At 48.4% G+C, this 117,141-nt stretch overlaps 4 protein-coding genes across 8 annotated transcripts; 2 read left to right on the forward strand and 2 right to left on the reverse strand.

Annotated features, from left to right (window-relative positions):
* Window positions 1-14,298: 14,298 nt before the first annotated feature.
* On the forward strand, window positions 14,299-32,615 carry LOC140128327 (acetylcholine receptor subunit epsilon-like). Of its 3 annotated transcripts, none has more exons than XM_072149948.1 (12): window positions 14,299-14,415; window positions 22,376-22,509; window positions 22,591-22,635; window positions 23,495-23,604; window positions 23,679-23,834; window positions 24,013-24,116; window positions 24,484-24,684; window positions 25,006-25,120; window positions 25,204-25,318; window positions 25,674-25,872; window positions 28,634-28,767; window positions 32,259-32,577. In XM_072149948.1, exons 4-12 carry the CDS (start codon window positions 23,570-23,572, stop codon window positions 32,421-32,423), a joined length of 1,224 nt encoding a protein of 407 aa, XP_072006049.1. In that variant the 5' UTR covers window positions 14,299-14,415; window positions 22,376-22,509; window positions 22,591-22,635; window positions 23,495-23,569; the 3' UTR covers window positions 32,424-32,577. The 3 variants fall into 3 exon arrangements, with proteins under 3 accessions (XP_072006049.1, XP_072006048.1, XP_072006046.1); XM_072149947.1 differs by lacking the exon at window positions 14,299-14,415 and adding an exon at window positions 21,342-21,646 and having other exon boundaries at window positions 28,652-28,767; window positions 32,259-32,615; XM_072149945.1 differs by lacking the exon at window positions 14,299-14,415 and adding an exon at window positions 21,347-21,646 and having other exon boundaries at window positions 32,259-32,615.
* A 1,134-nt stretch (window positions 32,616-33,749) lies between these two features.
* Window positions 33,750-65,276, forward strand: LOC140128328 (acetylcholine receptor subunit epsilon-like). Of its 3 annotated transcripts, XM_072149951.1 has the most exons (13): window positions 33,750-33,900; window positions 37,188-37,324; window positions 39,800-39,844; window positions 44,972-45,081; window positions 45,336-45,491; window positions 48,588-48,688; window positions 48,800-49,000; window positions 50,580-50,694; window positions 50,806-50,920; window positions 51,019-51,268; window positions 54,093-54,226; window positions 60,051-60,148; window positions 64,947-65,097. In XM_072149951.1, the coding sequence occupies exons 1-13, from the start codon at window positions 33,846-33,848 to the stop codon at window positions 64,963-64,965; spliced, it is 1,536 nt and encodes a 511-aa protein (XP_072006052.1). In that variant the 5' UTR covers window positions 33,750-33,845; the 3' UTR covers window positions 64,966-65,097. The 3 variants fall into 3 exon arrangements, with proteins under 3 accessions (XP_072006052.1, XP_072006050.1, XP_072006051.1); XM_072149949.1 differs by lacking the exon at window positions 60,051-60,148 and having other exon boundaries at window positions 64,947-65,276; XM_072149950.1 differs by lacking the exon at window positions 60,051-60,148 and having other exon boundaries at window positions 51,019-51,223; window positions 64,947-65,276.
* LOC140128329 (eukaryotic translation initiation factor 4E type 2-like) lies at window positions 65,211-73,689 on the reverse strand. Its single transcript, XM_072149952.1, has 6 exons — window positions 73,491-73,689; window positions 66,349-66,483; window positions 66,165-66,269; window positions 65,910-66,062; window positions 65,673-65,809; window positions 65,211-65,420 (listed from the first exon to the last, which is right to left on the reverse strand). Exons 1-6 carry the CDS (start codon window positions 73,557-73,559, stop codon window positions 65,381-65,383), a joined length of 639 nt encoding a protein of 212 aa, XP_072006053.1. The 5' UTR covers window positions 73,560-73,689; the 3' UTR covers window positions 65,211-65,380.
* A 33,786-nt stretch (window positions 73,690-107,475) lies between these two features.
* LOC140128333 (very-long-chain 3-oxoacyl-CoA reductase-B-like) lies at window positions 107,476-116,053 on the reverse strand. Its single transcript, XM_072149961.1, has 11 exons — window positions 115,776-116,053; window positions 113,801-113,847; window positions 113,651-113,726; window positions 113,452-113,562; window positions 112,982-113,049; window positions 112,631-112,675; window positions 112,075-112,109; window positions 111,471-111,552; window positions 111,290-111,355; window positions 107,688-107,837; window positions 107,476-107,611 (listed from the first exon to the last, which is right to left on the reverse strand). Exons 1-11 carry the CDS (start codon window positions 115,933-115,935, stop codon window positions 107,489-107,491), a joined length of 963 nt encoding a protein of 320 aa, XP_072006062.1. The 5' UTR covers window positions 115,936-116,053; the 3' UTR covers window positions 107,476-107,488.
* Between the last annotated feature and the right edge of the window lie 1,088 nt (window positions 116,054-117,141).

Raw genomic sequence — 117,141 nt, forward strand, 5'->3', positions numbered from 1 at the left:
TGCAAAGGATTCCTAAGCGGTTTAAAGGGTCCCTTAGTCTGGTTCAGTAGGTGACACAATCATGGGGAAGACTCTGCTGACTTGACCAATGTTCAGAAGGCAGTAACTGACCCTCGACAAGGAGGAGGAGCCACAAAAGTCATTAGACCTCTCCTTCTGCCCTCAGGATCGGAGAGGTGTGAAGTCTCCCTCCCACCCTGGGTGTTCTCCTACAGGTTCTGGCTGTTTCCTTCTGTTTTCCCACAGATGTCACAGCACAGGTGGAGTTGGACACAGGCCCAAAGTCGTTTTGAGGTTTCCCACATGCCGGGCCGCAGCCGCCATTCGGGTGAAGTCCCATCCCAAGGTTTGAAGAAGTCTATGGGCCGACCATGTTGTTAATTTTTCAAGTTTATTATGTTATTTAATAATTTTATGTTTTGTTAAACAGGTCCCTGGCGACCCAGCGTCCCGCCCCAACAGGTCCCTGGCGACCCAGCGTCCCGCCACAACAGGTCCCTGGCGACCCAGCGTCCCGCCCCAACAGGTATCTGACGACCCAGCGTCCCGCCACAACCGGTCCCTGGCGACCCAGCGTCCCGCCACAACAGGTCCCCGGCGACCCAGCGTCCCGCCACAACCGGTCCCTGGCGACCCAGCGTCCCGCCACAACAGGTCCCCGGCGACCCAGCGTCCCGCCACAACAGGTCCCCGGCGACCCAGCGTCCCGCCACAACAGGTCCCCGGCGACCCAGCGTCCCGCCACAACAGGTCCCCGGCGACCCAGCGTCCCGCCACAACAGGTCCCCGGCGACCCAGCGTCCCGCCACAACAGGTCCCCGGCGACCCAGCGTCCCGCCACAACAGGTCCCTGGCGACCCAGCGTCCCGCCACAACAGGTCCCTGGCGACCCAGCGTCCCGCCACAACAGGTCCCTGGCGACCCAGCGTCCCGCCACAACCGGTCCCTGGCGACCCAGCGTCCCGCCACAACCGGTCCCTGGCGACCCAGCGTCCCGCCACAACCGGTCCCTGGCGACCCAACGTCCCGCCACACCAGGTCCCTGGCGACCCAGCGTCCCGCCACAACCGGTCCCTGGCGACCCAGCGTCCCGCCACAACCGGTCCCTGGCGACCCAGCGTCCCGCCACAACCGGTCCCTGGCGACCCAGCGTCCCGGCACAACCGGTCCCTGGCGACCCAGCGTCCCGCCACAACCGGTCCCTGGCGACCCAGCGTCCCGCCACAACAGGTCCCTGGCGACCCAGCGTCCCGCCACAACAGGTCCCTGGCGACCCAGCGTCCCGCCACAACAGGTCCCTGGCGACCCAGCGTCCCGCCACAACAGGTCCCTGGCGACCCAGCGTCCCGCCACAACCGGTCCCTGGCGACCCAGCGTCCCGCCACAACCGGTCCCTGGCGACCCAGCGTCCCGCCACAACCGGTCCCTGGCGACCCAGCGTCCCGCCACAACCGGTCCCTGGCGACCCAGCGTCCCGCCACAACCGGTCCCTGGCGACCCAGCGTCCCGCCACAACCGGTCCCTGGCGACCCAGCGTCCCGCCACAACCGGTCCCTGGCGATCTAGTGAGGTCCCCTGTGAATGGAGTTGTGAAAGAATCATTGGCCGATATCACAGACGCCGGGTCCACGCAGGTATTAGGTTTTAGGGGCAACTACTTTCACACGGGGCCCCCGCAGGTTTTCCCGTAATAACAAAGACCTTCATTTATGAACTGAATTTTGTGTTACTTGTCTTATGTTTGTCTAATATTAAAATTATAGATGGGCGAATCGATTCTAGCGAAGTGGAATTTGTTTAGAATTTCAGGAAAACTTCGGTTCTGCACGAATCCGAAGTTTATGGTGATTCGTGGGAACAAATTTTTTTTTCCTCTTTATTAGTAAAATGACCGCAAGCACAATGGGGGACATTTACTTACAGTGTCGGTGTCTGCATTGGCTTTGTTACCGACCTGCTCTCGGTAAGAAGATACACATTTAATATTGTAGAGCTGTGCAGAGACATTTCTGGCGCCGAGACTATTTTCTGTCCCTGGGACAAAATCTGTCCCGAGCACCAGAAATGTGTCCAACAGTCCCTGCTAGACCAGTTTTCTTTTGGTCTACTTTCCGTCAGTTTACAGCGCCCAAAAAGGGCTGCGACACATATTAATTGTGTCTGAGTTTCCACTCCGCCAAAGCCACGCCCCTTTTCGGAGAAGAGTCGGAGCAGACGGAAAAAGGCATTTTTTCTGTCCCCGACAGCTAATAAATAGGTCTGAGAGCAGAACATGTGGTGAGAGCGCCACAAAACTGGCGGAAACGCCATAGTAAATGTCCCCCAATATGTTACATGGGGCAGAGAACTCTGGGAAGAAGAAGGGAACACCCTGGATGACATCTGCAGACCTGTAAGCCAATCAGCGACCGGCAGGTTTATGTGATGTCACAGCCTTATAAAAACTGTCAGCCATTTGCAATCCCGTCATTTCACACTGCATGTGCTGTCTCTAGCGTCTAGCTGCTTGTACTCAGTAGCTGATGGAGTGATTTTTGCTCAAAGTCCAGGGTGTCCATTTTGGGGGATCTGTATACCCAAAATTTTATAGTTTTTTGTTGCTAAAGTAGATATCAAGAAATCCGTGTCAAATCCACATAGTTAATTAACCGCTATGTCAGACAGAAAGGAGGCAGGTGGGGCAGGTACAGGGCGCACCACAGTAAGGGGATGTCACAGCAGGGGTGACTCTGAGGCCAGTACTGCCGGTGTCATCCAGCCACTATTCTGATGCTGCCACCCGCCTGATGCCACACATCTGCTGCCAGTTGCTCCATCTGCCTCCCACCATCTTTACCAGGGACGGGTATTGTCACCCACCGCCACACTATATCATTGTGCCACACAGTAGCCTACCATGTTGCTGCCACCACCAGAATTTGTCATTGTACTCATGCTGCTGCCACACACAACATATACACCATATATATGCATTACATATTGTGGGGAATTGCTCTGGTAGATGCCTTGTAGCAGTGCAGGAAGCAGGGACACACGCAGAGTTAAAGTCCAAAAAAATCAAGCGTTTATTCACACTTCTTTGTCAAAACACAAATTCAGCCTTAGCTTAGGCACATAACAAAGTACAAAATACAAAATAAACCCTGCCCGACTGGGCACTGCCTAATACAACAATAACACCTGACTATACATGCACCCGGCTGCCTGGCACACGCTATTGGGCAGCAGAATATCAGGAGGCACTCAGTTACCTTTGCTGTGTGAACACGGTCCAGCCTTCAGCTCTCCAGGTAGGGCCTCACCTACTGCTTCTGGCCTGCAGACTAAATCAGGCTCTAACGAGGCCTGTGAACCGCACCAGTGGGCTATACAAAAGCCCAGGAGCGAAGCCCGGGTGGAGTAGGAGTCCCACTACCAGCCTACCCCTCCTCCATAATAAGCAGGCCCAGTACGGACATTACCAATGTGTCTGTGTTAGCTAGGCCAACATGGACCAAACAGACTATGGCCGCGGTCATACGTACCGCTAGGCGTCCATTATAACGTGACGCTAGCGCACAGGGGGAGGTCCTCGGCCCGAACGCACATGCGTTTCCAGGGAAACGCATGCGATTGATAAGCCGATTGCATGCGTTTCTCTGGAAACACATGTGCGTTCAGGCCGAGGACCTTCCCCCTGTGCACTAGCGTCGCGTTAGGAACGGACGCCTAGCGATACGTGTGACCCCGGCCTATTCCTGCTTACTATATGTCTGCATTAACCCTTGGGTTTTACCACCTGCATTTTATCTGCCTGTAAGACAGATAGCGGTTTTCCCACACAACACCTCTCACTTTCTCACAATACAGTATATATTCATACACCACACATATACACATATACACCATATATCTGCATTACACACACACATACACTATATATATCTGCATTACACACACATACACCATATATATACATTACACATACACCATATATATACATTACACATACACCATATATACACACATATGCACCATATATCTGTATTACACATATACCCACATACACATTATATAAATACATTACATACATATAAACACATACACCATATATCTGCATTACACACACATACACCATATATATACATTACACATACACCATATATTCACACATATGCACCATATATCTGCATTACACATATACCCACATACACATTATATATATACACATTACACACATATACACACATACACCATATATCTGCATTACACACACATACACCATATATATACATTACACATACACCATATATTCACACATATGCACCATATATCTGCATTACACATATACCCACATACACATTATATATATACACATTACACACATATACACACATACACCATATATCTGCATTACACACACATACACCATATATACACACACACATGCACCATATACACACACACATGCACCATATATCTGCATTACACATATACCCACATACACATTATATATATATACATTACATACATATAAACACATACACCATATATCTGCATTACACACACATACACCATATATATACATTACACATACACCATATATTAACACATATGCACCATATATCTGCATTACACATATACCCACATACACATTATATATATACATTACACACATATACACACATACACCATATATCTGCATTACACACACACACATACACCATATATACACACACATATACACACACATATGCACCTTATATCTGCATTACACATATACCCACATACACATATATATATATATATATATATATATACATTACACACATACACCATATATCTGCATTACACACATATACACCATATATATACATTACACATACACCATATATACACACATATGCACCATATATCTGCATTACACATATACCCACATACACATTATATATATACATTACACACATACACCATATATATACATTACACATACACCATATATTCACACATATGCACCATATATCTGCATTACACATATACCCACATACACATTATATATACACATTACACACATATACACACATACACCATATATCTGCATTACACACACACACATACACCATATATACACACACACATGCACCTTATATCTGCATTACACATATACCCACATACACACATATATATATATATATATACACATTACACACATATACACACATACACCATATATCTGCATTACACACACATACACCATATATATACATTACACATACACCATATACACACACATATGCACCTTATATCTGCATTACACATATACCCACATACACACATATATATATATATATATATATATATATATATATATATATATACACATTACACACATATACACACATACACCATATATCTGCATTACACACACATACACCATATATATACATTACACATACACCATATATTCACACATATGCACCATATATCTGCATTACACACATATACACCATATATCTGCATTACACACATATACATCATATATCTGCATTACACACACACACATACACCATATATACACACACATATGCACCTTATATCTGCATTACACATATACCCACATACACATATATATATATATATATATATATATATATATATATATTACACACATACACCATATATCTGCATTACACATATACCCACATACACATATATATATATATATATATATATATATATATATATATATATATATATATATATATATTACACACATACACCATATATCTGCATTACACACATATACACCATATAAATCAGTTGCGGCTCCTTCCTTCTCGCCCTGTGCTGGACCCTGTACTGGTATTTATGGTGGACTCCTCACAGGTGACAAATCTCCATAAGGGATAGAACAAAGACTTACCCTGGATCGGTCTTACTGCTGCAGAATTTGCCCCCCCTGGTGTCTTCAGCTCCTTGCAGAAAATCGCCACACTGCGCCCCTAAAGATATGACTATGATAAAAACTTTCCTAATAATATCCTACTTTATGTATGCACCAACTAATTTTTATAAAGCAAAAACATGATCTCAGTCATGTATGTACAACCCACGTCATTAAGTCATACACAGCCCAAGCACCCCGTCATTAGTATGAAGCAAAGCAGCACCCAAGCCTCATTAATATATAGGAGTGCCCCCCCAACCGTTTCCATGTAGAAGCCACCTCTTTAAAGTAGCAGAGCAGAACCCCCCCCCCCCTCATTTATTTATATGTAGGACTGCAGCCCCCCTTATTAATAAAAATAAGGTTTAACAGCCCCTCTTATTAATTTGTATACAGTTCAGCGCCCCCCCCCCCCACCTTATGTATTTACCTGTCGCACTATATAAAGCAGGAAAAACAAACAAATATTACTTACCTCCCGGGATGGCAATCATGTAAATCTGGTGACACCCAGATGGCGTCTTAGATTGTAGGAGCCTCTTTCATTTTCTTATTATAACTTGTCTCTGGAGATTTAGCAACACACAAATTAATAGTAACTCTAATACTGTTCTACCGCTCCCAAAGCGATCATCATTATGCCTCCACAATAGCCAAAACGGTCACATGCCCCCTTATTAGTCAATGTAGTCACAGTGCCACCACAATAGCCAGTGCTGTGAAGATGCCCAATCAGTAGCCAATAGACATGGAGAAGGAAAAGATACCAGGACACAGGCCGTTACACCAGGAGACATGGAGGAGCAGATACCAGGAGACAGTCCAGCACACCAGGAGACATGGAGGAGAAGCCGATACCAGGAGGCAGGCCAGTACACCAGGAGACATGGAGGAGCAGATACCAGGAGACAGTCCAGCACACCAGGAGACATGGAGGAGAAGCCGATACCAGGAGGCAGGCCAGTACACCAGGAGACATGGAGGAGGAGCAGATACCAGGGGACAGGCCGTTACACCAGGAGACATGGAGGAGGAGATACCAGGAGACAGGCCAGTACACCAGGAGATATGGAGGAGAAGCAGATACCAGGAGACAGGCCAGCACACCAGGAGACATGGAGGAGAAGCAGATACCAGGAGACAGGCCAGTACACCAGGAGACATGGAGGAGAAGCAGATACCAGGAGACAGTCCAGTACACCAGGAGACATGGAGGAGAAGCCGATACCAGGAGGCAGGCCAGTACACCAGGAGACATGGAGGAGGAGCAGATACCAGGGGACAGGCCGTTACACCAGGAGACATGGAGGAGGAGATACCAGGAGACAGGCCAGCACACCAGGAGACATGGAGGAGAAGCAGATACCAGGAGACAGGCCAGTACACCAGGAGACATGGAGGAGAAGCAGATACCAGGAGACAGGCCAGTACACCAGGAGACATGGAGGAGCAGATACCAGGAGACAGGCCAGTACACCAGGAGACATGGAGGAGAAGCAGATACCAGGAGACAGGCCAGTACACCAGGAAACATGGAGGAGAAGCCGATACCAGGAGGCAGGCCATTACACCAGGAGACATGGAGGAGAAGCAGATACCAGGAGACAGGCCAGTACACCAGGAGACATGGAGGAGAAGCAGATACCAGGAGACAGGCCAGTACACCAGGAGACATGGAGGAGGAGATACCAGGAGACAGGCCAGTACACCAGGAGACATGGAGGAGCAGATACCAGGAGACAGGCCAGTACACCAGGAGACATGGAGGAGCAGATACCAGGAGACAGGCCAGTACACCAGGAGACATGGAGGAGAAGCAGATACCAGGACACAGGCCGTTACACCAGGAGACATGAAGGAGGAGATACCAGGAGGCAGGCCATTACACCAGGAGACATGGAGGAGAAGCAGATACAAGGAGACAGGCCAGTACACCAGGAGACATGGAGGAGAAGCAGATACCAGGAGACAGGCCAGTACACCAGGAGACATGGAGGAGAAGCAGATACCAGGAGACAGGCCAGTACACCAGGAGACATGGAGGAGGAGCAGATACCAGGAGACAGGCCAGTACACCAGGAGACATGGAGGAGGAGCAGATACCAGGAGACAGGCCAGTACACCAGGAAACATGGAGGAGAAGCAGATACCAGGAGACAGGCCAGTACACCAGGAGACACGGAGGAGGAGCATATACCAGGGGACAGGCGAGGACACCAAGAGACATGGAGGAGCAGATACCAGGAGGCAGGCCAGTACACCAGGAAGCAGGCCAGTACACCAGGAGACATGGAGGAGGAGATACCAGGAGACAGGCCAGTACACCAGGAGACATGGAGGAGCAGATACCAGGAGACAGGCCAGTACACCAGGAGACACGGAGGAATAGATACCAGGAGACATGGAGGAGCAGATACCAGGAGACAGGCCAGTACACCAGGAGACATGGAGGAGCAGATACCAGGAGACAGGCCAGTACACCAGGAGACACGGAGGAATAGATACCAGGAGACATGGAGGAGCAGATACCAGGAGACAGGCCAGTACACCAGGAGACATGGAGGAGCAGATACCAGGAGACTGGCTAGTACACCAGGAGACACAGAGGAGGAGCATATACCAGGGGACAGGCCAGTACACCAAGAGACATGGAGGAGGAGATACCAGGAGACAGGCCAGTACACCAGGAGACACGGAGGAGTAGATACCAGGAGACATGGAGGAGCAGATACCAGGAGACAGGCCAGTACACCAGGAGACATGGAGGAGCAGATACCAGGAGACAGGCCAGTACACCAGGAGACACGGAGGAGGAGCATATACCAGGGGACAGGCCAGTACACCAAGAGACATGGAGGAGCAGATACCAGGAGGCAGGCCAGTACACCAGGAGGCAGGCCAGTACACCAGGAGACATGGAGGAGGAGATACCAGGAGACAGGCCAGTACACCAGGAGACACGGAGGAGTAGATACCAGGAGACAGGCCAGTACACCAGGAGACACGGAGGAGTAGATACCAGGAGACATGGAGGAGAAGCAGATACCAGGAGACCTGGAGGAGGAGCAGATACCAGGAGACAGGCCAGTACACCAGGAGACATGGAGGAGGAGTTACCAGGAGACAGTCCAGTACACCAGGAGACATGGAGGAGGAGATACCAGGTGATATGGAGGGGGAGCAGATATCAGGAGATTTGGAGGAGGAGATACCAGGAGACAGGCCAGTACACCAGGAGACATGGAGGAGAGGCAGATACCAGGAGACAGGCCAGTACAAGAGGAGACATGGAGGAGAGGCAGATACCAGGAGACAGGCCAGTACACCAGGAGACATGTGCAACATCCCCCACCGGGGCCCAGCCTTTTCTTGGGGCCTGGAGGCAGCCGGGGCCCAGAATACCGGAGTGGCTGGCGGTTGCGGCCTAGGCACGCTGTGGTCACGGTGCTTGGTATGGGGAGCGGAGGGATGTCCTACAGCCTGGCAGGTCTCCAGCAGGTGGTGTGTACAAGAAATATGGAGGGAGAGGCAGATGTACTGGTTCTCCCTGGAGTATCCAGGAGGCAACATTGTGCAAATCAACTTACAGTTCTTTATTGAACAGCAGGCAACGGCCAAATGATTAACAGCAACTTCGGCAGATTGGGCAAGCTGGAAGAGTCATGGAGAGCTGGTCCACAGGAAGGTTACACGCAGCCTGGTGGTAGATTCAGGCTGGGCTCATACCAGTAGTGCTGACCCCAGGTTTTGGATCTCGGCTCTGGGTTAAAGTCTCCTGACTTGCCCTGGGTGCTAGGCAGAGGCCTGAGACACCTGTGGTTCCTGGTGTAAGGACACTGGCTATGGCAGACAGACCCTGAGGTCTCTTTCTCTCAGAGGAACATGACTTAAGACCACGTGCTCCACTAGGGGTTTATATACGCCCTTGGTCAGGAGGTAGCACTCCAGCTTGCTTTACAAGAACATCATTGGACAGTATTGTTGCCTCTTAGCTTACCAGGCAGTGGTTACAGCTGCAATCACTAAGTTCTCCAATACCTAGAGACTTCCTAGAGAGGTGATCAGTCTCCCTAACAGCTCCTGACATGGAGAGGGCACTTTTCTCTACTACCACCTTGCCTATGCATTGGCAGGGGTGTTGCATACCCCCTTGGTAATTGAACAAGTCGCCCACAGCTCGGCTATGGACCGGTTGGGAATTTAGGCTGGAGCTGGCTAGCACTACACAGCATCCAGGAGGTCCACACACTCTACAACCTGTAGAAGCGAAGACTCTGCCGCCTCACCGACCCTATGACTGCCCAATAGACTTGATGCTGGGCACATCTCCTCCATGGGGTCGAGTGTATCCCCTATCTGTTCCCAAAACCATTGCCACGTCGGCCTACGTGAAGGAGAACCTGCAAGTCTTCTTCTCCTCTACAGTCTTGGATTCTTCTTCGTGGCCAGAAGAATGGTTCCCTCCGTCCATGCATCGTTTATCATGGCCTCAATAAAGTTACGGTAAAAAAAACGTTGCCCACTGCCTCTGATCACTGAACTTTTTGATCGCCTACGTGGTGCAAAGTTTTCACCAAGTTGGACCTGCGGGGGTCATATAATCTCATCCGCATCCGTGAAGGTGATGAATGGAAGACCACCTTCTATACCGGAGACGGGCACTTCGAGTACCTTGTCATGCTGTTTGGACTCTGTAATGCACCAGCTGTGTGAAAAGACAAAAAAAAGGGGACAATAGGGCCCCAGCAGTGTTCCAGGAGTTTGTTAATGACATTTTTAGAGACTTACTATATACCTGCGTCGTGGTCTTTTTAGACGATATCCTGGTATTCTCCACAGACCTTGAGTCCCATCGGGCCCATGTACGGCAAGTTCTCAGGGCCAATCGTCTATATGCCAATTCTTCCTCTACTTGGGTACATCATCTCTAACAAGGAACTTCAGATGGACCTTGCCAAGTTGCCTGTGGTACTTCAGTGGCCCCGCCTAGTAGCTCGTCATCCAGTCTGTATGTACACAGACCACAAGAATCTCCTATACCTCCAGACTGCTCAGCTTCTCAATCCTCGACAGGCTCGTTAGCCCCTTTTCTTCTCCCGTTTCAACTTCCTGATACATTTTCTGGTACTGGTTCTTGCTGCTCCAGTTGACCTTCGGCAACTTCCTCCTGGCAAGACCTACGTCTGACCTGCCCTGAGGGAGAGGATACTGACTTAGGGTCATTGCTTTTGTGTGACTGAGCTCCCTGGGGTGCAACACTCTGTCACCCTCATTTCCCGTTTCTGCCCGAAACAAGACATCTTGTCTTAAACCCAAAGACACACTCTTCTGAGTGCCAAAGTGTCCCGACTGGGCGTGGTACATATCCAGCACTATCTTGGCATCCCTCCTGTGGATCACGATCTGATACAGTCAGTCATAGTTAATGGGGTCCAGAGTTCTCCTTTTCAGTAGGCCCTAATACATGCCTTAAGTCTTTCTCTAGCTCCTCAGTTGGGACAATTCTCCGTCAGCCCAGCGTCGACGGATCCTTTCAGGAACTCCCCCCCTAGAGGGGTAGTCCATTAGTTCTCCTATGGCGCTGCTATCAGCCTGGAGACTCAACCAGAGGTCCTTTCCTGTGGGTGTCACAGATTCTTCTTGTTGCGGGACAGGTGCCGCTTCAGAGGGCATGGAGTAGACTCACTGGGCATCTTGTTGCACAAAGTGGGCACAGAACGCTGGCATCTCACTGTCTTCCCACTGAGCATCCATGGAGGGTCCGGTCCACTGCTCAAGTGGTGTTGCCAGTTGCGCCGGAGAAGAGGCTAAAGTGACATCTTCCAGATCCACTGGCTCAGCCTCCTCTTGGGGCTCAACAGGCAAGCGTTCTCCAATGACGATCTCCTTGAACTCAAGAAAAGAAGCCTGGGAGTGTTATAGAGACAGCATTTTTAATTGCTTTCCACATGTCCTGTAGGGAAAGGGCAAAATCTCTAAGAGATTCTTGGGGTTTCTGTCTTTTCCCAAATAATTTCTGCTTCAGCTCCGAGGCAGGGCACTTCTCAATGGTGGTGCGCAGCCTACTGAGGATTCTGACCACATTATGGCGTTCCACTCTGGGCCTAAACTTGACTTCCCGGAGAGCGGGTCCCTTTAATTGCCCGGTTAGAATGCCCACTTTCTGCTCTTCTGTGAGCGGATACAGGTAGCTAGCAGCTTGGCTCTAAATTCAGAGAAAGTGGGGCAGATTTACTTACCCGGTCCATTCGCGATCCAGCGGTGCGTTCTCTGCGGTAGTTTCGGGTCTTCCGGCGATTCACTAAGGCAGTTCCTCCGACATCCACCAGGTGTCGCTGCTGTGCTGAAGTCCGCCGAGGTCCGCCAGAGCTCACGATCCGTTGCTGAGTGCAGGTAAGCGCGTGTCCAGTGACACTTTTTTTTAAAAAAATGTGTCGGTTTTTCCGAATCCATCGGGTTTTCATTTGGCCACGCCCCACGATTTCCATCGCGTGCACGCCGGCGCCGATGCGCCACAATCCGATCGCGTGCGCCAAAAACCCGGGGCAATTCAGGGAAAATCGGTGCAAAACGGAAAAATTTGGGTAACCCGCCGTAAAAACGTGATTCGGGCCCTTAGTAAATGACCCCCAGTGTGTAACTTTCCTTCATAGTGGAGCAACCAGGGGGCCCCAAGATAGTAGGGCATAGTCAGGGGCATAAATGTGGTGGCACTGGTTGTAGTAGAACTAGGCAAGCTATCCGGAGTGTTTGGCATGCTCCTCTGCCCTGACGAGGGTTCTGGCGACAGGAGTCATTACAGCACAGTGTCCTTTTCCTGGTCTGACATGGTTGGGCTAGTCTCCCCGAGTCTAAGGGGTTAGGAGGTGTATCAATGTCTGTTGCTATGGGCGATTCCCCAGCGGTACTCACTCCGGTGCATGATGTCGGCAATCCGGCCGGTGCGCACGTGGTCGACAGGCTCCTCGGTAGCATGCGGCATATACTAAGGAGGCCGATTAACCCTCTTCCTTGCTGGGCTGTGACCACTCCGGCTACTCCTCCAAGGTACTTTGTGCCACAAGCGCAGGGGGCGATAAATATCCTGTTTGTGACGCCACTTGCAACATCCCCCACCAGGACCTAGACATTTCTTGGGGCCTGGAGGCAGCTGGGACCCAGAATACCGGAGTGTCTGGCTGTTGCGGCCTAGGGCACGCTAGTGTCACGGTCACGGGACTGGAGGGCTGTCCTACAGCCTGAAAGGTCTCCAGCAGGTGGTGTGTGCAAGAAATTAGATGAGGGAGAGGCTGATGTACTGTTCTCCTTGGGACACTCTCCTGAGTGTCTTTAAGATAAGTCCCTGGGTAATGGATGGGGAAGCCCGTGGTGGTAACAGTCGTATCCAGGAATCAGACGGGAGGCAACGTTGTGCAAATCAACTTACAGTTCTTTATTGAACAGCAGGCAACGGCCAGACGATTAAAGGCAACTTTAGCAGCAGATTGGGCAAGCTGGAAGAGTCGTGGAGAGCTGGTCCACAGGAAGGTTACACGCAGCCTGGTGGTAGTTTCAGGCTTGGCTGGTGCAGATGGAACTGAATTTGGGTGGTGGATCTCAGCTCTCGGCTAAAGTTTCCGAACTTGCCCTGTATGCTAGGAGGGGCCTGAGGCACCTGTGGTTCCAGGTATTAGGACACTTGCTATCGCAGGCGGACCATGAGGTCTGGTTCTCTCCTTACTGCTCTCTGCAGGCTAAGACAGACAGACCACGTGCTCCCGTCAACCAGGGGTTTATATACTGCCTTGGTCAGCTGCTAGCACTCCTACACTCAGCTTCTCCTTGCTTGCTCCTGACATGGAGAGGGCGCTATTAGCAACTACCACCTTGCCTATGCTTTGGCAGGGGTGTTGCACATGGAGGAGCAGATACCAGGGGATAGGCCAGTAGACCAGGAGACATGGAGCAGGGGTCTCAGGGGCCTCACAGAAGCCAATGTAGTAACAGGGCCCCATAGTAGCCAGAAAAGGCTTCACAGTAGCCAATATAGTAATCGTGCCCCCACGATAGTCAATAGACAAAGTGTCCCAATATTAATCAATATTCAGAAGCAGATGCACATCTAAACCTCCTGATTTCCCAGTATTATATTGGTGAATTCCATAACATCGGTAGTACCCTTTGGTTAAAGAGTTCATTAATTCCAGAATTTAGGAGATCACCAAGTGCCAGAGGGTCTAACTATGTGTGATAGAATTAGCTGCCCAGCGGAGGAGATCTTATATCTGGGGCTATTTTAAGACTACATTAACCTTGAAGAAGTCAAGACTGAGACACGATAAGACTCCGGATTCCTCTTCCTTCATTCTTCTGCCTGACGGAATTCCACAGCTCATCTGCCGGACATCCATCCGTGTAGCATCCTGCACCCTGCGCTGTCACTCATCACCTGGGGGGAAGTGCTCTGCCGTATTACCATAAGGATGGGGGGAGGAGAAATGGAAATACAGGTGAGTACAGACCAGAAAGAACACACTAAATACTGCCCCCTATGTACAAAAATATAACTACTATAATACTATCTCCTATGTACAGGAATATAACTACTATAATACCGCCCCCTATGTACAGGAATATAACTACTATAATACTGCCCCCTATGTACAGGAATATAACTACTATAATACTGCCCCCTATGTACAGGAATATAACTACTATAATACTGCCCCCTATGTACAAGAATATAACTACTATAATACTGCCCCCTATGTACAGGAATATAACTACTATAATACTGCCCCCTATGTACAAGAATATAACTACTATAATACTGCCCCCTATGTACAAGAATATAACTACTATAATACTGCCCCCTATGTACAGGAATATAACTACTATAATACTGCCCCCTATGTACAGGAATATAACTACTATAATACTGCCCCCTATGTACAAGAATGTAACTACTATAATACTGCCCCCTATATACAAGAATATAACTACTATAATACTGCTCCCTATGTACAAGAATATAACTACTATAATACTGCCCCCTATATACAAGAATATAACTACTATAATACTGCCCCCTATGTACAAGAATATAACTACTATAATACTGCCCCCTATGTACAAGAATATAACTACTATAATACTGCCCCTATGTACAGGAATATAACTACTATAATACTGCCCCCTATGTACAGGAATATAACTACTATAATACTGCCCCCTATGTACAAAAATATAACTACTATAATACTATCTCCTATGTACAGGAATATAACTACTATAATACTGACCACTATGTACAGGGATATAACTACTATAATACTGCCCCCTATGTACAGGAATATAACTACTATAATACTGCCCCTATGTACAAGAATATAACTACTATAATCCTGCCCCCTATGTACAAGAATATAACTACTATAATACTGCCCCCTATGTACAGGAATATAACTACTATAATACTGCCCCCTATGTACAAGAATTTAACTACTATAATACTGCCCCCTATGTACAAGAATATAACTACTATAATACTGCCTCCTATGTACAAGAATATAACTACTATAATACTGCCCCCTATGTACAAGACTATAACTACTATAATACTGCCCCCTATGTACAAGAATATAACTACTATAATACTGCCCCCTATGTACAGGAATATAACTACTATAATACTTCCCCCTATATACAAGAATATAACTACTATAATACTGCCCCCTATGTATAAGAATATAACTACTATAATACTGCCCCCTATGTACAAGAATATAACTACTATAATACTGCCCCCTATGTACAAGAATATAACTACTATAATACTGCCCCCTATGTACAGGAATATAACTAATATAATACTGCCCCCTATGTACAAGAATATAACTACTATAATACTGCCTCCTATGTACAAGAATATAACTACTATAATACTGCCCCCTATGTACAGGAATATAACTACTATAATACTGCCCCCTATGTACAGGAATATAACTACTATAATACTGCCCTCTATGTACAAGAATATAACTACTATAATACTGCCCCTATGTACAAGAATATAACTACTATAATACTGCCCCCTATGTACAGGAATATAACTACTATAATACTGCCCCCTATGTACAGGAATATAACTACTATAATACTGCCCTCTATGTACAAGAATATAACTACTATAATACTATCTCCTATGTACAGGAATATAACTACTATAATACTGCCCCCTATGTACAAGAATATAACTACTATATTACTGCCCCCTATGTACAAGAATATAACTACTATAATACTGCCCCCTATGTACAAGAATATAACTACTATAATACTGCCCCCTATGTACAAGAATATAACTACTATAATACTGCCCCCTATGTACAAGAATATAACTACTATAATACTGCCCCCTATGTACAAGAATATAACTACTATAATACTGCCGCTATGTACAGGAATATAACTACTATAATACTGCCCCCTATGTACAAGAATATAACTGCTATAATACTGCCCCCTATGTACAGGAATATAACTACTATAATACTGCCCCCTATGTACAGGAATATAACTACTATAATACTGCCCCCTATGTACAAGAATATAACTACTATAATACTGCCCCCTATGTACAGGAATATAACTGCTATAATACTGCCCCCTATGTACAGGAATATAACTACTATAATACTGCCCCCTATGTACAGGAATATAACTACTGTAATACTGCCCCCTATGTACAGGAATATAACTACTATAATACTGCCCTCTATGTACAAGAATATAACTACTATAATACTGCCCCTATGTACAAGAATATAACTACTATAATACTGCCCCCTATGTACAGGAATATAACTACTATAATACTGCCCCCTATGTACAGGAATATAACTACTATAATACTGCCCCCTATGTACAAGAATATAACTACTATAATACTATCTCCTATGTACAGGAATATAACTACTATAATACTGCCCCCTATGTACAAGAATATAACTACTATAATACTGCCCCCTATGTACAAGAATATAACTACTATAATACTGCCCCTATGTACAAGAATATAACTACTATAATACTGCCCCCTATGTACAAGAATATAACTACTGTAATACTGTCCCCTATGTACAAGAATATAACTACTATAATACTGTCCCCTATGTACAGGAATATAACTACTGTAATACTGCCCCCTATGTACAGGAATATAACTACTATAATACTGCCCCCTATGTACAAGAATATAACAACTATAATACTGCCCCCTATGTACAAGAATATAACTACTATAATACTGCCCCTATGTACAAGAATATAACTACTATAATACTGCCCCCTATGTACAAGAATATAACTACTGTAATACTGTCCCCTATGTACAAGAATATAACTACTATAATACTGTCCCCTATGTACAGGAATATAACTACTATAATACTGCCCCCTATGTACAAGAATATAACTACTATAATACTGCCCCCTATGTACAAGAATATAACTACTATAATACTGCCCCCTATGTACAAGAATATAACTACTATAATACTGCCCCCTATGTACAAGAATATAACTACTATAATACTGCCCCCTATGTACAAGAATATAACTACTATAATACTGCCCCTATGTACAAGAATATAACTACTATAATACTGCCCCCTATGTACAAGAATATAACTACTATAATACTGCCCCTATGTACAAGAATATAACTACTATAATACTGTCCCCTATGTACAAGAATATAACTACTATAATACTGCCCCTATGTACAAGAATATAACTACTATAATACTGCCCCTATGTACAAGAATATAACTACTATAATACTGCCCCCTATGTACAAGAATATAACTACTATAATACTGCCCCTATGTACAAGAATATAACTACTATAATACTGCCCCTATGTACAAGAATATAACTACTATAATACTGCCCCTATGTACAAGAATATAACTACTATAATACTGTCCCCTATGTACAGGAATATAACTACTATAATACTGCCCCCTATGTACAAGAATATAACTACTATAATACTGCCCCCTATGTACAAGAATATAACTACTATAATACTGCCCCCTATGTACAAGAATATAACTACTATAATACTGCCCCCTATGTACAAGAATATAACTACTATAATACTGCCCCCTATGTACAAGAATATAACTACTATAATACTACCCCCTATATACAGGAATATAACTACTATAATACTGCCCCCTATGTACAGGAATATAACTACTATAATACTGCCCCCTATGTACAAGAATATAACTACTATAATACTGCCCCCTATGTACAAGAATATAACTACTATAATACTGCCCCTATGTACAAGAATATAACTACTATAATACTGCCCCCTATGTACAAGAATATAACTACTATAATACTGCCCCTATGTACAAGAATATAACTACTATAATACTGTCCCCTATGTACAAGAATATAACTACTATAATACTGCCCCTATGTACAAGAATATAACTACTATAATACTGCCCCTATGTACAAGAATATAACTACTATAATACTGCCCCTATGTACAAGAATATAACTACTATAATACTGCCCCCTATGTACAGGAATATAACTACTATAATACTGCCCCCTATGTACAAGAATATAACTACTATAATACTGCCCCCTATGTACAAGAAAATAACTACTATAATAGTGCCCCTATGTACAAGAATATAACTACTATAATACTGCCCCCTATGTACAAGAATATAACTACTATAATACTGCCCCTATGTACAAGAATATAACTACTATAATACTGTCCCCTATGTACAAGAATATAACTACTATAATACTGCCCCTATGTACAAGAATATAACTACTATAATACTGTCCCCTATGTACAAGAATATAACTACTATAATACTGCCCCCCTATGTACAAGAATATAACTACTATAATACTGCCCCCTATGTACAAGAATATAACTACTATAATACTGCCCCCTATGTACAGGAATATAACTACTATAATACTGCCCCCTATGTACAAGAATATAACTACTATAATACTGCCCCCTATGTACAAGACTATTACTACTATAATACTGCCCCCTATGTACAGGAATATAACTACTATAATACTGCCCCCTATGTACAAGAATATAACTACTATAATACTGCCCCCTATGTACAGGAATATAACTACTATAATACTGCCCCCTATGTACAAGAATATAACTACTATAATACTGCCCCCTATGTACAGGAATATAACTACTATAATACTGCCCCCATGTACAAGAATATAACTACTATAATACTGCCCCCTATGTACAAGAATATAACTACTATAATACTGCCCCCTATGTACAAGAATATAACTACTATAATACTGCCCCCTATGTACAAGAATATAACTACTATAATACTGCCCCCTATGTACAAGAATATAACTACTATAATACTGCCCCCTATGTACAAGAATATAACTACTATAATACTGCCCCCTATGTACAGGAATATAACTACTATAATACTGCCCCCTATGTACAGGAATATAACTACTATAATACTGCCCCCTATGTACAAGAATATAACTACTGTACTATAATACTGCCCCCTATGTACAGGAATATAACTACTATAATACTGCCCCCTATGTACAGGAATATAACTACTATAATACTGCCCCCTATGTACAGGAATATAACTACTATAATACTGCCCCCTATGTACAGGAATATAACTACTATAATACAGCCTCCTATGTACAGGAATATAACTACTATAATACTGCCCCCTATGTACAAGAATATAGCTACTATAATACTGCCCCCTATGTACAAGAATATAACTACTATAATACTGCCCCCTATGTACAGGAATATAACTACTATAATACTGTCCCCTATGTACAGGAATATAACTACTATAATACTGCCCCCTATGTACAAGAATATAACTACTATAATACTGCCCCCTATGTACAGGAATATAACTACTATAATACAGCCTCCTATGTACAGGAATATAACTACTATAATACTGCCCCCTATGTACAAGAATATAGCTACTATAATACTGCCCCCTATGTACAAGAATATAACTACTATAATACTGCCCCCTATGTACAGGAATATAACTACTATAATACTGTCCCCTATGTACAGGAATATAACTACTATAATACTGCCCCCTATGTACAAGAATATAACTACTATAATACTGCCCCCTATGTACAGGAATATAACTACTATAATACTGCCTCCTATGTACAGGAATATAACTACTATAATACTGCCCCCTATGTACAAGAATATAGCTACTATAATACTGCCCCCTATGTACAAGAATATAACTACTATAATTCTGCCCCCTATGTACAAGAATATAACTACTATAATACTGCCCCCTGTGTACAAGAATATAACTACTATAATACTGCCCCCTATGTACAGGAATATAACTACTATAATACTGCCCCCTATGTACAGGAATATAACTACTATAATACTGCCCCCCTATGTACAAAAATATAACTACTATAATACTGCCCCCTATGTACAGGAATATAACTACTATAATACTGCCCCCTAAGTACAAGAATATAACTACTATAATACTGCCCCCTGTGTACAAGAATATAACTACTATAATACTGCCCCCTGTGTACAGGAATATAACTACTATAATACTGCCCCCTGTGTACAAGAATATAACTACTATAATACTGCCCCCTATGTACAAGAATATAACTACTATAATACTGCCCCCTATGTACAGGAATATAACTACTATAATACTGCCCCCTATGTACAAGAATATAACTACTATAATACTGCCCCCTATGTACAGGAATATAACTACTATAATACTGCCCCCTATGTACAGGAATATAACTACTATAATACTGCCCCCTATGTACAAGAATATAACTACTATAATACTGCCCCCTATGTACAGGAATATAACTACTATAATACTGCCCCCTATGTACAGGAATATAACTACTATAATACTGCCCCCTATGTACAGGAATATAACTACTATAACACTGCCCCCTATGTACAAGAATATAACTACGATAATACTGCCTCCTATGTACAGGAATATACCTACTATAATACTGCCCCCTATGTACAAGAATATAACTACTATAATACTGCCCCCTATGTACAAGAATATAACTACTATAATACTGCCCCATATGTACAAGAATATAACTACTATAATACTGCCCCCTATGTACAAGAATATAACTTCTATTATACTGCCCCCTATGTACAAGAATATAACTACTATAATACTGCCCCCTATGTACAAGAATATAACTACTATAATACTGCCCCCTATGTACAAGAATATAACTACTATAATACTGCCCCCTATGTACAAGAATATAACTACTATAATACTGCCCCCTATGTACAAGAATATCATCTCTATACTACTCCCTGGACATATATACATCCCTCTATACATTCCTAGTAGTGGGTGTGGCCTGTCAGGACTGGTGACACTGGTGACAGCTGGGCTTTGCACTGGGCAGGGGGCGTCACAGTGTGTAATGTCTTGGTGGAGAGAAGATGATTTAGTCTCTGTGGTAGAAGACCCCGTATACTGTCATTACATAGCACGTGCCCCTCTCCTGCTCTCTGTGCTGTATTAGGGTCCCCTGGCGCTGGGCGTGGATCTGACACTCTAGTCATGGGTTGGGGTTTGAGAACTTTCCTCCTGCTTCCACTTCTGAGCTGTGAGTCACCTCTCTATCTGTCTGTCTATGTATAGAGCTGGCGCGTTGTGTGTCTCCTGTGTTTTCCGGCTCGCTGTCTGTGTCCAGGGGAGATTCCTCATCCTGGTTTAGGCCACGACACATGAGAAGACAAGTAAACACCGTCACCACCAAGAACCTCCATGAGGTCCTAACCCTGATCATGTGAGAGGGGCCCCAATAATACATAAACTAGCCAAAAAAACACCTTCCTAGCTACCCAATAATACATCTAGTCACACATTTATGTGCATTGAACTCATTGGACATGAGGTCATGACGTTAGGATCCTTTATATATAGCGGTGGTGGCTGTCACCATTGGGTTGGATCTTGTCAAGAACGAGCTATGATGAAGCTTCCAAATAAAACCAATCCTCCAAATTCTCAACCCCCTGGTCCATTTTTGAGAATGTTCAAACTTCTCAGCTGCTGAGATCCTCAATGAGTAACTATCATGAGTGGAGGAACATCGACATCCATGGATCCAGCAGAGCGAGGAACCATGATGGATGCTTCCAAATATGAAAGAGTTGTTCCTATGGTGGAATACTCTCCATGATGGACAACCTCTATATCTCCCCATTCAGGCATATAGCACTGTGAACCTTCAGTTGACCAATGAAGAATCTCCACCGAAAATGTCCACCTAAAATTTCTAGAATACGAGCTTCTTTCACATTCTTCTCCTGTTCTTCTCCACTTGCCCCAGGGTCGTTGGCGCAGGAGGCTCGTCTGATTGAAGATCTCTTCTCCAACTACGATAAACTATCTCGTCCGGTGAAGTCCATCAACGACATCATCGAAGTAAAGCTGAAACTTACCTTGACCAATCTCATCTCGTTGGTAGGTGTTCTCCATGAGTTCAGCCATGGCTGGTGGAATACTTTGTGGTAACACGTGGTCCTCATTTATTTATTTTGGCAGAAAGAACGGGAAGAGACCCTGACGACCAATGTGTGGATATTAATCGTGAGTATAACATGTACAGAACGGACGACCAGAGGCAGAAGACTATTTTGGTTGTGCATTTACTACTTACCTCTTGTTCAATTTTAACCTCAAAATCTAAAATTTCCTTAAACCATCAAATATTTTACAATATCTGATAATCCAGCATCTGTCAAGTCCCATTGAGACAAGTTTCAAAGACTGTAATATTGATGGTCTATTGATGGTTGCCCATGTGTAGGTATGGAGTTACCCAAAGTGCCAAACATCTAGAGGTGGTAGTGCTTGGTATTGCACCAAAAACCCATTACCGTGAGATGCAACACCAACCACAAGCAAATCTATAGCCTGGTCACCACCGATGAAGAGGTGGTGGCCCCTTCATCCAGCTACCAGGTGTGGTGCTGGTAGATGAACCCCCATTTTTTTAGTTCTTCTTGATTTTAACTTCAGCATGTAAGATTAAGGTGATTTGCATGAACCTTAAGAAGGAGACAACACATTCTCTAGGTTGGTGGACAAGTGGCCCCATTCTTGTTGAGGATGGATAATGGGTGGCATAGGGGATAGATATCTGTGGTATAGAGGGTGATCTGCTCTATACAACCCAATAGTGGATTGTAATATAGGCGGTTATAGTCCAAACCTTCTAGGGGGCCCAGGGCCACCTAAACTACCCAGCTAATTTTATACTCTGAAGGACCTTCACCCATGAAATCCTGGCACGTTTGTTCCTGCTCTCAACACACATGTACACAAGAGCCATTTCTTGACCTTTGAAAGTGCATCTCCAGTTGAGGTCCAAGAAGCTGAGATCTGGGTCCCGTAGGCAGGATCCTCTCTCTTGTGAACCCAAAAAATTTTTTATTACTCTCTTAAGACATGGGATGATTACCGACTGACCTGGAATGAATCTGACTATGGTGGCATTGATGTTGTACGGGTTCCACATCATATGGTATGGCTTCCGGATATAGTCCTGGAGAACAAGTAAGTGAAGAGATATCATCTTATCATTCTCCACTATGGGGCAAACCATTCCCAATCCTATGTTTTTTTTCCAGTATTGATGGTCAGTTTGATGTGGCATACTATGCCAATGTGCTGGTGTACAGCTCTGGGTATATGTATTGGCTTCCACCCGCCATCTTCAGGAGCACTTGTAGTGTTGACGTGAAATACTTCCCGTTTGATTGGCAGAACTGCTCCTTGGTGTTCAGGTAAGGCAATCCATCCACCACCATGACCATGGCCATATCCATACATTATTTGTAAAATTTGGTGTCATTTTGAAGCTAAATCCATATTCATCTAAAAGTCACCTGACCTATTCATTGGTGGACACGTTGATGGATGATATTTAGTTTCAAAATTTTGGGTTGTTTTATCTTTGTAAAGGTCAAAAACTTACAACGCCAAGGAGGTTGACCTGCAATTGGCTCTTGATGATGACAATCTGTATAAGGTAGAATGGGTGGACATTGACCCGGAAGCATTCACAGGTAAGTCCTTAAACGTAACTTCAACAGCATATAGAGGAGATTTCTCCTGTAGGTTTTTTCCTTATAGAGATCTTCCACACAAAGGATGTTGGGCCATAAGATGCGTCTCTTCAGGAGATATATTGTACCTGAGCTGACTGCATGGTGGACTTCCAGAGATCACCAAATGAAGCACCTTATTGTCTGCAGATGATTTCTGTCAGTGGGACCCATCCCAAAGGGTTGACCATTAATAGAACTAGGAGTATCACTTTGAGACATTTTTCCAAGTTGGGCCTTGGGTTCCTTACATCCTATTGATCCTTGTATCCAATGTTCTCCCGAATTGTCATCCTGATGAGTAAATTCTTTCATTGACCATTTCTAGAGAACGGAGAGTGGGCAATAAAGCATCGACCTGCCAAGAAGGTTATAAACAAGGCTTACACAGCAGAAGATCTGGAGTACCAGGAGATCCGCTTCTACTTGATTATCCAACGGAAGCCACTGTTCTACATCATCAATGTCATTGTGCCTTGTGTTCTGATATCTTCACTGGTCGTACTGGTCTACTTCCTTCCAGCTAAAGGTGAGGTGGCTCTGCTCCACATGGTGTTTACCAAGTCCAGTCCATAAGCCACCGGTTGGGTTACATTCTATGTCCATCCGTTGGTAGTCTATAAGCCAAAGGCTGGGTACAATATCAAGTCCATCCATTGGCTATCCAAGTCACTAGTATCATTCAGTGGTAGCCCATAAAGCCAAAAGCTTGGTACCATGTCAAGTCCATCTATTGGTAGTCCAGAAGCCTCCAGATTCCAAGTCCAAAACATCACGTAAATCACGTCTTTAAGTCATGTAGATCTGAATTGACTTTGTCTCCATATTATTTACTTTCCATATTCTACAGCCGGTGGCCAGAAGTGTACGGTGTCCATCTCAGTCCTCCTGGCCCAGACTGTGTTCCTGTTCCTCATAGCTCAGAGTGTCCCAGAGACCTCGCTCAGTGTCCCGCTCATCGGCAAGTAGGTGACACCATCTGTTACCAGAGTTGCTGGTTGGAAGCTCTCTGATCACAGTTGGCCTAAATGAGATATTACTCTTCCAGATACCTGATCTTTGTGATGCTCGTCTCCACACTCATCGTTCTCAGCTGTGTCATTGTCCTCAACGTATCACTGCGGACGCCGAGTACCCACAACCTGACCGCAAGCGTGAAACACGTGAGCACCTCAATAATATGCATCAATACACACCTCACACTAAAGCTTCCCAATGATATAATGTAAGGGTCTCTGAGGAACACCAAGTTCCTCAACTTTGATTGAGAGATAGAACCACCAATTTCCACCATGTGACCAGGACTCATAGGACGACTTCACTTGGTATAAATATCAGTAGAGCGTTGTCCACAGCTCTCCATGTGTCACCAGATTATGTGTGGTATCAGCTCTCTCTTCACTGACCCCAGGCTGAGATGATGTTCTTGAGGGACAAGATCCTGTATGTGAGAATTGTTCAAGTGTGTTTCATATTTACAATTTATGTTGGATGATTGTGGGATATTTTATCCGGCAGATGCTTCTGGAGGTGCTACCACGTTACTTACATATGGAGATAGCTCCATGTGATGAGGTGGAGGACACGCCACGAGAGAGGAGGAGAAGCTCCCTGGGGATCATGCTGAAGGCGGAGGAGTACATTCTGAAGAAGCCACGGAGCGAGCTCATGTTCGAAAAACAGAGAGACAGACATGGGATAAGCCGGGCCCACAGAGGTAAGAGGGACATAGAAAAGAGGAGGCCCGGGGTGAACCAAGATAGTCATGTAACATGGTAATGAGGAGGCGAAGGAGGAGCAAGGGCAACAGTTATGAGGAGGTTGAGGCATTTCATGATGAAGGACCACAGTGATGAGGAGGTTTGGGATGTAGGACCACAGTGATGAGGAGGTTTGGGATGTAGGACCACAGTGATGAGGAGGTTTAGGATGTAGGACCACAGTGATGAGGAGGTTTGGGATGTAGGACCACAGTGATGAGGAGGTTTGGAATGTAGGACCACAGTGATGAGGAGGTTTGGGATGTAGGACCACAGTGATGAGGAGGTTTGGGATGTAGGACCACAGTGATGAGGAGGTTTGGGATGTAGGACCACAGTGATGAGGAGGTTTAGGATGTAGGACCACAGTGATGAGGAGGTTTAGGATGTAGGACCACAGTGATGAGGAGGTTTGGGATGTAGGACCACAGTGATGAGGAGGTTTGGGATGTAGGACCACAATGATGAGGAGGTTTAGGATGTAGGACCACAGTGATGAGGAGGTTTGGGATGTAGGACCACAGTGATGAGGAGGTTTAGGATGTAGGACCACAGTGATGAGGAGGTTTGGGATGTAGGACCACAGTGATGAGGAGGATTAGGATGTAGGACCACAGTGATGAGGAGGATTAGGATGTAGGACCACAGTGATGAGGAGGTTTGGGATGTAGGACCACAGTGATGAGGAGGATTAGGATGCAGGACCACAGTGATGAGGAGGACTAGGATGTAGGACCACAGTGATGAGGAGGTTTAGGATGTAGGACCGCAGTGATGAGGAGGATTAGGATGTAGGACCACAGTGATGAGGAGGTTTGGGATGTAGGACCACAGTGATGAGGAGGTTTGGGATGTAGGACCACAGTGATGAGGAGGATTAGGATGCAGGACCACAGTGATGAGGAGGACTAGGATGTAGGACCACAGTGATGAGGAGGTTTAGGATGTAGGGCCGCAGTGATGAGGAGGTTTGGGATATAGGACCCCAGTGATGAGGAGGTTTAGGATGTAGGACCACAGTGATGAGGAGGTTTAGGATGTAGGACCACAGTGATGAGGAGGTTTAGGATGTAGGACCACAGTGAGGAGGAGGTTTGGGATGTAGGACCACAGTGATGAGGAGGTTTAGGATGTAGGACCACAGTGATGAGGAGGTTTGGGATGTAGGACCACAGTGATGAGGAGGTTTGGGATGTAGGACCACAGTGATGAGGAGGTTTAGGATGTAGGACCACAGTGATGAGGAGGTTTGGGATGTAGGACCACAGTGATGAGGAGGTTTGGGATGTAGGACCACAGTGATGAGGAGGTTTGGGATGTAGGACCACAGTGATGAGGAGGTTTGGGATGTAGGACCACAGTGATGAGGAGGTTTAGGATGTAGGACCACTGTGATCAGGAGGTTCGGGATGTAGGACCACAGTGATGAGGAGGTTTAGGATGTAGGACCACAGTGATGAGGAGGTTTGGGATGTAGGACCACAGTGATGAGGAGGTTTGGGATGTAGGACCACAATGATGAGGAGGTTTAGGATGTAGGACCACAGTGATGAGGAGGTTTGGGATGTAGGACCACAGTGATGAGGAGGTTTAGGATGTAGGACCACAGTGATGAGGAGGATTAGGATGCAGGACCACAGTGATGAGGAGGATTAGGATGTAGGACCACAGTGATGAGGAGGTTTGGGATGTAGGACCACAGTGAGGAGGAGGTTTGGGATGTAGGACCACAGTGATGAGGAGGTTTAGGATGTAGGACCACAGTGATGAGGAGGTTTAGGATGTAGGACCACAGTGATGAGGAGGTTTGGGATGTAGGACCACAGTGATGAGGAGGATTAGGATGCAGGACCACAGTGATGAGGAGGATTAGGATGTAGGACCACAGTGATGAGGAGGTTTAGGATGTAGGACCACAGTGATGAGGAGGTTTAGGATGTAGGACCACAGTGAGGAGGAGGTTTGGGATGTAGGACCACAGTGATGAGGAGGTTTAGGATGTAGGACCACAGTGATGAGGAGGTTTAGGATGTAGGACCACAGTGAGGAGGAGGTTTGGGATGTAGGACCACAGTGATGAGGAGGTTTGGGATGTAGGACCACAGTGATGAGGAGGTTTGGGATATAGGACCCCAGTGATGAGGAGGTTTAGGATGTAGGACCACAGTGATGAGGAGGTTTAGGATGTAGGACCACAGTGATGAGGAGGTTTAGGATGTAGGACCACAGTGAGGAGGAGGTTTGGGATGTAGGACCACAGTGATGAGGAGGTTTAGGATGTAGGACCACAGTGATGCGGAGGTTTGGGATGTAGGACCACAGTGATGAGGAGGTTCAGGATGTAGGACCACAGTGATGAGGAGGTTTGGGATGTAGGACCACAGTGATGAGGAGGTTTGGGATGTAGGACCACAGTGATGAGGAGGTTTGGGATGTAGGACCACAGTGATGAGGAGGATTAGGATGTAGGACCACAGTGATGAGGAGGTTTAGGATGTAGGACCACAGTGATGAGGAGGTTTAGGATGTAGGACCACAGTGATGAGTAGGTTTGGGATGTAGGACCACAGTGATGAGGAGGTTTAGGATGTAGGACCACAGTGATGAGGAGGTTCAGGATGAAGGTAGATGAATCTGCTCATGAATGGTGTGTAGCATGGTGAACATCTAAGCTCCTGATGATACCAGAATAACCTTTGAGCTCCGTCCCCTCCTCAGTTAACCCCTTTGATGCAGATGTTACCACCACTTTGTACCGGAGTTTGGCCCAATGTGGCCCAGAAATCAAGGACTGCGTGGACGCCTGTAATTTCATCACAGCCAGTACTAGGGGGCAGAATGCTACTGGAGCCGTAAGTGTCCTTACTAATGACCTACCCACCAGCCCCCCACTTCACTGTCCACCACTCTATTTATCTATTTGGTACAGTCCTATAATGTCCCTGGTGGTCTAGTGATCATCTATAGCTTATATACATATATGTGTGTATATACCGATTTTAGTGGTTTGTCATGTACAGTTTTTAACTGTTGTATCCCTGGTGGTCTAGTGGTTTATTTAATAGAATCTATAGTGATATCTAGGTCTTCGCAGTATTATCCCTGGTGGTCTGGTGGTTCATGTTACATCCCTGTTTCATTTGCTTTTGAAACGCCTTTGTGTTAACTGATATAAAAGTTTATACACAATATCCCTGGTGAGTTAGTGGTGAACAATGCGGCCACTGGACGCCTAGTGTATTACCAGGAGATTTTGATGACATGAAATGTACTATAATATAAGACCTTTTGTACGATCAGTCTGACCTCCGAGATACAAGGGTCTATGTCACTAATAAAGAGCTGTTTACCAGCTCGGCATGGCTCCTGGTGGTCTGGTGGTAATTAATTAGGACATCCCTGGTGTATTAGTGGGAAGTAAGAATGATGTCATTGTAGAGCTTGTGGGCAGCTTAAAAAATATTCTTAGTGGTCTAGTGGGAAGTAATAATGATATCCCTGATGGGCTAGATGGAAGTAATAATGATATCCCTGATGGGCTAGATGGAAGTAATAATGATATCCCTGATGGGCTAGATGGAAGTAATAATGATGCCCCAGGTGGTTTGGTGGGAAGTAATAATGATATCCCTGATGGGCTAGATGGAAGTAATAATGATATCCCTGATGGGCTAGATGGAAGTAATAATGATGCCCCAGGTGGTTTGGTGGGAAGTAATAATGATATCCTTGATGGAAGTAATAATGACGCCCCTAGTGTTCTAGTGGGGAGTTATAATTAAATCCCTGGTGGTCTAGTGGGAAGTAATAATGATAAACCTGGTGGTCTAGTGGGAAGTAATAATGATAAACCTGGTGGTTTAGTGGGAAGTAATAATGATAAACCTGGTGGTTTAGTGGGAAGTAATAATGATAAACCTGGTGGTCTAGTGGGAAGTAATAATGATAAACCTGGTGGTCTAGTGGGAAGTAATAATGATAAACCTGGTGGTCTAGTGGGAAGTAATAATGATATACCTGGTGGTTTAGTGGGAAGTAATAATGATAAACCTGGTGGTCTAGTGGGAAGTAATAATGATAAACCTGGTGGTCTAGTGGGAAGTAATAATGATAAACCTGGTGGTCTAGTGGGAAGTAATAATGATAAACCTGGTGGTCTAGTGGGAAGTAATAATGATATACCTGGTGGTTTAGTGGGAAGTAATAATGATAAACCTGGTGGTCTAGTGGGAAGTAATAATGATATCCCTGGTGGTCTAGTGGGAAGTAATAATGATAAACCTGGTGGTCTAGTGGGAAGTAATAATGACATCCCTGGTGGTTTAGTGGGAAGTAATAATGATGCCCCTGGTGATCTAGTGGGAAGTAATAATGACATCCCTGGTGGTTTAGTGGGAAGTAATAATGACCTCCCTGGTGGTCTAGTGGGAAGTAATAATGACATCCCTGGTGGTCTAGTGGGAAGTAATAATGATGCCCCTGGTGATCTAGTGGGAAGTAATAATGACATCCCTGGTGGTTTAGTGGGAAGTAATAATGACCTCCCTGGTGGTCTAGTGGGAAGTAATAATGACATCCCTGGTGGTCTAGTGGGAAGTAATAATGACATCCCTGGTGGTCTAGTGGGACGTAATAATGATGCCCCTGGTGGTCTAGTGGGAAGTAATAATGATATCCCTGGTGGTCTAGTGGGAAGTAATAATGATAAACCTAGTGGTCTAGTGGGAAGTAATAATGATAAACCTGGTGGTCTAGTGGGAAGTAATAATGATAAACCTGGTGGTCTAGTGGGAAGTAATAATGATATACCTGGTGGTTTAGTGGGAAGTAATAATGATAAACCTGGTGGTCTAGTGGGAAGTAATAATGATATCCCTGGTGGTCTAGTGGGAAGTAATAATGATAAACCTGGTGGTCTAGTGGGAAGTAATAATGACATCCCTGGTGGTTTAGTGGGAAGTAATAATGATGCCCCTGGTGATCTAGTGGGAAGTAATAATGACATCCCTGGTGGTTTAGTGGGAAGTAATAATGACCTCCCTGGTGGTCTAGTGGGAAGTAATAATGACATCCCTGGTGGTCTAGTGGGAAGTAATAATGATGCCCCTGGTGATCTAGTGGGAAGTAATAATGACATCCCTGGTGGTTTAGTGGGAAGTAATAATGACCTCCCTGGTGGTCTAGTGGGAAGTAATAATGACATCCCTGGTGGTCTAGTGGGAAGTAATAATGACATCCCTGGTGGTCTAGTGGGACGTAATAATGATGCCCCTGGTGGTCTAGTGGGAAGTAATAATGATATCCCTGGTGGTCTAGTGGGAAGTAATAATGATAAACCTAGTGGTCTAGTGGGAAGTAATAATGACGTCCCTGGTGGTCTAGTGGGAAGTAATAATGACGTCCCTGGTGGTCTGGTGGGAAGTAATAATGACATCCCTGGTGGTCTAGTGGGAAGTAATAATGACGTCCCTGGTGGTCTGGTGGGAAGTAATAATGACATCCCTGGTGGTCTAGTGGGAAGTAATAATGATATCCCTGGTGGTCTAGTGGGAAGTAATAATGATATACCTGGTGGTCTAGTGGGAAGTAATAATGATATACCTGGTGGTCTAGTGGGAAGTAATAATGACGTCCCTGGTGGTCTGGTGGGAAGTAATAATGACATCCCTGGTGGTCTAGTGGGAAGTAATAATGACGTCCCTGGTGGTCTGGTGGGAAGTAATAATGACATCCCTGGTGGTCTAGTGGGAAGTAATAATGATATCCCTGGTGGTCTAGTGGGAAGTAATAATGATATACCTGGTGCTCTAGTGGGAAGTAATAATGATATCCCTGGTGGTCTAGTGGGAAGTAATAATGATATACCTGGTGGTCTAGTGGGAAGTAATAATGATATACCTGGTGGTCTAGTGGGAAGTAATAATGATATCCCTGGTGGTCTAGTGGGAAGTAATAATGATATCCCTGGTGGTCTAGTGGGAAGTAATAATGATAAACCTAGTGGTCTAGTGGGAAGTAATAATGACGTCCCTGGTGGTCTAGTGGGAAGTAATAATGACGTCCCTGGTGGTCTGGTGGGAAGTAATAATGACATCCCTGGTGGTCTAGTGGGAAGTAATAATGACGTCCCTGGTGGTCTGGTGGGAAGTAATAATGACATCCCTGGTGGTCTAGTGGGAAGTAATAATGATATCCCTGGTGGTCTAGTGGGAAGTAATAATGATATACCTGGTGGTCTAGTGGGAAGTAATAATGATATACCTGGTGGTCTAGTGGGAAGTAATAATGATATCCCTGGTGGTCTAGTGGACAGTTACAATAATGTCCCCCTTTTCTGTTGCAGGAGATGGAGAACTGGGTGATGATCGGGAAGGTGCTGGATGTGCTGTGCTTCTGGCTCGCCCTCCCGCTCTTTGTGGTGGGGACTCTCGCCATATTCCTCATGGGACATTTTAATAGCGTTCCTGATCGCCCCTTCGCTGGCGACAATCGTGTCTATGAGCCCTGATCGGAGCCGCGGGGTCCTGCAGGGGTCACTGGGGTCACACAGCCGCCATAGCGTCTCCTACCTCCCCCAAGTCAGGAGAATGCGGCTTTTCCATTCAAATTTTACAGTTTTTGATTTTAAAGTAAATTTTAGTTTTTTGATTTCAGGTTCTTGAATGTTACCAATAATTGTGTGCCCGTCCCTTTAAATAAAGTCCCTATTCTCGACCAGGAGATTGTTCAGATTTTGCCAGGAAACATCTCACAGCTGAGGATTTGTTACAATTGCATCCAGCCTGGAGATTCCTTTGAAAAGTTTAAAGGCACAAATACATCTCACAGCTGAGGATTTGTTACAATTGCTCCAGTATAGATGATTCCAATATTTTCCTATGTAAGAGGACATCTGCACTGGGCAGCTGAGGATTTGTTACAATTACATCCAGGCAAGATTTTCCAGTAAGATGACATCTACATTGAGCAGCTGAGGATTTGTTACAATTACATCCAGGCAAGATTTTCCAGTAAGATGACATCTACATTGAGCAGCTGAGGATTTGTTACAATTGAATTGTCTCTAGACAAATTTACTCCTCCTGTGTAAGTTTAAGGGTCTGTCTACATGTGGTGGCTGAGGATTTGTTACAATTGCATCAGGTCTACATATTCCTCTGCGACTTTAAGAATGCATCTAAATGGGACAGCTGAGGATTTGTTACTATTGCATCTACTCTATGTGTGACTTTGAAGGTCTATCCGTACCTGACAGCTGTTGTTTTGTTACAATCTCATCCTGTCTGAATGTTTCTCTGAGCGTCTTAGTACATCTTCACTCGGCAGCTGAAGATTTGTTACAATTGCATCCAGTCCAGGATACATTAACTCCAGTTTCATTTAGACTGATACATTGTTACAAAATATCATCCCAGAAGACAAATCGGTGCTGACCGAGGATTCTATAGGTCACATGCAATTGTAACAACCCCTCAGCTGTGATACAGACTAGAAGATATTAGTAATTGTTAGTGCATGTGCTACCTCTGCAGGGAGTCTTGATGGAGTCTTGTCTCTCAGGTCGTGGTGGTCTCTGACTATGGAGAGGGGTCTGACCCTGATATGGGGTAAGAAGGATGATCCTGGCTGGGGTCCATATCTGACGCCTGCAGGAGGGGGCCCTTGGCTGGTCAGGGGGGGTCACTAGATACGTTACTCTGGCCAGGACGGGGTTAAGGCGAGGGTCTCGGGTTGGCAGTAATAGGTGACAGCTGTATGTGATCCTCTTATATCGGGGGGGGTGGGCGCTGGCACCAGACCCCGGGGGCGCAGGGGCTTCTCTAGATCATCTTCTCCTCCTTTCGGAAATAAAACTTACTTAAAATAACTCAGGAGCTTCTCCTCCAGGGACTCCGCCAGACACCGCGTCCCAAGAGCTGACGCTCTAAGCATGGCCTGGAAGCCCTGCGCCCCGCTGCTGCTGCTGCTGCTGCCCCTCCTGAGCTGTGAGTCCCTGTGTGTGCTTATATATAGTCTGGGGGTCTTATATATGGGGTGAGGGGCAACAAAAGATCACTGGGTGCACAGCGCCCTCCACTGGGCATATTTACTGCCCCTAGCACCCTCATCTGGGGTCTAAATCCTGCCGTGGTAATAGATACTGATCATAGGACCCTAATGTGTGGTATATATCCTGCCCATAGGACCCTCATCTGGGGTATATATACTTTACTATAGGACCATCATCTGGGGGTATATATCCTGTTCATAGGACTCTTATCTGGGGTATTTATCCTGCCTTAGGGCCCTGATCTGGGGTATCTATCCTGCACCATAGGACCCTCATCTGGGGTATTTATCCTGCCCCATAGGACCCTCATCTGGGGTATATATACTTTCACATAGGACCATCATCTGGGGGTATCTATCCTGCCCATAGGACCCTCATGTGGGGTATCTATCCTGCACCATAGGACCCTCATCTGGGGGCATGTATCCTCCATTCTCTGGGGTATTTATCCTGTACTATAGGACCCTCATCTGGGGGGTATATAACTTTTATATAGGACCCTGATCTGGGGTATATGTCCTGCACCATAGGACCCTCATCTAGGGGGTATATAACTTTCACATAGGACCCTGATCTGGGGGTATGTATCCTCCATTCTCTGGGGTATTTATCCTGTACTATAGGACCCTCATCTGGGGGATATAAAACTTTCACACAGGACCCTTATCTGGGGGGATGTATCCTCCATTCTCTGGGGTATTCGCACTTGATCTCTCAGCGCCATCTTGTGGCATATTTTTCTTATCTCCCCTGTAAACATGTGACCACTTCCAGGACCATTATCCCAGCAGTTGCCTCCCAGGGGATGGTGCCGGGTGCAGGGTCATTGGTTCGGAGTTCTTAATTTTGGTACAAACCAGTAACCGGACTCCACAACCGCAGCCACAAATAAGTACAGAAACATCGGGTCAGGGTCCTACATCAAGTTCCTTCTCATTCTCCATGATTCTATAGTCAGTTCACAGCAGTATCACAAGCACATGAACAAGCAGGACCACAACATCAGGACATCAAACAATCCAGCAGCACATGAACAAGCAGGACCACAACATCAGGACATCAAACAATCCAGCAGCACATGAACAAGCAGAACCACAACATCAGGATATAAAAAATCCAGCAGCATATGAACAAGCAGGACCACAACATCAGGATATAAAAAATCCAGCAGCATATGAACAAGCAGGACCACAACATCAGGATATAAAAAATCCAGCAGCACATGAACAAGCAGGACCACAACATCAGGATATAAAAATATCCAGCAGCACATGAACAATGAGGACCACAACATCAGGATATAAAAAAGTACACCAACACATGAACAAGCAGGACCACAAAATCAGGATATAAAAAATCCAGCAGCACATGAACAAGCAGGACCACAACATCAGGATATAAAGAATCCAGCAGCACATGAACAAGCAGGACCACAACATCAGGATATAAAAAATCCAGCAGCACATGAACAAGCAGGACCACAACATCAGGATATAAAAATATCCAGCAGCACATGAACAAGCAGGGCCACAACATCAGGATATAAAAAATCTAGCAGCACATGAACAAGCAGAGCCACAACATCGGGATATACAAATTTCCAGCAACACATGAACAAGCAGGACCACAACATCAGGATATAAAAATATCCAGCAGCACATGAACAAGCAGAGCCACAACATCAGGATATAAAAATATCCAGCAGCACATGAACAAGCAGGACCACAACATCAGGATATAAAAATATCCAGCAGCACATGAACAATGAGGACCACAACATCAGGATATAAAAAAGTACACCAACACATGAACAAGCAGGACCACAAAATCAGGATATAAAAAATCCAGCAGCACATGAACAAGCAGGACCACAACATCAGGATATAAAGAATCCAGCAGCATATGAACAAGCAGGACCACAACATCAGGATATAAAAAAATCCAGCAGCACATGAACAAGCAGGACCACAACATCAGGATATAAAAATATCCAGCAGCACATGAACAAGCAGGGCCACAACATCAGGATATAAAAAATCTAGCAGCACATGAACAAGCAGGGCCACAACATCGGGATATACAAATTTCCAGCAACACATGAACAAGCAGGACCACAACATCAGGATATAAAAATATCCAGCAGCACATGAACAAGCAGGGCCACAACATCAGGATATAAAAATATCCAGCAGCACATGAACAAGCAGGACCACAACATCAGGATATAAAAATATCCAGCAGCACATGAACAATGAGGACCACAACATCAGGATATAAAAATATCCAGCAGCACATGAACAAGCAGGGCCACAACATCAGGATATAAAAAATCTAGCAGCACATGAACAAGCAGGGCCACAACATCGGGATATACAAATTTCCAGCAACACATGAACAAGCAGGACCACAACATCAGGATATAAAAATATCCAGCAGCACATGAACAAGCAGGGCCACAACATCAGGATATAAAAATATCCAGCAGCACATGAACAAGCAGGACCACAACATCAGGATATAAAAATATCCAGCAGCACATGAACAAGCAGGGCCACAACATCAGGATATAAAAATATCCAGCAGCACATGAACAAGCAGGACCACAACATCAGGATATAAAAATATCCAGCAGCACATGAACAAGCAGAACCACAACATCAGGATATAACAAAATCTAGCAGCACATGAACAAGCAGGACCACAACATCAGGATATAAAAATATCCAGCAGCACATGAACAAGCAGGGCCACAACATCAGGATATAAAAATATCCAGCAGCACATGAACAAGCAGGACCACAACATCAGGATATAAAAATATCCAGCAGCACATGAACAAGCAGGGCCACAACATCAGGATATAAAAATATCCAGCAGCACATGAACAAGCAGGACCACAACATCAGGATATAAAAATATCCAGCAGCACATGAACAAGCAGGACCACAACATCAGGATATAAAAATATCCAGCAGCACATGAACAAGCAGGACCACCACATCAGGATATAACAAAATCTAGCATCACATGAACAACAGGACCACAACATCAAACAATCCAGCAGCACATGAATAAGCAGGACCACAACATTAGGACCTCACACATTCCACCAGCACATGAACAAGCAGCACCTTCCCACCACATCAAATGTTTTCGAGCACCTGAACAAGCAGGGCACTGAAAATAGGACAATCCAGCAGCACCCTGTCTCTCCTGCCGCAGGTGCACTGGTCAATGAGGAGACTCGACTGATCCAAGATTTATTCTCCAATTACGACAAGTTGTCCCGTCCGGTCAGATCCATCAGAGACGTCATCGAGGTCAAGCTGAAGCTCACACTCACCAACCTCATCTCCCTGGTAAGTTATGCTGAGTGGAGGAGAGCACAGAGTATTTCAGGAGAGGAGTCTGCTGCTCCCATGGGGGGTCATAGAGATGACAGATAATGGGGAGAGCGGGTCCCCAGCAGCACAGAGTATCTCAGGAGAGGAGTCTGCTGCTCCCATGGGGGGTCATAGAGATGACAGATAATGGGGAGAGCGGGTCCCCAGCAGCACAGAGTGTTTCAGGAGAGGAGTCTGCTGCTCCCATGGGAGGTCATAGAGATGACAGATAATGGGGAGAGCGGGTCCCCAGCAGCACAGAGTATCTCAGGAGAGGAGTCTGCTGCTCCCATGGGGGGAGGTCATAGAGATGACAGATAATGGGGAGAGCGGGTCCCCAGCAGCACAGAGTATCTCAGGAGAGGAGTCTGCTGCTCCCATGGGGGGAGGTCATAGAGATGACAGATAATGGGGAGAGCGGGTCCCCAGCAGCACAGAGTATCTCAGGAGAGGAGTCTGCTGGTCCCATGGGGGGTCATAGAGATGACAGATAATGGGGAGAGCGGGTCCCCAGCAGCACAGAGTATTTCAGGAGAGGAGTCTGCTGGTCCCATGGGAGGTCATAGAGATGACAGATAATGGGGAGAGCGGGTCCCCAGCAGCACAGAGTGTTTCAGGAGAGGAGTCTGCTGCTCCCATGGGGGGTCATAGAGATGACAGATAATGGGGAGAGCGGGTCCCCAGCAGCACAGAGTGTTTCAGGAGAGGAGTCTGCTGGTCCCATGGGGGGTCATAGAGATGACAGATAATGGGGAGAGCGGGTCCCCAGCAGCACAGAGTATCTCAGGAGAGGAGTCTGCTGGTCCCATGGGGGGTCATAGAGATGACAGATAATGGGATGAGCGGGTCCCCAGCAGCACAGAGTATTTCAGGAGAGGAGTCTGCTGGTCCCATGGGAGGTCATAGAGATGACAGATAATGGGGAGAGCAGGTCCCCAGCAGCACAGAGTATCTCAGGAGAGGAGTCTGCTGGTCCCATGGGGGGTCATAGAGATGACAGATAATGGGGAGAGCGGGTCCCCAGCAGCACAGAGTATCTCAGGAGAGGAGTCTGCTGCTCCCATGGGGGGAGGTCATAGAGATGACAGATAATGGGGAGAGCGGGTCCCCAGCAGCACAGAGTATCTCAGGAGAGGAGTCTGCTGGTCCCATGGGAGGTCATAGAGATGACAGATAATGGGGAGAGCGGGTCCCCAGCAGCACAGAGTATCTCAGGAGAGGAGTCTGCTGGTCCCATGGGAGGTCATAGAGATGACAGATAATGGGGAGAGCGGGTCCCCAGCAGCACAGAGTATTTCAGGAGAGGAGTCTGCTGCTCCCATGGGGGGTCATAGAGATGACAGATAATGGGGAGAGCGGGTCCCCAGCAGCACAGAGTATCTCAGGAGAGGAGTCTGCTGGTCCCATGGGAGGTCATAGAGATGACAGATAATGGGGAGAGCGGGTCCCCAGCAGCACAGAGTATTTCAGGAGAGGAGTCTGCTGGTCCCATGGGGGGTCATAGAGATGACAGATAATGGGGAGGGCAGGTCCCCAGCAGCACAGAGTATCTCAGGAGAGGAGTCTGCTGGTCCCATGGGGGGAGGTCATAGAGATGACAGATAATGGGGAGAGCGGGTCCCCAGCAGCACAGAGTATCTCAGGAGAGGAGTCTGCTGCTCCCATGGGGGGTCATAGAGATGACAGATAATGGGGAGAGCGGGTCCCCAGCAGCACAGAGTATCTCAGGAGAGGAGTCTGCTGGTCCCATGGGAGGTCATAGAGATGACAGATAATGGGGAGAGCGGGTCCCCAGCAGCACAGAGTGTTTCAGGAGAGGAGTCTGCTGCTCCCATGGGGGGTCATAGAGATGACAGATAATGGGGAGAGCGGGTCCCCAGCAGCACAGAGTATCTCAGGAGAGGAGTCTGCTGGTCCCATGGGGGGTCATAGAGATGACAGATAATGGGGAGAGCGGGTCCCCAGCAGCACAGAGTATCTCAGGAGAGGAGTCTGCTGGTTCCATGGGGGGTCATAGAGATGACAGATAATGGGGAGAGCGGGTCCCCAGCAGCACAGAGTATCTCAGGAGAGGAGTCTGCTGGTCCCATGGGAGGTCATAGAGATGACAGATAATGGGGAGAGCGGGTCCCCAGCAGCACAGAGTATCTCAGGAGAGGAGTCTGCTGGTCCCATGGGAGGTCATAGAGATGACAGATAATGGGGAGAGCGGGTCCCCAGCAGCACAGAGTATTTCAGGAGAGGAGTCTGCTGGTCCCATGGGGGGGGGGGGTCATAGAGATGACAGATAATGGGGAGAGCGGGTCCCCAGCAACACAGAGTATTTCAGGAGAGGAGTCTGCTGGTCCCATGGGAGGTCATAGAGATGTCTGGGGATAATGGGGAGAGCAGGTCCACAGCAGCACAGAGTGTTTAAGTAGAAGTTGCATAACATTTTTTCATTTTCACTAGAAAGAGAAGGAAGAGACGATGACAACCAATGTTTGGGTGCAACAGGTAAGAAGCTGTTCATACTGTATATACAGCCACCACTAGGGGGAGCTCAGGAGATCACTACATACTGTATATACAGCAACCACTAGGAGGAGCTCAGGAAATGACTACATACTGTATATACAGCCACCACTAGGAGGAGCTCAGGAGATTACTACATACTGTATATACAGCCACCACTAGGGGGAGCTCAGGTGATTACTACATACTGTATATACACCACCACTAGGGGGAGCTCAGGAGATTACTGCATACTGTATATACAGCCACCACTAGGGGGAGCTCAGGAGATTACTACATACTGTATATACAGCCACCACTAGGAGGAGCTCAGGAGATTACTACATACTGTATATACAGCCACCACTAGGAGGAGCTCAGGAGATTACTGCATACTGTATATACAGCCACCACTAGGTGGAGCCCAGGAGATTACTACATACTGTATATAGAGCCACCACTAGGGGGAGCTCAGGAGATTACTACATACTGTATATACAGCTACCACTAGGGAGAGCTCAGGACATTACTACATACTGTATATACAGCCACCACTAGGAGGAGCTCAGGAGATTACTACATACTGTATACACAGCCACCACTAGGGGGAGCTCAGGAGATTACCACATACTGTATATACAGCCACCACTAGGAGGAGCTCAGGAGATTACTACATACTGTATATACAGCCACCACTAGGAGAAGCTCAGGAGATTACTACATACTGTATATACAGCCACCACTAGGGGGAGCTCAGGAGATTACTACATACTGTATATACAGCTACCACTAGGGGGAGCTCAGGAGATTACTACATACCGTATATACAGCCACCACTAGGGGGAGCTCAGGAGATCACTACATACTGTATATACAGCAACCACTAGGGGGAGCTCAGGAAATGACTACATACTGTATATACAGCCACCACTAGGGGGAGCTCTGGAGATTACTACATACTGTATATACAGCCACCACTAGGGGGAGCTCAGGAGATTACTACATACTGTATATACAGCCACCACTAGGAGGAGCTCAGGAGATTACTACATACTATATATACAGCCACCACTAGGAGGAGCTAAGGAGATTGCTACATACTGTATATACAGCCACCACTAGGAGGAGCTCAGGAGATTACTACATACTGTATATACAGCCACCACTAGGGGAGCTCAGGAGATTATTACATACTGTACATACAGCCACAACTAGGGGAACTCAGGAGATCACTACATACTGTATATACAGCCACCACTAGGGGGAGCACAGGAGATTACTACATACTGTATATACAGCCACCACTAGGAGGAGTTCAGGAGATCACTAAATACTGTTTATACAGCCACCACCAGGGGGAGCTCAGGAGATCACTACATACTGTACATGTAGCCACCACTAGGGGGAGCTCAGGAGATTACTACATGCTGTACATACAGCCACCACTAGGTGGAGCTCAGGAGATTGCTACATACTATATATACAGCTGCCACTAGGGGAGCTCAGGAGATTACTACATACTGTACATGTAGCCACCACTAGGGGGAGCTCAGGAGATTACTACATACCGTATATACAGCCACAACTAGGGGGAGCTCAGGAGATTACTACATACTATATATACAGCCACCACTAGGAGGAGCTCAGGAGATTACTACATACTGTATATACAGCCACCACTAGGAGGAGCTCAGGAGATCACTACATACTGTATATACAGCCACCACTAGGGGGAGCTCAGGAGACTACTACATACTGTATATACAGCCACCACTAGGAGGAGTTCAGGAGATCACTACATACTGTATATACAGCCACCACCAGGGGGAGCTCAGGAGATCACTACATACTGTACATGTAGCCACCACTAGGGAGAGCTCAGGAGATTACTACATACTGTATATACAGCCACCACTAGGTGGAGCTCAGGAGATTACTACATACTGTATATAAAGCAATCATTAGGGGGAGCTCAGGAGATTACTACATACTATATATACAGCCACCACTAGGAGGAGCTAAGGAGATTGCTACATACTGTATATACAGCTGCCACTAGGGGAGCTCAGGAGATTACTACATACTGTACATGTAGCCACCACTCGGGGGAGCTCAGGAGATTATTACATACTGTACATATAGCCACCACTAGGGGGAGCTCAGGGGATTACTACATACTATATAAAAAGCCACCACTAGGAGGAGCTAAGGAGATTACTACATATTGTATATGCAGCCACCACTAGGGGAGCTCAGGAGATTACTACATACTGTATATACACCACCACTAGGGGAGCTCAGGAGATCACTACATACTGTACATGTAGCCACCACTAGGGGGAGATAAGGAGATTACTACATATTGTATACACAGTCACCACAAGGGGAGCTCAGGAGATTACTACATACTGTACATGTAGCCACCACTAGAGGGAGCTCAGGAGATTACTACATACTGTATACACAGTCACCACTAGGGGGAGCTCAGGAGATCATTACATACTGTATATACAGCCACCACTAGGGGGAGCTCAGGAGATCACTACATACTGTATATACAGCCACCACTAGGGGGAGCTATGGAGATGACTACATACTGTATATACAGCCACCACTAGGAAGAGCTCAGGAGATTACTACATACTGTACATACAGCCACCACTAGGGGAACTCAGGAGATTACTACATACTGTATACACAGTCACCACTAGGGGGAGCTCAGGAGATCACTACATACTGTATATACAGCCACCACTAGGGGGAGCTCAGGAGATTACTACATACTGTATATACAGCCACCACTAGGGGGAGCTCAGGAGATGACTACATACTGTATATACAGCCACCACTAGGAAGAGCTCAGGAGATTACTACATACTGTACATACAGCCACCACTAGGGGAACTCAGGAGATTACTACATACTGTATACACAGTCACAACTAGGGGGAGCTCAGGAGATCACTACATACTGTATATACAGCCACCACTAGGGGGAGCTCAGGAGATCACTACATACTGTATATACAGCCACCACTAGGGGGAGCTATGGAGATTACTACATACTGTATATACAGCCATTACTAGGGGGAGCAGAGAGGATTACTACATACTGTATATACAGCCACCACTAGGGGGAGCTCAGGAGATTACTACATACTGTATATACAGCTACCACTAGGGGGAGCTCAGGAGATTACTACATACTGTATATACAGCCACCACTAGGGGGAGCTCAGGAGACTACCCCATACTGTATATACAGCCACCACTAGGAGGAGCTCAGGAAATGACTACATACTGTATATACAGCCACCACTAGGGGGAGCTTTGGAGATTACTACATACTGTATATAAAGCAATCATTAGGGGGAGCTAAGGAGATTACTACATACTGTATATACAGCCACCACTAGGAGGAGCTCAGGAGATTACTACATACTGTATATACACCACCACTAGGGGGAGCTCAGGAGATTACTACATACTATATATACAGCCACCATTAGGAGGAGCTAAGGAGTTTGCTACATACTGCATATACAGCCACCACTAGGAGGAGTTCAGGAGATCACTACATACTGTACATGTAGCCACCACTAGGGGGAGCTCAGGAGATTATTACATACTGTACATACAGCCACCACTACGGGGAGCTCAGGAGATTACTACATATTGTATACACAGTCACCACTAGGGGGAGCTCAGGAGATTACTACATATTTCCGATTTCCGTTGCGTGCATGCCGGCGCCGATGCTCCACAATTTGATTGCGTGCGCCAAAAACCCGGGGCAATTCAGGGAAAATCGGCGCAAAACGGTAATATTCGGGTAACCCGCTGGAAACATACTGTATATACAGCCACCACTAGGGAGAGTTCAGAAGATTACTACATACTGTATATACAGCCACCCCTAGGAGGAGCTCAGGAGATTACTACATACTGTATATACAGCCACCACTAGGAGGAGCTCAGGAGATTAGTACATAATGTATATACAGCCACCACTAGGGGGAGCTCAGGAGATTACTACATACTGTATATACAGCCACCCCTAGGAGGAGCTCAGGAGATTACTACATACTGTATATACAGCCACCACTAGGGGGAGCCCAGGAGATTACTACATACTGTATATACACCACCACTAGGGGGAGCTCAGGAGATTACTACATACTGTATATACAGCCACCCCTAGGAGGAGCTCAGGAGATTACTACATACTGTATATACAGCCACCACTAGGAGGAGCTCAGGAGATTAGTACATAATGTATATACAGCCACCCCTAGGAGGAGCTCAGGAGATTTCTACATGCTGTATATACAGCCACCACTAGGGGGAGCTCAAGAGATTACTGCATACTGTATATACACCACCACTAGGGGGAGCTCAGGAGATTACTACATACTGTATATACAGCCACCACTAGGGGGAGCTCAGGAGATTACTACATGCTGTATATACAGCCACCACTAGGGGGAGCTCAGGAGATTACTACATACTGTATATACAACCACCACTAGGGGGAGCTCAGGAGATTACTACATGCTGTATATACAGCCACCACTAAGAGGAACTCAGTAGATTACTACATGCTGTATATACAGCCACCACTAGGGGGAGCTCAGGAGATTACTGCATACTGTATATACACCACCACTAGGGGGAGCTCAGGAGACTACCCCATACTGTATATACAGCCACCACTAGGGGGAGCTCAGGAGATTACTACATGCTGTATATACACCACCACTAGGAGGAGCTCAGGAGATTACTACATACTGTATATACAGCCACCACTAGGGGAACTCAGGAGATTACTACATACTGTATATACAGCCACCACTAGGGGGAGCTCAGGAGATTACTACATACTGTATACACAGTCACCACTAGGAGGAGCTCAGGGGATTACTACATACTGTATATACAGCCACCACTAGGAGGAGCTCAGGGGATTACTACATACTGTATACACAGCCACCACTAGGGGGAGCTCAGGAGATCTCTACACACTGTACATACCAGAAAAAATTTAACATTTTGGACCTAAATTTACAACTTGATGATGCAGAGGACATTTTCTTGGCTCAGATCTGTGATATTGCAGTTGTTTCTTTGTTAGGAGTGGGATGACTATCGCATGGTATGGAACAGCTCAGAATATGGTGGGATTGAGGTGGTCCGAGTCCCCCATGACATGGTGTGGCTGCCGGAGATTGTGCTGGAGAACAAGTGAGTGACTCTTCATGACTCTATGCTGGTTCTTGTGGTCCTATCTTCTACTTCACACCACCAGGATCCAAGGAGAAGGTCCTGTAATCTCTGCACCAGGATCCAAGGGGAAGGTCCTGTAATCTCTGCACCAGGATCCAGGGGGAAGGTCCTGTAATCTGTGGCCAGTACCCCAGAGCTCGATGCGTTGCGGGTCACATGGTCTACTCTTCAGTAGTCTCTAGGTTGGTGACACGTCTCCCGTTCTCTTCCAGCATTGATGGACAGTTTGATGTCGCCTACTACGCCAACGTCCTGGTCTATAACACGGGCTACATGTACTGGCTGCCACCGGCCATCTTTAGGAGCACATGCACCATCGAAATCACCTACTTCCCTTTCGACTGGCAGAACTGCACCCTGGTGTTCAGGTGAGGACATGGACCACGAATGGATCATGGCCTAATGACCCACTGAGGAGCATCTTCTTTAGAAGTTCCTGCCTTGTTCTGGGTCTTTGGTCTTCATACTTTTGCTTCTCATCATTTTTCAAGTCTTTTCAGAGGGGTAGTAAGGGGTTAAGCATAGGGGGCAAAACCCACAGAATAGGCCCCCAAACCCGGGTATACCAATATGACCACCCTACAGTGACCATACATGGTAGATATGTGCCCCACTTAGCTCTCACTGTATCTTATACATAATGACATAACAATAACTTGTAACTCTGTGTTCATCCACATTTCCATCTCTATCTCTATCTGACCCGGGACCTGACCTGTCACCATGACCCGGGACACCATGACCTGTCACCATGACCCGGGACACCATGACATGTCACCAGGACCCGGGACACCATGACCTGTCACCATGACCCGGGACACCATGACCTGTCACCATGACCCGGGACACCATGACCTGTCACCATGACCCGGGACACCATGACCTGTCACCATGACCCGGGACACCATGCCCTGTCACCATGACCCGGGACACCATGCCCTGTCACCATGACCTGGGACACCATGACCTGTTACCATGACCCGGGACACCATGACCTGTCACCATGACCTGGGACACCATGACCTGTCACCATGACCCGGGACACCATGACCTGTCACCATAACCTGACACCATGACCTGTCACCATGACTCGGGACACCATGACCTGTCACCATGACCTGTTACCATGACCCGGGACACCATGACCTGTCACCATGACCCGGGACACCATGACCTGTCACCATAACCTGACACCATGACCTGTCACCATGACCCGGGACACTATGCCCTGTCACCATGACCTGGGACACCATGACCTGTCACCATAACCTGACACCATGACCTGTCACCATGACCCAGGACACTATGCCCTGTCACCATGACCCGGGACACCATGACCTGTCACCATGACCCGGGACACCATGACCTGTCACCATGACCCGGGACACCATGACCTGTCACCATGACCTGTCACCATGACCCGGGACACCATGACCTGTCACCATGACCCGGGACACCATGACCTGTCACCATGACCCGGGACACTATGCCCTGTCACCATGACCTGGGACACCATGACCTGTCACCATGACCCGGGACACCATGACCTGTCACCATGACCCGGGACACCATGACCTGTCACCATGACCCGGGACACCATGACCTGTCACCTAGACCTGGGACACCATGACCTGTCACCATGACCCGGGACACCATGACCTGTCACCATGACCCGGGACACCATGACCTGTCACCATGACCCGGGACACCATGACCTGTCACCATGACCCGGGACACCATGCCCTGTCACCATGACCCGGGACACCATGCCCTGTCACCATGACCTGGGACACCATGACCTGTTACCATGACCCGGGACACCATGACCTGTCACCATGACCTGGGACACCATGACCTGTCACCATGACCTGTCACCATAACCTGACACCATGACCTGTCACCATGACCCGGGACACCATGACCTGTCACCATGACCCGGGACACCATGACCTGTCACCATAACCTGACACCATGACCTGTCACCATGACCCGGGACACCATGACCCGGGACACTATGCCCTGTCACCATGACCTGGGACACCATGACCTGTTACCATGACCCGGGACACCATGACCTGTCACCATGACCTGGGACACCATGACCTGTCACCATGACCTGGGACACCATGACCTGTCACCATAACCTGACACCATGACCTGGGAAACCATGCCCTATCACCATGACCCGGGACACCATGACCTGTCACCATGACCTGGGACACCATGACCTGTCACCATAACCTGACACCATGACCTGGGAAACCATGCCCTATCACCATGACCTGTCACCATGACCCGGGACACCATGACCTGTCACCATGACCCGGGACACTATGCCCTGTCACCATGACCTGGGACACCATGACCTGTTACCATGACCCGGGACACCATGACCTGTTACCATGACCCGGGACACCATGACCTGTCACCATGACCTGGGACACCATGACCTGTCACCATGACCTGGGACACCATGACCTGTCACCATAACCTGACACCATGACCTGGGAAACCATGCCCTATCACCATGACCCGGGACACCATGACCTGTCACCATGACCCGGGACACCATGACCTGTCACCATAACCTGACACCATGACCTGGGAAACCATGCCCTATCACCATGACCTAGGACACCATGACCTGTCACCATGACCCGGGACACCATGACCTGTCACCATGACCCGGGACACTATGCCCTGTCACCATGACCCGGGACACCATGACCTGTTACCATGACCTGGGACACCATGACCTGGGAAACCATGCCCTATCACCATGACCCGGGACACCATGACCTGTCACCATGACCCGGGACACTCAGGGCAGCAATAGTCATGACTATATTTCTGTCCTGGGGACACAGGGAGGGTGAAAGCTCATCAATGGGCCCTTCAAAGTTCTGGGTCCCAGAGCCACCACCCCTTTTGCCCCCCTGATAGCTATACCTCTGAGTATTTTCCAAAACTTTCAAAAAGTTGGGTCTTAAGTCCATGCTTAAACTGTATTATGTGTAAAGTAAGTGAACCCCCTCCTTCCATTGATTGAGTTCTAATGTTGCAGCCACATCCATGAGGCAACTATTGGAGGTGGTTTGGGTCAAGGTGATGAGTGAACGTGGCACCACCCTACTAGAAGGAATTTAGCCTGATGTCCCCTGGTCACCTCCTAGGAGCTATGACCACACAAAGCCACAGAGAGGAACCACCAGAAGCTGAGAGCTCCATGAGATGGGCATCTATGGTGGAAACGATGGACAGAAGCCTAAGATGATCCTGCTCAATGCCAGGTGTCTGCCGGAGCGGGGTAAAGCAGGTCATCTCTAGACTCTAGAGGGGGTAGGGAAAATATTGAGTCTACTGTGATCTGTGGTGGACGAGGGCAGTGGTCCGGGTCTACTGATAGGGGTCTGCTGTTCAGGGGTTCACATACTTTTTTGAAGTTTCTGGACATTCTGTTCTAGGTCTCAAACTTACAACGCCAAAGAAGTGGACCTGCAGCTGGCGTTTGCGGACAGCGGGGAGCCCCTGGAGAGCGTGGACATTGATCCCGCAGCTTTCACAGGTATCGGGAGGTAGAGGACACCCCAGTCCAATCTCTGTGGGGTTCATGGGGAGTGGAAGGTCCTCTTGCCCTACTTGACCCCACCCTAAGCCATGTTCTCCTCTTTCTCAGAAAATGGTGAGTGGGCGATCAAGCACTGCCCGGCCTGGAAGTATCTGAGCCCCGGCTACACGGAGGACGACCTCCAGTACCAGCAGATTATTTTTGGCCTGATCATCCAGAGGAAACCTCTGTTCTACATCGTTAACATCATTGTCCCCTGTGTCCTCATATCCTCCCTTGTGGTGCTCGTCTACTTCCTGCCCGCCAAAGGTGAGCAGTGGTCATGTGACTTCCTTAAAGGGATCTGTCAGCAGGGGTGACCAACCAGCCAGTGTTATGTATTGTCCCTGGAGAGATGTGTAATCAGACCTCACACTGCTGTGCTCTGTGCTCTCTGCAGCCAGTGTTATGTATTGTCCCTGGAGAGATGTGTAATCAGACCTCACACTGCTGTGCTCTGTGCTCTCTGCAGCCAGTGTTATGTATTGTCCCTGGAGAGATGTGTAATCAGACCTCACACTGCTGTGCCCTGTGCTCTCTGCAGCCAGTGTTAGATATTGTCCCTGGAGAGATGTGTAATCAGACCTCACACTGCTGTGCCCTGTGCTCTCTGCAGCCAGTGTTATGTATTGTCCCTGGAGAGATATGTAATCAGACCTCACACTGCTGTGCTCTGTGCTCTCTGCACCCAGTGTTATGTATTGTCCCTGGAGAGATGTGTAATCAGACCTCACACTGCTGTGTACTGTGCTCTCTGCAGCCAGTGTTATGTATTGTCCCTGGAGAGATGTGTAATCAGACCTCACACTGCTGTGCTCTGTGCTCTCTGCAGCCAGTGTTATGTACTGTCCCTGGAGAGATGTGTAATAAGACCTCACACTGCTGTGCTCTGTGCTCTCTGCAGCCAGTGTTATGTATTATCCCTGGAGAGATGTGTAATCAGACCTCACACTGCTGTGCTCTGTGCTCTCTGCAGCCAGTGTTATGTATTATCCCTGGAGAGATGTGTAATCAGACCTCACACTGCTGTGCTCTGTGCTCTCTGCAGCCAGTGTTATGTATTATCCCTGGAGAGATGTGTAATCAGACCTCACACTGCTGTGCTCTGTGCTCTCTGCAGCCAGTGTTATGTACTGTCCCTGGAGAGATGTGTAATAAGACCTCACACTGCTGTGCTCTGTGCTCTCTGCAGCCAGTGTTATGTATTATCCCTGGAGAGATGTGTAATCAGACCTCACACTGCTGTGCTCTGTGCTCTCTGCAGCCAGTGTTATGTATTATCCCTGGAGAGATGTGTAATCAGACCTCACACTGCTGTGCTCTGTGCTCTCTGCAGCCAGTATTGTCCATGGAGAGATGTGCAATCAGACCTGTGTGTGTTGTTAGTAGCAGCAGGACTGTGAAATATGGATGTATATTCTAGGATTGTAGTTTCTTCAAGTGCTCTATGGGCGTGTTCTCACCCTGTTGTGCCCTGTAGGTATTGTCCCTGGAGGGAAGTGTAAACATATAGTTTTGTATGTTATTAGTAGCTGCAGGACTGTGAAGTATGGATGTATCTTCCAGGATTGTATCTTCTTTGAGTATTGCACTGGGGATGTGTCCTCACACTGCTGTGCTCTGTGCATAGGTTAGTTTTTGGGAAGATGTTTAATCATACCATTGTGCATCCTCTCACTGCTGTGCTCTGTGCACTGCACTGCACCTCCCCTTCATGACTGCTGGAATATTTCATGAAAAGAACATTTTCAAGGGGTTGGATGCTGTTTTATGCAGAGAGCACAGCAGTGTGAGGACTCCCAGTGATACACAAGTGGACAATCCCTCTAATTCCTCTCTGGTCCTGCAGCCGGTGGTCAGAAGTGCACCTTGTCCATCTCCGTCCTCCTGGCCCAGACTGTCTTCCTGTTCCTCATCGCTCAGAAGGTCCCGGAAACTTCCCTGAGTGTCCCACTCATTGGAAAGTAAGTGCCCCCCCCCCCCACCTATAACAGCCCCGCCCCCTTGTCTATAAGGCGATGCGCCGGCGCCCTCTTCTGGCGATAAGGGCAATGACACGTGGCTTATTCTTGCAGGTACTTGATGTTTGTGATGGTCGTGTCCACGATTATCGTCCTCAGCTGCGTCATCGTCCTCAACGTGTCCCTGCGGACGCCGAGCACCCACAGCCTGAGCGCCGCCATGAAACACGTGAGCACCCCCTAGTGGTAGATCTATTCAGTGCTGCAATACCAGGCACAGCCTGCAGCCAGGGGGGGCGCTGTCACTGTCCTGTGTGTGTGTTACAGAGGCTGCTGGAGGTGTTACCCCGCTACCTGCACATGAAGATCGAGCCCTGCGAGGAGGAGGAGACCCCGCGGGAGAGGAGGAAGAGCTCCCTGGGGATCATGCTGAAGGCCGAGGAGTACGTGCTCAGGAAGCCGCGCAGCGAGCTCATGTTCGAGCGCCAGAGAGAGCGACACGGGATGAGCCGGGACAACCGCGGCCACAGAGGTGAAGAGAAGGCGGCCACAAGGGGGCAGTGGAGGTGGCAGATCGGTAAGGAGGGGCAGCCTCTGCACATCCCGATACCATGGCTTATACTCCAGTCACACCCAGAGCTGCGCCTACACATCTGCACCTGCAACGGAACTGCCAACGCAGCTTCGGATGTAACTAGAGTATACACACCAGTAACACTCAGAGCTGCGCTTACATGTCTTCACCTGCAACGGAATTGCCAACGCAGCTTCGGATGTAACTAGAGTATACTCACCAGTCACACCCAGAGCTGCGCTTACACGTCTTCATCTACAATGGAACTGCCAACGCAGTTTCGGATGTAACTACAGTATACACACCAGTCACACTCAGAGCTGCGCTTACACATCTGCACCTGCAACAGAATTGCCAACGCAGCTTCGGATGTAACTACAGTATACACTCCAGTCACACCCAGAGCTGCGCTTACACATCTTCACCTGCAGCGTAACGGCCAATGCAGCTTCAGATGTAGCTAGAGTATATACTCCAGTCACACCCAGAGCTTCAGATCTAACGACAGTATAAGGGGTAGCGTAATAATAAGTTGGTGAATGCAGCTTTGAGTGCAACTAGAGCATTACATGGGTGAAGTTTAAGACGTAACATGAAAAATCTGATAAATTGAGCTGTGGACGTTACTAGAGCACCTAATGCAGCAGAGGAATGGGGTCTGTGATTGGCTGCAGCTTCAACTGTAACTGGAGTATTACATCATTTAGTAATAGCAGCTCTAATTGTAACTAGAGCATAATACCTAATATAGAAGAGGAATGGTGGATGCAGCTCTGGATGTCACTGGAGTATTAAACAGAATGTAAATGCAGAAGGATGAATGCAGCTTTTAGTGTGACTGATGTGTAAGGTCTAGTGCAGCTCTGGATGTGACTGGAGTACAATACACAATGTAAAGCTGAACATTGCATGCAGCTCTGGATGTGACTGGAGTACAATACATAATGTAAAGCTGAACATTGCATGCAGCTCTGGCTGGGACTGGAGTACAATACATAATGTAAAGCTGAACAATGCATGCAGCTCTGGATGTGACTGGAGTACAATACATAATGTAAAGCTGAACAATGCATGCAGCTCTGGATGTGACTGGAGTAGAATACATAATGTAAAGCTGAACAATGCATGCAGCTCTGGCTGGGACTGGAGTACAATACATAATGTAAAGCTGAACATTGCATGCAGCTCTGGATGTGACTGGAGTACAATACATGATGTATAGCTGAACAATGCATGCAGCTCTGGCTGTGACTGGAGTACAATACATGATGTAAAGCTGAACAATGCATGCAGCTCTGGATGTGACTGGAGTACAATACATGATGTAAAGCTGAACAATGCATGCAGCTCTGGATGTGACTGGAGTACAATACATGATGTAAAGCTGAACAATGCATGCAGCTCTGGCTGGGACTGGAGTACAATACATGATGTAAAGCTGAACATTGCATGCAGCTCTGGCTGGGACTGGAGTACAATACATAATGTAAAGCTGAACATTGCATGCAGCTCTGGCTGTGACTGGAGTACAATACATGATGTAAAGCTGAACAATGCATGCAGCTCTGGCTGTGACTGGAGTACAATACATGATGTAAAGCTGAACAATGCATGCAGCTCTGGATGTGACTGGAGTACAATACATGATGTAAAGCTGAACAATGCATGCAGCTCTGGATGTGACTGGAGTACAATACATGATGTAAAGCTGAACAATGCATGCAGCTCTGGATGTGACTGGAGTACAATACATGATGTAAAGCTGAACATTGCATGCAGCTCTGGCTGGGACTGGAGTACAATACATGATGTAAAGCTGAACAATGCATGCAGCTCTGGATGTGACTGGAGTACAATACATGATGTAAAGCTGAACAATGCATGCAGCTCTGGATGTGACTGGAGTACAATACATGATGTAAAGCTGAACAATGCATGCAGCTCTGGCTGGGACTGGAGTACAATACATGATGTAAAGCTGAACATTGCATGCAGCTCTGGCTGGGACTGGAGTACAATACATAATGTAAAGCTGAACATTGCATGCAGCTCTGGCTGTGACTGGAGTACAATACATGATGTAAAGCTGAACAATGCATGCAGCTCTGGCTGTGACTGGAGTACAATACATGATGTAAAGCTGAACAATGCATGCAGCTCTGGATGTGACTGGAGTACAATACATGATGTAAAGCTGAACAATGCATGCAGCTCTGGATGTGACTGGAGTACAATACATGATGTAAAGCTGAACAATGCATGCAGCTCTGGATGTGACTGGAGTACAATACATGATGTAAAGCTGAACATTGCATGCAGCTCTGGCTGGGACTGGAGTACAATACATGATGTAAAGCTGAACAATGCATGCAGCTCTGGATGTGACTGGAGTACAATACATGATGTAAAGCTGAACATTGCATGCAGCTCTGGCTGTAGCTGAAATATAATGCAATAGCAAAATGGTGAAACTGGAGTATCAACGGCAGAATGTTGAATGCAGCTTTGGATGTAACTAGAATGTGAGAAATGGCTCAAGGGCTCAATGCAGCTCCGGATGTGATATGAGCATAAAACACAATGTAACAGCAGACTGGTAAATGCAGCTGTGGAGGCGACTGGAGTATAAATTGTGAAAGAGGATTGCAGCTTTGGTTGTGTGTGGAGTAAATTTAAGATTTAACTCTAGGACACAGTTTAATATCTACCCCAGTGCCGTGATGTGCAGAGGAGGGGGGTAAAGAGTCAGATAATTGGTGAGGGGTCACCTGACCAGTGGGCGGGGCATAGAACAAGGCGCCGTGTAACCCGTGTACCTACTTTACAGTTGACGGCATTGATGTTGGGGCAACGACACCGCTGTTCAAGAACCTGGCGCACTGCTCCACCGAAATAAAGGAGTGTGTGGAGGCCTGTAACTTCATCACCAGCAGCACCAAGGAGCAGAACAAGAGCGGCGCGGTGAGTGACACCTGCAGAATAGTGAGTGCAGCTCTGGAGTATAGTACAGGATGTAACTCAGGATCAGTACAGGATAAGTAATGTCATGTATGTACACAGTGACTGCACCAGCAGCAGAATAGTGAGTGCAGCTCTGGGGTATAATACAGGATGTAACTCAGGATCAGTACAGGATAAGTAATGTCATGTATGTACACAGTGACTGCACCAGCAGCAGAATAGTGAGTGCAGCTCTGGGGTATAATACAGGATGTAACTCAGGATCAGTACAGGATAAGTAATGTCATGTATGTACACAGTGACTGCACCAGCAGCAGAATAGTGAGTGCAGCTCTGGAGTATAATACAGGATGTAACTCAGGATCAGTACAGGATAAGTAATGTCATGTATGTACACAGTGACTGCACCAGCAGCAGAATAGTGAGTGCAGCTCTGGAGTATAGTACAGGATGTAACTCAGGATCAGTACAGGATAAGTAATGTCATGTATGTACACAGCGACTGCACCAGCAGCAGAATAGTGAGTGCAGCTCTGGGGTATAATACAGGATGTAACTCAGGATCACTACAGGATAAGTAATGTCATGTATGTACACAGCGACTGCACCAGCAGCAGAATAGTGAGTGCAGCTCTGGAGTATAATACAGGATGTAACTCAGGATCAGTACAGGATAAGTAATGTCATGTATGTACACAGTGACTGCACCAGCAGCAGAATAGTGAGTGCAGCTCTGGAGTATAATACAGGATGTAACTCAGGATCAGTACAGGATAAGTAATGTCATGTATGTACACAGTGACTGCACCAGCAGCAGAATAGTGAGTGCAGCTCTGGAGTATAATACAGGATGTAACTCAGGATCAGTACAGGATAAGTAATGTCATGTATGTACACAGTGACTGCACCAGCAGCAGAATAGTGAGTGCAGCTCTGGAGTATAATACAGGATGTAACTCAGGATCAGTACAGGATAAGTAATGTCATGTATGTACACAGTGACTGCACCAGCAGCAGAATAGTGAGTGCAGCTCTGGAGTATAATACAGGATGTAACTCAGGATCAGTACAGGATAAGTAATGTCATGTATGCACACAGTGACTGCACCAGCAGCAGAATAGTGAGCGCAGCACTGGGGTATAATACAGGATGTAACTCAGGATCAGTACAGGATAAGTAATGTCATGTATGTACACAGTGACTGCACCAGCAGCAGAATAGTGAGTGCAGCTCTGGAGTATAATACAGGATGTAACTCAGGATCAGTACAGGATAAGTAATGTCATGTATATACACAGTGACTGCACCAGCAGCAGAATAGTGAGTGCAGCTCTGGAGTATAATACAGGATGTAACTCAGGATCAGTACAGGATAAGTAATATCATGTATGTACACAGTGACTGCACCAGCAGCAGAATAGTGAGTGCAGCTCTGGAGTATAATACAGGATGTAACTCAGGATCAGTACAGGATAAGTAATGTCATGTATGTACACAGTGACTGCACCAGCAGCAGAATAGTGAGTGCATCTCTGGAGATCGTTATCTCATTAGCAGAGGGTGTGGCTGTGTGTGGAGCTGCTGTGTGTTTGTGCTCCTGAGCTCCTGGAGGAAGATCTGCCCGCCCAGGGCCTGCTCTCTCCTCTCCCAGGGAGGGAGTTAGGTTCCTGGGGATGAGTGAGGGAGCCAAGTCCCAGGCTCCTGCTTCCCGGTCTAGGCCGGCGGGGGGCAGGAGAGGACAGCAACCGGCCAGCGCTATGGGGGACTCAGGGGTGAGACGTTCCACCCGGAGTCGTAGTAATACAGCTCCTACTCCCCCTGAGAAGCGGAGAACCCAGAAGCTGAATGCCCAAGTCGGCGCGGGTGGGAGCGGTCCTTCCGGGGCTGGAGCCATGAAGCGGAGTGCTCACAGAGGTAAGGCTGACCATGCGGGGGGAGGCTGGGCGGTGCAGGGACCCCGGGAGTCTTTGTCCACCTATGCCTCCCGGGTCCAGAGCCACCTCTGTGAGTACGAAGAGGCAACTAAGACCATCAGGAGGCTCCGGGAGGAGCTGCGATGTGCCCGCGCCAGGGTGAATACAGCAATGGGAAAGCAGAGGTCAGAGATTACCAGTGAAATTAAAAGACTAAAATCAGACATTGAGAAGCTTCTTATAAGAAAGACTTTTATTAGTGAGAACGGCGGGCCATTCAAGGAAAAATTGTTGAATGATGACAGATTTGCAGACATGGCTGATACCAGAGAGCAAAGGCTGAAGGGGTTGCAGCCTGCGAGCCAGGTGGAGGAGGAGGATGATGATGATGATAACGAGCAGCAGTTCCCACCTGGCGGCCTGCAGGAAGATCAGCAGGCCTCGTGCAGTGGGCCCCCTGTGACACCGGCAGCCAGGGAGGGGCGCTCATGGCAGAGATCTGGCTGCTCGAGTCCCCAGTGCGCATGGAGAACTTTTCTTTTGGTGATGAGCTCCCAGAGGAAGCCGCTGGGGGGAGCAGCCGGAGGAAGAGTAAGAAGACCAGGCCAAAGCAGCAAGAAGAGGTGAGATTCATCTTTACCCCCCTCCCTGTACACCCCCCCGGGCAAAGCGCAGGGTCAGCTCACTGTGCAAGCCCTGCTACCCAAACCCCCCCGAGTTCTGCTGTGGACCCGGTGCAAGGGTGCAGGGAGATTACAAAGCCAGGTGGCGAGGTGCAAGGCTCCATCTCTGCTTGTAGTAGTGGAGATGGAGCAGGGAAAGCATCGGCTGAAAGGCCGGACACTGAGTGTCGCCCCGCGGGGGGCGCAATATCTAGCACTGGCACTGTGGCCTGCTCCCCAGGGGGAGGGGAGGGCAGCCTGGTGTCGGCGTCGGTTACGGGTCCCAGTCCCAGTCCTCCCAGCGGTGGCGATTTCTCCATGGAAAAAAAAGTCCTGTTTTGTATTGGAATTGGTAATAATGAAAATAGACATCCTGTAGAGACTGGTGAAAGACGGACGGCGAGCAAATGCAAACTGACATCTGACGCCGAAAAAGTTACTGCTGGTCCAGCGAGAGTGAATGGTGCTGTGGCTGAAGGATCGTTATCAGGGGGAGAAAATGCAGGTGATGGTGGTGCTGTGAGTAGAGATGGTGGTATGGAGAGAGGTATTGCTGGGACTAGTGGTGCTGCTATGGTGGGAGGTGATGTTGTTACTATGAGTGGAAGTGTTGCTGTGGATGAGGGGGCTGTTGTGAGTGGCGGGGCTGCTGTGAGTGGAGATGGTGGTATGGAGAGAGGTATTGCTGGGACTAGTGGTGCTGCTATGGTGGGAGGTGTTGCTGTAACTGGGAAGGTTCCTGTGAGTAGAGATACTGGTGTGGCTGGAGGTGTTGCTGGGACTTGTGGTGATGCTATGGTGGGAGGTGATGGTGTTGTGGGATGTTTTGCAGGTAATAAGAGGGCTGTTATGAGTGGGGGTATGGTGGGATCTGGTCCTGTTGTACCCCCAGCGGTGGCAACCCCCAGCGGTGGCAGAAGTTATGCCAGTGTCACTGCTGGGGGAGATTTCGCATCCTCCTCGTCTTCGGGCCCTAGGGGCAATATTTTGCAGCAGCGTCTTCTGGAGGCTCTGAGAAAAGGGGAAAGATCAATCACTGTAGAGGGTGGAGAGGTTGATCTGTCCTTCTGGATAGAGAGGCACGGCCTTGGAGCCTTCCGAGAAAATAGAGGGGGGGAAACTGCATGGTCCCTCCCGACAGCCGGGCCAGGTGGCGCCCGTAGGAATGTGGTCCGTCTTAGGTGGCGGGGCAGTGATGCGTGTCCACCTAGAACTAAGGTGGTTGAGCTCCTCCTAGAGATGGGCTTCAAGGCAATAGACATCTTTGCCTTGATCCATCCCTATGGTACATCTGAGTTCGATGTCAGTTTTGTTCGCCCGGAGGGACTTGAGCTCTTCTGGGGGAATTATGAGCTGAAAAAGAACATGCCCGGTTGGCGAGACTTTGCTGTTCAGGCGGTGTCTCGCCAAAATCAGGTCAAGAAGGTGACCGTTTTAACCCGTAATGAATCACTTTCTTGCTATGACATCATGACTTGGCTTGGGCGATATGGTGAAGTATTAGAGACGCCAAGGAAAAATCGGGACGAGTTTGGTATCTGGTCAGGGGCCTGGACCTTTATGATGAAGTTAAAGGTTTCAGGCAACTCGGTTGCCCACATCCCTTCATCAGCCTTCCTGGGGAGGGATCGCATCCAGATCTTCTACCAGGGTCAGCCTAAGCTGTGCCACAGGTGCGGTGACCCCACACATTTCAGCGCAAACTGCACCGTGCAGAAGTGTGCGTTGTGTGGGGGTGTCGGCCATCTCGCTGCATCCTGTAAGCAGATTCGGTGTCACCTGTGTGGTGACTTAGGTCACCCGTTCAGCCGTTGTCCTCGTTCTTTTGCTAATGCGGTTCTGGCTCCGGTGGGTGAAGGCCATGAGGCCGAATCTGCTGGGGAGGGGACTAGCAAAGGCGGAGGAACTGAGGGGCCAGGGAGAGAAAGATAAGAAAGTGACGCCATCACGACAGAGGCGTCAGGAGAGGCGCCAAAGGGACAGGGAGGTGGGAGAGTCGCGGGTCACTGCCCCCGGCCCTGTCCTTCAGCCCAATCTTGTTGCTGAGGCCCCGAGGAATGATGAGTTGGATGAGGAGGTCAGGAGGATCCAGAGGGAGGAAGCGGCCACGCTCTCAGAATCCTCCCATTATGAGAGTATGGATGAGGATAGTAGGGCGTGGCTACAGGAAAAGCGCAAGCAGGGCAAAAGGAAAAAGAAAAAGAAGGGAGATTTACAATCTTCTCTCACCCTGACTCAGAAGCCAAAGGAAGGTAAAACTTATTCCCCTCTGGTTGGTCTTTCCAACCGGTTCCAAGCCCTTGACAACGTCTCTGCCTCAGAGGTTGAGGGTGAGGTTCCGGAGAGGGCGGAAGGGCTTTAAGGAGATGCTGAGTCTTCCGCTGAGGATGCTTCGTCCTCAGAATGGGAGACTGACCTGGAGTCCGGAGACGAGGATGAAAGAGCTGATATGGACACTACAGTTTCAAAAAAGAGAGGGAAAGGGTCCTCTTCTGAAACTGAAGAGAAGGGCGGTGGGAAAAAGAAAGCCATCTAACTCAATCACTCATGATGGCGGCACCCACTCCGTTGACGCTGGCGTCCATTAATGTCGCCAGCATTAAGTCTGATGCGGCTAGATTTGCGGCCTTTGATTTTCTCGGCCGCGTTGAAGCCGACATTTTATTTTTGCAGGAGACCAGGCTGCCAGATTTGGCGGCCGTGTATAAAGCTAAGAGGGAATGGAGACACGGGCCTTCCTATTGGTCTCTTGTGGCCGAGCCGTATAGCGGAGTGGCGGTACTTTTTACCGCACCGGTAGAATGCCGACGAGTTATTGAGTTAGAAATGGGGAGGTGCCTGATCCTGGATGTCCTCATGAAGGAACAAGAACTTTGTCTAATTAACATCTATGGTCCCCAGTCCAAGTGGGACAGGAAGTGTCTCTTTATGAGGATCTACCTTTTTACAAGTCGGCAGGTGGTCTTTGGAGGGGACTTCAATGCTGTCACGAGGTCCCAGGATAGGGGAGGTTCCAGAGCTGACTTATGATAGCGTCGCTCTTAATAGCATAGCTAGTGAGGCTCGTCTGGTGGATGTCCACATCCGGCACACCCCAGGCCACGCGGGGTTCACCTATTGTAGGGGTAGCTGCAGGTCTAGAATAGACAGGTTTTATTTAAAGGAGGAAGCCATTTCTTCAGCAGTTTCTGTTGTTGAGGTGGAGTTCTCCGACCACTGTTTAATTTTGTTTTCTCTGAATGTTACAGAGACCCCCCGGATGGGAAGAGGTTACTGGAAGCTCAATTCGTCTCTCCTGGAAGAAGCGGAGATCAGACAATCCTTTGAGGACTTTCTTCAGAGCCAGGTACCATTGCTGGGCCTTTGTAGCAGTAAGTCAGAGTGGTGGGAGATGCTCAAGAAAAGGGTGGCGAGATTCTTCCGCCAGCTCTCGAGCCTCAGGAGCCTGGACAGGTACCGCCTGTATCAGGGCCTGAGGAGGAAACTCGAGCATCTCGTCTCGACTGGAGGTAGTCGTGAGGACATCTCCAGAGTGAAATCCTTGCTGAAGAGGTGTCAGTACGATAGACACGCATCTTTGGTTTTTGAGAGGGATTACGGGAAATACCGCTCGCCCGACCCTTACAGAAACTGCAAGATGTCAGTGAATGGTAAAGTTGTCACGGGACTGGTTGACAGTACGGGATCCCTGAAAAGGTCCAGATCAGGGATCCTGGAGGTCGTCAGATCCTTCTACTCACACCTCTTGGGCAGGAAGGATCTAGATCGGGATGTGATGTCGGCTTTCCTGGCTGAAACTGTCCCTGAGCCAGGAGTAGACCCCTCTCTTGATGTTTTGACAGAGATGATCAGGGAAGAGGAAGTCAGCCGGGCGATTGAAGGGCTCGCCCTCAAGAAATCGCCGGGTCCGGATGGCTTAACATCCGAGTTTTATAAGACCTTTAAGGACGCCTTGGTTCCCCTCTTGACTGAGGTATTCAATGAGTGTCTTTCCTCGGGCGCTCTGCCGAAGTCAATGAGGAGGTCTGCCCTGATCATCCTGTCAAAGGGTAAGGACCGATCTCGTATTGAGAACTGGCGTCCCATAGCGCTTCTCAATGCAGACAGAAAGGTTTTGGCAAAGGTGCTGTTTAATCGGCTGGTGCAGTTTGCGCCCCGGCTCCTTTCGGGGGCCCAGCACTGCTCTGTTCCAGGCCGCAGTACATTTAGTGCTGTGCTTTGTGTCCGGGAGGCAGTGGAGCAGGGCAGGGCTGGTAACTGGAAGGGGTACTTGCTGTCCTTGGATCAGGCAAAAGCGTTTGATCGGGTTAACCACGAGTACCTCTGGTCTGTCCTTCTGAGGTATGGCCTGCCGGGGGAGTTTGTCAATTGGCTAAAGGTTTTGTACGCAGGGGCAGAGAGTTTCCCGCTTGTGAACGGTTGGATTGTCCGCTCTTTTGAGGTTGGGTCTGGTGTTCGCCAGGGTTGTCCTCTGAGCCCACTTTTATACGTGTTCGCGATTGACCCATTCCTTAGGAGGGTTGATCGTGGGCCGTTGGTGGGAGTCGGGATGGACCAGGCGGCACCGGAAGCCACTCTAAGGGTGGTAGCGTATGCCGATGATGTCACCGTTTTTGTGTCCTCGAGAGGGGAGGCGCAATGGGTGATGTCGGAGGTTGACCGCTACTCAGAGGCTTCTGGGTCCAAGATCAACCGGGATAAGTGTGAGAGTCTCTGGCTGGGAGAGGGGGATCCAGGCTTTGATCTCCCGGACACTCTTCCAGGGCCCCAAGACTCTGCTAAAGTTCTCGGCATCGAATTTGGCCAGGGGGATTACCCCATGCAAAACTGGGACGGCAGGCTTAAGATCGCCGCCCAGAAGGTTGACCAGTGGAAGGGTTGGTCTTTGACCCTCAGGGAAAGGGTGAACTTGATTAAAACTTACCTGCTCCCGTTGATGATTTATCTGGGCAGTGTGTGCATGTTGCCAGAACCCCTCTGGACTCGGGTCTACAGTCTGTTCTTCCAGCTGTTATGGGGGAATAGGCTGAACCTTATCAAGAGGGAGGTTACTTACCGCACGAGGAGACAAGGAGGGTTGTGTATGGTCAACCCTGTGGTGTTCCTAGTGAATACCTTTCTTAAGATCAATGTTGCAAACCTCTGGAAAGAGAGGGCTCCTCCGTGGGTATACTCCTGCAGGGGATGGTTTCGGCCTTTCTTCCAGGAATGGGAGACAGGAGGGCGAGTGAAGGATCTTCGTACACCGCATGGGCATCTTCCGGCTTACGCTACCCCGGTTCTGAAGGTGATTCGCCGGTGGGGTCTGGGAATGTGGGAGATCAGGACCATGTCGAGGAAAGTCCTTGACAAGAGGGTTCTGTTGACCCATTTCCAGAAGCCTCTGGCCCTCAGGGATTGCCCAAGTCGGGATCTGGGGGTGGGTTTGAGTTTATTGAATTCTATCCGGATCCCCTTGAAGTTTTGGGACTTGACTTGGCGCTGCTTCCATGGAAAGCTGTGTGTGAGGGACAATCTGAAGTGTAGGAGCTCTGAGGAAAGGGGTTGTCCCCGGGAGGAGTGCGGTGGCCTGCTGGAGTGCATGGACCACTTCCTGCTTCAGTGCCCCTTTAACACAGAGGTGTACAACCGGGTGGGCGCTTCCATCCATTGGCCCGGGTTGGCCGGTCTCTCCTATGCGGAGTGGGCCTATGGAGCATTCAGAGGCCTGGGTGGCCGGGACCGCTGCACGTTATTCCTAGTCAGTCTAGTGGTCAGGTACCACACGTGGAACGCACGGTGTTTAGTATCGACGCAGCGTAAAATCCTCCTGGTGGATGAGGTGGTTAGGAACATTCTGGGTGACCTGGTGAAGGTGCGCTCTCTGGAGTATGAGGGGCTGGGCACGGGGAGGGCCTCTCTCCTTAGTGTCCCTTAGTCTGTCCTCTCCCCTACCTGGTGAAGGTGCGCTCTCTGGAGTATGAGAGGCTGGGCACGGGGAGGGCCTCTCTCCTTAGTGTCCCTTAGTCTGTCCTCTCCTCCTGGTGAAGGTGCGCTCTCTGGAGTATGAGAGGCTGGGCACGGGGAGGGCCTCTCTCCTTTGGAGGGGGTTCTCCTTTAGAGTCCCTTAGTCTGTCCTCTCCTCTCCTGGTGAAGGTGCGCTCTCTGGAGTATGAGAGGCTGGGCACGGGGAGGGCCTCTCTCCTTAGTGTCCCTTAGTCTGTCCTCTCCCCCCTGGTGAAGGTGCGCTCTCTGGAGTATGAGAGGCTGGGCACGGGGAGGGCCTCTCTCCTTTGGAGGGGGTTCTCCTTTAGTGTCCCTTAGTCTGTCATCTCCGCTCCTGGTGTTGGGCTGAAGCTGACACTGTAGATTTTTGTTTTGTATCTGAGGTTATAGTGATGTAGGGGCTTGCAGGCGCCGAACCTGGGCTTTATGTGGTTTTGATATATGTTGGTATGTTTAATGTGTTTGTATCTTGTGTTATATGTAGTTATAGTTCTTGTGTGTATATAGGCTGGTTGGTTTTGGGGTTTTGGTGTTAGGGTGTTAGGTTGGGAGGGGGGTGGACGGGACTTGGACTATACGATCCTGGGCACTGGTCTGGACTATATAGCGTGAACTTTGGACGTTAGACCAGTGTCTGGGGGGGGGGAGGGTGATGGGCGTGGGATTTAGTTAGTTATATTTATTGTTATTTAATGTTAATGTTATTTCCGTTATATTCATTGTTATTTCTGTGTTTATTTATTGTTTATTTATTTATGTGTATTTTGCTGTGTATTTCGATATAAAAAAAAAAAAAAAAAAAAATTAGGTGGTGGGACTGGGTGAAGGTTTTGTTTGTTTTCATGCTGAGTGTGTGGTGTGTGTGTGGCTGGGCCAGGAGGTTTTGTAAGTTTATTTTCGTTTATATTTGTTCTTTTGTAATTCTTTTGCCAGAAGTTATGGCTTTATTTATGTTTATTATTGTTATGTTTTTCACTTTTATATAAAATAAAAGATTTACAGGATGTAACTCAGGATCAGTACAGGATAAGTAATGTCATGTATGTACACAGTGACTACACCAGCAGAATAGTGAGTGCAGCTCTGGGGTATAATACAGGATATAACTCAGGATCAGTACAGGATAAGTAATGTCATGTATATACACAGTGACTGCACCAGCAGCAGAATAGTGAGTGCAGCTCTGGGGTATAATACAGGATGTAACTCAGGATCAGTACAGGATAAGTAATGTCATGTATGTACACAGTGACTGCACCAGCAGCAGAATAGTGAGTGCAGCTCTGGGGTATAATACAGGATGTAACTCAGGATCAGTACAGGATAAGTAATGTCATGTATGTACAGTGACTGCACCAGCAGCAGAATAGTGAGTGCAGCTCTGGGGTATAATACAGGATGTAACTCAGGATCAGTACAGGATAAGTAATGTCATGTATGTACACAGTGACTGCACCAGCAGCAGAATAGTGAGTGCAGCTCTGGAGTATAATACAGGATGTAACTCAGGATCAGTACAGGATAAGTGATGTCATGTATGTACACAGTGACTGCACCAGCAGAATAGTGAGTGCAGCTCTGGAGTATAATACAGGATGTAACTCAGGATCAGTACAGGATAAGTAATGTCATGTATGTACACAGTGACTACACCAGCAGAATAGTGAGTGCAGCTCTGGGGTATAATACAGGATATAACTCAGGATCAGTACAGGATAAGTAATGTCATGTATGTACACAGTGACTGCACCAGTGGCAGAATAGTGAGTGCAGCTCTGGAGTATAATACAGGATGTAACTCAGGATCAGTACAGGATAAGTAATGTCATGTATGTACACAGTGACTGCACCAGCAGCAGAATAGTGAGTGCAGCTCTGGGGTATAATACAGGATGTAACTCAGGATCAGTACAGGATAAGTAATGTCATGTATGTACAGAGTGACTGCACCAGCAGCAGAATAGTGCGTGCAGCTCTGGAGTATAATACAGGATGTAACTCAGAATCAGTACAGGATAAGTAATGTCATGTATGTACAGAGTGACTGCACCAGCAGCAGAATAGTGAGTGCATCTCTGGGGTATAATATGAGGCTTTCATAGTGTGGACACTTCAACTCTATAACCTACAACCCTCTTGTCTCTTTCTGTATCCTCCAGGAGATGGAGAACTGGGTGATGATCGGGAAGGTTCTGGACGTCCTGTGTTTTTGGGGGGCGCTCCCCCTCTTTATGGTGGGGACTCTTGCAATCTTTTCCATGGGACATTTTAACAACGTTCCGGAGCTTCCCTTCCCAACCGGTGATCACGTCTTCCCCCCTTGCGCTACCGTGGCAGGCTGAAGTGTATAACTGTTCCTCGGGGGCGGATCCCTCTATGATCCAGAACTGTTCCTTGGGGGCGGGTCCAGTAATAAACCAGAATATTGTTGGAAAATATTTTATTATCCTAAACTTGTAACAATTACAAAAATCTACAAGAATAAAGGAGGGGGTGGTCCTCGTGGTGAGGCGGACCCCTGAACGTGTGATCCATGTGATGAGAGGTCGCTCCTCGGGGGTGTGGAAACGTCCTGATGGGGGCGGGGAAGTCTCTAGAGCGTCAGCTTTGTGTTCCTGAAACTTGAGTTGTCTCTATAGGGAGACAGGAATATGGTGAGGGCTGCACATAATACTGTATGGAGGGGTCGGGGAGTATAACATCTCTTCTTGCTGTCAGTGAATGGAATCACACAGCTGAGGGGCTGATACAATGTAACAATCCAGCATCTTCCACTGTCCTGAAACATTGTAGCAAACCCTCAGCCTTGAGAGCAGGACTGAGCCATTATCAGCTCACAGACAGCAAGCAGAGATATTGCACACAGCCGGGAGGTGGACACTTACTTGAGGCTGTCGTTGTGAGTCTTGTACTCCATGATGGTGTTAGGGGGGAGGTTGAGGACTCTCCTGAGGGTGTCCCGGATGCGGATGGTGCTGATCTGGTCATTGGCCGTCTTGTTCCAGATGGAGAGGATATCCTCCTGGAGGGGGCGGTAAAGACAGTGATAGTGAGGGGGAGGAGCCTGTGCCATGCCCCGCCCCCCATTCAGTATGGTCACACTATACACAGGGGCCACTTACCTGAAAGCGTATGGAGACGACCACCCCGCAGATCTCTTCTCCCACCATGAACTGCTCCCCCAGCATGGCCAGGATGATGTTCTCCCAGAACCGGGACGCCAGACCCTTCCGGAGCCGGATGATCCACTTCCCCCCGTTTCTATTAGCGTCGTCCTGCGGGAGGAGACATGAGTTATATCAGTAATGTAGATAATGGGTAAGACAGCGCCACCCCTACCCACAGGTTGTGTCAGGTATTACAGCCCAGTCACTCACCTCCCACATAGGTTTGATGCCTTCCTTGAAGAGGTGGAAGTCGCTGTACCCCGAGAGGTCCCCGGGCCGCACTAAGTGACTGTACACCCGCCAGAACTGCTCCACCTGCAATACAGGACAAGTGAGGAGGAGGAGCCACAGCTGCCACCTATAGGGCGACCCACACACAACAGCCGGTACTCACCGAGGCCACGGTGCCGAACTGCCGGATGTTCTGCTCATAGTTCTGAGTGCTGGCCGGACGCGAGGGCGTTCTCCGAGAATACCAGAAGGTGTAACGGTACTGCAGGGGGTGCTCCCCGGGCAACACTACCATCTCCTGGGGATAGGAGCAGAGGTCAGCATGGGGGCTCCTGACACCTTTCTATCATAGCCAGCAGTGGTCAGGGGTCAGCATGGGTGCTCTGACCCCTCTGTGACTACACCCCCCATACACAGCGAGCTGCCATGTCCTGTGTGTCCTGACACCTTTCTATCATAGCCAGCAGTGGTCAGGGGTCAGCATGGGTGCTCTGACCCCTCTGTGACTACACCCCCCATACACAGCGAGCGGCCATGTCCTGTGTCCTGACACATTTCTATCATAGCCAGCAATGGTCAGGAGTCAGCATGGGTGCTCTGACCTCTCTGTGACTACACCCCCCATACACAGCGAGCTGCCATGTCCTGTGTGTCCTGACACCTTTCTATCATAGCCAGCAGTGGTCAGGGGTCAGTATGGGCGCTCTGACCCCTCTGTGACTACACCCCCCATACACAGGGAGCTGCCATGTCCTGTGTGTCCTGACACCTTTCTATCATAGCCAGCAGTGGTCAGGGGTCAGCATGGGTGCTCTGACCTCTCTGTGACTACACCCCCCATACACAGAGAGCTGCTATGTCCTGTGTCCTGACACCTTTCTATCATAGCCAGCAGTGGTCAGGGGTCAGCATGGGTGCTCTGACCTCTCTGTGACTACACCCCCCATACACAGCGAGCTGCCATGTCCTGTGTGTCCTGACACCTTTCTATCATAGCCAGCAGTGGTCAGGGGTCAGCATGGGTGCTCTGACCCCTCTGTGACTAAACCCCCCCCCCCCCGTACACAGTGAGCTGCCATGTCCTGTGTGTCCTGACACCTTTCTATCATAGCCAGCAGTGGTCAGGGGTCAGCATGGGTGCTCTGACCTCTCTGTGACTACACCCCCCATACACAGTGAGCTGCCATGTCCTGTGTGTCCTGACACCTTTCTATCATAGCCAGCAGTGGTCAGGGGTCAGCATGGGCGCTCTGACCTCTCTGTGACTATACCCCCCCATACACAGCGAGCTGCCATGTCCTGTGTGTCCTGATACCTTTCTATCATAGCCAGCAGTGGTCAGGTGTCAGCATGGGTGCTCTGACCCCTCTGTGACTACACCCCCCATACACAGAGAGCTGCTATGTCCTGTGTCCTGACACCTTTCTATCATAGCCAGCAGTGGTCAGGGGTCAGCATGGGTGCTCTGACCTCTCTGTGACTACACCCCCCATACACAGCGAGCTGCCATGTCCTGTGTGTCCTGACACCTTTCTATCATAGCCAGCAGTGGTCAGGGGTCAGCATGGGCGCTCAGACCCCTCTGTGACTACACCCCCATACACAGGGAGCTGCCATGTCCTGTGTGTCCTGACACCTTTCTATCATAGCCAGCAGTGGTCAGGGGTCAGCATGGGCGCCCTGACCCCTCTGTGACTACACCCCCCATACACAGCGAGCTGCCATGTCCTGTGTGTCCTGACACCTTTCTATCATAGCCAGCAGTGGTCTGGGGTCAGCATGGGTGCTCTGACCCCTCTGTGACTACACCCCCCATACACAGCGAGCTGCCATGTCCTGTGTGTCCTGACACCTTTCTATCATAGCCAGCAGTGGTCAGGGGTCACCATGGGTGCTCTGACCCCTCTGTGACTACACCCCCCATACACAGCGAGCTGCCATGTCCTGTGTGTCCTGACACCTTTCTATCATAGCCAGCAGTGGTCAGGGGTCAGCATGGGTGCTCTGACCTCTCTGTGACTACACCCCCCATACACAGCGAGCTGCCATGTCCTGTGTGTCCTGACACCTTTCTATCATAGCCAGCAGTGGTCAGGGGTCAGCATGGGTGCTCTGACCCCTATGTGACTACACCCCCCATACACAGCGAGCTGCCATGTCCTGTGTGTCCTGACACCTTTCTATCATAGCCAGCAGTGGTCAGGGGTCAGCATGGGTGCTCTGACCCCTCTGTGACTACACCCCCCATACACAGGGAGCTGCCATGTCCTGTGTGTCCTGACACCTTTCTATCATAGCCAGCAGTGGTCAGGGGTCAGCATGGGCGCTCTGACCTCTCTGTGACTACACCCCCCATACACAGCGAGCTGCCATGTCCTGTGTGTCCTGACACCTTTCTATCATAGCCAGCAGTGGTCAGGGGTCAGCATGGGCACTCTGACCCCTCTGTGACTACACCCCCCATACACAGCGAGCTGCAATGTCCTGTGTGTCCTGACACCCTTCTATCATAGCCAGCAGTGGTCAGGGGTACGCATGGGGGCTCTGACCCCTCTGTGACTACACCCCCCATACACAGCGAGCTGCCATGTCCTGTGTGTCCTGACACCTTTCTATCATAGCCAGCAGTGGTCAGGGGTCAGCATGGGTGCTCTGACCCCTCTGTGACTACACCCCCCATACACAGCGAGCTGCCATGTCCTGTGTGTCCTGACACCTTTCTATCATAGCCAGCAGTGGTCAGGTGTCAGCATGGGTGCTCTGACCCCTCTGTGACTACACCCCCCATACACAGCGAGCTGCCATGTCCTGTGTGTCCTGACACCTTTCTATCATAGCCAGCAGTGGTCAGGGGTCAGCATGGGTGCTCTGACCCCTCTGTGACTAAACCCCCCCCCCCCCCGTACACAGTGAGCTGCCATGTCCTGTGTGTCCTGACACCTTTCTATCATAGCCAGCAGTGGTCAGGGGTCAGCATAGGAGCTCTGACCCCTCTGTGACTACACCCCCCATACACAGCGAGCTGCCATGTCCTGTGTGTCCTGACACCTTTCTATCATAGCCAGCAGTGGTCAGGGGTCAGCATGGGCGCTCTGACCCCTCTGTGACTACACCTCCTATACACAGTGAGCTGCCATGTCCTGTGTGTCCTGAGACCTTTCTATCATAGCCAGCAGTAGTCAGGGGTCAGCATGGGTGCTCTGACCCCCCTGTGACTACACCCCCCCCTATACACAGTGAGCTGCCATGTCCTGTGTGTCCTGACACCTTTCTATCATAGCCAGCAGTGGTCAGGGGTCAGCATGGGTGCTCTGACCTCTCTGTGACTACACCCCCCATACACAGCGAGCTGCCATGTCCTGTGTGTCCTGACACCTTTCTATCATAGCCAGCAGTGGTCAGGGGTCAGCATGGGCGCTCTGACCCCTCTGTGACTACACCCCCCATACACAGCGAGCTGCCATGTCCTGTGTGTCCTGACACCTTTCTATCATAGCCAGCAGTGGTCAGGTGTCAGCATGGGTGCTCTGACCCCTCTGTGACTACACCACCATACACAGCGAGATGCCATGTCCTGTGTGTCCTGATACCTTTCTATCATAGCCAGCAGGGGTCAGCATGGGTGCTCTGACCCCTCTGTGACTACATCCCCCATACACAGCGAGCTGCCATGTCCTGTGTGTCCTGATACCTTTCTATCATAGCCAGTAGTGGTCAGGGGTCAGCATGTGCGCTCTGACCCCTCTGTGACTACATCCCCCATACACAGCGAGCTGCCATGTCCTGTGTCCTGACACCTTTCTATCATAGCCAGCAGTGGTCAGGGGTCAGCATGGGTGCTCTGACCTCTCTGTGACTACACCCCCCATACACAGCGAGCTGCCATGTCCTGTGTCCTGACACCTTTCTATCATAGCCAGCAGTGGTCAGGGGTCAGCATGGGTGCTCTGACCCCTCTGTGACTACACCCCCCATACACAGCGAGCTGCCATGTCCTGTGTGTCCTGACACCTTTCTATCATAGCCAGCAGTGGTCAGGGGTCAGCATGGGTGCTCTGACCCCTCTGTGACTACACCCCCCATACACAGCGAGCTGCCATGTCCTGTGTGTCCTGACACCTTTCTATCATAGCCAGCAGTGGTCAGGGGTCAGCATGGGTGCTCTGACCTCTCTGTGACTACACCCCCCATACACAGCGAGCTGCCATGCCCTGTGTGTCCTGACACCTTTCTATCATAGCCAGCAGTGGTCAGGGGTCAGCATGGGTGCTCTGACCCCTCTGTGACTACACCCCCCATACACAGCGAGCTGCCATGTCCTGTGTGTCCTGACACCTTTCTATCATAGCCAGCAGTGGTCAGGGGTCAGCATGGGTGCTCTGACCCCTCTTTGACTACACCCCCCATACACAGGGAGCTGCCATGTCCTGTGTCCTGTCATCTTTCTATCATAGCCAGCAGTGGTCAGGGGTCAGCATGGGTGCTCTGACCCCTCTGTGACTACACCCCCCATACACAGCGAGCTGCCATGTCCTGTGTGTCCTGACACCTTTCTATCATAGCCAGCAGTGGTCAGGGGTCAGCATGGGCGCTCTGACCTCTCTGTGACTACACCCCCATACACAGTGAGCTGCCATGTCCTGTGTGTCCTGACACCTTTCTATCATAGCCAGCAGTGGTCAGGGGTCAGCATGGGTGCTCTGACCTCTCTGTGACTACACCCCCCCATACACAGCGAGCTGCCATGTCCTGTGTCCTGACACCTTTCTATCATAGCCAGCAGTGGTCAGGGGTCAGCATGGGTGCTCTGACCCCTCTGTGACTACACCCCCCATACACAGGGAGCTGCCATGTCCTGTGTGTCCTGACACCTTTCTATCATAGCCAGCAGTGGTCAGGGGTCAGCATGGGCGCTCTGACCTCTCTGTGACTACATCCCCCATACACAGAGAGCTGCCATGTCCTGTGTCCTGACATCTTTCTATCATAGCCAGAAGTGGTCAGGTGTCAGCATGGGTGCTCTGACCCCTCTGTGACTACACCCCCCATACACAGCGAGCTGCCATGTCCTGTGTGTCCTGACACCTTTCTATCATAGCCAGCAGTGGTCAGGGGTCAGCATGGGTGCTCTGACCCCTCTGTGACTACACCCCCCATACACAGAGAGCTGCCATGTCCTGTGTGTCCTGACACCCTTCTATCATAGCCAGCAGTGGTCAGGGGTCCGCATGGGGGCTCTGACCCCTCTGTGACTACACCCCCATACACAGCGAGCTGCCATGTCCTGTGTGTCCTGACACCTTTCTATCATAGCCAGCAGTGGTCAGGGGTCAGCATGGGTGCTCTGACCCCTCTGTGACTACACCCCCCATACACAGCGAGCTGCCATGTCCTGTGTCCTGACACCTTTCTATCATAGCCAGCAGTGGTCAGGGGTCAGCATGGGCGCTCTGACCCCTCTGTGACTACCCCCCCATACACAGGGAGCTGCCATGTCCTGTGTGTCCTGACACCTTTCTATCATAGCCAGCAGTGGTCAGGGGTCAGCATGGGTGCTCTGACCCCTCTGTGACTACACCCCCCATACACAGCCAGCTGCCATGTCCTGTGTGTCCTGACACCTTTCTATCATAGCCAGCAGTGGTCAGGGGTCAGCATGGGCGCTCTGACCTCTCTGTGACTACATCCCCCATACACAGCGAGCTGCCATGTCCTGTGTGTCCTGACACCTTTCTATCATAGCCAGCAGTGGTCAGGGGTCAGCATGGGCGCTCTGACCCCTCTGTGACTACACCCCCCATACACAGCGAGCTGCGATGTTCTGTGTGTCCTGACACCTTTCTATCATAGCCAGCAGTGGTCAGGGGTCAGCATGGGTGCTCTGACCCCTCTGTGACTACACCCCCCATACACAGCGAGCTGCCATGTCCTGTGTCCTGACACCATTCTATCATAGCCAGCAGTGGTCAGGGGTCAGCATGGGTGCTCTGACCCCTCTGTGACTACACCCCCCATACACAGCGAGCTGCCATGTCCTGTGTCCTGACACCTTTCTATCATAGCCAGCAGTGGTCAGGGGTCAGCATGGGTGCTCTGACCTCTCTGTGACTACACCCCCCATACACAGCGAGCTGCCATGTCCTGTGTAGTTTCTCTGCACTTGAGCTCCAGCCGCCAAAAAAGAGGTTTATTTGCCTGGTTTTCTTTCTCCGATGCAGACAAGGAGGCAGAAGAGCTCTTGGAGTCCGGCTCCCCTACTCCCTACAGTCGTTAAAGGAAACCTACCACTTTAAGTGGCAGGTATAAGAAGGAACTACCGAGCACCAGATCAGGGTGAGCTGGTGCCGGCGCTTACCATGTGCGCGGCTCTCCTTCACTTCCTATGTAGCCACATGCATGGTGCGCCGAGCGCGTACCTCCCTGCGCCGAAGCAGCTTCGGCCATAAAGTTTAAAAAGTGTTTTAAACCGCGATACAGCGGTTTAAAACACTAACAAAAATAAGCTCCGGCACCACCTCACCCTGACCTCACCCTGATCTGGTGCTCGGTATTTCCTTCTTACACCTGCCACTTCAAGTGGTAGGTTTCCTTTAAAAGTCACCCTTCAGAACTGCCCCCAGCCTTATGTTACTACAAGTTACTTTTAAACTTGAGTGCATGTACAGTGCGCCTATCATTTTGGCAAAGTACTAGCCCTAACTAGCAACCAACATGCCGTTAAGTACTTAGCCCTACAGTTCTCGCAGATAACCCTCTGGAGCCGCCCCGGGACCAGCCACCTGATGCCAAAAAAGGCGCACCAATAAAATGTCAATGTAGCTAGTAGTGACGTAAAGCTGGGGGTAGTTCGGAGAGTGCGTCATCTACCAGGTAGTGTTAGTGATGACAGGTTCCCTTTAAAGGACACCTGATGGTAGACGCCTCCTACTAAGACGTTCCTGAGGTCTATACTACATGTGATTGTGGCATTATACAGTCACACAAATTATAATAATTAGCCTGGGGGCGCTCCATGTCTCTGGGGGGCCACGCTTTAATGTATCCTCCATTACTCTACAAGTCTATACTATCACAGCGCGGGCCCCGGCCGCCTCCTCACCGGTGACAGCAGCTCATGTAGAGACCCGTATAATAAGACTTGGATTTGGTCTCTTATCTTTTGTATATAATGACGTCACTTGTTTTACATTCAGTTGTGACTCAGGAGCCCACATGGCAGCAACTTCCGGCGCCTCAAGTGACGTCACCACGCCAGACAGGAAGTACCCTGTGCAGCGGCTAATCCCTCCTCCCCGGGGCTCTCACCTTGGATCTAGCGGCGACATTGGCCTCGTCCTCCGCGGCGGTGACGTCATCGTTCCCCGAGACCCCCATGTGAGGTGTGAGGACCCCCGTATCTCCAGCCGCGGGTTAGCAGCTCAGTGTCCCGGATGTGCGCTCCCTCACAGCGCTGCGTGCTGCCTGCCGGGGAGACGTGCTGCCGTCATTACGTCATTTTATGGGGCGTGGCGTGTCTTGTAGCGGGGCGGGGCTGTGTCATGCAGAGAGATTATAGTGCAGCGCTCCTCCTGCTGGTCCAGTCCGGTACTGCAGCCTCTACATATGAAGCGGTTATTTCTTCTGTACTACAACCCCCAGCATGCCCCTGCTATTGTTGGGGTCATTCCTCACAGAGGGCACAGCACTTGGCAGTATCACTGATCACAGAGGGCACAGCACTTGGCGGTATCACTGATCACAGAGGGCACAGCACTTGGCGGTATCACTGATCACAGAGGGCACAGCACTTGGCAGTATCACTGATCACAGAGGGCACAGCACTTGGCGGTATCACTGATCACAGAGGGCACAGCACTTGGTGGTATCACTCCTCACAGAGGGCACAGCACTTGGTGGTATCACTCCTCACAGAGGGCACAGCACTTGGCAGTATCACTGATCACAGAGGGCACAGCACTTGGTAGTATCACTCCTAACAGAGGGCACAGCACTTGGTGGTATCACTCCTCACAGAGGGCACAGCACTTGGTGGTATCACTGATCACAGAGGGCACAGCGCTTGGTAGTATCACTCCTCACAGAGGGCACAGCACTTGGTGGTATCACTGATCACAGAGGGCACAGCACTTGGCAGTATCACTGATCACAGAGGGCACAGCACTTGGTGGTATCACTCCTCACAGAGGGCACAGCACTTGGTGGTATCACTGATCACAGAGGGCACAGCACTTGGTAGTATCACTCCTCACAGAGGGCACAGCACTTGGTGGTATCACTGATCACAGAGGGCACAGCACTTGGTAGTATCACTGATCACAGAGGGCACAGCACTTGATGGTATTACTCCTCACAGAGGGCACAGCACTTGGCGGTATCACTGATCACAGAGGGCACAGCAATTGGCAGTATCACTGATCACAGAGGGCACAGCACTTGGTGGTATCACTGATCACAGAGGGCACAGCACTTGGTAGTATCACTCCTCACAGAGGGCACAGCACTTGGTGGTATCACTGATCACAGAGAACACAGCACTTGGCAGTATCACTGATCACAGAGGGCACAGCACTTGGTGGTATCACTCCTCACAGAGGGCACAGCACTTGGTGGTATCACTGATCACAGAGGGCACAGCACTTGGTGGTATCACTCCTCACAGAGGGCACAGCACTTGGCAGTATCACTGATCACAGAGGGCACAGCACTTGGTAGTATCACTCCTCACAGAGGGCACAGCACTTGGTGGTATCACTGATCACAGAGGGCACAGCACTTGGTGGTATCACTGATCACAGAGGGCACAGCACTTGGTAGTATCACTCCTCACAGAGGGCACAGCACTTGGTAGTATCACTCCTCACAGAGTCCACAGCACTTGGCGGTATCACTCCTCACAGAGTCCACAGCACTTGGTGGTATCACTGATCACAGAGGGCACAGCACTTGGTGGTATCACTGATCACAGAGGGCACAGCACTTGGTGGTATCACTGATCACAGAGGGGCACAGCACTTGGTAGTATCACTGATCACAGAGGGCACAGCACTTGATGGTATCACTCCTCACAGAGGGCACAGCACTTGGCGGTATCACTGATCACAGAGGGCACAGCACTTGGCAGTATCACTGATCACAGAGGGCACAGCACTTGGTGGTATCACTGATCACAGAGGGCACAGCACTTGGTAGTATCACTCCTCACAGAGGGCACAGCACTTGGTGGTATCACTGATCACAGAGAACACAGCACTTGGCAGTATCACTGATCACAGAGGGCACAGCACTTGGTAGTATCACTCCTCACAGAGGGCACAGCACTTGGTAGTATCACTCCTCACAGAGTCCACAGCACTTGGCGGTATCACTCCTCACAGAGTCCACAGCACTTGGTGGTATCACTGACCACAGAGGGCACAGCACTTGGTGGTATCACTGATCACAGAGGGCACAGCACTTGGTGGTATCACTGATCACAGAGGGGCACAGCACTTGGTAGTATCACTGATCACAGAGGGCACAGCACTTGATGGTATCACTCCTCACAGAGGGCACAGCACTTGGCGGTATCACTGATCACAGAGGGCACAGCACTTGGCAGTATCACTGATCACAGAGGGCACAGCACTTGGTGGTATCACTGATCACAGAGGGCACAGCACTTGGTGGTATCACTGATCACAGAGGGCACAGCACTTGGTGGTATCACTGATCACAGAGGGCACAGCACATGGTGGTATCACTGATCACAGAGGGCACAGCACTTGGTAGTATCACTGATCACAGAGGGCACAGCACTTGGTAGTATCACTCCTCACAGAGGGGCACAGCACTTGGTGGTATCACTGATCACAGAGGGCACAGCACTTGGTAGTATCACTCCTCACAGAGGGCACAGCACTTGGTAGTATCACTGATCACAGAGGGCACAGCACATGGTAGTATCACTCCTCACAGAGGGCACAGCACTTGGTGGTATCACTCCTCACAGAGGGCACAGCACTTGGTGGTATCACTCCTCACAGAGGGCACAGCACTTGGTAGTATCACTCCTCACAGAGGGCACAGCACTTGGTGGTATCACTCCTCACAGAAGGGCACAGTACTTGGTAGTATCACTCCTCACAGAGGGCACAGTACTTGGTAGTATCACTCCTCACAGAGGGCACAGTACTTGGTGGTATCACTCCTCACAGAGGGCACAGCACTTGGTGGTATCACTGATCACAGAGGGGCACAGTACTTGGTGGTATCACTGATCACAGAGGGCACAGCACTTGGTAGTATCAGTCCTCACAGAGGGCACAACACTTGGTGGTATCACTCCTCACAGAGGGCACAGCACTTGGTAGTATCAGTCCTCACAGAGGGCACAACACTTGGTGGTATCACTCCTCACAGAGGGGCACAGCACATGGTAGTATCACTCCTCACAGAGGGCACTGCACTTGACGGTATCAATCCTCACAGAGGGCACAGCACTTGGTAGTATCACTCCTCACAGAGGGCACAGCACTTGGTAGTATCATTCCTCACAGAGGGCACAACACTTGGTGGTATCACTCCTCACAGAGGGCACAGCACTTGGTAGTATCACTCCTCACAGAGGGCACAGCACTTGGTGGTATCACTCCTCACAGAGGGCACAACACTTGGTAGTATCACTCCTCACAGAGGGCACAGCACTTGGTAGTATCACTCCTCACAGAGGGCACAGCACTTGGTAGTATCACTCCTCACAGAAGGGCACGGTACTTGGTAGTATCACTCCTCACAGAGGGCACTGCACTTGGTGGTATCACTCCTCACAGAGGGCACAGCACTTGGTGGTATCACTCCTAACAGAAGGGCACAGTACTTGGTGGTATCACTCCTCACAGAGGGCACTGCACTTGATGGTATCAATCCTCACAGAGGGCACAGCACTTGGTGGTATCACTCCTCACAGAGGGCACAGCACTTGGTAGTATCACTCCTCACAGAGGGCACAACACTTGGTGGTATCACTCCTCACAGAGGGCACAGCACTTGGCGGTATCACTCCTCACAGAGGGCACAACACTTGGCGGTATCACTCCTCACAGAGGGCACAGCACTTGGTGGTATCACTCCTCACAGAGGGCACAGCACTTGGTGGTACCACTCCTCACAGAGGGCACAGCACTTGGTGGTACCACTCCTCACAGAGGGCACAGCACTTGGTAGTATCAGTCCTCACAGAGGGCACAGTACTTGGTGGTATCACTCCTCACAGAGGGGCACAGCACATGGTAGTATCACTCCTCACAGAGGGCACAGCCAGAGGTCGCACTAACATTTTTCCAGAAGGGTAAAAATACTCCTCTCACCATTTTTGAGGAGTATTTTTACCCGAGGAGGAGTATGAAAATTTCGGTAGCACACTGCGCACACAGCACACACTACACTCACACACACTGCGCACACAGCACACACTACACCAGTGATTTTCAACCTTTTTTGAGCCGCGGCACACTTTTTATACTTAGAAAATCCTGGGGCACACCACCAACCAAAATAGCACAAAATGACACTAAAACAGTCATAAAAGGCCTCCCTTTACTAATAAAAAGGCCCTAGCTGCCTCCCTTTACTAATAAAAAGCCCCTGGCTGCCTCCCTTTACTAATAAAAAGCCCCTGGCTGCCTCCCTTTACTAATAAAAAGCCCCTGGCTGCCTCCCTTTACTAATAAAAAGCCCCTGGCTGCCTCCCTTTACTAATAAAAAGCCCCTGGCTGCCTCCCTTTACTAATAAAAAGCCCCTGGCTGCCTCCCTTTACTAATAAAAAGCCCCTGGCGGCCTCCCTATACTAATAAAAAACCCCTAGATGCCTCCCTTTACTAATAAAAAGCCCCTGGCGGCCTCCCTTTACTAATAAAAAGGCCCTAGCGGCCTCCCTTTACTAATAAAAAGCCCCTGGCGGCCTCCCTTTACTAATAAAAAGGCCCTAGCGGCCTCCCTTTACTAATAAAAAAGCCCCTGGCGGCCTCCCTTTACTAATAAAAAGCCCCTGGCTGCCTCCCTTTACTAATAAAAAGCCCCTGGCGGCCTCCCTTTACTAATAAAAAGGCCCTAGCTGCCTCCCTTTACTAATAAAATTCCTCTAGCTGCCTCCCTTTACTAATAAAATGCCCCTAGCTGCCTCACTTTACTAATAAAATGCCCCTAGCTGCCTCCCTTTACTAATAAAATGCCCCTAGCTGCCTCCCTTTACTAATAAAATTCCTCTAGCTTCCTCCCTTTACTAATAAAATGCCCCTAGCTGCCTCACTTTACTAATAAAATGCCCCTAGCTGCCTCCCTTTACTAATAAAAAGCCCCTAGATGCCTCCCTTTACTAATAAAAAGCCCCTGGCTGCCTCCCTTTACTAATAAAAAGCCCCTGGCTGCCTCCCTTTACTAATAAAAAGCCCCTGGCTGCCTCCCTTTACTAATAAAAAGCCCCTAGCTGCCTCCCTTTACTAATAAAAAGGCCCTGGCTGCCTCCCTTTACTAATAAAAAGCCCCTAGCTGCCTCCCTTTACTAATAAAAAGGCCCTAGCTGCCTCCCTTTACTAATAAAAAGGCCCTAGCTGCCTCCCTTTACTAATAAAAAGGCCCTAGCTGCCTCCCTTTACTAATAAAAAGCCCCTGGCGGCCTCCCTTTACTAATAAAAAGCCCCTGGCGGCCTCCCTTTACTAATAAAAAGCCCCTGGCGGCCTCCCTTTACTAATAAAAAGCCCCTGGCGGCCTCCCTTTACTAATAAAAAGCCCCTGGCGGCCTCCCTTTACTAATAAAAAGCCCCTGGCGGCCTCCCTTTACTAATAAAAAGCCCCTGGCTGCCTCCCTTTACTAATAAAAAGCCCCTGGCGGCCTCCCTTTACTAATAAAAAGCCCCTGGCGGCCTCCCTTTACTAATAAAAAGCCCCTGGCGGCCTCCCTTTACTAATAAAAAGCCCCTGGCGGCCTCCCTTTACTAATAAAAAGCCCCTAGCTGCCTCCCTTTACTAATAAAAAGGCCCTAGCTGCCTCCCTTTACTAATAAAAAGGCCCTAGCTGCCTCCCTTTACTAATAAAAAGCCCCTAGCTGCCTCCCTTTACTAATAAAAAGCCCCTAGCTGCCTCCCTTTACTAATAAAAAGCCCCTAGATGCCTCCCTTTACTAATAAAAAGGCCCTAGCTGCCTCCCTTTACTAATAAAAAGGCCCTAGCGGCCTCCCTTTACTAATAAAAAGGCCCTGGCGGCCTCCCTTTACTAATAAAAAGGCCCTGGCGGCCTCCCTTTACTAATAAAAAGCCCCTGGCGGCCTCACTTTACTAATAAAAAGCCCCTGGCGGCCTCACTTTACTAATAAAAAGCCCCTGGCGGCCTCACTTTACTAATAAAAAGCCCCTGGCGGCCTCCCTTTACTAATAAAAAGCCCCTGGCGGCCTCACTTTACTAATAAAAAGCCCCTGGCTGCCTCCCTTTACTAATAAAAAGCCCCTGGCGGCCTCCCTTTACTAATAAAAAGCCCCTGGCGGCCTCACTTTACTAATAAAATGCCCCTAGCTGCCTCCCTTTACTAATAAAAAGCCCCTAGATGCCTCCCTTTACTAATAAAAAGGCCCTAGCTGCCTCCCTTTACTAATAAAAAGCCCCTAGATGCCTCCCTTTACTAATAAAAAGGCCCTAGCTGCCTCTCTTTACTAATTAATAGGCCCTAGAGGCCCCCCTTTACTATTTAAAAGGCCCTAGAGCCCCCCCCTTTACTAATTAAAAGGCCCTAGAGCCCCCCCCTTTACTAATTAAAAGGCCCTAGAGCCCCCCCCTTTACTAATTAAAAGGCCCTAGAGCCCCCCCCTTTACTAATTAAAAGGCCCTAGAGCCCCCCCTTTACTAATTAAAAGGCCCTAGAGCCCCCCCTTTACTAATTAAAAGGCCCTAGAGCCCCCCCTTTACTAATTAAAAGGCCCTAGAGCCCCCCCTTTACTAATTAAAAGGCCCTAGAGCCCCCCCTTTACTAATTAAAAGGCCCTAGAGCCCCCCCTTTACTAATTAAAAGGCCCTAGAGCCCCCCCTTTACTAATTAAAAGGCCCTAGAGCCCCCCCTTTACTAATTAAAAGGCCCTAGAGGCCTCCCTTTACTAATAAAAAGCCCCAGCCTACCTTTACTAATAAAAAAAAAAAAACCCTAGCTACCTTCCTTATACAAATAATAACCCTATATACTTACCCTTGATGTCTTCTTCCGCGTACCTTCACTCCTAATGGCGATCCGCTCACCTTCTGTAGCTCCTGCACCGCGCGCCTCTGGTCACGTGACTTACGCGACCTGACGTCAGGTCGCGTCAGTCACGTGACATGGGCCGCGCGGTACGGGAGCTACAGAAGACGGGCGGATCGCCGACGCGGGACTTGGAGGTAAGTATGGGGAAAAAAATACGGGGGCGCGGTGGCAGCTCGACACCGGGGCAGCCTAGTTCGGGCAACTTTCCCCCGCGGCACACTCAACCTTGTGTCGCGGCACACTAGTGTGCCGCGGCACACAGGTTGAAAATCACTGCACTACACTCACACACACTGCGCACACAGCACACACTACACTCACACACACTGCGCACACAGCACACAGAACACAGCACACACTACACTCACACACACTGCGCACACAGAACACAGCACACACTACACTCACACACACTGCGCACACAGAACACAGCACACACTACACTCACACACACTGCGCACACAGCACACACTACACTCACACACACTGCGCACACAGCACACACTACACTCACACACACTACACTCACACACAGCACACAGAACACAGCACACAGAACACAGCACACAGAACACAGCACACAGCACACACTACACTCACACACACTGCGCACACAGCACACACTACACACACACACACTGCGCACACAGCACACACACAGCACACAGAACACAGCACACACTACACTCACACACACTGCGCACACAGCACACATTACACTCACACACACAGCACACACTACACACACACAGAACACTGCACACACAGAACACTACACTACACTGCACACACAGAACACTACACTACACTGCACACACAGAACACTACACTACACACTGCACTGCACACACAGAACACTACACTACACAGAACACTACACTACACTACACTGCACTGCACACACAGAACACTACACTGCACACACAGAACACTACACTACACTGCACACACAGAACACTACACTACACTACACACACAGAACACTACACTACACTACACACACAGAACACTACACTACACACACAGAACACTACACTACACACACAGAACACTACACTACACTACACACACAGAACACTACACTACACTACACACACAGAACACTACACTACACACACAGAACACTACACTACACACACAGAACACTACACTACACTACACACACAGAACACTACACTACACTACACACACAGAACACTACACTACACTACACACACAGAACACTACACTACACACTACACTACACACACAGAACACTACACTACACTGCACTGCACACACAGAACACTACACTACACTACACTGCACACACAGAACACTACACTACACTACACACACAGAACACTACACTACACTACACTACACTGCACACACAGAACACTACACTACACACACAGAACACTACACTACACTACACTACACACACAGAACACTACACTACACTACACTACACACACAGAACACTACACTACACTACACTGCACACACAGAACACTACACTACACTACACACACAGAACACTACACTACACTACACTGCACACACAGAACACTACACTACACTACACTGCACACAGAACACTACACTACACTGCACACACAGAACACTACACTACACTACACACACAGAACACTACACTACACACACAGAACACTACACTACACTACACACACAGAACACTACACTACACTACACACACAGAACACTACACTACACTACACACACAGAACACTACACTACACTACACTGCACACACAGAACACTACACTACACTGCACACACAGAACACTACACTACACTACACTACACTGCACACACAGAACACTACACTTACAATCACACACTCACCCGTCCGGATCTGCGGGCAGGTAGAGATGGAGCAGGACAGGGAGCAGCAGCCCCGCTGTCCACAGGTATCGCGGGGCCTGCGCTCTCGCTCCGGAGCGCTGGTGACACAGATCACTGTGTCAAGTGTCGCGCTGAGCGGCCCGGCGCGCGCTATGATCGCGCGACGCTTACCTCTTTTGCAGCGCGCGCCGGGCCGCTCAGCCTGCGCGCTGCAAGGAATAATTGCCAAGCGTAACTTTACGCATGGCAATTATTTTGGGGGGTAATGGCGCCTCATCACGCGTCTATGACGCGTGGTGAGGCGTTAATGCGACCTCTGGGCACAGCACTTGGTGGTATCACTGATCACAGAGGGCACAGCACTTGGTGGTATCACTCCTCACAGAGGGCACAGTACTTGGTGGTATCACTCCTCACAGAGGGCACAGCACTTGGTGGTATCACTCCTCACAGAGGGCACAGTACTTGGTGGTATCACTCCTCACAGAGGGCACAGCACTTGGTAGTATCAGTCCTCACAGAGGGCACAGCACTTGGTAGTATCACTCCTCACAGAGGGCACAGCACTTGGTAGTATCACTCCTCACAGAGGGCACAGCACTTGGTGGTATCACTCCTCACAGAGGGCACAGCACTTGGTGGTATCACTCCTCACAGAGGGCACAGCACTTGGTAGTATCACTCCTCACAGAGGGCACAGCACTTGGTGGTACCACTCCTCACAGAGGGCACAGCACTTGGTAGTATCAGTCCTCACAGAGGGCACAGTACTTGGTGGTATCACTCCTCACAGAGGGCACAGCACTTGGTAGTATCAGTCCTCACAGAGGGCACAGCACTTGGTAGTATCACTCCTCACAGAGGGCACAGCACTTGGTGGTATCACTCCTCACAGAGGGCACAACACTTGGTAGTATCACTCCTCACAGAGGGCACAGCACTTGGTAGTATCACTCCTCACAGAGGGCACAGCACTTGGTAGTATCACTCCTCACAGAAGGGCACGGTACTTGGTAGTATCACTCCTCACAGAGGGCACTGCACTTGGTGGTATCACTCCTCACAGAGGGCACAGCACTTGGTGGTATCACTCCTAACAGAAGGGCACAGTACTTGGTGGTATCACTCCTCACAGAGGGCACTGCACTTGATGGTATCAATCCTCACAGAGGGCACAGCACTTGGTGGTATCACTCCTCACAGAGGGCACAGCACTTGGTAGTATCACTCCTCACAGAGGGCACAACACTTGGTGGTATCACTCCTCACAGAGGGCACAGCACTTGGCGGTATCACTCCTCACAGAGGGCACAACACTTGGCGGTATCACTCCTCACAGAGGGCACAGCACTTGGTGGTATCACTCCTCACAGAGGGCACAGCACTTGGTGGTACCACTCCTCACAGAGGGCACAGCACTTGGTGGTACCACTCCTCACAGAGGGCACAGCACTTGGTAGTATCAGTCCTCACAGAGGGCACAGTACTTGGTGGTATCACTCCTCACAGAGGGGCACAGCACATGGTAGTATCACTCCTCACAGAGGGCACAGCACTTGGTGGTATCACTGATCACAGAGGGCACAGCACTTGGTGGTATCACTCCTCACAGAGGGCACAGCACTTGGTGGTATCACTCCTCACAGAGGGCACAGCACTTGGTGGTATCACTCCTCACAGAGGGCACAGTACTTGGTGGTATCACTCCTCACAGAGGGCACAGCACTTGGTAGTATCAGTCCTCACAGAGGGCACAGCACTTGGTAGTGTCACTCCTCACAGAAGGGCACAGTACTTGGTTGTATCACTCCTCACAGAGGGCACAGCACTTGGTGGTATCACTCCTCACAGAGGGCACAGCACTTGGTGGTATCACTCCTCACAGAGGGCACAGCACTTGGTAGTATCACTCCTCACAGAGGGCACAGCACTTGGTGGTACCACTCCTCACAGAGGGCACAGCACTTGGTAGTATCAGTCCTCACAGAGGGCACAGTACTTGGTGGTATCACTCCTCACAGAGGGCACAGCACTTGGTAGTATCAGTCCTCACAGAGGGCACAGCACTTGGTAGTATCACTCCTCACAGAGGGCACAGTACTTGGTGGTATCACTCCTCACAGAGGGCACAGCACTTGGTAGTATCACTCCTCACAGAGGGCACAGCACTTGGTAGTATCACTCCTCACAGAGGGCACAGCACTTGGCAGTATCACTCCTCACAGAGGGCACAGTACTTGGTGGTATCACTCCTCACAGAGGGCACAGCACTTGGTAGTATCAGTCCTCACAGAGGGCACAGCACTTGGTAGTATCACTCCTCACAGAAGGGCACTGTACTTGGTAGTATCACTCCTCACAGAGGGCACAGCACTTGGTAGTATCACTCCTCACAGAAGGGCACGGTACTTGGTAGTATCACTCCTCACAGAGGGCACAGCACTTGGTGGTATCACCCCTCACAGAGGGCACAGCACTTGGTAGTATCACTGATCACAGAGGGCACAGCACTTGGTAGTATCACTCCTCACAGAGGGCACAGCACTTGGTAGTATCACTCCTCATAGAGGGCACAGCACTTGGTGGTATCACTGATCACAGAGGGCACAGCACTTGGTAGTATCACTCCTCACAGAGGGCACAGCACTTGGTGGTATCACCCCTCACAGAGGGCACAGCACTTGGTGGTATCACTCCTCACAGAGGGCACAGCACTTGGTAGTATCACTCCTCACAGAGGGCACAGCACTTGGTAGTATCACTCCTCACAGAGGGCACAGCACTTGGTAGTATCACTCCTCACAGAGGGCACAGCACTTGGTAGTATCAGTCCTCACAGAGGGCACAGTACTTGGTGGTACCACTCCTCACAGAGGGCACAGCACTTGGTAGTATCACTCCTCACAGAGGGCACAGTACTTGGTGGTACCACTCCTCACAGAGGGCACAGTACTTGGTGGTATCACTCCTCACAGAGGGCACAGTACTTGGTGGTACCACTCCTCACAGAGGGCACAGCACTTGGTAGTATCACTCCTCACAGAGGGCACAGCACTTGGTAGTATCAGTCCCCACAGAGGGCACATCACTTGGTAGTATCACTCCTCACAGAGGGCACAGCACTTGGTGGTACCACTGATCACAGAGTAATATTAACGACAATTTCGTGGTCTAAATCTCGACTGGGTCCTCATAGATTCAGACAACTTATTACAAAAAAGGCCTAGCAGCCTCACTAGAACCCATTGGTCAAGAGAAAATAATTTTTTTTTTTTATATATATAAAAATGTAATTTTATTGATATGCATTAAAATGGGAAATTCAGTAGGAATAGCACTGTCAAAGATTGTTAAAAATCTACAATCAGTAGAGGCCTGAGTACAAATATGTTTATGAAGACAGGTCTTTGTGGCTTAAGTGTATCGTGTGTCCTTAATTATTCTGTCATTTATATCCACTATGTTGGCAATGAGAGTAGAGTGGTAACAGTGGGGAAACAAAGTTGCCAATTTACTCTACGCTTGAAAGGACCCTTATTAGAGATGAGCGAACATGCTCGTCCGAGCTTGATGCTCGGTCGAGCATTAGGGTACTCGAAACTGCTCGTTACTCGGACGAATACTTCGCCCGCTCGAGAAAATGGCAGCTCCCGCCGTTTTGCTTTTTGGCGGCCAGAAACAGAGCCAATCACAAGCCAGGAGACTCTGCACTCCACCCAGCATGACGTGGTACCCTTACACGTCGATAGCAGTGGTTGGCTGGCCAGATCAGGTGACCCTGGGATAGACTAGCCGCTGCCCGCGCTGCTCGGATCATTCTGTGTCTGGATGCCGCTAGGGAGAGAGCTGCTGCTGGTCAGGGAAAGCGTTAGGCTGTTCTATTAGAATAGTGTTAGGCAGGAGTGATTCTACAACAACCCAACAGCCCTTCTTAGGGCTACAATAACGTTATACTTTTTTTATTTTAATTTGCATCTTTTACCATTTTGTGAGGAATTAGCAGGGGGACTTGCTACCGTTGTGTTTAGCTCTTAGTGGCACACATATCCATAGCAAAGACCGAAGTGGGAAAATTCAGTAGGGGTTGGATTTCTATTAGGCAATAACTCAGTGTCATCTCATCTGGCATAGTACTGTGCTTCCTTTGATACTTGGCTAGAAAATAGCCATAGGAGAATACAAACAGCTTCTTGAAGCCTACAGTAGCGTTCTATATATTTGATTTCTGGTTGATCTGCTGGTGGCTGTAGTTTCTGCAGTGCATGTACTAGCCAATTCTGAGCAATTTGTAGTGAGACTTGCGACCGCTGTATTCTGCGCTTAGTGGCGCACATATCCATAGCAAAGGCCGAAGTGGCAAAATTCAGTAGGGGTTGGATTTCAATTAGGCAATAACTCAGTGTCATCTCATCTGGCATAGTACTGTGCTTCCTTTGATACTTGGCTAGAAAATAGCCATAGCAATAGGATAGGATTGTTTGGTTTTAAAAACTCAAAAAAAAAACAAAAAACACAAAAAAAAAAAAAAAACACAAAAAAACACCAAAAAAAACAAAAAGAAGTAAAAAAAAAAAAAAAGTTATAACTCTCATTTTAAAAATGTTTAACCCGAGGGCTAGGGGTAGAGGACGAGGGCGGGGACGTGGGCGTCCAACTACTGCAGGGGTCAGAGGCCGTGGTCCTGGGCGGGGTGAGACACCACCTGCTGATGAGGGAGCAGGGGAACGCCGCAGAGCTACACTCCCTAGGTTCATGTCTGAAGTTACTGGGACTCGTGGTAGAGCACTGTTGAGGCCAGAACAGTGCGAACAGGTGATGTCGTGGATTGCTGACAATGCTTCGAGCAATTTGTCCACCACCAGTCAGTCTTCCACGCAGTCCACCCATGTCACCGAAATCCCCACTCCTCCAGCTCCTGCACCTCAGCCTCCTCCCCCCCAGTCTGCCCCCTCCCAGGAAAATTTGGCATTTGAATCGGCATACTCTGAGGAACTGTTTTCTGGATCCTTCCCACAGTCACAAACCACTTGTCCGGTTGCTGCTGAGCAATTTTCCGATGCCCAGGTTTTCCACCAGTCGCAGTCTGTGGGTGATGATGACCTTCTTGACGTAGTGGAAGTGTGTAAAGAGGTGTCCGACGATGAGGAGACACGGTTGTCAGACAGTGGGGAAGTTGTTGTCAGGGCAGGAAGTCCGAGGGGGGAGCAGACTGAGGGATCGGAGGATGATGAGGTGACAGACCCAAGCTGGGTTGAGAGGCCGGGTGAACACAGTGCTTCTGAGACGGAGGAGAGTCCTCGACCTGAACAGGTTGGAAGAGGCAGTGGTGGGGCCAGACGGAGAGGCAGGGCCAGAGCTGGTGCATCAGCGCCACTGTCAACTAGTGAAGCTCCCGTGGTGAGGGCTCTTGCGGCGAGGGCTAGATCTTCAGAAGTGTGGAGGTTCTTTAAGGAAACACCGGATGACCGACGGACTGTGGTGTGCAACATTTGCCAAACCAGGCTCAGCAGGGGTTCCACCACTACTAGCTTAACTACCACCAGTATGCGCAGGCATATGAATGCTAAGCACCCCACTCAGTGGCAACAAGCCCGTTCACCTCCGGCCGTGCACACCACTGCTCCTTCCCCTGTGTCAGCTGCTAGTCAGCCCCCTGCCCAGGACCCTGGCACAAAAACCCCATCGTCGCCTCCACGATCCTCCACAGCATCCACCAGCGTTCAGCTCTCCATACCCCAGACGCTGGAGCGGAAACGCAAATATAGTGCAACCCACCCGCACGCCCAAGCCCTTAATGTCCACATCTCCAGATTGCTTAGCCTGGAGATGCTGCCCTATAGGCTAGTAGAGACCGAGGCCTTTCGCAACCTCATGGCGGCGGCCGCCCCTCGGTATTCGGTCCCCAGCCGCCACTACTTTTCCCGATGTGCCGTCCCAGCCCTGCACCAGCACGTGTCAGACAACATCATCCGTGCCCTGACCAACGCCGTTTCTGACAAGGTCCACCTGACCACGGACACGTGGACGAGTGCTGCCGGGCAGGGCCACTATATATCGCTGACGGCACATTGGGTTAACTTGGTGGAGGCTGGGACCGAGTCTGACCCTGGGGCTGCTCATATACTGCCGACGCCGAGGATTGCGGGGCCTACCTCGGTCCAGGTGTTTCAGGCCTACTATGCCTCCTCCTCCTCCCACCCCTCCTCCACCTCCTCCTCCGAACTACCATCCGTGGGCACGGCGCCATCAGTCGGTAGCTCTAGGCACAGCAGCAGTGCCGTCGCTAAGCGACAGCAGGCGGTGCTCAAACTGCTGAGCCTAGGCGACAAAAGGCACACCGCCCAAGAGCTATTACAGGGCATCACGGCGCAGACTGATCTGTGGCTGGCACCGCTGAACCTCAAGCCGGGAATGGTTGTGTGTGACAACGGCCGTAACCTGGTGGCGGCTCTGCAACTCGGCAGACTGACACATGTGCCATGCCTGGCCCATGTGTTAAATCTGATAGTGCAGCGTTTCCTCAAGACATACCCCAATCTGTCTGATTTGCTCACGAAGGTGCGCCGCATCTGTGCGCATTTCAGGAAGTCCAGCCCAGATGCTGCCACTCTCAGGGCAGCGCAGCGCCGCCTCCAACTGCCCGCTCACCGACTGTTGTGCGACGTGCCCACGAGGTGGAATTCAACACTGACCATGTTATCCAGAGTTTACCAGCAGCGCAGAGCGATTGTAGACTGCCAGATGTCAACTTCCACCAGAACTGGTAGTCAGGTCAGTCAGCTTCCTCAAGTCTACAATGAGGAGTGGACGTGGATGTCTGATATCTGTCAGGTGCTGAGTAACTTTGAGGAGTCAACACAGATGGTCAGTGGCGATGCCGCCATCATCAGCCTCACCATCCCGCTGCTTGGCCTGTTGAAAAACTCTCTGGTCAGCATGAAGTCGGAAGCTTTGCGCTCGTCACAAGAGACGGGGGAAGAATATTCCCTTGTTGATAGCCAAAGCACCCTGAGGTCTGTTTCTCAGCGCATATCGGAGGAGGTGGAGGTGGAGGTGGAGGAGGATGAGGAGGAAGAGGAGGAGAATGTTGGCGAGACACAAGAGGGGACCATTGTTGAGTCCTTCACTGTTCAGCGTGTATGGGCAGAAGAAGAGGAGTTGGAGGAGTTGGAGGAGGAGGAAATGGACAGTCAGGCCAGTGAGGGGAGTGAATTCTTACGCGTTGGTACTCTGGCGCATATGGCAGATTTCATGCTAGGCTGCCTATCCCGTGACCCTCGCGTTCAAAGAATTTATTCCAGCACCGATTACTGGGTGTTCACTCTCCTGGACCCACGGTACAAGCAAAATCTTGCCACTCTCATCCCTGGAGAGGAAAGGAGTGTGAGAATGCATGAATACCAGCAGGCCCTGGTGCACAAGCTGAAACAGTATTTCCCTTCTGACAGCGCTAGCGGCAGAGTGCGTAGTTCTGCGGGACAAGTAGCGAGGGAGAGTAGGCGAGCAGGCAGCTTGTCCAGCACTGGCAAGGGTACGCTTTACAAGGCTTTTGCCAGCTTTATGTCACCCCAGCAAGACACTGTCACCTGTCCCCAGTCTCGGCAGAGTAGGGCTGATCTTTACAGAAAGATGGTGAGGGAGTACGTAGCTGACCATACCATCGTCCTAAATGATCACACAGCTCCCTACAACTACTGGGTTTCAAAGCTGGACATGTGGCACGAACTGGCGCTGTACGCCTTGGAGGTTCTTGCCTGCCCTGCCGCTAGCGTCTTGTCCGAGCGGGTTTTCAGTGCAGCTGGTGGCATCATCACCGATAAGCGTACACGCCTGTCGACTGACAGCGCTGACAGGCTGACGCTTATTAAAATGAATAAAGGCTGGATTTCTCAGAATTTCCAATCTCCACCAGGTGAAGGAAGCTCAACCTGAATAATTGATCCACTCCTCCTCCTCCTCCTCATTTTCCTCCTTCTCCTCCTCTTTGTACAGTAAAGCAGAGGAAAATGGCTATTTTTTGACAGGGCCCACTGGCTCTTGCTATAGTACTTCATGCATTTAATTTTTCTGGAGGGCCACCTACCCGGTCCTCTGTTTGAAACAATTTTTGTGAGTGCCACATACAGGCACTCAATCTATTCCATTTTTCTGGAGGGCCACCTACCTGCTCCTCTGGTTTGAAACATTTTTGGGACTGCCACATACAGGCACTCAATCTATTCCATTTTACTGCAGGGCCACCTACCTGCTCCTCTGGTTTGAACAATTTTTGGGACTGCCACATACAGGCACTCAATCTATTCCATTTTACTGCAGGGCCACCTACCTGCTCCTCAGGCACTCAATCTATTCCATTTTACTGGAGGGCCACCTACCTGCTCCTCTGGTTTGAAACATTTTTGGGACTGCCACATACAGGCACTCAATCTATCCCATTTTACTGGAGGGCCACCTACCTGCTCCTCTGGTTTGAAAAATGTTTGGGACTGCCACATACAGGCACTATCCAAATTAAATTGTCTCCATAGCAGCCTCCACACGTTGTCTCCATTGCTACCTCCAAAAGTCGTCCATATAGCTGCCTCCATACATCATCCCTTTATCAAACGAGGTGTGTCAGGCAGAAATTTGGGTTGTTTTCATGGATTCCACATCAAAGTTGTTAACTTTGTCGCCACCCTGCTGTGTAATCCCCAAAATATACTTGCAAACTTTTACCATTTAGGGATATTATTTCAGCGCTTCTTGCGCATCTGTTTACATTCCCCTCACCCGCCATATCCTAAACTTATAAGAACGCTACTACACTTGATCTTATACAAAAGGTTCTTAGAAGTGCTGTTTGGGGAGTAGCCTAGAGACAGGGGCTTGGATTGGCGAAAGCTCGCCTGGCAGCGGAGCGCCAGCTCCATGCCAAGATCCAACTAACATAGTTTTAACTGCAGCACCTTTAATCTACTACTAGTTCACTGCCTCCATACATGGTCCCCTTATCAAACGAGCTGTGTCAGGCAGAATTTTGGGTTGTTTTCATGGCTTCCATGTTAACTTTGTCGCCACCCTGCTGTGTAATCCACAAAATATACTGGCAAACTTTTATCATGTACCGATATTATTTGAGCGCTTCTTGCTCACCTCCTTTGGTTCCTCTCTGCCACCCATTGGTTTGAAGCCTGAGTCCATTTAGGGTATGTCGCCATGCCACTCTCTAGCCTGCTGCCGCTGCCTCTGCATGCCGTCCCCTATAGTGTCAGGGTCAATTATTGGATGTTTTAGATGCTATCTAGCTTCATTCTGTCACTCTGTCATGGCCATGCTGTTGCCCATAATTTTGGCATAATGGTGCGATTAAGCAGCCTCAGAGGCATCCATGCATGCTGCCCCTGCTGTTTCCTGTCCATTTCCGTGGTGTTTCCATCCTTTTCTGAGGTTCCCAGGTGTTTGGCCAAGCTTCCCTGTGCAGAGCCTTGGTCCCCTTGAAAAATGCTCGAGTCTCCCATTGACTTCAATGGGGCTCGTTATTCGAGACGAGCACTCGAGCATCGGGAAAAGTTCGTCTCGAATAACGAGTACCCGAGCATTTTAGTGTTCGCTCATCTCTAACCCTTATGCTTTGCAGGCACTAGGTGTCAGTAGTAGGATGTAACTACAGCTCTTTAATATGGTACTTTGTATCGTTTTCAAACGAGTCTTGCTGGAACCTTGACGCTGTGTGTGTCCATCCAGTAGAGATGATTAATAAATCTATTTAGATGTGTACATATACAACAACAACAACACACCACTCTTGATTCTTGACTCACTGCCAATAGTTTAAATGTATGTGGAGGGACACATACAGATCTCCCATGTTCACACACACTTACACACACACTTTTTTGCCACTAAACTAGACTATCTGTAATTGTAGGACTCTCTAACTGCTAAATAAAAGTCAAAAACACTACAGCCCCCCCGACATGTTTCGCCACCTTAGTGGCGTCCTCAGGGGTGCCGGGGCTAAGTGTTAGTGCACAGTACTACTTCTCCTGTATATATGGACAGTGCACAGTACTACTTCTCCTGTATATATGGACAGTGCACAGTACTACTTCTCCTGTATATATATACAGTGCACAGTACTACTTCTATATATATATGGACAGTGCACAGTACTACTTCTCCTGTATATATGGACAGTGCACAGTACTACTTCTCCTGTATATATATACGGTGCACAGTACTACTTCTCCTGTATATATGGACAGTGCACAGTACAACTTCTCCTGTATATATGGACAGTGCACAGTACTACTTCTCCTGTATATATATACAGTGCACAGTACTACTTCTCCTGTATATATATATAGTGCACAGTACTACTTCTCCTGTATATATGGACAGTGCACAGTACTACTTCTCCTGTATATATGGACAGTGCACAGTACTACTTCTCCTGTATATATATACAGTGCACAGTACTACTTCTATATATATATGGACAGTGCACAGTACTACTTCTCCTGTATATATGGACAGTGCACAGTACTACTTCTCCTGTATATATATACGGTGCACAGTACTACTTCTCCTGTATATATGGACAGTGCACAGTACAACTTCTCCTGTATATATGGACAGTGCACAGTACTACTTCTCCTGTATATATATACAGTGCACAGTACTACTTCTCCTGTATATATATATAGTGCACAGTACTACTTCTCCTGTATATATGGACAGTGCACAGTACTACTTCTCCTGTATATATATACAGTGCACAGTACTACTTCTCCTGTATATATATACAGTGCACAGTACTACTTCTCCTGTATATATGGACAGTGCACAGTACTACTTCTCCTGTATATTTGGGCGGTGCACAGTACTACTTCTCCTGTATATATATACAGTGCACAGTACTACTTCTCCTGTATATATGGACAGTGCACAGTACAACTTCTCCTGTATATATGGACAGTGCACAGTACTACTTCTCCTGTATATATACAGTGCACAGTACTACTTCTCCTGTATATATACAGTGCACAGTACTACTTCTCCTGTATATATGGATGGTGCACAGTACTACTTCTCCTGTATATATGGATGGTGCACAGTACTACTTCTCCTGTATATATACGGTGCACAGTACTACTTTTCCTGTATATATGGACAGTGCACAGTACTACTTCTCCTGTATATATGGACAGTGCACAGTACTACTTCTCCTGTATATATACAGTGCACAGTACTACTTCTCCTGTATATATGGACAGTGCACAGTACTACTTCTCCTGTATATATGGACAATGCACAGTACTACTTCTGTATATATGGACAGTGCACAGTACTACTTCTCCTGTATATATACAGTGCACAGTACTACTTCTCCTGTATATATACAGTGCACAGTACTACTTCTCCTGTATATATGGACAGTGCACAGTACTACTTCTCCTGTATATATGGACAGTGCACAGTACCACTTCTCCTGTATATATGGACAGTGCACAGTACTACTTCTCCTGTATATATATATATACAGTGCACAGTACTACTTCTCCTGTATATATGGACAGTGCACAGTACTACTTCTCCTGTATATATGGACAGTGCACAGTACTACTTCTCCTGTATATATACAGTGCACAGTACTACTTCTCCTGTATATATACAGTGCACAGTACTACTTCTCCTGTATATATGGACAGTGCACAGTACTACTTCTCCTGTATATATGGACAGTGCACAGTACTACTTCTCCTGTATATATGGACAGTGCACAGTACTACTTCTCCTGTATATATATATATATACAGTGCACAGTACTACTTCTCCTGTATATATGGACGGTGCACATTACTACTTCTCCTGTATATATGGACGGTGCACAGTACTACTTCTCCTGTATATATACAGTGCACAGTACTACTTCTCCTGTATATATATACAGTGCACAGTACTACTTCTCCTGTATATATGGACGGTGCACAGTACTACTTCTCCTGTATATATATATACAGTGCACAGTACTACTTCTCCTGTATATATATATATATATATATATATACAGTGCACAGTACTACTTCTCCTGTATATATGGACGGTGCACATTACTACTTCTCCTGTATATATGGACGGTGTACAGTACTACTTCTCCTGTATATATACAGTGCACAGTACTACTTCTCCTGTATATATATACAGTGCACAGTACTACTTCTCCTGTATATATGGACGGTGCACAGTACTACTTCTCCTGTATATATATATATATACAGTGCACAGTACTACTTCTCCTGTATATACAGTGCACAGTACTACTTCTGTATATATGGGCAGTGCACAGTACTACTTCTCCTGTATATATGGGCAGTGCACAGTACTACTTCTCCTGTATATATATAGTGCACAGTACTACTTCTCCTGTATATATACAGTGCACAGTACTACTTCTCCTGTATATATGGACAGTGCACAGTACTACTTCTCCTGTATATATGGACAGTGCACAGTACTACTTCTCCTGTATATATACAGTGCACAGTACTACTTCTCCTGTATATATGGACGGTGCACAGTACTACTTCTCCTGTATATATGGACGGTGCACAGTACTACTTCTCCTGTATATATGGACGGTGCACAGTACTACTTCTCCTGTATATATGGACGGTGCACAGTACTACTTCTCCTGTATATATGGACGGTGTACAGTACTACTTCTCCTGTATATATGGACGGTGCACAGTACTACTTCTCCTGTGTATATGGACGGTGCACAGTACTACTTCTCCTGTGTATATGGACGGTGCACAGTACTACTTCTCCTGTGTATATGGACGGTGCACAGTACTACTTCTCCTGTATATATACAGTGCACAGTACTACTTCTCCTGTATATATGGACGGTGCACAGTACTACTTCTCCTGTATATATACAGTGCACAGTACTACTTCTCCTGTATATATGGACGGTGCACAGTACTACTTCTCCTGTATATATGGACGATGCACAGTACTACTTCTCCTGTATATATGGACAGTGCACAGTACTACTTCTCCTGTATATATGGGCAGTGCACAGTACTACTTCTCCTGTATATATGGGCAGTGCACAGTACTACTTCTCCTGTATATATGGACAATGCACAGTACTACTTCTGTATATATGGACAGTGCACAGTACTACTTCTCCTGTATATATACAGTGCACAGTACTACTTCTCCTGTATATATACAGTGCACAGTACTACTTCTCCTGTATATATGGACAGTGCACAGTACTACTTCTCCTGTATATATGGACAGTGCACAGTACTACTTCTCCTGTATATATATATATACAGTGCACAGTACTACTTCTCCTGTATATATGGACAGTGCACAGTACTACTTCTCCTGTATATATGGATAGTGCACAGTACTACTTCTCCTGTATATATGGACGGTGCACATTACTACTTCTCCTGTATATATGGACGGTGCACAGTACTACTTCTCCTGTATATATGGACAGTGCACAGTACTACTTCTCCTGTATATATGGACGGTGCACAGTACTACTTCTCCTGTATATATGGACGGTGCACAGTACTACTTCTCCTGTATATATGGATGGTGCACATTACTACTTCTCCTGTATATATGGACGGTGCACAGTACTACTTCTCCTGTATATATGGACAGTGCACAGTACTACTTCTCCTGTATATATGGACGGTGCACAGTACTACTTCTCCTGTATATATACAGTGCACAGTACTACTTCTCCTGTATATATATACAGTGCACAGTACTACTTCTCCTGTATATATACACAGTGCACAGTACTACTTCTCCTGTATATATATATATATACAGTGCACAGTACTACTTCTCCTGTATATATATATACAGTGCACAGTACTACTTCTCCTGTATATATATATATATATATACAGTGCACAGTACTACTTCTCCTGTATATATGGACGGTGCACATTACTACTTCTCCTGTATATATGGACGGTGTACAGTACTACTTCTCCTGTATATATACAGTGCACAGTACTACTTCTCCTGTATATACAGTGCACAGTACTACTTCTCCTGTATATATGGACGGTGCACAGTACTACTTCTCCTGTATATATATATATACAGTGCACAGTACTACTTCTCCTGTATATACAGTGCACAGTACTACTTCTGTATATATGCGCAGTGCACAGTACTACTTCTCCTGTATATATGGGCAGTGCACAGTACTACTTCTCCTGTATATATATAGTGCACAGTACTACTTCTCCTGTATATATACAGTGCACAGTACTACTTCTCCTGTATATATGGACAGTGCACAGTACTACTTCTCCTGTATATATGGACAGTGCACAGTACTACTTCTCCTGTATATATACAGTGCACAGTACTACTTCTCCTGTATATATATAGTGCACAGTACTACTTCTCCTGTATATATACAGTGCACAGTACTACTTCTCCTGTATATATGGACAGTGCACAGTACTACTTCTCCTGTATATATGGACAGTGCACAGTACTACTTCTCCTGTATATATACAGTGCACAGTACTACTTCTCCTGTATATATGGACGGTGCACAGTACTACTTCTCCTGTATATATGGACGGTGCACAGTACTACTTCTCCTGTATATATGGACGGTGCACAGTACTACTTCTCCTGTGTATATGGACGGTGCACAGTACTACTTCTCCTGTATATATACAGTGCACAGTACTACTTCTCCTGTATATATGGACGGTGCACAGTACTACTTCTCCTGTATATATACAGTGCACAGTACTACTTCTCCTGTATATATGGACGGTGCACAGTACTACTTCTCCTGTATATATGGACAGTGCACAGTACTACTTCTCCTGTATATATGGACGATGCACAGTACTACTTCTCCTGTATATATGGACAGTGCACAGTACTACTTCTCCTGTATATATGGGCAGTGCACAGTACTACTTCTCCTGTATATATGGGCAGTGCACAGTACTACTTCTCCTGTATATATGGACGGTGCACAGTACTACTTCTCCTGTGTATATGGACGGTGCACAGTACTACTTCTCCTGTATATATACAGTGCACAGTACTACTTCTCCTGTATATATGGACGGTGCACAGTACTACTTCTCCTGTATATATACAGTGCACAGTACTACTTCTCCTGTATATATGGACGGTGCACAGTACTACTTCTCCTGTATATATGGACGATGCACAGTACTACTTCTCCTGTATATATGGACAGTGCACAGTACTACTTCTCCTGTATATATGGGCAGTGCACAGTACTACTTCTCCTGTATATATGGACAGTGCACAGTACTACTTCTCCTGTATATATATACAGTGCACAGTACTACTTCTCCTGTAACTCTTTTATTTTATATGAAAGTATAAAACTTAACATAAATCATCAAAGTCAACAGAAACAATCGCTGGTCCAGCCGACACCTCGCACCTCACGCCTCACACTGACACAATACACATAATAAGAACAGAAAACGGCCCTCACCGGGATCATAACAGGAACTAAAAACTGACCCTGCCGGTCCAATGCCAGGAAAATGCAACACAAATAAACCATTAATAAGCAATATAATATATACAATAATCATAACGAAAATCAACAATGACGACAACATAATTTTTTTTTTTTTTCATTTTGCAAATTTTTTTTTTTTCCTCCTCCTCCTCCTCATTAGCAACCCCCCCCTCCACACCCCAAGTCCCAGTGTCCATAGTCCATAGTGTCCGACATACTCACCCCCCCCCCACCTAACACCCCCCTACTATCACAAAAAAATAAAAAAAAAAATATTAATAATAATATAAAACACAACAATTCAAAAACTACACAAATTATCATTATTATTCCCACAAAGCCCAAGTTCGGCGCCTGCAAGCCCCACATCTACCGGATCCTCAAAACAAAACAAAAATCTGCAGTGTCAGCATCAGCCCAACACCAGGAGCGGAGATGACAGACTAAGGGAGACTAAAGGAGAACCCCCTCCAAAGGAGAGAGGCCCTCCCCGTGCCCAGCCTCTCATACTCCAGAGAGCGCACCTTCACCAGGTCACCCAGAATGTTCCTAACCACCTCATCCACCGGGAGGATTTTATTCTGAGCTGATACTAAACACCGTGCGTTCCACGTGTGGTACCTGACCACTAGACTGACTAGGAATAACGTGCAGCGGTCCCGGCCACCCAGGCCTCTGAATGCTCCATAGGCCCACTCCGCATAGGAGAGACCGGCCAACCCGGGCCAATGGATGGAAGCGCCCACCCGGTTGTACACCTCTGTGTTAAAGGGGCACTGAAGCAGGAAGTGGTCCATGCTCTCCAGCAGGCCACCGCACTCCTCCCGGGGACAACCCCTTTCCTCAGAGCTCCTACACTTCAGATTGTCCCTCACACACAGCTTTCCATGGAAGCAGCGCCAAGCCAAGTCCCAAAACTTCAAGGGGATCCTGATGGAATTCAAAAGTCTCAAACCCACCCCAAGATCCCGACTTGGGCAATCCCTGAGGGCCAGGGGCTTCTGGAAATGGGTCAACAGAACCCTCTTGTCAAGGAGTTTCCTCGACATGGTCCTGATCTCCCACATTCCCAGACCCCACCGGCGAATTACCTTCAGAACCGGGGTAGCGTAAGCCGGAAGATGCCCATGCGGTGTACGGAGATCCTTCACTTGCCCTCCTGCCTCCCATTCCTGGAAGAAAGGCCGAAACCATCCCCTACAGGAGTATACCCACGGAGGAGCCCATCCCCTACAGGAGTATACCCACGGAGGAGCCCTCTCTTTCCAGAGGTTTGCAACATTGATCTTAAGAAAGGTATTCACTAGGAACACCACAGGGTTGACCATACACAACCCTCCTTGTCTCCTCGTGCGGTAAGTAACCTCCCTCTTGATTAGGTTCAGCCTATTCCCCCATAACAGCTGGAAGAACAGACTGTACACCCGAGTCCAGAGGGGTTCCGGCAACATGCACACACTGCCCAGATAAATCAGCAGCGGGAGCAGGAAGGTTTTGATCAGGTGAACCCTTTCTCTGAGGGTCAAAGACCAACCCTTCCACTGGTCCACCTTCTGAGTGGCGATCTTAAGCCTGACGTCCCAGTTTTGCATGGGGTAATCCCCCTGGCCAAATTCGATGCCGAGAACTTTGGCAGAGTCTTGGGGCCCTGGAAGAGTGTCCGGGAGATCAAAGCCTGGATCCCCCTCTCCCAGCCAGAGACTCTCACACTTATCCCGGTTGATCTTGGACCCAGAAGCCTCTGAGTAGCGGTCAACCTCTGACATCACCCATTGCGCCTCCCCTCTCGAGGACACAAAAACGGTGACATCATCGGCATACGCTACCACCCTTAGAGTGGCTTCCGGTGCCGCCTGGTCCATCCCGACTCCCACCAACGGCCCACGATCAACCCTCCTAAGGAATGGGTCAATCGCGAACACGTATAGAAGTGGGCTCAGAGGACAACCCTGGCGAACACCAGACCCGACCTCAAAAGAGCGGCCAATCCAACCGTTCACAAGCGGGAAACTCTCTGCCCCTGCGTACAAAACCTTTAGCCAATTGACAAACCCACCCGGCAGGCCATACCTCAGAAGGACAGACCAGAGGTACTCGTGGTCAACCCGATCAAACGCTTTTGCCTGGTCCAAGGACAGCAAGTACCCCTTCCAGTTACCAGCCCTGCCCTGCTCCACTGCCTCCCGGACACAAAGCACAGCACTAAATGTACTGTGGCCTGGAACAGAGCAGTGCTGGGTCCCCGAAAGGAGCCGGGGAGCAAACTGCACCAGCCGATTAAACAGCACCTTTGCCAAAACCTTTCTGTCCGTATTGAGAAGCGCTATGGGACGCCAGTTCTCAATACGAGATCGGTCCTTACCCTTTGACAGGATGATCAGGGCAGACCTCCTCATTGACTTCGGCAGAGCGCCCGAGGAAAGACACTCAGTCAAGAGGGGAACCAAGGCGTCCTTAAAGGTCTTATAAAACTCAGATGTTAAGCCATCCGGGCCTGGCGATTTCTTGAGGGCGAGCCCTTCAATCGCCAGGCTGACTTCCTCTTCCCTGATCATCTCTGTCAAAACATCAAGAGAGGGGTCTACTCCTGGCTCAGGGACAGTTTCTGCCAGGAAAGCCGACATCACATCCCGATCTAGATCCCTCCTACCCAAGAGGTGTGAGTAGAAGGATCTGACGACCTCCAGAATCCCTGATCTGGACCTTTTCAGGGATCCCGTACTGTCAACCAGTCCTGTGACAACTTTACTACTCACTGACATCTTGCAGTTTCTGTAAGGGTCGGGCGAGCGGTATTTCCCGTAATCCCTCTCAAAAACCAAAGATGCGTGTCTATCGTACTGACACCTCTTCAGCAAGGATTTCACTCTGGAGATGTCCTCACGACTACCTCCAGTCGAGACGAGGTGCTCGAGTTTCCTCCTCAGGCCCTGATACAGGCGGTACCTGTCCAGGCTCCTGAGGCTCGAGAGCTGGCGGAAGAATCTTGCCACCCTTTTCTTGAGCATCTCCCACCACTCTGACTTACTGCTACAAAGGCCCAGCAAAGGTACCTGGCTCTGAAGAAAGTCCTCAAAGGATTGTCTGATCTCTGCTTCTTCCAGGAGAGACGAATTGAGCTTCCAGTAGCCTCTTCCCATCCGGGGGGTCTCTGTAACATTCAGAGAAAACAAAATTAGACAGTGGTCGGAGAACTCCACCTCAACAACGGACACTGCTGAAGAAATGGCTTCCTCCTTTAAATAAAACCTGTCTATTCTAGACCTGCAGCTACCCCTATAATAGGTGAACCCCGCGTGGCCTGGGGTGTGCCGGATGTGGACATCCACCAGGCGAGCCTCACTAGCTATGCTATTAAGTGCTACGCTATCATAAGTCAGCGTGTCTATGGAACCTCCCCTATCTTGGAGCCTTGTGACAGCATTAAAGTCTCCTCCAAAGACCACCTGCCGACTTGTAAAAAGGTAGGGCTTGATCCTCATAAAGAGACACTTTCTACTCCAGCAAGACTGGGGACCATAGATATTAATAAGGCGAAGTTCTTGTCCCTTCATGAGGACATCCAGGATCAGGCACCTCCCCATTTCTAACTCAATAACTCGTCGGCATTCTACCGGTGCGGTAAAAAGGACCGCCACTCCGCTATACGGCTCGGCCGCAAGAGACCAATAGGAAGGCCCGTGTCTCCATTCCCTCTTAGCTTTATACACGGCCGCCAAATCTGGCAGCCTGGTCTCCTGCAAAAATAAAATGTCGGCTTCAACGCGGCCGAGAAAATCAAAGGCCGCAAATCTAGCCGCATCAGACTTAATGCTGGCGACATTAATGGACGCCAGCGTCAACGGAGTGGGTGCCGCCATCAAGAGTGATTGAGTTAGATGGCTTTCTTTTTCCCACCCTCCTCCTTACCACCGTCTGACGAGGAGCAACCTCTACGCTTTAGGGAGACAGACATATCCATTGCCCCCTTGGTCACCCCACCGTCAGACTCATCGTCCCCATCAGCAGACTCCGGGCCAGGACCTTTCATCCTCCGAGGAGGGAGACTCGGTGCCCCCCACAGGACCTACCGCCACTGACTCCGGATCCTTACCCCCTACCTCCTCTTCCGAAGAGGAGATATCCTTGAGGGCTTGGAAACGGTTTGAGAGAACAATCAAAGGGGAGGTGGTTTGGCCTTCCTTTGAAGCGACTGCAGCTTTTACAGTTTTGGGTTTTTTCTTTTTGGCACCCTTCTTACGTTTTTCATTTAGCCGCCTCCTATTGTCCTCATCCATACTCTCATAAAGAGAGGAACCAGTGGTGATGGCCTCTTCCTCTTTCTCCAGCCTCCTGACCTCTTCATCCAAGTCCTGTTCCCCCAGGGCCTCAGTTGCGGCAGCACTTGTCTCAGGAACAGGGCTATGGCTCACCCCAGCAGCCTGGGGCTCCCCAAGCTCTCTGCTCCTTCGACGACCTTCAAGTCGCCTTAACTTAGAAGGCGGCATGGTTTTGCCTTTCTTCCTTGGCCCCTCTGCCCCTTCAGCCCTAGCAGAACCCTCCACAGCAGGAGCAACACCTCGGCTCTCTCCCACTGGGGCTCCGACTATATTGGCAAAGGAGCGAGGGCAGCGACTGAACGGGTGACCAAGCTCACCACACAGATGACACCTGATCTGCTCACAGTTTGCGGCAAGATGACCAACCCCACCGCACAATGCGCACTTCTGCACATGGCAGTTGGCGCTAAAGTGCGTGGGATCACCGCATCTGTGGCAGACCTTTGGCTGCCCCTGGTAAAAGATCAGGATTCTGTCCCTCCCCAAGAAAGCTGAGGAGGGAATGTGGGTGACCGTGCCTCCTGAACGCCTCAACTTAACCATGAAGGTCCAGGCTCCTGACCAGATGCCAAACTCATCCAAGTTCTTTTTCGGAACTGCCACCACTTCGCCATACCTGTTCAACCAGGTCATAATATCCATGCATGAAAGTGACTCATTACATGTTAAAACGGTCACTCTCTTGACCTCATTTTGACGGGACACCGCTTGCACAGCGAAATCCCGCCAGCCGGGCTCATTGCGCTTCAGCTCATAATTCGACCAAAAGAGCTCAAGGCCCTCCGGCCGAACAAAGCTGATGTCAAAAATGGGGGTGCCATAGGGATGTATCAAGGCAAAGATGTCAACTGCCTTGAAGTTCATCCTCAGAAGGAGCTCTACTACTTTTGCCCTTGGAGGGCACGCATCACTGCCCCTCCAGCGAAGACGGACCACATTCCTACGAGTCCCCACTGGCCCGGCTGTCGGGAGAGACCACACAGTGTCTCCCCCTCTTTCCTCTCGGAAGGCTGACAGGCCAAACCTGTCTATCCAGAAGGATAAATCAACCTCCTGCCCCTCTACATTCATCGTTCTCTCTCCCCTTCTGAGGGCCTCCAGGAGGCGCCGTTGCAACATGCCGTCCCCAAAGTCTGGTGATGGGGAGGATACACCAGCAGCCCCAGCAGCGACACTCGCATAACTGCGCGGCTGAGATGCCGCCACTGGGGGGGCAGATGGACCAGCCCCCACTGACCCTACAGACCCACCACCTACAACAACATTACCACCACCATTCACACCACTATTCACACTACAAGATGGTACACTACCCTGCACACACACAGTGGCTGGACCAGCTGCAGTCTTTGCCGCAGGGGATAGGACTATCTCCCCAGGACAGGCGGCCAACCCCAGGCTTGAGACAGTCCCATCCAGTCCAGCGTCCTTTTGTTTTCCTCCAGAAGGATCGGGTCCCTTTGCCCCAACTGCCCCATCACACAGCGGCAACCGCCTAGCAGATGCCACAGGTTCCAGGGCAGCCGGAGCACTCACAGTGGGCTCTAGTGCCAGGCCGCCCCCCCCCCCTCTCACTGAGGGACGGACCTGAACACCAGAACCAGAACATGCCGTGCCCGCCGCCGGGCCGCCCTCACTGTTCGGCCTCATTGCCGATGTCTGCCCCACGCCACCTTTGCTACCACAAGCAGAGATGACTTCTGTTGCCATTAGCGATGCCACAGGTTTTATCTTCCCACTCCCTTGCTCAGGGTCCACAACAGAACTCGAGCTGGGGCGGGAAGTGGGACTCGCACAACGGGCTTTCCCTGCCGCTGGCGGGGGTTGCACAGGGTGGGGCACATACACCAGTCTCACCTCCTCTCTGGCCGAGATCTTCTTAGCCTTGGTCTTTATTTTCATCTCCGGTCCCAGATCATCACCAAATGCCATGTTCTCCATATGGACCGGAGACTCGAGGAGGCGAATCTGCGCCATCAGCCTCCCACCCTGGCCGCTGGTGTCATCTTCCCCCTCACCAGCAGAGCTGGAGTCTGATGGTAGAGCCACCTGCTCTGCAGAAGGCCCGCTGTACGGAGTCTGCTGATGTTGCTGCAGACTATCAGATGGACACTGCTGATGTTCTGGTGCAGTCTCTTCCACCTCCTCCTCATCCATCTGTGACTGGAGGCCCCTCAGTCTCCGGGTTTTCTCCTCCTCCATGGCCCGGAACCGGTCATCATTCTCTAGCTTCTCTCTGAAGGGGCCGCTGTGCTGCAGGATGATGGTCTTCCTTCCCTCCAGAGAGTTGATGTTTTTCTTTAGCCGCTTAACAATGTCCGCTAGCTCCACCTTGCTGGTCCTGGTCGCTGTAGCCATCTTGGCCCGGGTCTCTCGCAGCTCCTCCGGGAGCCGCCACAAGGTCTTACTGGCTTCCTCATACTCACAGAGGTTCTCGACAATGCGGGTGCTATAGGTGACATCAGGCTCCCGGGCCTTGCGCACCCACCAATCCTGGTCACCCCCGTGAGTACTTAGCTGTGAGGCTGCTCCAGAAGGAGCGCTGCTGGGTCCTGCCACCTCACCTCCACCTGGGGCCTTTCGGCGTCCATGGTTTTCTGGCTGCGACCCACGTGGAGCTGCATTGCTGCGACTCCTCCCGATCTTCTGACCGCTGCTGGCTTGGCCGGTTGCTGCGTCTCTCCAGCTCCCGCCGGCCTAGTCCGGGAACTGGAGGCCTTGGACTGGCGTCCGCTGCTCATTCCCAGGACCTGCACTCTCCCTGGGGAGAAAATACAGGCCCTGGCTGGTCTGGGATCTCCTGGCTCTCACACACACACAGAGCACCTGGAGCTGCAATCAGAACCAGAACCACACCCACAGGCTGAGCACTTCCTTCTCCTGTATAGATGGACGGTGCACAGTACTACTTCTCCTGTATATATGGGCGGTGCACAGTACTACTTCTCCTGTATATATGGACGGTGCACAGTACTACTTCTCCTGTATATATGGACGGTGCACAGTACTACTTCTCCTGTATATATGGATGGTGCACAGTACTACTTCTCCTGTATATATGGGCAGTGCACAGTACTACTTCTCCTGTATATATGGACGGTGCACAGTACTACTTCTCCTGTATATATGGACGGTGCACAGTACTACTTCTCCTGTATATATGGACGGTGCACAGTACCACTTCTCCTGTATATATGGATAGTGCACAGTACTACTTCTCCTGTATATATGGACGGTGCACAGTACTACTTCTCCTGTATATATGGACGGTGCACAGTACTACTTCTCCTGTATATATGGACGGTGCACAGTACCACTTCTCCTGTATATATGGACGGTGCACAGTACTACTTCTATATATATATGGACAGTGCACAGTACTACTCCTCCTGTATATATGTACAGTGCACAGTACTACTTCTCCTGTATATATGGGCGGTGCACAGTACTACTTCTCCTGTATATATATACAGTGCACAGTACTACTTCTCCTGTATATATACAGTGCACAGTACTACTTCTCCTGTATATATGGACGGTGCACAGTACTACTTCTCCTGTATATATGGACGGTGCACAGTACTACTTCTCCTGTATATATGGACGGTGCACAGTACTACTTCTCCTGTATATATGGATGGTGCACAGTACTACTTCTCCTGTATATATGGGCGGTGCACAGTACTACTTCTCCTGTATATTTGGGCGGTGCACAGTACTACTTCTCCTGTATATATGGACGGTGCACAGTACTACTTCTCCTGTATATATGGGCGTGCACAGTACTACTTCTCCTGTATATATGGACAGTGCACAGTACTACTTCTCCTGTATATATGGATGGTGCACAGTACTACTTCTCCTGTATATATGGACGGTGCACAGTACTACTTCTCCTGTATATATGGATGGTGCACAGTACTACTTCTCCTGTATATATGGATGGTGCACAGTACTACTTCTCCTGTATATATGGACGGTGCACAGTACTACTTCTCCTGTATATATGGACAGTGCACAGTACTACTTCTCCTGTATATACAGTGCACAGTACTACTTCTGTATATATGGACAGTGCACAGTACTACTTCTCCTGTATATATGGACGGTGCACAGTACTACTTCTCCTGTATATATGGACGGTGCACAGTACTACTTCTCCTGTATATATGGATGGTGCACAGTACTACTTCTCCTGTATATATGGACGGTGCACAGTACTACTTCTCCTGTATATATGGGCGGTGCACAGTACTACTTCTCCTGTATATATGGACGGTGCACAGTACTACTTCTCCTGTATATATGGATGGTGCACAGTACTACTTCTCCTGTATATATGGACGGTGCACAGTACTACTTCTCCTGTATATATGGACGGTGCACAGTACTACTTCTCCTGTATATATGGACAGTGCACAGTACTACTTCTCCTGTATATATGGATGGTGCACAGTACTACTTCTCCTGTATATATGGACGGTGCACAGTACTACTTCTCCTGTATATATGGATGGTGCACAGTACTACTTCTCCTGTATATATGGACAGTGCACAGTACTACTTCTCCTGTATATATGGATGGTGCACAGTACTACTTCTCCTGTATATATGGACGGTGCACAGTACTACTTCTCCTGTATATATGGACAGTGCACAGTACTACTTCTCCTGTATATATGGATGGTGCACAGTACTACTTCTCCTGTATATATGGACGGTGCACAGTACTACTTCTCCTGTATATATGGATGGTGCACAGTACTACTTCTCCTGTATATATGGATGGTGCACAGTACTACTTCTCCTGTATATATGGACGGTGCACAGTACTACTTCTCCTGTATATATGGATGGCGCACAGTACTACTTCTCCTGTATATATGGACGGTGCACAGTACTACTTCTCCTGTATATATGGATGGTGCACAGTACTACTTCTCCTGTATATATGGACGGTGCACAGTACTACTTCTCCTGTATATATGGGCGGTGCACAGTACTACTTCTCCTGTATATATGGGCAGTGCACAGTACTACTTCTCCTGTATATATGGACGGTGCACAGTACTACTTCTCCTGTGTATATGGACGGTGCACAGTACTACTTCTCCTGTATATATACAGTGCACAGTACTACTTCTCCTGTATATATACAGTGCACAGTACTACTTCTCCTGTATATATACAGTGCACAGTACTACTTCTCCTGTATATATGGACGGTGCACAGTACTACTTCTCCTGTATATATGGATGGTGCACAGTACTACTTCTCCTGTATATATGGACGGTGCACAGTACTACTTCCCATAATTTATTTATTTTTATTTCTCAGTTGCAGGATGTTGAACATGAGGTTGGCGGCGCAGCCGGCGACGTAGAGACCGATCCGGGAGTTCATGAAGGTGTCGCTTAGTATGTGATCTAAGATATATTCCTGCAAGGAAAGTACAGCCATAAGTAAGTGCCCCCTCTATTTAAAGGGCCAGTACAGGTAAGTGATTGGGTTATACCTGTACATAGTGGGAGAGGCAGCCATTGGTGCGAGTCGTGTACCCCACCGTGTCCAGAGCTTCCCGCACAAAGTCATCGCTGGTCTTCACCATAATGTTGGTTTTTAGATTGAAAGACATATTTGTGGAGACCAGATACGGCAGCACCGACTGGGGAGACAAAGGGCGCCCGTCACTTTAAGAAACTGCTGGAGATTATGGATTGGGGCTTAGCACAACTTGAGGGTGACCCTCATGGCTTCATATCAACCCTCCCTAAATATGTACTTTTTATTACGTTTAGGTAATTTTTGAGGAAAGTTTACCTCAGATTTGTCCCTCCCTGTGTTTTAGTTTGGTCCCCCCCCCCCCATTAATTGTGTGTCTGGTGAGCCGGCCCATAACATCTGCACAGCAACAGACGTTTCATTGGCTTTTAGTTCGGTCCCCCCCCATTAATTGTATGTCTGGTGAGCCGGCCCATAACATCTGCACAGCAACAGACGTTTCATTGGCTTTTAGTTCGGTCCCCCCCCCCCATTAATTGTATGTCTGGTGAGCCGGCCCATAACATCTGCACAGCAACAGACGTTTCATTGGCTTTTAGTTCGGTGTCCCCCCATTAATTGTGTGTCTGGTGAGCCGGCCCATAACATCTGCACAGCAACAGACGTTTCATTGGCTTTTAGTTCGCCCCCCCCCCATTAATTGTATGTCTGGTGAGCCGGCCCATAACATCTGCACAGCAACAGACGTTTCATTGGCTTTTAGTTCGGTCCCCCCCCCCCTATTAATTGTGTGTCTGGTGAGCCGGCCCATAACATCTGCACAGCAACAGACGTTTCATTGGGTCAGTAGTGCCGGTTATTTTTAGCCACTTTTGCCCAGTGACCGATCTGCTCTTTCATTGGTCTGGAACAGCTGATTGGCGGGAAACTTACCTATAAAAGGAGGACTGGGGCGAGGTATTTTAGGCACCAGCGGTTAGGATACCCTGTCCACCTTCCCTGTATTAGGTTTAGTCGCTCAATTTTATTACAGGGGGTTTAGTCGCCCCTTTTAATTGTTTTATTGTTGATTTATTCTGAATTTTTATAGTTATGCCTTTTAATATTTATTACATTATATAGTAATTTAATTGAGTTGTCCCTCCCCCCAACCATTTGTTATGTAACCCCTTCCTGCCATCAACCCCTTTCTACTGACGCACCTTTTCTGTTTCTGTTTTCTTCCTTCCCACCTTTCAAAAATGCATAACTTTTTTATTTTTCCATGAGTATTGGGGCTTATTTTCTGCGTAGCAATTTTATTTTCTAGTGACAGTATTTCATATTCTATGCCATGTACTGGAAAGCTGGAAAAAATTCCCAATGCAGTGACCTTGTGGGCTTCGTTTTTATGGTTTTCACCCGGCGCTCCAAATGACACCTCTACTTTATACTTTGGCTTCCTAAAATCATGAAATTGCTAAATTTATATAGGTTTTATGCAGTTTTAATAGATTGAAAAAAATGAAAACCTTCCGTATGAAAAAAATTCTTCGTTTCGCCATCTCCTGATAACTTTTTCATACTTCGATGCATGGAGCTGTGTGAGGTGTTATTTTTGCGGAATAATTTTGGACAATTGGGCGCCATTTTCCGCTACAGGGTTCAACACCAGGAATAATCGTTTTTATATTTTGAAAGATCAGGACTTTTTGGGATGCAGCGAGGCCTAACATGTTTCCAATTTAATTTGTTTATTTTTACATCAATTCTAGGGAAATGGGGTGATTTGAGCTTTTAGGTTTTTCAAAATATTTTTTTACCTTTTTTTAAGGATTTTTCAGACCCTCTAGGGTACTTTAACTCAAGGTTATGTGATTGATCCTACTGTATACTGCCATGCTTCTGTATTATTCTACAGGGGGTATGGAAAGTATTCAGACCCCTTTAAATTTTTCACACTTTTTTTTTTATTGCAGCCAATTGGAAAGATCAAAAAAGTTCTTTTTTTGCTCGTTAATATGCACTCTGCACTTCATCTAACCTACATGTTGTCCATTACCTCCTGACCAACCTAGCTCCACCCGTCTATATATGCGCTCACAGCTCACAGTCCATGTCAGAGCATCTGAGAATCATGAGGTCTAAGGAACTGCCCAAGGAGCTTAAAAACAGAATTGTGGAAAGGCACAGATCTGGCCAAGGTTACAAAAGAATTTCTGAAGCACTGAAGGACCCTAAGGGCACAGTGGCCTCCACATCTCTTCCTCAACCCGGCCATCCAGCCAAACTAAGCAATCGTGGGAGAAGAGCCTTGGTTAGAGAGGTAAAGAAGAACCACAATATCCCTGTGGCTGAGCTCCAGAGATGCAGTAGGGAGATGGGAGTCACCTATCACTGCAGCCTCCAGCCGTCGGGGCAGATTCTCTGATTTGAGGAGATGAATATTGGAGTTTTTGGTGTTAATTCGAAGCAGCTGAGAAAACCAGGCGCCGCTCATCACCTGCCAAACACAATCCCAGCAGTGACACATAGGGGGGCAGCATCAGGATATGGGGGGGACAGGGACAGGACCACTGGGGTAATGGAAGGAAAGATGAATGCGGACAAGTACAGAGAGATCCTGCATGAGAATTTCTTCCAGAAGCTCTGGACCTCAGACTGGGCCGAACCTCCCAACAAGACAATGACCCTAAGACCAGAGCTAAAATACCACAGCAGAGGCTTCAGAACATCTCTGTGACCATCCCTGACCAGCCCAGCCAGAGCCCGGAGCTAATTCCAAAGGAGCATCTCTAGAGGTCGCCTCCACCAACGTTCACCATCCAACCTGAGGGAACTGGAGAGGATCTGCAAGGAAGAGGCAGAGGATCCCCAGATCCAAGGGGGAGAAACTTGCAACATCTTCCCAAGAAGACTCCTGGCTGCACCAGCTCCAAAGCTTCTACTCCTCACTGAGCAAAGGGGCCGAATACTTATCACCGGGGGCCGAATACTCATCACCGAGGGCCGAATACTCATCACCGGGGGCTGAATACTCATCACCGGGGGCTGAATACTCATCACCGGGGGCCGAATACTCATCACCGGGGGCCGAATACTCATCACCGGGGGCCGAATACTCATCACCGGGGGCCGAATACTCATCACTGGGGGCCGAATACTCATCACCGGGGGCCGAATACTCATCACCGGGGGCCGAATACTCATCACCGGGGGCCGAATACTCATCACCGGGGGCCGAATACTTATCACCGGGGGCCGAATACTTATCACCGGGGGCCGAATACTTATGACCGGGGGCCGAATACTTATCACCGGGGGCCGAATACTCATCACCAGGGGCCGAATACTCATCACCAGGGGCCGCAGCAAACACCACTTTACATTGAGACGGCTCAACCCCTGAGCCCTTTCAATACAACCATCACGGACTTGTGAAGTAGTAATACGTCCCAGGTTGTTAAGAGGTTAATTTCCAACTATTTTGTTTGTGTCTGTATTTTAGTTTAAGTGGTTTTGTGATTTGTGGGTCCATGATGCCATGTCCCATAGCTTAGAGGCCGTGTAACCGTCGTGCAGCACGTGACACCAGAGTACCTGTGGATGAGTAGAACATGGATGTCATACTGTTACCTGAACTGTAATCCCATCAGACTTGTACTCCATGTGCAGGGAGCGGGAGAAGAAGTCCATGAAGGCCTATAAGATACACAGTGTAATCATACAGTAGATACCACCTCTATGGTGGCCTATGGGTGGAGCAGTCTTCAGATTTGTGGCCCTGTAGCCATGTGTATGATTTTTTTGTAGGTACCTTAGTGGCTCCATACATGGTCATTATTGGATAAGGCCGGATCCCGGTAGAAGAAGAGATGTTTATGATGAGACCTTTTTTCCTATGTGGAATGAGAGGACAATGCCAGTCAGTATCTTACAAGGTCCGACCAGCTTGGCCACGTTACTAAGATGTTCCAATCTGCTGTTCCCTGAGTATCGTAACGATTCTGTCGCCAGGTCATGTAACTAACTTCCTGTTATCTGATGAAATAGACCACAGGCTTCTCTAAATCTGTTTCCTTCATCTGAAAGTTGCAAATACAATTCTCAGTAATTTCCTAGTAATTTTCCTAGCATCATGCGGTGTATATAAACACAGTAAATTTCAGTCTGTCTCCTTCCCCCACTGGCAGCCGCAAATATTGTCTATAGTAAGTTCTCAGTCAGTCTCCTTCCCCCCTTACATCTGCCCCAGTTTGCTCCAAGTGTCTTTCCTTTATCTCAGTAAGTTCTCAGTCTCTCTCCTTCCCCCCACTGGCAGCTGGAAATTTTAACTTCAATAAACTCCCACTCTTTCTACCTGTGATGGAACAATAGCAACTATGATAGCTAATCTCTCTTCCCCACAGCATCCCCCTTACCTCTGTAACATTTTAGGGAGAACAATCCTGGTCATCTGAAAAAATACAAGAATGTGATCACATGTCAGACCAACACTCTATATCACCCTGCTGGAGGAGGGGCAGACTCATAGCTCCTCCTTTTGTCTACATCACCTTGCCGAAGGAGGGGCAGATTCATAGCTCCTCCTTCTGTCTGTATCACCCTGTCGGAGGAGGGGCAGATTCATAGCTCTTCCTTCAGGTTGTATTACCCTGCCCTAAGTGGAGCAGATTCATAGCTCCTCCTTCTGTCTGTATCACCCTGCAGGAGGAGGGGCAGACACATAGCTCCTCTTACTGTTTGTATCACACTGCATGGGACGAGGCAGACTCATAGCTCCTCTTACTGTTTGTATCACACTGCATGGGACGAGGCAGACTCATAGCTCCTTCTGTCTGTATCATCCTGCAGGAGGAGGGGCAGACACATAGCTCCTCCTTCTGTCTGTATCACCCTGCAGTAGGAGGGGCAGACCTGTAACTCCTCCTCCTGTCTCCCTCTCTCTGCTCTATTAGTTATGGCTCAGATACTTACATGCACCATGGATAATATATTGCAGTTCAGGGTGTAGTCTATTTTCTAAAAGGGAATAGAAAATTCTTTAGTATTTCTATAAATGCACGTGTAAGTGATGTACAGGATCAGGTGTGAATCATGGGAGAATAGAAAACTTTATCTAGAAGTGATGCTGCTCTTCCATGATGGTGGGGTCCAGTAGAGGCGTGGGCGAGGAGTACTGTGATATGTTAGCTGGTTGTGGGATGTCATATATTGGGTGGGGGGCTAGATAAATATGCTGTATGCTAATTCTGTGTTTGTGTGTAGGGGGGAGGGGGATACATACTTTTTCTAGACAATTTCCTATGACTATAATCCAAAGCTCACCTTGGGGACATCGTCTACTTCAAGAAATCTTACTGGATCCGAGACGTAACTCATCCCAACATTATTCACTATAGAAAGAGAAGACAGTGGTTACAGCGCCACCTCTGTCCATGGCCTGTGTTATGGAGGTACATCGATAGAAAACAATGGAATCTTCTATCACCCATTCCCTTGGTCGGTCTCCACCAGAGAAATCTCCAGTCCTTGGAATAGTTCCAGAAACCACATAACCTGTACAAAACCAAAGATCTCAAACTATCAAACGGCCTCCAGCCTCAGATGTTCATGGCCCCAGAATAAGAAAGAAATATACAAACATTAACACATGTCCTACATACAGAAAAAAGCTTCTAGATCATTCCTGAACGGTGCTGGAGAATGTTCTGTAGGCAGAAGACGCAGCCACGGAGAACGTCTCCAGTCTTCTTTGTCTGGTGTGAGTCTTGGTCCTGATTAATGTCCGGTCTTACCTAGAATGCCGATATCCAGGTCCTTCAAGCCATTCTCCACTTTTGGATAAATCTCAGATCCTCCAGTGAAGTCCACCTGGATGGTCTTGGCTTTTTGTTGGCTCTGTTTTTCTAAGAATACAAGAGGATTACGTGATGATCAGGTCTTCGTTCTCCATCTTAGAAGCCTGCATCTTGTGGAGACTTTCTTGCTTCTCACCTATCTCTTGGGCAACTCTTTGTAGCTTTTCTTCATTCCGACTGATGAGGACGACATCAAAACCCCTTTTTGCCAACTACGAAGAAGACATAGAAGTTTGAGACGGGTGAATGGGATAGACAAATAGACTTTCGACCACGGTCTACGAACCTGCAGTGCATAGGCCTTTCCGATTCCATCTGTTGCTCCAGTCACCACTGAGGAGAAGAGATCAGATCATTGTTACATGGAATATTAAGGTTATTTTTTTTAGGTTTCATTTCATTCTTGTTCTCAAAATGGATCTAGCCTCATTACATTCCTGAATATGGACACCAGTAGATTGTTACTACTCTAGTATTTTGGGAGCTGTATAATGAGCCCCCTGAGACCCCAGTTGACCTCTACTTTGGATCATTTTGAAGGTGCAAAATGAACCATATTCTTATTTTTCCCACCGTACATAACACGGTTCAGTAGTTCTGGATTTTATGCCATTATTGGTGGTGTATATAGAGCCGCTAGCACAAGGGGTAGTTTTTAGACATTCAATCCCTGAGACCCAACCAGGATATCTAATGCTCCTCCTGTATGTCTAAATTCTCACTCCTCACTACTTTTGCGCTTGACTTATTGCATCACATCTCATCCCCCAACCTAATCACTGTGCTTATGCCACCTCTAAGTCACCTCTTTAAACGCTCACTATCCACTGGTTTTGTTCCATCTTCACCCCCATCCTAAAGAAACCATCTCTGGATCCGTCTTCTTTGCTGAACTATCACCCTCTTCCACTTCTTCTACTTGCTTTGAAAATCCTGGAACAACATGTCCATCTGAGCTATCCCAAGTTAACTACAACCCGCTCTTTGGGTTTTCAAACCAATTACTCCACTGAGTCTGTACTGACCAAAGTCTCCAATGACCAAATGTCTTCCAAGGCAAAACCCCACTACTCAGCTCTCCTCCGCCTTTGTTGACCCTCTCCCCTGCTGTTCCCTTGGTATCGCTTATCTGGCCCTTTCCGGGATCTCCTCATACCTCTCCAACCGGATGCCTCACTCCTCTTCTGTTGGCATCACAAAAGCTCTGTCCTAGGACCCCTAGGAACTTGTAATCTTTCCTCCACCTAACACATCCCTCCCACCAGACATAAACCTCACAATTCATGGCTCCACACTTCCCCTGGTCTTTAAAGTCCTCTGCCTCGGAGTCGTCTTTGACTTTGCCTTATCCTTTAAACCTAACAATCAGACCTTACTACAACCTGCCGCCTCCATCTCAAGAACATCTCTCGAATCCGATCGTTCCTCAACTCGGAGGCTAGTACATTGCCGGTCTATGTCTTCCTCATCTATTGGTTGGACTACTGCAATATTCTTCTCTGTGGTCTTCCAGCTAACTCTCTAGCATCCCTCCATTCTATCCTTGAGGCCATCTACACAAAAACGTATCCTTCCTAGAGCCGCAAAATATGGCTATTGGCTGTTTTTGTGGCTCGTGTGACAACAGTAAGAGCCATATTGATGCAAAAATGGTCTGTATGTCCCCATATGTCTTTCATTTTTGCGGATCTCTAGAAGAAAACTGGAAGCTGGCAAATTTTGTCAAAGGCTCTTCCAAACTAGTGGAGTATCACATGATAGTGTTGCCTAGCAACTGATCTGCAAATAGTGACGGCACACGAATGATGCACTGTGTGTGATCCGTATTTTTCACAGTCCCGTAGATTTTTTTTGGGAGAGTTTTTTCTCAGGGGCTCTGGACCCAGACACAGTACTTAGGAATCCTAAGCTGGGAGCATGATCCTAAAGCAATACATGGAGCCGTGAGACTGCCAAATTGTTTCAGATGGTCCAAACATTCCTTCTTATCCTGAGAACCCATCTGTCTAGGATTGCCTACAACACTCAAAAACCCCACTTCTCTTTACCCTCACCTTGTGTCTATATCGCCCTCCCGTATAGATTGTGAGCCCTCACCTTGTGTCTCTATCTACCCTCCCATATAGGTTGTGACTGCCCATGGGCATCTTCCACTAGTTCCAGATCTTTGTAGCTTTTGTACTTAAATTTATCTTAACCCAATGTTGCTCTATAAATTATTAATAATCATAATCTGCAGTAGTCATGTTGTACCCTCTTACCTGCCCATCCTCCATACTTCTTGAGGTCAGTCCTCCACCATCGCGAGAGTACATGGTTCTTGATCCCCACCAGTAGGATCCATAGCTGTTTGAGGAGCAGATATGATAGAGCCAGGAGTCCCAGCAGGTGGAGCCGCTGGTCGTATCGTGTCTCCTCCATGAGATCTTCTCTGTGGGTCCTGAGTGTTGTCTCTGGACTGGATCCTACTACACGAGTGCAGCTCTACTTGTCCTCTCACTGGTCATAAATCAAAATGGGGTGTTCTCCCATTATTTCACCATACAATCTCTCATGGGGGAGGTGCTTATTTGCATGAAAACATTTTGTCCTGAACGAGTATGTGACACCTACGAGAACAGGAAGAGAAATTATATGTAATTAGCACAGATGATGAATCTCATTACTCCACCTTATTGGTTTTAGGTTTCCTTCTGGTGCAGGTTGGTAAATTTCATGGTGATAATTCATTGGAAGGAAAAGTTCTTGACATCGGCAAGAGAACTGCCACATTGGAGGTTTATATTCCTGTACTAAATCTTGTGGGTCATCTTTTTTGAGGAGACCAGCTTGTCAGCCCACATGCTAGGTAGAAGAACAGAAACCATGACCCCTCATCCTGACACTTCAGCCAGAACCCCTCATCCTGACACTTCCGCCACGACCCCTCATCCTGACACTTCAGCCAGGACCCCTCATCCTGACACTTCAGCCAGGACCCCTCATCCTGACACTTCAGCCAGGACCCCTCATCCTGACACTTCAGCCAGGACCCCTCATCCTGACACTTCAGCCAGGACCCCTCATCCTGACACTTCAGCCAGGACCCCTCATCCTGACACTTCAGCCAGGACCCCTCATCCTGACACTTCAGCCACGACCCCTCATCCTGACACTTCTGCCACGACCCCTCATCCTGACACTTCTGCCACGACCCCTCATCCTGACACCTCGAAGTCTCAATTTTCTGACAATACATTTAGGTCTTCTTGTGAAGGCCCTCTTGACTATTCGGGTCTTACATTCTCTTTGAAGACATTTAGGTAATTGTTTATCATGCCGATGGGTGTGTCTTGAGTTGCATCCAGAAGAATCCAGTTGCATTCAGATGGGTGTGTCTTGAATTGCATTCGGAAGACATCCAAACCTCTCTTCTCATTCTATTCATGCTTAATTCTTATGTGATTCTCGGTTGGCCTTTGCTTTGAATTTTTAATGTTAAATCCAAGTTTATTAACGAAATTTAACATACAAACGTATAGTTTTCAAGCTTGAGTGGTGGTCGCGCAGGAACCCGGAATTGACCATAGGATGAACGGAGATGCAGCTTCTTAGTAGTCACTCAAAATAAAACTGGGTAAAACTTGA

Source organism: Engystomops pustulosus, chromosome 4 (assembly GCF_040894005.1).
Source record: "Engystomops pustulosus chromosome 4, aEngPut4.maternal, whole genome shotgun sequence".
Classification (NCBI taxonomy): Eukaryota; Metazoa; Chordata; class Amphibia; order Anura; family Leptodactylidae; genus Engystomops; species Engystomops pustulosus.

Bases quoted from the DNA above. Each gene is read 5' to 3' on its own strand.
- LOC140128327 (XM_072149945.1), top strand. From the start codon at position 21,601: ATGGGTTGGGGTTTGAGAACTTTCCTCCTGCTTCCACTTCTGAGCT. The intron at 22,636-23,494 runs GTGAGTATAACA...TACTCTCTTAAG, and splicing joins CCAATGTGTGGATATTAATC to ACATGGGATGATTACCGACT. The intron at 23,605-23,678 runs GTAAGTGAAGAG...TTTTTTTTCCAG, and splicing joins GATATAGTCCTGGAGAACAA to TATTGATGGTCAGTTTGATG.
- LOC140128328 (XM_072149949.1), top strand. From the start codon at position 33,846: ATGGCCTGGAAGCCCTGCGCCCCGCTGCTGCTGCTGCTGCTGCCCCTC. The intron at 33,901-37,187 runs GTGAGTCCCTGT...CTCCTGCCGCAG, and splicing joins GCTGCTGCCCCTCCTGAGCT to GTGCACTGGTCAATGAGGAG. The intron at 50,921-51,018 runs GTGAGCACCCCC...TGTGTGTTACAG, and splicing joins TGAGCGCCGCCATGAAACAC to AGGCTGCTGGAGGTGTTACC.
- LOC140128329 (XM_072149952.1), bottom strand. From the start codon at position 73,559: ATGGGGGTCTCGGGGAACGATGACGTCACCGCCGCGGAGGACGAGGCC. The intron at 66,484-73,490 runs GTGAGAGCCCCG...TCCTATCCCCAG, and splicing joins ATGTCGCCGCTAGATCCAAG to GAGATGGTAGTGTTGCCCGG. The intron at 65,421-65,672 runs GTAAGTGTCCAC...GTCTCCCTATAG, and splicing joins ACTCACAACGACAGCCTCAA to AGACAACTCAAGTTTCAGGA.
- LOC140128333 (XM_072149961.1), bottom strand. From the start codon at position 115,935: ATGGAGGAGACACGATACGACCAGCGGCTCCACCTGCTGGGACTCCTG. The intron at 113,563-113,650 runs GTGAGAAGCAAG...TTGTATTCTTAG, and splicing joins AAGAGTTGCCCAAGAGATAG to AAAAACAGAGCCAACAAAAA. The intron at 113,050-113,451 runs GTAAGACCGGAC...CTCTTTCTATAG, and splicing joins CCTGGATATCGGCATTCTAG to TGAATAATGTTGGGATGAGT.